The 144179-nt window shown below is 40.7% G+C and overlaps 2 protein-coding genes across 4 annotated transcripts; one reads left to right on the plus strand and one right to left on the minus strand.

Annotated features, from left to right (window-relative positions):
* Positions 1-19793: 19793 nt before the first annotated feature.
* Positions 19794-100489, minus strand: Jph1 (junctophilin 1). The gene is made up of 6 exons (XM_042680687.1): positions 99806-100489; positions 93533-94289; positions 40489-40607; positions 28797-29434; positions 22223-22320; positions 19794-21792 (listed from the first exon to the last, which is right to left on the minus strand). The coding sequence occupies exons 1-5, from the start codon at positions 100182-100184 to the stop codon at positions 22240-22242; spliced, it is 1974 nt and encodes a 657-aa protein (XP_042536621.1). The 5' UTR covers positions 100185-100489; the 3' UTR covers positions 19794-21792; positions 22223-22239.
* A 31730-nt stretch (positions 100490-132219) lies between these two features.
* Positions 132220-143682, plus strand: Gdap1 (ganglioside induced differentiation associated protein 1). 3 transcript variants are annotated; one of them, XM_042680692.1, is made up of 6 exons: positions 132220-132339; positions 132965-133157; positions 139400-139573; positions 140328-140422; positions 141340-141454; positions 143091-143682. In XM_042680692.1, the coding sequence occupies exons 1-6, from the start codon at positions 132223-132225 to the stop codon at positions 143471-143473; spliced, it is 1077 nt and encodes a 358-aa protein (XP_042536626.1). In that variant the 5' UTR covers positions 132220-132222; the 3' UTR covers positions 143474-143682. The 3 variants fall into 3 exon arrangements, with proteins under 3 accessions (XP_042536626.1, XP_042536627.1, XP_042536628.1); XM_042680693.1 differs by lacking the exon at positions 139400-139573 and having other exon boundaries at positions 132223-132339; XM_042680694.1 differs by lacking the exons at positions 140328-140422; positions 141340-141454 and having other exon boundaries at positions 132294-132339.
* Positions 143683-144179: the final 497 nt, after the last annotated feature.

Here is a 144179-nt window from a genome sequence, read left to right on the forward strand (position 1 = left end):
ACTCTTTTTTCAAAAACCAGCTGAATTTCTTCTATTTGAATTCTTAACCAGAAGAGTTTCTTATACTATGGCTATCGTGTAGGAGTTAGAATCTTTCTGTCTAAGTGGTTGCTTAACATAGGTACTGCAATTTTTGGGGTTGCCACCATCTTACAAGAAATTGAGGTAAGCCACATCTTGTTATAAATGGTGTTTCACTAGGGGCTTGGAGGCATGGCTCAGGTGGTACAGTGCCAGCTGGGTAAGAATTGTTTTTCTGACAAGTTTTGTCCAGGGATGCTGGTTTTGATTGATCGCTCAGGTAAAGTTTTAACCCATTTCAAACTAGTCAATCTTGCAAGACTGCCAACCTAAATTTTGACCTGTCAGATCAAAGGGAAGTAATGCTTTAGGGATAAAACCCAGGTTCCCTGCTCATTCAATGCATTTGTTTATTTGGCTTCCTATCAGTAGTATGCCCTTCTGCAGAAATAAACTTCACTGTGCCAAGTTCTTTCTGAGTTGGTGTCCTTATTCCTATGTGACACCCCAATATCCTGAGTCATTTTCAACACATGTGGCGGAATCAGACAAGTATCTTTCTTTTTTAAAAAGCATGTTTTATTGTTATTATAAAGGTGATGTACAGAGGGGTTACAGTTACATAAGTCAGGTAAAGAGTACACTTCTTTTTGGACAATGTCACTCCTTCCTTTGCTGTCTCCCAGTTTTTCCCTCCCATTCCTAAGCATAAGTTTTTTTTTTTCTTCTGTTGGTTGTGGGGCTTGAACTCTGGGCTTGGGTGCTGTCCCTGTGCTCTTCAGCTCAAGGCGAACGCTCTATCGCTTGAGCCACAGCGCCACTTCCGGTTTTCTAGTGGTTTATTGGAGATTAGAGTCTCATGGACTTTCCTGCCCGGGCTGGCGTTGTACCTCGATCCTCAAATCTCAGTTTCCTGAGTAGCTAGGATTATAGGCGTGAGCCACCGGCGCCCGGCTCCTACCCATACATTGTATAGTTCATTTTCAACATCAACATCTTTCTCTTCTTTCTTCTTGTGTCTCTCCATCTGTCCTACTTGTTTCTTCTCCTCTTCTTATCAACAACACCTTTGCAAATTTGTATGAAACTACCCCGTTGCTGTCTGGGGAAACAAAGAACTCAAGAGCCCTACCTCTAAACACTGGGTTTTCCCGCTGCCTCTCTATGTAGAGGTTCCTCCTCTACATGAAATATTTGTCAGCTCTCAATGGAGGCAAAATAATTTGCTTCCCTGTCGGTTCCCTTAGTAAGAAGATTGCATGGAGCCAGCAGATGCCTCACAAGAAGGGAAAGCTGCTTGTTAGAATAGGAAATGCAGATAATTGGCATGCTTCCTTCCATCTGCCAAGCCTGGCCCGAAAACAAGCCACCATTGAATATAATTCCTCCTCAGTGCAGCTGTGATTCCCAGCACTAAGAGTCTGTTCTTTAGGAACTAGAAACACATTGCTGTGAGCTGTAAAAGTTGATGGCTAACGTCATTCCAATTACGTATGTCATCCAAGAGGCTCTGACTAAAATCATTGTTTGGTCAAAGGGTTGTCAGGGTGGTGGTGGAACCAGCTTTTCCCTTGCTGCAAGCTGCCATTTCAACAGCAAGTTAATGAGCATATATACCTCACGTGTATGACAGGTGCAGGAAACCGAGTCAATGTGTATCTGTCTCCTTCACTGGGGTCTTAGCTGTGTGAGGGCAGGGGAGGTGAGCATGGTATTATTTCTTATAACACCTATCTTAGTGTTATTCCGGGAAAAACTCTAGTAAGTAGCTGAAAGTTCATGTAAGTAGCTTTGTTCTTTGGCTCTTTCTTTCTTTCCTTCTTTCCTTCCTTCCTTCCTTCCTTCCTTCCTTCCTTCCTTCCTTCCTTCCTTCCTTCCTTCCTTCCTTCCTTCCTTCTTTCCTTTTTTCTTATTTTTCTGGTGGTACTGGAGTTTGAACTCAAGGTCCCACCCCAGCTCCTTTAGCTTTAGTTTTCATTTTGCATAGGTAGGATCTTGTGTGTGTGTTTGGGGCCTACCTTGGACCACATTTGTCTGTCTTCTATCTCCTTAGTAACTGGAATTACAGGAACACATTACCATACCCAGATTAATTTTTGAGATAGTCTTGCTAGCATTTCCCCCCAATAGTCTGGCCTCAAACCCTGCAATCCTGGGTTTACAGGTGTGTGACACCATTCCCAGCCTGATTTCTTTTCCGTTTAAGCTCCTTGTTGTCAAGTGGGCCGATGGTGCTTTCAGAGGAACCACAATCATGACTTTCAGTTATCTAAGAACCTAAAGCATGGGCTGGGAAGGTGGCTCAGTGGTAGAGTGCTTGCCTTGCATGCATGAGGCCCTAAGTTGGATTCCTCAGCACCACATAAGCAGAAAAAGCCGGAAGTGGCACTGTGGCTCAAGTGGTAGAGCGCTGGCCTTGAGCTGAAAAGCTGAGGGACAGCGCCTGGGCCCCAAGACCTCCCCCCCCACAAAAGAAGCTTAGGCACTCAGATTTCCTCTCTGACATCTGGGGAGCATAAATGACTTATTGGAAAGGAAAGAGCTTGCCTCTCCTTTAGGCAGGTGCAAATATGAACCTTTCTTGGTTCCTTGAGGTGAAAGCTGAAGTATTGCATACATTTGTTTCCCCTGAAATGCTGAGGACCCCCGAGGGCAAGCTCCCTCCGTGGGCCTCAGTGATGCAGCACTGATCAGCTGGCTGGTTTGTTGGCTTTGCTTGCTCAAGAGGGTCCTTTTTCAACCAATTGTTGGTTTACTGATATGCCAGACCCCCATGTCTTTGGCAGGGTTGGGGTTGGCACAAAGTCATCAACAGGTAAAGAACTACAGCCATTGGAGACAAAAGCCAAGCAGAATATTGGGCTCTCTCTGAACAAAACTCTTTCCATTGACAAGGTAAAAAGTAGCTTGAACAAAATAATCACGAGAAATTTTAGGGAAATGAAACTAGAGCTTTAAAAAGGTTTTCTGAGAGTAAAAGAACTAGGGATTTTGATGAAAGTCAACTTAACAGATGCATTTTGAGTACTTATTTCTATATTTAAAAACCCCACACCAACTCTATGCTAAGATGGGAGTACAATGATGAGCCGGGTTGTCCCTCTTCTCAAGGAGTTTACAATCTACCAGAAGATAGACATGAGTAACTAGACGTGGTACAAAGGAGGAGGATGTGAGAGCTTATTGGAAGTTTATATTTGCATATACAAGGAGCAGCTATTCATTCTAAATGGCAGTCTGCAGCCCTCAGCCCAGAAAGCCTGCTTCAGCTGGGTGCTCAGCTGAGAACACTCCTGGCAGAGAGAGGCAGGGAGAGCCAGCGAGTGAGCCCAGGCCAGGAGGGGTGGAGGAGGCAGGGCTAAGGACCGCGTGTGTAGAGCCTCAGGTAGGGAGAGCACATGGAGACGGCTGTGGTATGTTTTTGTTCCACAGGTGGAGAAGCAGCATTGTAGACCAAGAAGTGGACATCAGGCGTAATTAGGCTTTCTGGTCTGTTCCATAGCTCTCAGCTGTGTGACCCTTTGTACTAGCTTTATGCACATAAAGCAGGATGCTACAGGAACTGGGAATCATAGAGCTGAGGAGTGTGGTGCATGGGTGGAGGTGTGCTGCCTCAATGAACAACCCAGAGGGAGGCCTGGGGACAGTGTCTGCATTTTACCATTCATGTTGGGGACTGAGTTTAGTTTGTGTAGTCTGCCCCTGCAAGTAAGAATTCTACTGGCCAAAGTTACACTCTCTCCTTAAAAATACACAGCTGGGGCTCATGCCTATAAATCCTAGCTACTCAGGAGGCTGAAATCAAAGCCAGCCTGGGTAAGAAAGGCCTTGAGACTCATCACCAATAAAATACCAAAAGGCCTTGAGACGCTTATCGCCAATAAAATACCAAAAGGCTGGAAGTGAAGCTGTGACTCAAGTGGTAGAGTGCCAGCCTTAAGCAAAAATCCTCAGGGACAATGCCTAGGCACTGAATTCAAGCCCCAGATCACTGGTACACACACACAAAAACAACAATAGAGGGTACATATGCAGCAGTGCTACTCACTAGACAATATGTTGAAAATGAACTATACAACTTGTGGGTGGGGATGGGAGGGAAAAACAGAGAGATCGAGAGAAAGAGTGACACTGTCCAAAAAGAAATGTACTCTTCGCTTATTAACTGTAACCCCTCTGTACATCACCTTGGTAGTGACAATTAAAAAATTACAAAAAAAATTCCTAGAAATTGCACAGCGAGGTGGGGGAAGGTGGGTGTGAGGAGGCTGCGGAGAGGGCAGTGCACATGCTGTGTGCACCTTGAGGGTGTACAGAGCATCAGTGCTGGACTGCAAGATGAGACTTCCTGGAGGAAGCAGGCTTAGCTGAGGGGAGCAGAAATTTCCTGGTGGTAGGTGCTGGTATCTGGAGGGTCTTACTCCCTGGCTCTGGCCTGTGCTTCGGCCTATGGAGGCCTGCTTTGGTTGGAGACAGTCTCCTTGAAAATCCTCACCTCTATTCTAAGTGACTGACAGGGCCCAGGCCTGGGCCTTTCTCTCTATGTAGCTTCCCTCCCCTCCTTTCTCTTTAGGGGCTCAGGATCACTCCCTGGTGGGAATCTACACACCTCTCTGTCTCCGTCTCAGTCTGCTTTCCTGAGATATCCAATAATAGGCGGCAGCTCTGCGCTGCAGCTGAGTCCTGGTGACTTGACCCACCTGGGTGCTGTTTGGTGAGAGGAAGGAGATGGACACAGAGGCTGTTGGACACTGAAGAGTCCAGTGGTCATTCTGAACAGGAACTGAGGCCTGTCCCAGGCCTCTACCCTCTATTGCTTTCTTGTCTGGGAGGGTTACATTCTCTTATGCCACTGGGCCACAGTGTAGAGGGCAAGACAGTGAAGTAGAGGCATGCGTCCTCCACATACACTGGTAATGGTGCCTTTGGGTTCTCAGGAGGGAGTGTGGGGAGGGGTCTGGAGAGGGGGAAGGGTATGGAAGGAGAGGGGGCTACTTAGCAAGAACACAGTGCTCCCAGGAAAGAGAATCAGAGCAGACCCTTGAGTGATCTCAACATTTTCAAGACCTATGCCCTCTGTTTTTGAAGCATGGGGTATGGATGGAACCTAAGGCTTTGTACCTGAACCCACTTTTGATGTATATAAAAATACTGTGTTTAGGGGCTGGGAAGGTGGCTCAGTGGTAGAGTGCTTACCTTGCATGCATGAGGCCCTGGGTTAGATTCAGCATCATATAAACAGAAAAAGCTGGAAGTGGCGCTGTGGCTCAAGTGGTAGAGCGCTAGCCTTGAGCTGAAGAGCTGAGGGACAGTGCCCAGGCCCAGAGTTCAGGCCCCACAAACGACAAAAAAAAAATACTGTGTTTAGTTAGAAATACCAGAATTTTTTTAAAAATATTTTTTCCCGCTTAAATTTAAACATTATAATGTATTTAAGGTATACAATATGATATGAACTCTTGCCTTAAAGTAAAATGGTTACTATCATAAAATGCGTGAACATCTCCAATGAAGTGAACATGAAATGAAACAGGCCTAAACAAGTAAGGCATCACAAGAAAGAAAAATACTATGCTCCAGAGGATGGTGGTTATGCAGAGTGCAAGGCTCACTTTCTGTGAGTGATGGCTCAACCATGAGCAACACTGACTTTACTGGGACTTGTTTTCTATAGTTTGGGCTATGGTGGGAAGCCAGTTATTCCCCATTTTACCTTATGAACATGAAGTGATCGTTTGTAGAGTGGAGACTCCCCACTGGAAGTACTAAGTACTAAGCACAGCAGCATAGGACGTTGAAACACCTCAGTGGTCAGCTTTGCAGAATCCCGTTGGTGCTAAGCAGCTCCTTGGAACTCAGGACTTGAAATGCTGGTACATACCCATTAACAGCCCTTCAGGGCTGCCTGAGATGGGGTAGTCCCAGCTCTCCTTTTCAGTAAGGACTCTTCCACTGACCAGGGCCTGCTGTCTCCCTGTAGCTATCCTGGCTAAGTCCTCATGGTCAAGTCAAAAATCCAAGGGAGACTGACATCCATCCACAGTGGGGGGTCTTCTTCAGGCACAGAGAATCTTGTATTAGAAATAGCCCATGGGCTGGGAAGGTGGCTCAGTGGTAGAGCGCTTGCCTTGCATGCTTGAGGCCCTGGGTTCGATTCCTCAGCACCACGTAAGCAGAAAAAAAAAGCCGGAAGTGGTGCTGTGGCTCAGTGGTAGAGCGCTAGCCTTGAGCTGAAGAGCTGAGGGACAGCACCCAGGCCCAGAGTTCAGGCCCATGACCCGACCCCTCCCCCCCAAAAAAATTAAAAAGAAATAGCCCAGGCTGCACAAATATGTGAGGGTTTCCCTGTTTCTAGGGAAAGCAGGAATTTCTAGGGAAGCAGGAAAAAGCCATGTACATCTTTGAACAAGGAAGCAGCAGGTTCAGTGCTCAGGCTTTGAAATACCAGGCAGCTATGGTACTGGGGGCAGGAAGATGAGTCTGGGATCCCCCAACCGGGGTGCTCCAGGAAGGTGGGCTGACTCCTCCCTCCTCTGGGCTAAGTCTCTGTTCAGTAACTGTTACCTAGGTAACTGGCACCCCTGGAGGTCACATCCTGGGCTGCTTCCTCCCCCTCTCCCCCCAATGCCTCCCATCCAACTGAGAGAGGGTCACAGGCCCAGTGGTCACATCAACACCCAGTGTGGCTACACCTTCCCTCTCCTGGCTACACCTTCTTCCCTCCCCTTCCCTACTTAAACCCAGGTCAGACCTCAGCCTGCCCTTTTTGACTGTGTATGGCCAGGGCAAGCGGTTTGGTAAAATAAACTTCTGTTCCTGCCTGAATATTGCCTGGCATTCCCTTTACTGGCTACCTAATTAAACCTATCTATTTAATGTACACTAAGGAGCTGAGTTGGCATGCTAGCATCTTGTCTACATGATGGAGGAGGGTGACTCCTCTCCCCACCCCTGCCAGGTGATAGGCATACCAATATCCCTGGAGACAGGGGTGGGCACTTGGCTGATAGGTTGCAAAATCTGTCAGTCCAGTACCTGGGGCTGGAAGTGTCCTGTGACTATGCCCCCTGCCCTGACCCTATTTAGGCCCAGACGAGGCGCCATTATACCATGCCATGCCACGGGTCTCCATGTTCCTGTCTTGTCTCGTGCGTCACCGTGGTGTCCCAGTTCAGCTCTCCATTGGAGCTGAGCAGGTTTGTTGGTATTGTTTTTGTTCTTTCTTTCCTCTCTGGCCTGTTTCCTAGCTGTGTTGTGTACTTTTGGGCTGCAGGCCTTTGCTCCAATGGGCTGCCTGTAGACTGCTAATTATATAATAAGGACTCCAAAATCTGAGCCTTCAAAATGTGGCTTCTCTGATAGTTTACCTTGCAACATAAGAAATTATTTTCTTAGCCAACGTATATGACTTGTTGGTCTTCTTGAATATGACCAAATTGCTTTACATATCAGTCTTCCAAAAGCATGCAGACATAATTGTGGGGGGAGGGCGGGATAGGAGGGAGGGGCTGGGCACTGTCCCTGAGCTTTTTTGCTCAGGCTAGCACTCATCACTTGAACCTTAGCTTCACTTCCAGCTCTTTTGATGTGATGCTTAACTTGAGGTGAGTCTCATGGACTTTTCTTCCTCCGCTGGCTTTGAACAGTGATCCTCAGATCTCAGCCTTCTGAATAGCTGGGTTTGATAATAGATATAAGCCACAGACATCTGATCAGACATAAATTTTGAAAAATGGAAACAACTAAATCGCAACAGGCTTTCTGCCCATGCTTAAACATCTTACTCATCTGGGCACCAGGAATTTATGTTTGTAATCTTAGCTACTCAGGAAGCTGAAACCTGAGGATGATGGTTTGGAAGCTTGTCTGAGCAGAGAAATCCAAGAGGTTTTTGTCTTCAATTAACCAGCAAAAATGTCTAAAGTGGAGGTGTGGGGTCAAGTGGTGGAGTACTGGCCTTGAGCAGAACAACTAAGCAAGAGTGCAAGTTCAAGCTCTGCAAACAACAACACCCCTCCCCCATACAAAACAAAGAAGAAAACCAAATCTTACTTTGCTACAACCTAGTCGCCACTCCCCTCCTCAAGTAGTAAGTGTTACTGGCAATGAAAGACAAAAGAACTTGGGGTCAGTTTCTCCTGAAAAATAGGAAAGATAGGAAAATACCTATCTTATGTTATCATGAACCACCCTAGGGCAAGATCACTTATTTATTTATTTTTATTTATTTTTTATTGTGAAAATACTGTACAGAGGGCAAGATAATAAGTACATTTCTTATCAAGCATTGTAGCCTCCTCCTTTGTTTCGCCTTCCCATCCAAGATCATTTATTTTGTTAACGTATCCAACAGTTCTTTAGCAGTCCATGGTCTTTGGGGCAGAAAGAGAAACAGTGATGTGGTACCAGGGAAAGGTGGCCTGGAGTCACAGATAAGGGCATTTCCTGTAGCCTGGAATGGTTAAGATAAGTTTCTCTGAGCCTTAACTTAAGCATCTGAATTTGAGATCAGCATCTCTGGGTCTTTTTCTATTTCCTTTGAGAATGCAATCAATGTGGCAAGCACTGCGTTTTAATCATCTCATTTGTATTTTCATCTGTATTTTCCTGGTTACCTACCAGCCAGGCTGAGCATCTCCATGTTTCCTGACCCTGTGCATTTTCTCTACTGTGTATTGTCCCTGTTTCTTAACCATCTGTGGAAAACCTCTGCATAGAAAAAGTAACTTTGAGGTAGATAGGGAACTTGTCTTTGTTCTTTGAAGGACTGATTTCCTAAATCCTACTCACATCTATGGACAAAATAAGGATCAGGATGTTTTGCTAAAAGCTGCCTTATTTCCTGCCAGTCTCTGCCTTGTCTCTGATAATCTGCTTCCTCTTCTGGTCTGGTGGTCACCAGGGGAGGGAGGCACGGGATGTGATGGATTTGTACGTGCAGACACCATCGTTGCTGTCATCATTTGTTAACTGTTTTTTTATTTTTTTTTTAATCATTTAAAAGAGAGAAAACCTACACAGATGGCCAGAGGGAGTTATGTGTGGGATGGCAAATGTGAGAACTGTCTGATAAAAGCAAAGAATTTGAGTGTGCAAATCTTAAAAGAATGAGGCCCAACATCGTATTTAGTTTGAGAGGAATGTCTATAGAAAAGCTACTCTGCGGTCTTGTGGATAATTCTAATGCATGTAAAAGAAGCATTGCCTTTTGTCTCAGACACCAATATGTGCCCCAGTCAACCTCAAGAATTCAACTTCCTGTTGACTTCTCTATGGCAGTCAGAAAAGCTATCCCATGGTGCCTTGTCTTAACTATTGTGTGGCCAGAGGGCAGCGTTGAAGCTGCTCAGATATAGAGAAAGAAACATCCAGGGTTTGAAACCAGAGTTAATTGACTAGGAAGCTTGTGTTTTGTGAAGCTCTCTTTCCTACCTATCTGGGCCTTGATGTTCTCATATGCAAAGTGGGCAAAATATTTCCTCATCATCTAAGTAATTGTAAGCATGAAATAGACTGATAATAAATAGCCCTACAGACATTAGGCATGTATTCCTTTTCACTATACCATGCATACAGCCATGGAGAAGGCCTTGCATACAGTTGGTGCCTAATTTTGTGCATTGTTTGGTTAACTAAAGCAGAGTAGTGGTTCTTTTTTTTTCTCTCTCTCTTTTTTTTTATTGTGAAAATACTGTACAGAGGGGTTACAATTACATGGGCAAGACAATGAGTACATTTCTCATCAAGCATTGTAGCCTCCTCCTTTGTTTCCCCTTCCCATCCCATACTCCCCCACACCCTCACTCAACCCTCCCCCCCCCCACCAAAGTTGTAAAGTTTGTTTTTGACATAACGACTTGTACATCTCATTGTTGCAATGGGTCCACCTGTATCCCTATTTAAACGATATGTTTTTTTCCCTTCCCCTTCACAAATTATAACAACATCAAATACAGTGAAAGCAGGGGTTATACCTTGGGGGAGGGACATACAAAGCAACAAAGAAATCATCTTATAGTTTTGTTAGAAATAATCGCATGAAAGAAAAAAAAACATTTGAATACATATCTTAGGGTCCATTTCCCTAACATCAACTTATCTGACCTTTTCTAGAGCTCCCCTATGACCCAGCAATCCCACTTTTGGGCATTTATCCAAATGTTCACAAACAAGACCATACTAAAGCTTCCAGCACGACTATGTTTATTGCAGCATTATTTACCATATCTAAAATATGGAACCAACCCAGATGCCCCTCAGTAGATGAATGGATCAAGAAAATGTGGTATATATACACAATGGAATTCTATGCCTCCATCAGAAAGAATGACATTGCTCCATTTGTTAGGAAATGGAAAGACTTGGAAAAAATTATATTAAGTGAAGTAAGCCAGGCTCAAAGAAACATAGGTCCCATGGTTTCCCTTATTTGCAGTGTAGTGGTTCTTTAGAGAACCATTTTAATAGGACCCCTTACCAGGAGCATTAACATCACTCAGGAGCATGTAAAAAATGTATATTTCCCTAGGCCCCAGAGTTTCACACCAGCCACTCACGAAACTGAAATCTGAAGGAACAGTTTGAAGCCAGCCTGGGCAGAAAAGTCCATGCAACTCTGTCTCCAATTAAAACAGCAAAAGCAGTGCTAGAAATATGACTCAAGTGTTAGAGCACCAGCTGAGCAAGCAAGCTGAGTGAATGCTGGGCCCTGAGTCCACACCCTTGTACTGCCAACAAACAAACAAAGCAAATTTCCAGACCTGTTTACAAGAAACACTGCCAGCAAAGGGGTAGGCAGCTACTTTCACCTCCTGGTAAGTCTAAAGCTTGTTGAAGTTTAGGAACCACTGAGCTAGCCTTTGCTTCCCACAGTGGCCAATAAGAATGTATTGGTTAAAGAAAAATGAATGTTTTAATCATACATCAGCATTTAAAGTATCAGGAAGTGATTTTCATTTATCAAATTTTTCTTAAAGAGTGAAATGTATTTCATGCAAAAGTTTTTTCCTGTTACTTATTGAACAAGAAACATAAGAATTTAGCTTAAGATAGGACTTGAGATAAGCTACCTGGTATTTGTTGTAATTATATTAAAATGGATTTTTATGAAATTATAAAAAATTATTTTTATAAAAATGCAGTAAGTATTAAGGTTCTCATTTTACAGATACCAGGACAATGATCGGAGTATCACTGACATGAGCTGCTTGGTGCTGAAGAATCCAGGAAATAGGGAGAAGACCTGAAAGGAAGGGTAAGGTTGAACTCATGGAAATGACATCTGAGCAAGTGAATGCTCACTGAATACAGAACTTCTTATACTTCTTTGTTCCAACTACTATCCTCAATTACACTTACCAATTTAAGTCATAATATAGAGTTGAGTTTGGAAGCATCCATTGGCCTGGGGGTGTGGTTAGTTGCAAAGCTGAACTGAGGTTTTACAGGAGATGAATGCAGCACACAGTGTACAGAGCACATGAGCAATGTTCCTGAAAGCTTAGGCATGGTAGCAGAAGGCATAGAACACTTCCTTTATGTATGTAACTTAGGTAATTTTTAGAAGGTCAAAACAAAAATAGATGAATTGTTAATAGTTTGAGGAAACCAATGGACATCCTAAAATATGTTCTGCTGGGATGTTTTAGATGAGCAACATTATTTTGAGATAAAAAAACAAGCATATTATATTATATTATGTGATTGTCAGACTGGTTCACAGGAATGATAGATACTATCACTCATCTCCTTTGAAACGAAACATTCAACAAATGCAGTTGGAAAAGTCAAGAGGAAGAAATAAGGTACAAAGTAGAAGTCCCTTAACTATAAAAGCTGAAAGAGACAATATGTATAGATTAGCAAGAGAGGAATTTAAAAAGTTGCAGAGTGCTGGATTACAGTCTCAAAACCCCAAATACATGGTTGAGCAATCAGAGCTCTCCATTGATTTTATTTGATCTGTAAACTTGAGGGGGCTACCCTTTCCTTTCCCTTGTAAGCCTAATATTATTTAGGGGCTAATAAGATGAAACTGCACTCATTACCTTACTCATGTAACTGTAATCCCTCTGTACAGCATCTTTACAATAAAATAACATTAAAAACAGAGATGAAACTGCAATGATTTGAGAGGGCTACAAAGGGCCAATTTCTTTGTAAAATATTAGTTCATTTTTGAACACCTATAAATCATTTGCCTTTATCTACAAATTCAATGCGATACCTACCAATATTCCAACCTCATTCTTCACGGAAATAGAAGAGGCAATCCAAAAATTCATATGGAACAATAAAAGACCCCGAATAGCAAAAACGATTCTCAACAGAAAGAACACTGCTGGAGGAATATCAATACCAAATTTCAAACTCTACTATAAAGCCATAGTAATCAAAACAGCTTGGTACTGGCACAAGAACAGACCTCAGGACCAATAGAATAGAATTGAAAACCCAGAAATGAACTCACAGACCTATAGCCATCTAATCTTCAATAAGGGAGCTAAAAAATAGAATGGAAGAAAGACAGCCTCTTCAGTAAATGGTGCTGGCAAAATTGGTTAACTACTTGTAGAAAACTAAAGCTAGATCCTTCTATATCACCCTGCACCAGAATCAACTCCAAATGGATCAAAGACCTCAGAGTCAAAGCAGACACTCTGAAAACATTACAGGATGGAATAGGAGAAACCCTAGGTTTCCTTGGCACAGGCTGAAATTTTCTTCATAGAGACCCAGAAACACAACAAATCAAAGAAAGGTTGGACAAATGGGATTGCATGAAGTTGCAGAGCTTCTGCATGGCAAAGGACATAGCTAGCAAGATCAATAGAAAGCCCACGGATTAGGAGAAGATCTTCACTAGCCATACAACAGACAAGGGTCTCATATCTAAAATATACTTGGAACTCAAAAAATTAAATCCCCAACAACAAATCTTCAAAGAAACAACTGCCCAATAAATAAGTGGGCTAAAGACTTAAAGAGAAACTTCTCTGAAGAAGAAAGAAGGATGGCCAATAGACACATGAAGAAATGCTTAACCTCTCTAGCTATAAAAGAAATGCAAATCAAAATAACATTGAGATACCACCTCACTCCAGTTAGAATGGCTATAATCAAGAACTCTAATAATAACAGATGCTGGAGGGGATGTGGACAGAAGGGAACCTTATTGCATTGTTGGTGGGAGTGTAAACTTGTTCACCCACTTTGGAAAGTAGTATGGAGGTTCCTCAAAAGATTCCACATAGAGTTCCCTATGCAATCCCAGCAATCCCACTTTTGGGCATTAACCCAAATGTTCACAAACAAGATCACACTAAAGCTTCCAGCACGACTATGTTTATTGCAGTCTTATTTACCATAGCTAAAATATGGAACCAACCCAGATGCCCCTCAGTAGATGAATGGATCAAGAAAATGTGGTATATATACACAATGGAATTCTATGCCTCCATCAGAAAGAATGACATTGCTCCATTTGTTAGGAAATGGAAAGACTTAGAAAAAATTATATTAAGTGAAGTAAGCCAGGCCCAAAGAAACATAGGTCCCATGGTTTCCCTTGTTTGCAATATCTAGTATATGTCTGAATCAAGCAGAAAAGGTCAGATAAGTTGATGTTAGGGAAATGAACCCTAAGATATGTATTCAAATGTTTTTTTCTTTCATGTGATTGTTTCTAACACATTTATAAGATAATTTCTTTGTTGCTTTGTATGTCCCTCCCCACGGTGTAACCCTGCTTTCACTGTATTTGATGATGTTATAATTTGTGGGGGGGAAGGGAAAAAACAAATAATTTAAATAGGGATACAGGTGGATCCATTGCAACAATGAGACATACAAGTCATATATCGAAAACGAACTTTACAACTTTGGGAGGGGGGGGAGGAGGGTAGGGTGGGGGATAGGGGCGGATGGGATGGGAAGGGGAAACAAAGGAGGAGGCTACAATGCTTGATAAGAAATGTACTCATTATCTTGCCCAGGTAATTGTAACCCCTCTGTACAGTATTTTCAGAATAAAAAAGTACTCTGTATTGCTAACTATTAGACAAATCTAAATAATTTCACATTTGTTTAAGTTGGCAACAATAAATAAGATGGATTAAAAGCAAAAATATAAAAAAAATAAATCATTTGCCTTAATATAAGGTAACATAATTAATTGTCATATTCATATGAAAATTGCTCATACCAGGTATATTCCCTGAAGTATGCTTTAGTAAGGAGGGGGGCAGAGTAAACACCAAACTAAACAAGAAAAAAAACATTCCAGAGAGACCAGATTGGGTCTAAGCTTCACAATAGGAAATGTATTGCTGTCCAGAAAGCATCATGGTGTGACCTGTATGTGTACAGGCAGGAGAGAGCCAGGAGTTAAGGTTGGAAAGAGGAAAAAAACCCCAGAAGGTCCAGTGTCATGTTTATATATTTTGGGAAGAAAGTTTCTAAGTTTATTGAAGTTACTGAAATATATGAGAATGATAAAAGAGACATATCAACCCTGAGTAGCTTCCAAATGTGCAGATTTTGGTAGCTTTTTCAGAACTACAGAATTATTTTTTCCATATAAAGAAAAACCTGAATGTAACTAATACATGATGCTCATAGCATCTAAAGAATACTTATATTATCATTACTAAAAATGCTTGCAATTATGTCAGACATATTAAAGACTGAAAATATCATTAATACAATATTAAAATTATTAACACAAAAAACAAACACAAATTACAGATATGATTTTCAGGAAACATAAGAAGTCAGGTGCAGTTGCTCACATCTGTAGTCCTCACTATTCAGGAGGTAGAGATCAGAACTCTGTTTAGGGTTGTTCCAGCAAAAAGCTCACAGGATCCCATCCTGACCAATAAAAAGCTGAGCATGGTGGCAAGAACCTGGCATTCTAGGTAGTCAGGAAGAGCATGGTGTCACCAGACCAGGTCTGGTGAGAAAGTGAGACCCTACTGGAAAAATAACAAAAGCAAGAAGAGACAGGGGTTTAGGTCAAGCAATAACATGCTTGTCTGGCAAGTAATGCTGAGAAAAAAAGAAAGTGAGTGAGAGAGAGAGAGAGAGAGAGAGAGAGAGAGAGAGAGAGAGAGAGAGCGCTTCTATGCTAATAGTGAGAAATGAAAAATTATGCTCAATTTTTTTTATCATGCACACATATATAAATAACACATATATAATAACAGACGGGGTATAGATTACACCAGACCTTAACTTTAGCCCAGAAACATTGCTTTCTTGTATTATAGTACTTGATAAATTCTTGTTCAGATTCAGTTAAGAAAAATACTCTAGTGCTACCTTTTGAATAATGAACAGTATGGTTCTAACATCTACTACTTTTTAGTTAGCCCAAAGATCTGATTCTTTCAACTCTCAGCTGTTTTTGTCATACATTAAAAAAAACTTGTTAGTAAAATTTTTTTATCGTTATTATAACAGTGATGTACATAAGTTAGGTAAAGAGCTCATTTCTTTTTGGACAATGTCGTCCCTTCCCTTGCTTTCTTCCTGTTTTTCCCTCAGCCACAAGTTATACAGTTCATTTTTAACATACTGTCCTGTGAGTATCGCTGCTGCATTTGCTCACCCTTTGTCCCTCTATTTCTGTGCCTCCACTTAACCTCTCAAAGTCACGTAAACAGGACAAAAAAATAGAACAAAGAAGAAATAACCTCGTTTTCATTTCCTGGAGTTCATTTTTATTTATTTATTTTTTTTGTGGGTCACTGGGCCTGAACTCTGGGCCTGGGTGCTGTCCCTCACTCTTCAGCTCAAGGCTAGTGCTCTACCACTCCAGCCACAGTGCTACTTAGGGCTTTTTTCTGCTTATGTGGTGCTGAGGAATTGAACCCAGAGCCTCATGTATGCAAGGCAAGCGCTCTACCACTGAACCACCTTCCCAGCCCCTGGAGTTCCTTTTGATAAATATTATCTTGTATGAGCAGATATACATAGGCGATTTGCCTTTGTGTTTCTCTCCTAAGAGCATCCTCTTTTGGTCTCACTGTATATGAATGCCTAGAGACCTATATAACTTATTATGTCCTGGTGTATTTTAGATCTAGCTTCTGCATATGAGAGAAAACATGCACTGTCTCTCTGAGCTTGGCTTACTTCACTTAACACAACTTGTTCTAGGTCCATCCATTTCTATGCAAATGACGTAATATTCTTTCTTGGGGCTGTATAAAATTCCATTGTGTGTAGATTATTTTAAGTTTTTAATTATTGTTTTGGATAGATTGATCTCAAACTCTCCATGTCCTGTCTCTGCTCCTGAGTGCTTGATGACAAGTGTAAAGCTGCTTTTTGCTTTTTGTATTTCAGTCGGTTGTGGGGCCTGAACTCTGGGCCTGGGCGCTGTCCCTCAGCTCTTCAGCTCAAAGCTAGCATTCTACCAATTGAGCCACAGCACCACTTCCTAAAGCTGCTTTTAATATTCAATTTCTATTTCTTAGGTTATGGACTTTACCATGTGTTGACTGCACAACAGTGTGGTTCTGTAGGTTTGAGCATCTTGTTGGCTTTTTAAATCGACTTTAGAAGTTTTGTGACCATTGGTTACTTGCTCTATTGGTTGAGTGCTATTGTCAAGATGCGTCAGAATGAGAAAATTAGATGACCTTTGGCTTATTTTCCTTCAGCTTTTACAATGTGTGCTGATGATACCTAACAACTTCTTTTCTATGTGGCATGAGTGACACAGCTATGATATACAGCATCCTGGAAAAGAAAAGCCCATTGCTTTCCCTTGTGCTAATACAATGAAAACTGTGTGTTCAATATTGTTCTTGACATTATATGAATGAGTTTGCTTGCAGTGAGGGACAGAGCTGATTGAAAATCACCACTGTAATCTCTCTTTTGCAGTACTGGGGATTAAACTCAGGGCCTCCATTGTAATCTTCCAGTGGATTCTTCTCTGCCTCTAGTCTTCTGAGGGACTACTATACTCTTTAACAAGTAAGTAAACAACTTTAACAGATATCAAATGGACAAACTGTAGGCCTACACTTGCATGCAATTGCAGTAATGGTTTATCTAAATAAAACATAGATTCATGAGAATATTGAGTAAGTTTTATGGACTATCGGTACAATACTAAAAGAACACTAAGAATTAGTCTAAACCTTTTAAGATTTTCAAGGAACATATGTGAAATTTCTATGTTGATTCTGAGAACAAATTCAAGCACACACAAGTTCATTTCTCATGTCTTTTACTTCTAACACCAAGGTATCATTTGAATGCTAAACCACGTTACATGTGTATCAACTCAGAAGCATCAGGTAGCTTGTGATGGAGGTACAGCAATGGAGATATTCAACTCACTGCTATCTTGGATTTTATGTATTTGATATATTTTTGGTGTGTGGTTGATAAGTGACAATGTGGAATAGTACTACTCAATAAATGACACGAAAAAAGCACAAAATTTATTCAGATCTGGGACTAGAGCTCAGCTATTTTAGCCTTTTGGCTGAATGATGTTGGGCAAGTCATCTAACAGAAAGGTTCACAGGAATAGTCTAAGAATCCAATGAGGCACTGATGATAAAGTTCTTTATGAAGCAAGTATCTCACATTCTCCTGGTTTGGAAATCATAGAAGATAGAAAAAGAATCGTAGGTATGACCTTTGATCTTTAGCGAGAAAGGTTTACTAAGCATCAGTGAAGACAGAACATGATCTGATTGATAGCATAATTAACTTTTGTAAAGAAGTCTTGAGGTTGGGTTCTCAATGATTTTTTTTTGCAGTATGTTGGAGACATTGGTAGGAATTTGGTCATTCCCCCCCACCCCTAGTTATTCTAGTTAAGTACTAAGTACTTGACATCAACAAGGGCACTCCATTCTCCAGCCATCCAGTAAGACCTGGGCTATGATTATACCCATTTTACAGATGAAGAAACCAGGACACAGATTAGAGAATAATTCACAGTCCATCATGACCACAGCCAGAATTTCATCCATTTCTTATTATATCTATCAGTAGCTACTGTATTCTATATACTTGCTGTTTTCTCCTACTTCTGTAAATTAGACCTCTACAGAGGCTATTCTAGAATACTGAGGTACTTTTTAGTATGTTTGGGTTGAAGGCAATGTTAGACACCAGTGGTAATTCTCAAACTTGGAATAACTAAACAGTCTGATGAATTGCTGCCCTTACTGGAACAACATGCTATGTCTATAGCTATCTATCACATTGGACAGACGAGGCTACACAACTCTCCAAATCATGAGGAGAGCACAAATGGCCGCAAGTATCTCCCCAGGGAGCGTGCTTGACATGACTGGAGATATATAGTTATTGCATTAGAAGAGCATATAGAAGATTTTCCAGCTTTCTCAACCACACAGTCTTCACCCCTGCTCTGGCCCTCAAAATGTGTGGTTTGGACATGAATCTGAAATCAGTAATCTCCTCAGCACCTTTGCATTCACCTACTGCTTCAAAGAGCTCTATGATCTTTGTCTTTAGGACTGGCCAGAAGATGAATTTCAGCTGACAACTCAGCTAAAGCTCTGAGGTGACAATGTTGTAAGTTACGTATATGGGAGTCTCCAATACCTTAGTTCTCATGAGGAGTGGTACACTTGAGGATCTGGAAGCATGTGAAGCATCCCAGGAAGTTGTTTTAGTGAAATCCCATACCAGGCAGTTTGCCACATGCCCAACCAGCCTAGCCTGCACCTCACATGGCTTCAAAAGGGGCACTGAGGCTGGAGGTTCTGGCAGTAGAAAGTTGATTCAACATCCTGTTGCACCTGCCTTTTCTCCAGCACACTGGAAAACAGTAGAGGCCACAGCATTGTATCTATTAATCAAAAGCATTATTCTCAGAAAACATTAACTGACACCTCCCATGTAGGAGGGAGATTTATGTCAACTTTTATTTTTGCTTAGGTTAAGTCAAGTTGTCAGGCTCAGAGACAAAGGATGTATGTTTTCTCTCATATGTGGAAGTTAGATCTAGTTTATAAATATATAGTAAATACACACAAGGTCATATACATACGTATACCAACATATTAACTAAAGTATGGTATATGACTATAGAGAGGAGAATATATGCTTATAGAAGGGAATATATGCTTATGGAGGAGATTCCAGTGGTGTTGCTCATTGAACAACTAACTTACAGTCTAAGAAAATGAATAGCAGGAAGTTGGTACTGGAGTTGAGGTCAAGGGGAAAGGGATGAAGTCATGGGGAGATGCGCTGACAGTGGAGAGGAAGTGTGGGAGGATGAAAGTCAGAGTATTCATTGTATGGATGTGAAAATGGAACTAGGAAAATGGAGGAGACAGGTGGGGTTGGAAGTGATGGGGAGAATGATAAAAAAAGGGGTGCCATTAAGTTAATGCAGTGACATAACTGACGTGTTAAGTTGAATCCTCTCAGTCCAGCTATTGGAAGATAATAATAATAATAAACCTTAGAGTTTTGCTTAAAAATAATAACAGTCTTCAAAATCCTGAGTTTTTACTCCAAGGCATTAGGCAGAGACGTGAATCTTACTTTTCACCATGATTTGGAAGGCCTAGGACAGAAACAAGCATAGGGGCAGCATGTCTACCTGAGTCTACCTTCTGCTTTGGCCTTTTGGGTGTCTCCCCATTGTTGTACAGCAACTCTCAACACCATCAAGACTAAAAAAAGAAAAAAAAGTTCCACATACTTCAAGACGGTAATTTACTCACAAAGTAAACACACTTCCAACTTTATTAATAACCAACATTTTTTTTATTAGAGCAGATACAGTTGTGAAAACTGTACATTATACATTTTGGTTTCAAGGATTATAAATAAAGGAACTCACAGGTAGGGAGTTCTTTTTCACAGCAAGAAACTTTAAATAAACAAAGTCATGTTTTTATTAAGTACATTGGCAGACTTCATGTGCTGTCCAAAATGTAGAGTACAGTATAACAACCCATTAGAAAGAGCCTTCATGTAAAATACAGCTGTGCACAGTTTAGAAAAATACCAACAATTTGAGCTTTGTTTTAAAAAAGCTTATAAATCATACATATATTTATAAATGGAACCAACATGCTCACTTTATAAACATATCCTTTAGTTATCTGTTACCCATTATTTCCAAGGCATTACAACGTTTTAAATAAACTTAATAGATTAAATATTTTATTTTCTTAAAAAAATTCAACTTTCCCAGCGATAAGGAGCTACAGGGTCAGGAAGGAGCAGTGAGAGTGTGAGGAGACTGACAGGGGAACTTAAGTTTGTTCTTGGGTTAAAAACGTACTTCCTAAACTGAAAAGTCAAAGCAAAATGTAAAAAATAAATATACAAGTTGCGATTTTTTCACTTGCTCTCTTTCTGCCTTCTGCTTTTTTTCCATATTGGTCATATCCAGGATTCTCAAACATATTGTACTTCTGCAAAAAATGCCACCGAGTTTCTACTGTGCAAGTAAGAAGGCACACAGTGTACGGCTGTGCGGCCATGGGAATTTAGTGAGCTGTCCCTACTACATTAAAAGATAACATATTTAACAAGGTAAAAAGAATCTTGGTTAAACCATGCAAATCATGAAATCATTAGGAAAATCTCCCCCTCCACAATGTAATGTCTTAAAGAGACTTAACAAATACTTTTCCTCCCTGATTTCGTTTTAAATTATTACTTTTATAATGACCATTTAGTTTCTCCTAAGTAAGCATGCTTCTGAGTAATAAAGGATAAACTATAAAACAGCAAAAAATCAGAATATGTCAGAACAACAAAGGATTGCAAAAGACAGATATATTTAAAATAAAAATGTCTAAAGATTTTAAAATTCCAAATGAAATTATAAAAGGACTTTGAAAAACACAGAAGGCAGAAAATTGAGGAGCAGTGATTTTAACAAAGCCTTATGTGCTACCTGTAAGTGTTGAACAAAAATTTAAGCTGGGAACAGCAGTGAAAACAAAAAAGAGCAGTTATTAATAGCATCTTGCTTAACTTTCATGGGAATTAACATAGCTACTGACAAGATTTTATTTGGTTGTAAAGTACGTCAGCAATGAAACTGAATCCTTTAAACACTGATTACTGCAATCCATGCAACATTTTGACTATCATTCTTAGAATTCTGGTGTCTTTCAGCCTTTAAATTTTAGCACCTCCTCAGTGCATAAAAATCCATCTCAGTCATGTTAAAATATATAAAATTACCTTCAGCTTGCTAAATTTTAAAGATACCTCTTTTATTTTAGGTTGAGGAAGAATAAATGACATGGAAAAAGGATGTATTGCTATGAAAACAAACACATTTCTACTAGCATTTTGTTGTTTCTTTTCCTTGAGATGCAACCTGTGTGTTTTGTCCAGCCAGGACTGCAGGTGATAGATGAGTATCCATCATATTTAAATAAACAGCAAAAATGAGCGGAGTCGTGCACAAGCAAATGAAACTTTCTCTCCCGGAACATTCCAGGGGATGTTAAAGCAGCAGGTCATGGCATAAGACTGGTGAGTGATGCTGCTACCTAGTTCTTCTAATGAGATAGGAGTGAGTGTTGGAACCAAGTCCACAGCAACACAATCTTCTGACCGCATTCCTTGGGCAGCCGTTTCCCCAGCTCCCTACTAAAAACGTCAGATGGTAAAATAGTAAGGCAGCTGTTGACTTCCATCAAAAAAAAAATTGCAGCTCCATACATTTCCAGTTTAGTCACACTCTGCTGGGACAGATGGAGTAGCTGATGCCAAGAACTTCGCTGGATGGGGCTGCTTCAGCAGATTTTAAAAAAGAATTATTATTAAGTTTTGCTCTCCAACATGGCTGCTTGCTTCAGCTCCCAGAGGGCCCCAAAGCCACAAAGCATTCCCGGGGAAACTGAACAGGTCCTCTGGGTGAATTTTCCAAGTTTCATCTCTCTTGCGATCCCATCCTAATTCCAAGCCTCCTTGCCTGTGTCTGCGCCATTTAAAGGGCTGAGGACACCTCGGCAGAGCTGTGGGCTAACACCACTAGTTGTCATGACTTCACTGAAGGGTCAAAACAGTTATAGCATTCAGTAACTATGTGGAATCACATTCAGGCACAGCCAACATTAAAGTGAAGGACAATATGTCATCGTTAAGAAGAATGGTAAATTCAAATATGAGAAAAGACTGGTATGTATTCAAAATTTTGTATAGAAATTAAGGCCATCCTTACCTTTTTCCTGATTCCGATCAAGTTAGGAAGTGCACAAAAAGAATGGCCAACCCGATATTCAGCAGCATGACAAGAACAATCATGACTGAATTAGGGCCCTGGAAGGGAAATAGAACAAAACAAGCACAATATTTCTATGTTAATATATTACCAAAATACACTGTCAGAACCAATTACCAAAAGTACAGGGAAACACATATGGCTGAATGGTAACAGCAGTTCCAAAAGGTAGAAATTAAAAATAGTAGTGCTATGTTTAGAGGGAGACGTTGCTGAACTTTCACTTAAAAATGAATCTAGTCCTGAATTAGGTTAAAATGTTTTCAGTACTAAGTAAATGTTTTCAGGCTAGGTTGGGACCCACCACTACAGAGGGCCAGGAGCTAGTGGGAATTAGACTTTATCTCACACCATGGAAAAAAAAAACAAAAAAACAAAACCATGTCCTTATCCTGGCAGTTAGGAAAGAAGAGTGAAAACAGAAGACAATGACACCTCCAAGAAAAAACTTGAAATGAGGTCTCTAACTTTTGCTTTGCTGGGACTCTGGAGCCTGTAGGTGGAATCTGTTAAGTGAGAAGCTAAACACTCTCAGAAGTCATTTTTTAAGGCCTTACTTTTCATTTCTTTAACCATAACCACCCCAGTTCAGCAATCAAGTTACAGTTAGCAAACTGCAGAATCCATTTTTTGACAAATACCACTATAATAACTACTAGATAGCCCAAAGTCCTGAAACTTTTATTTACTTAAATAAAGCCTATATGACCCATCTACTCAGATCTAGCCTGCGGGGATGCCATCGTTATTTTACTAGTAATGCCAAGATCATATCTTTCTAATAGAGTCTAACTCTTAAATAGCATTAGAAACGTTCCAAACTGGATTTGAAACTTTATTGAGCTTATTCTGAAGATGAGGAAAACAGTCATGTTATAGTTGGCCACCAAGTAAGACTATGTTGGAATGTTATAAATGTACGTTTTTAGTGGTGGGGGAAGGAGTGGAGAAGACTGGATTTGCCATTGGCCAAGGGGCTCATCTTTCAGGCCCAGAGCTTGAGTCACATCACCGACTGCGATGTGGGAAGATGGGGAACAGAGGGCCAGAATGATATAGTATTGAGCTCAGCGTCTTAAGGGGGAGCAGAATCACAAGTGCCTCTGAAAGTCAATTTCAAAAGCTTAATGTAAGCAGAGAACTGGCAGCTCACATCTGTACTCCTAGCTACTCAGGAGGCTGAGATCTGAGGTTTGAGGCTGGAAGCCAGCTTGGGAAGGAAAGTCTGTGATATTCTTATCTCCAATTAACCACCAAAAAGCCAGAAGCAGAGCTGTGGCTCAAGTGGTAGAGCACAAGCCTTGATCAAAAAAGGTCAGGGGATCACGGAGAGGCTCTTCGTTCAAGCCTCAGGACCAGCAAACACACACACACACACACACACACACACCACACACACACACACACACACACACACACACACACACACACACACACACACACACACACACAATGTAGGGCTGGGATTGGGATGTAGGCTCAGTGATAGAACACTTGTCTAGCATTCACGTGGTTCAGGTACCAGAAAAAGGAAGGAAGGAAACAAAAACTTAAGCTGTGTCTCAATTATTACTTCCCATTTCATAAACCTTTAGATGTTTCTGTGGATTTATACAAATCATTTAGAACTGGTTAGTAGTCTGGGTTTATGGATTATCTTGGAATGAATTTAGCAGCTTATCTTTCTGCAAGTTTTGGCCCACACTTCATTGTACTGATAACATAGAATCAATGAATAATGAACGAGAGCTTTATACAGGATAAAAAATACGTATTTTCTATTGAACACATATACATATTTATTCTGTATATATTCTAACACACACATATTTATCCTACCAGTGTAGCTCTACATTTAAAGCTATTTTTAAAGATGACTCAGTGGAGACGAGAGTAAAGCAGCTATGAAAGGCTCAAACAGCAACCAGGTGAAAAATAAAAATCTGAGATGCCATGTGTAAGTTGCAGAAACCAAGTCATGACTTCTGTGTTCTCTTGATACCATGCAGGCTATGGGGCAGAAAGCTTTAAGGTGAAGTCCCACAAACATGTCTGTGGTGGCCAGTTATAGCTTAAAATAGCAAAATGAAAAAAAAGCTCAGTCTTGCTTTTCTAGACTGACTGGGACAGGTGTCACGGGAGGCAGAGTCAAAGTCCAGATTAGAAGAAACTTTCAGGAGGTCAGTTAGAAAAAGAAAACAGATGAGATCAAAATATGAAAAGAAATTCTGGCTCAAGAAATGATCTTTTTTTTCCATCAAGAGATAATCACTCATTTTAAATAATTATGTCAAATTTAACTTCTCTAACTAAAAGTTAAAAGTGAAAACTTTTAGCTAGAGAAAGTTTAACTTTTTTATTATCTGTCTTTATCTTCTCTTTGGGGTGAGGTTCAAACTTGATCTCACAGTGAGGTTTTAGGATTTATAAACTCAAGAGAAAGATGGAGAAGATCTATCTCAAGACAAGTTGCTCATCGTAATACTGGCTGAGAAAAAAGGGCAGCCAATCTTCAGAAAGTGTTGAGATGCCTTATTGGAGAATTCTCAATTTTTCTACTCACTGATTAGGATCTAACAATGGCTATTTTTGTTCCTAACAGAGTTGAAACATCAGTGTCATGTAGAATGCGTACCTCTGGGACAAAGTCCACATGGAACCACTGCTTGTAGGGATCATACATTTCTCAAGTTAGAGTCATCTCTAAGAAGCTTCCCTTGTCCCTCTCATACTCACTCCCTTTGCTCTATGTGTTAGTCTGTGTCCCAAAAGATATGCTGTATTTGCAGGGTGGTACTGTGGTTGGACCAAACTAGAGTTTTATGAACTATTCATGCTTCAACTGTATGCTATTGAAACAAACATCACGGCAATCGGCAATGCTTTTGAAGCACTTACTTTGAGCTTGGCAGTGTGCTAAGAACTTCATGAGAATTATGTAATCTTCACAATTCCATTGGCTAGTGGCAGATAAGGAAACCAAAGGCACAGAATGGTTGGGAAATTTGTTCAGAGTCACAAAGCTAGCCAGCAGTAGAGCTGGGATTTGAACCAAGGAGGTTTTGCCTAAGACCCCAGACTGTTAGCTATGATTGCTTCACTCACATGAGCTCACTGACTATAAAATCACAGATCCAGTTGATCATGAGCCTGACCTCCAAGCAGTCATCTGACTCAACTTGGATCTCTCAGCTACCCGCCAAGACCACTGACTGATTAATTCTGGGTTTCTCCCAAATGTCTGCTTTCGTGGGAAAGTGTCAATGAACTGAAACATATTGCTTGTAACTTCTACCTGTGCACAGTGTCTTTCTAGTTCCAAACTGTAGGTACTACTCTATTGTTTGGAAGCCATTCACTGGCTAGCTTTCTGAAGACTATGCCACTTCCTAACCCTCAGGGAAGAGAAGAGGAGGTCCATCCTCAGGAGCACAAAAGACAGGAAGTTTTCTATTACCATTAGCAAGACAGCATTTTTACATGAAGGTATAAAGTCATTTGCTTTCTGGAACAGTCCCCTCACACCCACAGGCAGCATGGAGATCAGGGAGGCTTACAGTGCTGCTGGAGTACAAACAGGGGCCCTGGAGACTGGCCTTCAAGGATGGGAATGCTTGGCTTACTCCCAAACCAAGAGGATTCTGCACAAGCAAAACATATGATTGTTTTTAAATAAGGAAGCTCTGAATTTATCCACTGCACCTACAGTAGTTTGTTTGTTTGTTTTTCCCTCTAATGCTAAGAATTGAACTCAGGTTCTCATACATGCTAGGTAAGTGTTCTTTCACTTAAGCCATACCCCAGTCCTTTTATTTTTAGTTTGTTTTTCTAATAGGACCGGGTATGTTTTCTTGGACTGGTCTTAGACCACAGTTCTCCTACTTTTGCCATCTGTGTAGCTGGGATTGCAAAAGTGAATCACCATACCCAGCCCTAAGGTACTGTTTTAGAAAAAGTATCTTACAGGTAAGACTAGACTTTTTAGTTTTTTTTTTTTTTTTTAATCACAGATGAATGAGCAGGGCACTGAGACATATACTACCCCTATGAATTCTGGGAGCCAACTGAAACCACTGAGTTACACAAAGGCATAAACTTGACCTAGCATTGTTTGAATTCCCACCTGTAAATCAGGCAAACTGTTACTGCTATAGACTTGAGGTTTTATGAGACCTTACATGATGACTATCTAATGAAAAATGATTATCACTTTTAAAAGTTCAGGACTGGTTACTGGTATATTCATGTTAAACTTTTTTTTTCTTTTTCTTTCTATTTTCAGTGTCCGTGCTGGGCTTAAACTCAGGGCCTGGGTACTGTCCCTGAGCTTCTTTTGCTTGAGGCTAGTGCTTTACCACTTGAGTCACGGCTCTACTTCTAGCTTTTTTCCTTTTCTTTTTTCTTATGAGTAGTTTATGGGAGATTAGAGTCTCACAGGTTTTGCTGCCCAGGCTGGCTTTGAACTGTGATCCTTAGATCTTAGCTTCCTGAATAATTAGGATTACAGTGTGAGCCACTGGTGCCCAGCTCATGTTAAACATTTTTAAGAGTGAATGCTTAAAAATCAGAATGAATGCTTACTGAATAGTAGAGAGTCTCATAAAATTCTCTGTTTTGAAAGAAATTTACCTCCATGGAGGTTGACTTTTAGGGAACTATTTGTTCAATTAATCTGATTAATTTATATTTAGTTAAATAACAAGGTGAAAATTTGAGAAAATCAATATTAGCAAGAGAAACAAGCATGATTTTAAGCACTAATTAATTCAAAAGATGCATTTCACAAAAGGGAGAGGGCAAGGGTGAGCAAATATAGTGATTATATTCAGTGTATATTATGTAGAAATTGAAGTACTTCACGGTAGGGAGAGGGAAAATGGGAGAGAATGATGAAAAGAGTAACATTCATCATCCTGACATATGGAATTATAACCTCCTTGTACAATTACTTAATTTTAAAAAAGATTAATTTCAATGTTTAATGCTAAGCATAAACTTTCTTTTTTTGTCAGATGTGAGGCTTGAACTCAGAGCCTGGGCGCTGTCCTTGAGCTTCTTTGTGCTAAGGCTAGCACTCTACAACCTGAGCCATGGTGCCACTTCTCTTGGGGACTTTTCTGCCTGGACTAGCTCTCAACTGCCATCATCAGATTCTGAGTAGCAAAGATTACAGGCAAGAGCCACCAGTATCCAGCTTAGCATAAACTTTTTATTGTTGTTTTGTTTTTGTTGTTGTTTTTAGAAGTCTTGGGGATTGAACTCAGGATCTCACGATTGTGGGCAGGATCTCTACCACTTAAGCTGCACCTTCGGTCCGCTAAGAGTAGGTTGCACAAAGATAAATAGGAGCTGCTCTGTAATCTTGTTGGCCAGGTTACCAATCCACACCATTATGCTTATTTCTGAAATTACTAGCATTACCAGATTAGTGGCGTCTTATTTGTTAAGCTGCATTAATATTTAATGCCTCTATCTGAAGGCGTAGGTGACCAAGTCAGTAGGTCAGTTAATTTATATAATGAAAAATCAAATTTTTATAAACTACATGGATTATATAAATTCTGCAAAATTTGATAAGATACAAATTCTACGTATCATTCTACAAATAAAGCTCATGAAGAAGCGTACACATGTCAATCAGTAATTGCACTAACAAATATCTTACATGTTCAAGACACACTGATAATGATAAATAGCATCTAAAAGAACACCAAAATTCTGAAGGCATTCTCATTCAGAAGGTACACAATTAAAGTAATTAAATTGCTGAAAAATGTTTCATTTGTGATGACAAATACTCTGGTAGCAAAGCTAACTAATTAAATAAAATCCAAGCTAAAATTTTGTGGGAAAATTATTCATAACAGAACCTCCTACAAGAGGTTTCCTTTTGCGTAAAGATGATAATGTGTGGGGCTGGGAAGGTGGCTCAGTGATACAGCGCTTGCCTTGCATGCTCGAGGCCCTGGGTTCGATTCCTCAGCACCACATAAGCAGAAAGAAAAAAGCCGGAAGTGGCGCTGTGGCTCAAGTGGTAGAGCGCTAGCCTTGAGCTGAAGAGCTGAGGGACAGAGCTCAGGCCCAGAGTTCAGGCCCCACGACCGGACCAAAAAAAAAAAAAAAAGATGATGATGTATTTGTGTGTGAGCGCGTGTGGGGTGTGAAAGGATGACCCAGCATGTCTTATTTCTAGAGGTCTGGGAGGCACTGGTCACAGGTTTTTTGTTGGGGGAGAGGAAGCTACACAAAGCTCACTATGAAAGCTCATACATATACATGAGACATTCTGGGCTGGTCAGGTTTTACCTACCCAATTTATGTGTAAGGAGGGCAGCTGAGTAGGCTCAGGACCTCCTGCCTGGAGAGCTCTTTGCTGTCTCAATCTATAAACATGGTATACTACCATAAATGACCCTGTACTCTGCCAAGGCCTGGCTGTCACCGCAATGCACAGTCACCCCACTCCCTGAACAAAGCCAAGGGGAGAAATGACAGCACTTTTTGTGAGACTTACTGAATTGGCTTCTTTTTCCAAAGAAGGGCACGGATCGTTGCTTGCTGGATTCTTTGGTATAGCAAGTTCAGACTTCTTTGCTTTTGGCTCAGCTTTGCTTTCTTTGGCAACTGCTTTTGTCACAGACTTAGGGGGACTCCACTTGTTAGGTGACGGCTTGTGTACCAGTGCTGAGGAAGACTGGCTTGTTCCATCATCATTTTCCTCTTCTGCGTGGTGTTGGGGGGCATTCAATTTCACATAGTAGCCGTGATACTGAGAATGCAGCTCCCCGTTACTGGGGTTGGGGACATGGTGGCGGCCAGAGTATTTGGACACCATTGCTCCCGCCTCCTTTGAGGGGGCCTTCGACATCAAGGGTTTATTGACAATGGCTGTCACCTGCTCATCCACACTCCTTCTATCTTGACTGAGTCTTGCCCCTGAGCTGGGGTTTTGCTTCTTGGAGGGCTTCGGGGAGGAGGGCTGGGGAGAGTGGCTCTGTTTTGGACTGGCCTCAGGAGATCTGGGGGGTGTTGTGCCTTTGCGATAAAAATGAGGAGATTCCTTTGGTGTGGGTGGTTTTTCTGGTACCTTTTCTTCTGGATTTTCTTTAGCATCAACACCCTCTTGATATCTCTGTTTGATGTAATCAGGACCTGGAAAAAATTTAAAGTACAAGAAAATGATGATAATAAAAAGATGTAAAGGCTTGTTTGTATGTTCTCTGACTGTCTGTCTGTCTGTCTGTCTGTCTGTCTGTCTGTCTCTCGTTGGTAGTGGGGCCTGAACTCTGGGCCTGGGTGCTGTTCTTCAGCTCTTCAGCTCAAGGTGAGCACTCTACCACTTGAGCCATAGTGCCACTTCTGGTTTTTTCTGCTTAAGTGGTATTGAGGAATCAAACCCAGGGCCTCATGCATGCAAGGCAAGCGCTCTACCACTGAGCCACCTTCCCAGCCACCCCCCTCTCTTTAACGAAATGGTATTAACTGAAAAAATATATTTACAAAGACTCGAATAAGTGTGAGTACATTTCATTCTCCAGGGAAGTGATTTGTTTCTGCAAAACAAGGTGCTTTGAAGTTCATACAGACCACTATTTATGGTTTTGACAGCCATCAATGTTCAACAGTTCTGATATCCCCAATAATTATATTGTTTCTGCATATCAGCAGAATACTAAGTGGAGTTGGCAGAGAAATGACACAGTTTATCCAAATAATGTTGAAGAACTAAAACAGAAGACAGATACTTGTGTAAAGAAGCTGTACATATGGGATGGGAAGGTGGCTCTGTGGTAGAGTGCTTGCCTTGCATGCATGAGGCTCTGGGTTCGATTCCTGAGCACCACATAAGCAGAAAAACCCGGAAGTGGTGCTGTGGCTCAAGTAGCTCAGTGCTAGCCTTGAGCTGAAGAGCTGAGGGACTGCGCCCAGGCCCAGAGATCAGGCCCCAGACTGACAAAAAAAAAGAAAAGAAAAAGAAAATAAAAGAAGAAGCTATACATAGATGACATTGGTCATGCTTAGAAACCTTTCTATAGTTCAGGCTGTACCACACAGAGTTGTTTCTCTGTAGCCTACTCGTAGCTGTGACAATCAGATTTGCCTAAAGTGTTTAGGACAAGACAGTTGTCTGCCTCTGTAGTCTCAGGATTTTTATGTTATTAAAATGTATTTCAGGGTTGTTGGTAAATAATCTTATTTTTATTTATTTATTTTTTTGGATCCGGTCTTGGGGCCTGAACTCTGGGCCTGGGCGCTGTCCCTCAGCTCTTCAGCTCAAGGCTAGTGCTCTACTACTTGAGCCACAGCGCCACTTCCGGCTTTTTTCTTTTTGCTTATGTGGTGCTGAGGAATGGAGCCCAGGGCCTCATGCATGCCAGGCAAGCCCTCTACCACTGAGCCACCTTCCCAGCCCCGTATTTTTTATAACTAGAGTTTTATTTTTCTTTCAGAGTGACTCTGCATAACTACAGGAGTGAGATCTAATCAAGTGTGGTGGTAAGACAGTGAGGGTTGAAGTGTTGCCAGTGGTCACTGAGAGGCCAGTATGGGGCCCTGAACTCTCCAGGTAGTGCCCTTCTAGGTGGATCAGCCTCAGCCCTGCCCAATAATCAAGTCATGTGTAAACTGGCTACCATTCTACCCATCAGCCACTTCGTCACTCATAAGGTAAAGCAGAAGTTACATACAGCACAGCTGGCCACCTTCTCATAAAAGGGCAGGAACTGATACATTAGCTCTCAAATACACCGGGAGAAACTACCTTCATCAGCTTGCTTAAAGGGGTGGCCAGCTCTTGTCCAAGCCACAGCATTATGTGCTCATAGTGCCTTCCTGCCATCAGCCCTACTCCACACCCCTAGCCAACCAAAGCTTTACAGAGGAGAAAAGAGCAATTAAAGCCCAGCCCCAGTAAAAAGTGAGACCTTACCTCAAAAATAACCAGAGATAAAAGGGCTGGAGGCATGTCTCAAGCAGTAGAGAGCTTGCCTAGCAAGTATGAAGCCCTGCTTTTAAACCCCCGTACTGCCAAAAAAGAAAACTGTTGAAGGGCCAGGTGTAATGGTGCATACTTGTAATTCCAAGCCACTCAGGGACAGTGACTGGGAGTATCTCTGTGGTTCATAGTGAGTTTGGGAAAAAAATGTTTTGCCTAATTTCAACCAATGGGTTCATGCCTGTAGTCCCAGCCATGAGAGAGGCATAGGTAAAAGGATGAAATTCCAGGCTGATTGGGAAAAACCATGACAATCTATTTGAAAAACAGCTAAAGTAAAAAAGGGCTAGGAGTATATGTGGCTTAAGAGGTAGGATGACTGTCTAGCAAGCATGAGGCTCTGAGTTCAAATTATATTATTCCCATAAATAACACCATATCACACATTTATACTTTCAATTGCTTGTCTCATAGCAGTTGGTCTAATAAATTATTTGAATGAGATTGCTACTTTCATATAAGGCATTTTCTGAAATTTAAAACTCCATGGAAGCTGTAGAAAGCAGGTGATAAAATCCTCATTTTACTGACATGGAGACTGCTATTACAGCTAAAAATTATAGTTACCTTTAGGAGAAAACATAATGTAACATATAGGGTAATTGTTGAACACTAGAAATGAGGCTTTCTCTTGCAGATTGTACACATCAGTATTATTACAATTTCCATCCTCTAGAAGATAAACCAATTTTTTTTTTTTTGGGATTCAACCTTCCCCAAATCACCAAGATCTCTTGGCCAGAACTGGCTTTTTGAAGATCAAGATGTTGCCCCCTTGTTAAATTGGTGATTTTTTTTGGGGGGGGGTCTGTTGTGGGGCTTGAACTCTGGGCCTGGGTGCTGTCCCTCAGCTCTTCAGCTCAAGGCAAGTGCTCTACCACTTGAGACACAGTGCCACTTCCAGTTTTCTGGTGGTTTATTGGAAATACAAATCTCATGGGCTTTCCTGCCTGGGCTGGCTTTGAACAGTGATCCTCAGATCTCAGCCTCCTGAGTAGCTAGGATTAAAGGCGTGAGCTCCCCGCACCCTGCTGGCTTTTTTTTTTTAACTCCTATGTTCAAACTAGTAGCCTGAATTTCTGACTCAGCTTGAGGCTTCTCACTGAATGGACAAAGTGGGTGATGGTAGTCATACAAAAGGTGATGTCTTCCTTTCTGAAATCTTGGATCTGCATAGCACCATGGGCACATGAAATTACTTCTCCATCAGCAACTTCACCCTTACTTTTCATGTTTACTTGTTTTTGGTGCTGGCAAATGACCCCAGGGACTCATGCATGCTAAGTATATTCTGTACCACTGAGCTACATGCCCAGCCCTAGCTCCTACGTTTTCAAGCCCACAAGGTCATCTGTAGTGGTCCTTGACAGGGAAGCCCTTGAAATTTCACAAACCTCCTCCTCTTCTGTGATAACGTATATTCTCTGAGAGAGCCTGATACAGTGTTTACTTACAGACTTCTTGTTCACCCCTTCATTCAAAACAAAATCAGAGTTGATTTTTTATTTGCGCTCTGTTGCTATTTAAGTTTACAGCATTACTGAACCTATTCATCTAGGTATGGTAAACCAAAAGTATATTGCAATGATAAGTAAAATCATTGGCTTTCAGAGCCAATGGGATGGTAATTGAAGCTACCTAACACTGAACCAATGGAATACTTTAATGTCTTCAATCTAACAGGTGGGTGTAAAACTGTCAATAGCTTTATCTTAAAGTAAGGCATGTAAAAAGCTAATACTCAACTACACTGGAAGCAAAAGGTAAAAAGCCACTAAACTTGGGGAAATAATGTGTGTTTCATTGTGAAGACTTGAGACCATGCGAGTACAGCTTGCAAATTTAGAACTTATCCTGGTAACCTTCAGTCCCACCTGTATTTCCTGTGGAAAGCAGATTAGAATCAGAAAGGGAAGTTTCTCTAACAGAACGCAACCAAAGTGATGGCTGCTAGTACAGGAAGAAAGGTGTTTATGTGGGGAATGACTTATGCAACTCAGTAACACTTGTTCAAGAAGAATTAAAAAAAATTAAAGCTAGCACTTAAAATGATAGGTTTTAGTTATCTGAAAAAAGCTAATAACATCTGAACATAAAACACATTTCATAAATAATGAAGATAATTCTCCCATTTACAAATTTAGACTATACCCCCTCCCCCTTTTTTTTGGTCAGTCGTGGGGCTTAAACCCTGGGCCTAGGTACTGTCCCTCAGCTCTTCAGCTCAAGGCGAGCACTCTACCACTTGAGCCACAGCGCCACTTCCGGTTTTCTGGTGGTTTATTGGAGATAAGAGTCTCACAGACTTTCCTGCCTGGGCTGGCTTTGAACCGCAATCCTCAGATCTCAGCCTCCCGAGTAGCTAGGATTACAGGCGTGAGCTACCAGCACCCGGCTTAGACTATACTCTTATGAACAGGCCGAGTTGACAATAATTTGGCCAATGGAGTAATCTGTATTAGTGGGTTAACAAAGCTAAATCATGGACATCGCTAAGTGTATGTGCTATGTTTCTTAGCTCTCAAGTACAAGTCTAATCACTTCTTTATCCTTTTTTTGGTGCCTCTTTGGTTACATATTTCTTGTTCTATTATATTAGAAAAGGCAGTGTATGCTTACTCTAGGGGTACTCTTATTAAATAAGTTTTTTAGGCATATTCACTTATATCAACATGTTACTCAAAGTCTGCTGAGTGCAAAGAAATCACTAGAATGGTGGCAGAATAATTTTTACACAAAAAGATCTACATGAGGGGGTGGGTGGGAGATGGGAAGGGATGAGAAGGGGAAACAAAGGAGGAGGCAACAATGCTTGATAAGAAATGTACTCATTACCTTGCCCATGTAATTGTAACCCCTCTGTATGGTATTTTCACAATAAAGAAAATATATCTACATGAGTTTGGAACCAGTGGTTCAGGCCTATAATCTTAATTTCTCAGGAGGCTGAGACTTGAGGATCAGTGAAGTTGTCCTTGGAAGAAATGTCTGCTAGACTCCACCTCCAAAATAACCAACAAAGAGTAGGACTGTAGCAATGGCTCAGTGCCATAGAATGCAAGTGAAAAATAAACAAGCCGAGTGAACACACAAGGCACTGAGTTCAAGCCCCAGAACTGGGGGAAAACTTTTTCTCTATTATGCATAGAAGATGACTGGTTAAAGAAATCAATGTGCCCTCAAACAGTGGCTACCATATTTGTCATCTATCAGAAAGACAAATGCTCAGAGATTCTGATTTAAGAAAAAGTACAAATCAAAGCCTATGTATCTTAATGTTTAACAAATGTTCCAGGTGATTCTAATACCCAGACAGAGATGTTTGAAAGCATGCCAAGTTTACGTGTTGAGATGTGGACCCAATACCAGCCTTGTCTAACTGACTACATCTGGTAAAAAATGGATCCTAGGTGACATAGTCATGTGACAACCGAATAAACAATGAAAATGCACAGTTGGATTTTTCCAGAGTAACAGTAAGTGCTTTTTAAACTAGATATTTAAAGTAAGGCAGAGGACAGAAGCTTTTCTGGACTAGAAGATATCTCTGGAAGGCACCTGCTGTGCCTGCTACTTGTTCTGGGTAGTTACGTGTGCTAGCAATGCAGTGCTAGCCAGGTAAAGCTGATGAGAAGCAGTGGTTCATTCACAGGATCCTCCAGAATGCTGCCAGGGATGGAAGCCTTGACAAGTATTCATAGTGTTGCATGCAGCCATGATTTCCAAGATCCTATGTATAAATCTAAGGGCAGCTTTGTCCCTCCTGGAGACTGACATAGGGAAGAATCCAGATGCAAGTCACCTGCTCCAGACATGCCACACAGCATTAAATGCCATACAGCATCATTCACTGACACTAAGACAAGCTGTCAGAGTTGGCACAAAGGCTCTGGACAGACAATGAGAGTTTGAATTTCAAGGCAAGTCTCAGTAGGTTGGCTGTAGGCAGAGTTCCCAAACCAATGTCTACAAAGGGCTGGCTGTGGCCTTAAGCTTGTAATCCTAGTTACTTGGGAGGCAAGAATTGAGGGATTTCCATTTGAGGCCTTCCCAGGCATAAAAGTTTTTAAGACTCTATCTCCACCAATGGCTAGCTGCATTGGTTTTTGTGCTTGTTATGCCAGCTACAATGGAAAGCATAATTAAAGGGGTCAGAGCTTAGGTCAGGCTGGGCATCCTGAAAGACATTCCCTTGAAAATAACCAATGCAGAAAGGGGCTGGCAGCATAGCTCAAGTGGTAAAGTAACTGACTCACAAGCTCTGAGTTAAATACCCCCAAACCCAAACAAATGTCTAGTGGAGTAGGGCCTTATTAAATGCTTAATAGTGGAAGCAGGAGTCACTAATAGCAATAATAATTTTATCTATAGACTGCTAATCAGGGAAAAAGGACCAGACTACACGATTCTAAAAGGTGATACAAACTGCAGCAAAATCACATTTTGTGATCCATAGGGAAAGAACACCACTTTCCATTGGACCTTCCAGTCCCATATGTAACAATGCCACAATGCCAGAGAACACAACACTGTACTCAGTGTGAGCCACAGGACATCCATTCCAGGGCCCTGCACTTGACTGGCCCTGTCCACATTTGTGAAAGGAATAATAAGTAGTAATAATAAATAATAAATAGCAATAATAACAAGCAAACTCATGAATCACCAATTTTAATCACCAGTGGATTATTTCACTTTTTTTCATGAATACCTGTATTCAGAATCTTAGGCTTGGAAGGTGAATGTGAGAGTCATCACTCCTAGATGCTTTATTTGTACATGTTGACGATAGGCACAGGCATTTATTTACATAGTAAAGATATGCTTTGATCTTTAAAGACTTCTAATTCATACCAGAAATGCAACCTTGGTTAACACTAAATAACCTACAGGCTGCACTTCCACCTTAAATAATGAATGTGCTGCGTGTGAGCACATGCCTGCTTCAGCAGAGGAAGACAAAGTTTGTTGAGATGTTGCCTAGGAAAGGAGGCTGGCTCTCTTCCAAGAGGACTCAAAGTAATAAATTCACCATGTTCCAAAGCAGTGTTTCAATTTCTTTAACCCATGCTCGGACCACTGACAAATGCAAAATTTAATGCCCTATTTAATAGCACTTGAAATTAAAAACAAACTAAAATTTTGGTGGAAAGGAAATTGAAGAGCCAGGAATATAGTTTCCCAATTGTCTGGTTCTTTAATCCCTTCTACTTGTCAAAAGCTTCATCCGGCCTTCCCACCTCAGAAACTTGATTTTATAGTATTTGTATGTAGAGCCCCCACTGCTTGGGGCCTACTCATATCCAAAGCTCACAAGGCTGATGTAAAAGGCTAATCCATTAATTCACATTGAGCAGGGTAAATATCACACAGGCCACAAGACCTGTGCTGACACTCCCTTCGGGCAGACCTCCATGAGTTACTGGTGAATGTGGAATCAGAACAAGGAGCATGAGATGAATCAACTATGTAATGACATCAGGTTGAGCTAGCCTGATGTGTCCATTTCCTCAGTCATGATGATCTTGCCAATAGAGCCATCCACCACTGGCCACAGTATCCTGCCCTATAATAGAAATGTCCTTGCCAATGCCACTGAGATACTCCAAGGTTTTGGCTCAGGCTTCTCCTCCTCTGGACAGGCTCTGGATATACACTGCCAATTTTTGCCTCTGACTCACTTTTCTTCTACACTTGAGGGTGACCAATTTCTTTTTAGATGTTTTCATATTCCTAGTCCTGTTATAAGGAACTTCTAAAGTCCTTATAGCCTTGCAATCATGGATTGTGAGTGATCAGGTGACCAATGTCTAAGCATGCCTACGGCTCAATTTCAAGTTTACCCCTCAGGGGAAAAGTTCTAAATTCTCATTTGGTGGGGGGGCGGGGACTCACTATTCATGCACACCAATTGCAATTTCCATTTCTCTGTGTTATGCAATTATGTACACATTTTCCCTGTATATCCCATTTGTTCATGTTTTATTATTAACTTCTGAGAGGGTTAAGTTTAATTAATCTAGCCCTTTGAGAACTTAATATCCCATATGTCTATGTTTTAGTTTCCCTTTGCATTTGTAAATGAACTATAAATGATACATGTTTAAACTACAGGTATAAGGATTGAATTAAGATGGCCAACATGTGAAAATACTGCCAGTGCCTGAAAATAGATAACTTACTATGAAAACATTCAAAATGCAAGCCATGACAGACACATTTTTATCTAGGGTTAAGGCACATGTACTACACACAAAGGTGACACTTGTAACTGAGACACGTAAATTAAATGAGCAGAAGTACTTGAAAGCCCGGTTAGCAAATGTTTCTATGATTTGATCACCCTGTAAAGGCAGAGTGGAAAGCATGAGCCATGGTCCCCAGAGAAGATCCACAATACTTGGTAAGAAAGGCCTTCTATACAGCCGCTGAAGGAAATGCTGGCTGTGGGTCAAAGGGGATTGCAGCTTTCCATGCTGTGGCCGTAGCCTCAAAGAGACCTACTGTCATCTCATGCTACTGGGATGTACTCATTACTGATAGACAACTTGCTTATATGAAGCTATTTTTGCTAAGAAAGGGGGAGATTACATTTTCCCACAATATTTCTTTCCCTTCAAATGCATTTGCACCATAAAAGGCCTTACCATTTAGTCTGGGAAACTAAGATGATCTGTATCATTTACCTGTGGGTAGTACCTAATGGAAGTCTAGAGGGACTCTATCCCCCAGCAGAATTAACAACAGAACCGAAAATTAGCATCTGCAGACAATAGTATGTTTGTTCATTGAGAGAATAACTTAAACTCACTGCCTCTTAACTGTCCAGCGTGTCCTTATGGCAGTACCACTGGGGAGCATGGGGCAGAACACCCCCTCAACCCCCAACCCATTTCCCACTTGCTCAGCTCTTCTATAACTCTTATACCCTGGAAGGCTAATTCACCAAGGTACTTAGACACCAAGGAAGTACAACTTTATTTCACACCATAAAAATTCCTTTGATCAGAGGTCACTGCAAACAAATGCAGAGTCCCTTTCCAAACAAACAAACTCCCACATACATGCATGAAAGGATTTAAATCCCATCAAAGACTTAAAACAGATGCACATGAAAGAAAATACTCATTATGACCAGTTGCCTCCCTTGACCTAGAACTCTTGAAAAATCACTCTGTGACTCCATCAGCAAGCCAAATGGGCCCTCTTTAGCTTTTTTGGTGTTCAGTCTTTGCCTGGCACTGTTTACTTTTCATGAAGCAACAATAACCCCAAGATCTTCAAAATCTATTTGTCATTTTCCCCCCACTCTTCCATCATTTAGTATAGTGATGTTTCTAGATTTTCTCTGGCTCTTGACATTGGTTATACTTTGCTGACTGTAACAAGACGTAAAAACCTGCTTTTGATGAAAAGCACTGACTACATACTTTGGCCTTCAATGTAAAAGGTGGGAGAAAAGCTTTTGTATCTTTGCCTTGAGTCATTCTTTCCTGCAAGTCACTTTACAGTCATCTGAGAACCAAAGAAGGGGCCAGACAGAAGACTGGACCACCCACCAGATATCAATAACAAGGGCTCAGCTGACAAATGTGCTATTGGGCACCACTTCTCAACTATGATCTACTCATGAATAACTTCATTAACCTACAGAGGTTTCAATATACTACTTATGCACCTATTTTGCTCCTGTCCTAATTCTTTGTCTATTTAAACCTCTATAGGTTTACATACAGTCATGAACAGATCATGACTAGACTTTGAAGATGACTCAAGATGTACTGATAGGCTGTCTTCCTGTACCATGCATGTGTCATGTGATAAATCTTTCTCTGCCTTTTATCATGTCTCTTTCATAGCATACAGAGGCAGGTGCCACACCTTGATTTGTGGGACTCCTTGAATCTGGGGTCTAAAACCCTAGTTTCATTATCCATATATTAGGATTCAGAGACATGCTGTGGCTCCAATGTACCACTCTCTGGGAAACTGCACTCACCCTGAACATATCATACTGTGTAGGGTACTGGGCTAGCTGTTAAAGTTTACTAATATAATAAAAAATCATCATGGAGAAGTTCTTTACCAAGGAAATAGATTTTTTTTTAATGAAGTAAGGAGGTAGTAAGATTTGAACTTGGGAATTTGTACTTGCTAGGCAGATGTTATACCACTTAAGCTATGCTCCAAGCCTGAAATAGATTTTTTTCAAGAAACTTGATGCAGTCATTTTTGTTTCTTCAGCTAGAAATCTGTTGATCTCTGGAAGCAATTGTTAGAAAGATAATGATGTATGTAATAAGGTGACTCTAACTGCTTTGCGAAAAGAATAAACCATTGCAGATAGAGTGGAAGAAGTATGAAGCAAATTAAATATGTACACTTACTGCAAATAATTTTGATTGGCACTAAACAACATTTCTTTTCTTTCTTTTTTTTTTGTGGTCGGTCATGGGGCTTGAACTCTGGGCTTGGGCGCTGTCCCTGTGCTCTTCAGCTCAAGGTGAGTGCTCTACTGCTTGAGTCACAGAGCTACTTCTGGTTTTTTAGTGCTTAATTGGAGATAACAGTCTCACGGACTTTCCTGCCTAGGCTGGCTTTGAACCCTGTTCCTCAGATCTCAGCCTCCTGAGTAGCTAGGATTACCGGTGTGAGCCACTGGCGCCTGGCTACTTTACAACATTTTTGAGACACATAATGAATGAGGACTTATTTTATGCCCTTTCTTCCTTATGGAATTTATTTTCAGCTTAATCTGTGCAGAATAAGTGATTCACTGTGTTATCTTCTAATTACACTCCTTTAATGTTCAGATATATCTTTTTAAAAATCATAATACTTGCTGGTTCTTCTTTTGCTGCTAATGTTAGGTGTCTTTGAGTCTGGGGTTGTCACAGAATTTACAATTGTCACTTAGATAATTTTAACAAAAAGATACTTCTTGTTTAGAGATGTTGGCTCATAGTTTGCTGATGATATGTGGTTGGGGGCGGGGTTGGGTGGTTTGGAAGGTAAGAAGATGGGAAGGTGGCCCAGGCAGGGAGGTACCCTGGGCATAATTCAAATTCCCAATGCTGACATTCAGATGATTACAATATTCTACCACGTATTTATTACTGCTGAGATTCATAAAACACCTTTAAAGGAAAAGGAAAAGGAAAAGAAAACCAATGCCAATGCTTCCACCTCTGCAAGCTAAGAATTGGTGTACCTGGTTGGTAGAAATCAGGCGACAGCTCCCTGGCCACAGCTCTCGCGATGTCACATTCCTGGCGGGCGGCCACTGCAGCCTGGTCAGCAGCGTCAGCTTTTGCTCTGGCGTGTGCAGTCCTGCATGGGCACAAAAGGGCCAGTCAGCAAAGGCAGCACCTTATTAATTACACATGGATAAGCAAACTTGGATCTGGGAAATGTTAATTCCGATCAGGGTCTGACTCCGGCAGTAGGAACTCTCAGGATGGTGTCCCTGTGAGACATCAATGATGTCAATAGAGGTGAAACCACCTGTAAATAGCCTCAGTTCTTCCAAGCCGAAGTATGAGAAATGTGGGTGTTGCCTGATGTGATTTCTGGTGGACAAAAGTGCTGGATCAACTCAACTGCACACTGTGGTTGGCATTTATCCCTGAAACTATTGAAAATAGACTTTGAGCATAAAATTAAGCAGTGTTCTTAGATCAAAGTCCTATGGTAAAACCAATATGTGCATTTGATGACTAAAAGTCTGCACACTAGTAAGATGGTAAAATGGTTCTTTGGGGAAGAAAGTTAAACTGTTACTGGAAAAGTTGGTCAATTCCTAAGGTGTAAATACTCCCATCATGGCCAAATTCAGGCTCTTAGTGTGCTGTGACTGTGTGTGTAGTTGAGAGGAGCTGTGCATCACTGGCTCTCATCTATCTGCTTGGGAGGGTTAACAAGGATTCCATTTAGTTGATTTTTCAATATGCTTTTTTTGTGGAGGGGGTCCTGTCGTGGGGCCTGAACTCTGGGCCTGGGTGCTGTCCCTCAGCTCTTTAGCTCAAGGCTAGCACTCTACCACTTGAGCCACAGCGCCACTTCCGGCTTTTTTCTTTTTGCTTATGTGGTGCTGAGGAATCAAACCCAGGGCCTCAGGCATGCAAGGCAAGCACTACCACTGAGCCCCTCAATTTGCTTCTTTTATCAGATTCAAAGGGCTAGTAGTAGGTCCAGCAGGTGAGGACAGAATGGATCTTGGAGTAATCCATTCCCTTTCTGGTTTATCTCCAATTACTAAAATCTTAACTTGCTAGAGAGTTGGGGAGAAAATGGTAGGGAAAAGAATCAGGCGGGCTGGGAAGGTGGCTCAGTGGTAGAGTGCTTGCCTTGCATGCCTGAGGCCCTGGGTTCGATTCCTCGGCACCATATAAGCAAAAAGAAAAAAGCTGGAAGTGGCACTGAGGCTCAAGTGGTAGAGCGCTAGCCTTGAGCTGAAGAGCTGAGGGACAGCGCCCAGGCCCAGAGTTCAGGCCCCACAACCGGACCCCCCCAAAAAAGAATCAGGTTTCTTATGGACTTACACAGATTTTTACCAGCCTAAGAAGAGAGGATTGGAGGCTTGACAAAGCACTGGAAGTATTCATTTCCCAAACTGGAACAACCTTGTCTAGTTAGTCTTTATGCGGTGAATACAGGCACTTGTTTCTTATAACCTTGTATATTTTTTATCATATTATTATCAGTATTAGGCAAGGCTATAGTAGTAAAACCTTAATGAAAGTATGGAAGAAATATACACACTTATCTCAGAGACAAGAGAATGGAAGAGTCAGGAATTGGCTCTGGCTCCTGCTGGTCTTGGGGAAAAACAGGTGGCAGCGGGAGGAAGCCAGAAGGCCCAACTCCCAGGGCCAGACTACAGAAGGAAAAAAGGAAGATGAGGGTCTGAACTGAGGCATGGGGTTGGCAAGTAGGAAAAGCCATTATCAGATTACTTTCTTCAAGCACCTCCTCTCATACTGTGTGCTCATGGTCTATCTCACTAGAGACTAGAATATATAGAATATATACTAGGATATATGATTCATGGAGACTGGGATTCCTTCCTTCCTTCCTTCCTCCTTTGTTTAGTTTTGTTTTGAGATAGGGGTCTCATGATGTAGTTCAAGATGACCTCAAGCTGGCTGTGTAGCCAAGGATGGCCTTGAACTCAAATACTCCTGTTTTTCAACATCCCGAGGGCTGGGATTCCAGCTGGGTACGTGCCACTATACCTGACTCTGAGATTGGGATTTTTAATGTCTGTATCTTTGCTATAAATCCCAATACATACACAAAGTAAATGCCCATAGAATTTACTGAGGATCTGTTTTATGAATAAATAAATGAATGATACTTTTTTAGGCAGTTACTTAAAAATAACTGGGATGGTAAAACTATGGGCAAAACAAAGAACAGTGGTTGTCGAATGCTCAGGTAAGGGTTCAGGGTACAAGTAGGAAGGGAGAAGAGGTGGGAGAGAGGCATCCTTAGTGCAGTGAAACAACACTGTGTGACTCTGTAGTAGGAAATGTCTTAATGTTGGACATTTGTCAAAATTCACAGACTATACAATATGAAATAGGTCCTGATGTAAATATTAGAAATGAATATTAATGGAGCAATATTGGTTCATTAATATCTGTTGGCAATGCCAGACAGGGGAAGCTGTGCATGGGTCTAGGGTGGGGAGAAGAGGTATATATAGAAACTCTCTGTACTTTCTGGGCAGTTTTTCTGGCAACTAAAACTGCTCTAAAAATAGTCTATTAATTAAAAGTGAGTGGATTAAGTTCAAACCATCCAAATAGTTATTTCTGAATCTTGCAGGTAATTTCCAATTATTTCTGTCTATGTCTATTAAAAACATGAAGTGGAAGACAGTCAAAAGGTTAAGGTTCTTGTGCAATTGGCTATTGTGACCGTGTATTGCCATCTCTGGTGATACCGTGCCTGAGAATCAGCAGATGCCCTCTGTGAATGTTCTTTTGGTTTCTCAGAACCTCAACTCATTTTTTTTTTTCCTGAGGACGACTTTCCCTTTTATCTGCTATTCTTAGCTAGAGCCCAATTATGTCTAGGTATCATAATTAATGAAGCTGTAACAGAAGAGCCATTCTGCCTAATAAAATGTCACCTTCTAGCCCTTTAACAATTCTACAAAACTCTTCAAATACAAGAGCAACACATTACTATGTAGTCCAACAAAACAGCAGTATCCTGTCATGTTTCACAACATGCTGAACTGAGAGACAGATGATCTTTCTTCCAAATACATTTTGGAAGCCCAGCGTCAGGGAAGCTTTATTTACACTTTTGAACATAACCCTTTACTTGTCTACTTGTACTTTCCTGTAATACCTGGCTAGCGCTGTTCCAGGTGTCAAGGCTCCTATAAAGCTGGCTGAAGTGCCCAAAGCACAGCCAAGTCTAAATCCGGAGGTCCATGCAAGAGCTTCTAGTGGATGTGATTTTGGGAGTGAAAACTAGGACCCTACTCTGAATTAGTTACCACCAAACTCATTGGGCCATGGCTGCTGATATGTCAAACCCAGGCCCAAATCCTGGGATACACATGACCATTTTAGTTAGTTAGTTGCTAAGATGCTTTGTTGCTTCTGGGGTGGGGGTGGGGCTATACTAGTCAGTCTGGGGCAATCAGCTGAACTCACTCAATATGGACACCATCTACCACAGCCAGTCATAGGGAAAATTTACATACCTCAAAGAAATATGATGCTCAGGACCCATCTTACTTACTCAAAAGACAGCTAACATTTCCAAGCCTTTGGACCCTCAAGAATCTCTACAAATCACCATCATATATATTTCCCTCCACTGAAGACAATAAACAGTGACTGAGAAGCAACTCCTTTCAGTAAGGCGTGAGCTGCTAACTGTCTTTCAGGGCTCGGTCATCACACATAAACCCGCATGCAGAAAGTTATAGTGTGCAGGTGAGGGGAGGAGCACCATGCTAAACTGAAGAGGCCCATATGGTCAGCTAGGCTCATTGTGAAGCTGCTGGACCCATTCCTGGACATAGCCTAGGTTAGCAGTGTACAGCACCCCAGCGACCAGAACTTCTGAATAATCTTGCCAGGCATCACTTGTAGTTAAGGCCATCATTACAACTGACTTTTTAAACAGCAACTTGATGACTAAGTTCTCTTCTCCTCTCCTTTCTTCTCCCCTTCCCTGTCCTCTCCTCCTTCTTCCCCTCTCCCCTCTCTCTTTTTGAACTAAGTTAAAGGATCATGAGCTTTCAAGTCACTTTACTCAGAAGAAACTAATCTAGTTTCCCTAATTTTGTTTTTGGGTATGTTTTTAAAGAAGCAGCAAACTCAATTTTTCTTAACCTTAATAATGCTTTTTAAAAAAATGCATATTCAACCTTACACTGAACATGCGCAGTACTGCTCCTGTGACGAGGGACGCAGGTGTTTACATGCCTGCCCCACCTCCTGGCTTTCGGTCTTTCTTCTATCTGCCTGACACAGCTGAAGAAGAATTTAATCTAGAATGCACCATGATTCTGCTGAACATAGAACTGCACCCAATATTTATGGTTTACTACTTTTTTTTTTTTAAGTGCAGTCTCTTCCTAACAATAACCTGCTTTGAAATTTGCTGCTTTTAGTCTTTTAAAATTTGTTAGATATGAAGTCAAAGTTTACAGACACGGTTCTTAAAACTTGAGGGCAGAGGCTATCACCAATAAGTAAGTTCAGGATCTTTCTTAGTGATGTTCTCTGACATCTAAACATGTGAAGAAAATCATTATTAGGCAAATTTAAATATGAGAACAATTGGCATGTGAAAAAACCAAACCTCAGCTGATGGCAACATCAATCTGTTGGTTGCTCAGGCCAAGACGTGTCAGTCATTCTAATGCCTCCCTGCTTCTCACATAATAATCTCCACATATCACCATCAAGAATCTCCACTGTCAGTGAATATAGGTGGCACTGACTCCCCTCAAAATATGTTTTTCAATTGATCACATCATTGTGGCCCGGTCTCATTACCATCATCACACCAAAGTTACTGCAACGATACAGCCTGCCTGCAATTCCCTTTACCTTTCATTACTTTTAGAAAGACCTGATAATAAACCAGAAATTCTTTCCTAGGTTATGGTATCATGGGCAATAACCTGCAAAGGATATGATTAGTTAGCCTTTCTTTTGGACTGTGGCATTATTCATTTATGTGAGACCTACATTTGAGGAAACCAATTATCTTGTGCAGACACAGATGCAGCCCCTTTTAAGAAGAAAGTAGTCTGTGGCAAAAGGAACACACTTTTGATAGGAACAAGACACAGCTAGCTATATACACCGCTAAAAATCTAAGGTATGATTTCTAAGTAACCAGCACTGACTTTGACACAGGTTCTTCAGTCTTGATTTGGTTCTCAATAAAGCTCAGGCTATACTCTTCAAGCTAAAGAAAATGCAGGACCCTTAGATATCTTCCCAATCTCTAATTTTCAGTCTTTTGTACATATTAACTGACATGGGTTGGGGTATGCTCAAATGGCAGTGTTTACCTAGCAAGTACAAGGTCTTGCATTCAGTTCCCAGTAGAATTCTTAGGTTTTGGTTGAAAGCAAGTGACATCATCATCATCAGCTAATCCTATTTGTCACTGCAGGAGTTCAAGTCTTCCTTTCTTCTAAAAGTGATAGCAAGTTATTTAGACATAAAAAAGTACATAAGGGGCCTAAAATTGCGATTGAAGTTTGGCATTTTATATTTTGCACATGTATTAGAAAATAGGCTTTGAAAGCATTCAGAGCCAGGGAGTAAGCCAAGACCTGTCTGAGCCACAAATGGTTCTTATCAATGAGATCAAAAGGTAAACCATACTACTTTATCACAGAAATGCTTTCACAGAACTGTAATAAGTATTGTACATTAGGTTTTTTATCAAGTGGAGGAAGGAGGAGCCAAAATCCATTTAAAGAATGTTTACATATCTTTCATAAAATCCACCCATTGTGTGTTATCATTGTTAGGTTTATATATAAAGACTCAGGTGATACAATGCCCTTATTGTATAGGGCCAGGAAAAATTGGGTCTCTGAAAATAAACTAGTTTGCTTCCTTGTACCATATGGCCTGAACTACATAATCTATTGTTTCTCTTCATGTTAAGGAAACCAGGAAATGTAGAGTAAGACAATCTTCAGTGTATGTGCATAGTTTTCTTCTCCAGCTACAGGGTTCTACCCATCGCTAGGATCATTATTATGTTTGTGACTCATCATCAAGTGCTCCAAACACTTTCTGGAAACTGGCAGTGTATTTAAACAAAACAGCCTATTTCCAGATCAATACACTCTTTTTTTGTTGTTGTTGGTTTTTCTGGTGGCACTGAGGTTTGAACTCATGGCCTTATCAGTTGCTAGGCAGGCATTATACCACATGAGCCACTTTACAACCCTAATACGCTCTTGTATTATTAAGTTTCCTTAACTCAGCCCATCTCAGCGTGTTAATGCTCAGCAGACGAATGCAATGATGGAGATAGCAGATTCTGCTATGCAATCTCCTTTATAAGGTTTTTCTCTTTTCTTCTTCTCTATCTAGGACATTTTTCTTAAGTACTGTATAGACTTTACTCCCTAAGATCTGATCAAAATATAATTCTTTGAATTGATAGTCAAAGACACATTTCTCATCCTTGATTGGAACACACCAAATATTATTTATGTGTTTCATTGGTGCTGGGAATTGAACCCAGGGCTTTGTGTATACACATATACATATATATTTTAAAATATATTTTAAAATTTGAGGCACATATAGCCTGCTAGGATTCAAGGGGTGTACTACCATTCCTAACTTACCTAAATTTTGTTTTATAAAGCTTATCTAAGATTTCTCATTTCATGTTACTTATGTGTTGAGAAAAATCTGATAATTTTTTGAGATATTTTAGTTTTGAAATGCCTTAAAGAAGAGTTAAAAAGTATTAAAACTAAAGGTTAGAATGGCTCTTTAAAATTTAACCACTCTCTGCTTGCCTCACATACATGACACCCTGGGTTCAATTCCTCAGCACTACATAAGCAGAAAAAGCTGGAAGTGGTCCTGAGGCTCAAGTGGTAGAGCGCTAGCCTTGAGCTGAAGAGCTCAGGGACAGCACCCAAGCCAAGAGTTCAAGCTCCACGACCGCCCTCCCCCCAAAAAACAAAACCCAAAACTTAACCACTCTCAAGCAACTAAATAGGGAACAGTACTTGTAAATCACATAGCATAAAAGGATTATTATTTAGAATACCAAAATGCTCCCACAATTCAACAAGAAACCTTATTAAAAATAAGTGAATGACAGTAGAGCACTCGCCTTGAGCTGAAGAACTGAGGGACAGCGCCCAGGCCCAGAGTTCAAGGCCCACGACCGACAAAAAAAAAAAGGAATTCAGAGCATCTCATATTTCAAAGTTTTCTTTGAACACTTGTTAGGCAGTCACATGAAAACCCCACCATATGGCCAAGATGGTGAATTTATGGGTTAGCATACAAATTGACCTTTGAACTCCTGCTAAAAGTATGGGGGTCTTATGAAAACTTACCATGTGGCCAAGATTGCAAAAAAAACAAGTCAGGATGGTAAAAAAAAAACAACTTGGTGGAGCTTTATTAAATAAGTAAGCAAGCAAGCAGCAGACAGACAAGCAGAAAGCCAGGGCACAGAGTAACAGTGAAAGTGCTCTCGAGGAGAGCTAGAGCTAGAGCTAGACAGTTTTAACTAAGAGAATTCAAGCAGGACAGCCAGCCTTTAAGAGGAAACCTAGAGGGAGGAAAAAAAAAATAAGTGAATGAGCTGGGTGCTGGTGGTTCATGCCTGCTATTGAGGATGCTAAGATCTGAGGATGAGAGTTCATAGTCAGAGTGGGCAGTAAAGTCTCTGAAACACATTAGTATTATTATTATTATTTTTCAGTCCTGGTGCTTGAACGCAGGGCCCGGGAACTGTCCCTGAGCCTCTCTGTGCTCAACGCTAGTGCTCTCCTGCTTGAGTCACAGCACCACTTCTAGCTTTTTCTGTTTATGTGGTACTGAGGAATTGAACCCAGGGCTTCATACATGCTAGGCAAGCACTCTACCACTAAGCCACATTCCCAGCCCCAAGTCTCTGAAACTCCTATCTCCAATTAATCACCAAAAAGCCTGAAGTGGAACCTGGCTCAAGTGGTAGAGTGCTAGCCTAGAGCAAAAAAAACCTAAGGGACAGTGTCCCAGCTGTGAGTTCAAGCCCCAGGACTGGCAACACACACACACACACACACACACACACACACACACACACACACACACACACACACACACACAGGCAAATGATGTGAACAGACATTTCTGCAAAAAAGATATAGAAGTAGTTTACTGGCTAAAGATGCTCCTCATCACTGTAAACATAAGAGAAATGCAAATGAAAACCACAGTGACATGCCACTTTCATGTTCATTAGGATGGCTACTATCAAAATAATCCAGAAAATAACAATTGTTGGCATGGTCATAGAGAAATTGAACCTTTATTCAAGAATGTAAATAGTATGGCTGCTGTGGAAACAGTGGTTCCTTATAAAGTTAAAAAATGGAATTACTGTATGACTCACCAATTGGCTGCATATTCCAAAGTATTGAAAACAGGGTTTCAAGTTGCACACCCTTTAGAATAGCATTCTAATAGCTAAAGATAGAAGCAACCCCAATATCAATGGATAAACAAAAAAGTGATATATAACTAGATCATTAAACTTGAAAATGAGATTCTGATACACGCTACAGCAAGGATAAAACAGAGAAATAAACACTGAATGATGTACCTAGAGCAGTCAAATTGGTAGAGATAAAAAGCAGCATGGTGGCTGGTGGGTTGGAGACAAAGGGGTTGGGGAAAGGGGAGGATGGGAGAGTTGTTTAATGGGCAAGCACTGTCCTTGCACAAGATACAAAACTCCTGGTGAATGGTTGTATGCTAATGTGGGCAGACCTGTGCACTGAGCTGTACACTGAATAGTGGTCAAGCTGGGAAATTTTATGTGTCTGTATTTTACAATTCAAAAATATCAAGCTATGAACAAGTACTCACAAAGTGTACTATGTCCAGAGAAAGTAAGGAGAAAAAGCCAAAGGTTGGGCTCTCCACTGAGAAGGTTGCTAGCTAACCCCAGCTATAAATGCTAAGAAACTAAATAAGGGTGATAGCTCTAAAGTAATCATTTTAGAAAAGTGTCAGAACTTTGAAATCTTCATGTCTGTTTAGCTAGCTCTTAAAGCCTGGTGTTATGGATGTCTTCAAACATATTACTAGAATGGTTAAACACATAATGAGGGGAGGAATATTAGAGGTAAGCTCAAGATTTCCAACTAGGTATCCAGATGCACGGCCTCACTACAGAGACAAGGGGTGTACTCCCTGTTAATAAGGTGAAGGTGATAACGAGACTGGTTTTGGAGTAGATTTTCTATGAAATACACATTTATAGTTGGAAGAACAAGGCTATGAGAGAAACTAAATGTTTACATTATAAACAAAAGCATAAAACCATGATGAACTCAATGAAAGGTGGACAAATGCATTTAAAAAAAAAGTAAAAAACGAAGAACACTTGGTGCCAGTGGCTTGTTTGTAATCTTAGCTACTCAGGAAGCTGAGATCCAGACAATCACATCTGATCCAGCCTGGGCAGAAATGTCCTCTAGACTCCATCTCCAAATTAAAAGAGGTCCAGCAAAAAGAGGTCCTGAGGCATAGCTCAAGTGGTAGAACTCAGCCAGGAAAACAAGCTGAGCCTGCACAAGACCCTGAGTTCAGGCTCTAGTATTGGCTAAGCGAAGAAAAGCAGAGACCTGTGGGTCCAAGCCAAAAGTGTCGTAGGAATCTGGTAGGAAAGTGACAATGGGAGCTCATGAACTCCTAACAGAATCCCTCAAGATCTTTGTTCTTAGATAGATTGTGTGTCGCTTTCAGTATTTATCTGGGCCAGGTCTGAATTTTTTTTTTTCTCCAGGACAGCTGCATTTTTCCCAGCCTGAGGCTCATGGAGCAATTGCCAGTAAGACTCTGAGAAAGGAATAGTTCATCAATCCTAACCTTTGCTGGGAAGAGGAAGAGCCAAGTAAAGCCTGCTGAGTCTGATAGACCATCTGAGAGGACAAAGTCTGAAAAGACCATTGCTGAAGCCAGATGGAAAGGAGTCTGTGAGGAACTGGGCAGAGGAAGTAGAGGAAGCAGGTGTGGGCCATATGCTGGAGACTTTTGACCCAGAAAAGGAGGAAATTTGGAGAGTAACCAGAAGAATTAGCTGGGTCAAGGAAAAAGATGTTTTATTTCTACTTTACATAAATGAGAGCTGATCCTGTTGGGAAGTAGAAAAAAGGATGCTCAGAGAACAGGGGGAAAATGAAGAAACTAAAAAGATGACAACTGTTAAAATTATGTGAAAGACACAGGGGGAAAATAGTGAGGAGTTGATCCAGTGTCTTAAGGTTATTTGAACAATGCTATGCTTCAAAGAGACAGTGTCATGGGTTTCAGAACCAGAGATATTGGAGCAATCACTATAGTTTATCATGTTCACTGTGCCTCCATTTCCTCAGAATTAGAGAGGGTATTTCTAGGTAAATGCTTGTTGATTAGTCTTCTGAAGAAACTAAGTGATAGTGGGGGAGAATCTGGGTGCTTAAGAGAAGGAGGTGAAGATTGGGCAGCAGCACTGCTCACAGTTCTAAGGAATGGGAGAGAGGAACATCAGAATTGCTGAGTGGGAGCAGGAGAAGTGGAGCTTTGGTTGATGTGATTCTGCATTCTTTCTTGGGACAAGCAGAGAAGGTAGAAGGTAGACTCGATGCAGACTTGGGACAGAAGGGTGAGGAGCATCATTGTAACTCATCTCAGTATTCTGGGTAGGGAGGAAGGGGACATGGCCAACAGCAGCCTTTGGGCCAGGCGAAATAGAAAGGACTGAGTAAGAATGGAAAGAAAAATGTGATGGCAACCTGATAGGTATAAAATCATATACATGTAGATTTTCATGGTTTCAGGTACTCTTTTAGCTGGTTAAAATGTGCTGCCTTTCCTATAGCAAATTTTATAGAATCAGTCTTATTTTGACTGAATTTGGCTTACTACTACTAAACTAGATTGAACTAGGTTATTTAAAAAATGGATGCACATTCTATAAAATGAGACTAGACACAATCATTATAACACTTTCTCTTTGGGGCTGTCATAAGAATATCTGGATGTACCTGGAATGAACTTTGAAACCTTTGAAATTCAAGAAAATCTTGGCTGGGCACTGTGGCTCATGCCTATAATCCTAGCCAGTCAGGAGGCGGAGATCTGATGTTTGAAGCCAGCCCCGTCAGGAAAGTAATGAAACACTTATTTCCAAGTAATCAACAAAAGTAGAACTGTGGCTCAAGTGGTAGAGTGCTAGTCTTGAGCAAAAAAGCTCAGGACAGCAACCCAAGCCCTGAGTTCAAGCCCCAGGACCTGGCACACACCACACACACACACACACACACACACACACACACACACACACACACACACACTTCAAGAAGACCACCTAGATATCCATAAAAATTAAAAGTCAAAGCTGTTTTTATTTCTGCATCAGTGTTCTGTTTTTGCCTTCCATTGCCAAGGATCTATTATAGGTACAGATGAAAGTAAGGCTGAGAATCAGAGCAATCTTAAGACTATATACCATGGTTAGTGCACAGGATGCTAGCAGGGGTATTCAGTTGAATGAATGGACCAAGTGACTAGATTGTAATCTGGCTCAACCCCCATTTAATGCTGCAAATGCCCATAAAACTCATTCTTCAGTGCTCAACCAGTTTCATTTTATAAGTACTTACACATTTGAGAAAATTTAGCAATCACAGTTTCACTCTTTAGAAATGACAGGAACCTTTACAACCTCTCAAACTCACAGATAAAGGACAATCTCTTAGGTAGTAAGGAAGCCATTTTCTATCTTACATTATCTGAAATGGCTCTCTAAAAATCCCAGAGCTCCCAGCTTATCTCTTCAGTTCATTCTGTCCTTATGTGCCTTGCATTTCTCTGTTAGGATTTTGATACTAAGTGGTAATGAACACTGAACTTGAATGGGGTTAGATATGCAAAACCATTCTGTATCTTTGACAGAATTATTCTCAAACCTTCTATTTTGAAAGGCTTTTTGTGAGGAATGCTAATATATTTGAGTTATGGTTATTCTCTTTATATTTTCTGATAGGAACTGTACTTCAGTTTCACTATTTTACAACTGATCAACCAAGAGATCCTTAACTATTTTTACTTTAAACCTCTAGCTCTATTATTATTATTATTATTGGCAGGTATTGGTAGTGTGGAAACAAAACAGCATGAGCAAAGGTTTTCTTTCATGTACATGAACCCTCTTGCTCTACACAAGTGATTCATGGAACTTTTGCTTTATCAGACACATTAGGAAACAAAGTAGGAACTGGACACTGGTGGCTCATGCCTGTAATCCTAGCTATTCAGGAGGCTAAGAAGACCTGAGGATCGCAATTTGAAGCCAGCCCAGGTAGGCAAGTCCATAAGACACTAATATCCAATGAGCACCAAAAAAAGCTAAGAGATGTGCCTCAAGTGGTAGAGAGCTAGTCTTATGCACATGCCTACATGTGCGTGTACATGCACACACAAGAACAAGAACAGCCATCATCACTACAGCAGCAGCAGCAGCAGCAAACCTGTAAACCTAAGCCCTGAGTTCAAGTCCCAAGACTGGCAAAATAAAAAATAAAGAAACAAAGTGGGAATCTGAAAGGCCCTCATGGGCAATTTCATTTCCTTCTGTAGAGATTTGATTATTATTATTATTACTGCATTTTGGTGGTACTAGGAGTTAAATTTGTGCTTGCTAGGCAAATGCTCTACCACTTGAGCCATCCTCCAGTCCATCCTATGTAAAGATTTGAGCTCGAGAGAGCCTAAGAAATATATTCAAGAGTCATATAGTGAAGAAATATATTCAAGAGTCACACAGACCGAGTGAGTGGAGCCTAGGTCTCTTAACCTTTAAGACAAACAAGTTGTGCAAATAGATTTCTGTGTAACCTGTTATTGTTTCATCTTCCAGTTATAAATTTCTGTTTATGCTTTCTATCTGAACATGTTACCCATCTCTTTACTTCTCTAATCATTCTCTAATTTTAATAATATTTAAGGTTCTTACTGGAAAATGAAAAAAAATTGAGCTTTTCTCTCCTCCATATATATTTTTAAAAACCAGTTTTGGCTGAGTTCCAAGTGAAATAATAAAGCTTAGAAAGCATCTTACAAAGGACCATAGGACAGATTTGGTTGTCATCAAGGTTGCTCTTTAGCAGGAACATTTTTAGATGGTGTTAAAAATACTAAAAGACTCATCCAATTTAGAGTTTCTTTCCCCCAAACACCAAATTAGTAATTAATGTCTTCAAGCTTAAAAGGAAGTATCAGGAGATCACCCAGTTCTTCCTGAATTCTTAAAAGGTTTTGTTCTTTTTTCCTCATGAGAATCTCAAAATTGTTTTTATTGTATTTACCTGTTTTCAGCATTTGCTGTGCTAAACTGAGAATACTCTGATGCTCAGAAATAAAACAATAGGGGGCTGGGAAGGTGGCTCAGTGGTAGAGCGCTTGCCTTGCATGCATGAGGCCCTGGGTTCGATTCCTCAGCACCACATGAGCAAAAAGAAAAAAGCCGGAAGTGGCGCTGTGGCTCTAGTGGTAGAGTGCTAGCCTTGAGCTGAAGAGCTGAGGAACAGCGCCCAGGCCCAGAGTTCAGGCCCCACGACCGGACCCAAAAAAAAAAAAAAAAAAGAAATAAAACAATAGTTTATTCAAGGATACTGAGAAGAAAACTATGGATGAAGCATATAAAGTGGTGGTGTAAGTGTTTTCCTATTTAGTGCCTTTAGATAAAAGGAACACTGGGTATACTTGTGGGGAAAAGGTACCTCTGAAGACAGATGCACAGACAATGATATAAAAATATGGGCTTTTTAGAGGCAGGGATGCAATGATTCAAATAAAGTAAGTGGTAGAATCTTGGTAAACTGTAACTCAAAATAATAGGAGACCTTCACCATTTTCTTTTGGTCCTGATAGACTGATTCCCAAGACTTACATCATTAAATTGCTTGGAATATTCATGATCTGCTATCTGGGAGTAGCTTCCCCTCCCCCCCACTGAGGTTTGAAGCTAGGGCTTCATACTTGCTAGGCAGGTATTCTACTGCTAGATCACACCATGAGCCTTTTTAATGTGTTGGTTATTTTTGAGTTATGGTCTCATTTCCTACCTGGATACACAACTAGCTGCCTATTTTAGGCATTCCCATCATAGCTGAGATGATAGGTGTGCCACCATACCCAGTGTCTTCCACTGAGATGGAGTCTCACAGAGTTTTCTGTTGGCCTGGCCTAGAGCCACATCAGTCCTCCTGATCTCAGCTTCTCCCCATACTAGGATGACAAGCTCCTGCTGCCATTCACAGCTATAGATTGAGAGGGGTCTTATGAATTTTTCTACCTGGGCTGGCCTCAAACTTTGATCTTCCTGCTCTCTGCTTCTCAAGTAGCTAGTATTACAGGCATGAGCTGGTGCTCAGATCTAGGCATGTTTTAATAAGATTTATAACTTGTATTTATCTTCATTGAAGCAAAATCATTTTTCCTCTAAACATAGGTATAAACATAATAACCTGAGGTTATTATATTTTTAATCTGCTTTGCAATCTTATCAATGTAACATCGATTTTAACCATCACTTTCAATGCTGTAAGGTGATGTTTACTTTGTATTTATCATCAAAAATTTCTGAAGAGGTACTAAATGTTTGGTAGCAAACACTGAACTTTGAGAAAAGAATATGTACATAAATAAGTATATATATAGACATTTTAAATATTCATATTTGATTGAGAAATACATTTAGCCCAGCACATGTTAACTACTGTTATAAGTACTGTTATAAGTGTTTCTTTTTCATTTGGGATTAATTCTTTACTGACTATGAAATATTTTCTGTTTTTGTTAAATCTCAAGGGAATAAAAGATTTGGAATTTAAAAGAAAAAAAAAAACAATCAACCAAATAAAATATTCCAGAAAAGAAATGAATTGTTTAAAGTATTAATGAAACTCTTATGTGGACCAACACTACTCTGGTAACTAGTTAAGTCAGGGCAGCTCATAAATTATCATTTTATTAGGTACAATATCAAGTTCTATTGTCAAATAAAGCATTATAACAAAGCTATTGTGTAATTCATTTCACAGGTGAAAAATGTCTCCTCTGCCTAGAAAACCTAATTGCAATGGTATTGTCCTTGATTCTTGATGAGAAATTATTAAACTGGAATCAGTCACTAGAGCTGACTTTTAAAATAATGTAGCCTGCTTTACTTAGCTTTGGAAATATCCTTCTAGGCTTCTAAATATCTGACTAGGCTGATGGAAGCTATCCTGCAGCATCCCAAGCTGTTCTATCTTGTGCCATTTTCAAGCCTAGAATCTAGCTCAAAAGCCGATATTCTCCCTCCCTTAGCCATCTACTGGCAGAGAGCCCTATCCTCTGCCATTTGCCACTTGTTCTGAGCTATTTTAATTCTGGACAAGTTGTGGTAGTAGGCTATATTTGAATTGGCCTCCACGGGGAAGAAACATAGCAAAGGCACGTGGCACCTTTCCCCTTTTTGACATAATCCAATTGTGCTTTGGCTCTCAGTCAAGCTATATGAGATTGATTCCACATCATATACATCCCAGCACGCCGCTGGCTTGACTCCCACGCCCGGTTCCTCTGGTACTTATCACTTGACTGGGTGGCATGAGCCCTGGTGAGGACCCAAGGAATAGTCACTAACAATTTTAAGAATAAACGGAGGAACACAGGTAAGAATGAGAGGAGAAGCACAGATGCTGCTGGCTTCTGCTGAAGACCACTGAGATATTAATAGAACAATTTTCCAAAGCCCGTCCTAGATGTGAATTTTATGAAATATAATGTGTCTGTTGAGAAAGCTTTAAAAGAAATTTCACAGACTCAAAAAAGCCAGCTTTCTCAAGTTTCTGAGCTTTAAGAAGTAGATACCCATTAAATAAGGATACAGGTTGACCCAATGTAATGATAAGATGTATAAGACATTATGATGAAAATGAAAATGAACTTTACAACCTGGGTGGGGGGGGGGGGGGTGGCAGCGGGGCAGGGGGGGGGAGGAGACAGGGGGGGGAGGGAAGGGACAGTAGGGGGAAAAAAAAAGGAGGAGGTAACAATGTTTGATAGGAAATGGACTCATTACCTTACTCATGTAACTGTAACCCCTCTGTACAGTATCATTACAATAAAAATATATACAAAAAAGAAAAAAAGAAAAAAAAAGGAAAAAAAAAGTAGATATGGCTGGGTTCGGTGGCTCACACCTATAATCCTAGCTACTCAGGAGGCTGAAAAATCTGAGGATTGTGGTTCAAGGCCAGCCCGTGCAGGAAAGTCCATGAGACTTATCTCCAATTAACCGGAAGTGGCATGTGGCTCAAGTGGTAGAGCACTTACCTTGAGCTGAAGAGCTCAGGGACAGTGCCCAGGCCCAGAGTTCAAGCCCATGACCAACCAAAAAAAAAAAAGAAGAAGAAAAAGAGGAAGATAGCCTAGGAAGCTCTTTGTCCAACCCCCCACCCCCACATCTCGTCCCCTCACCCCTTTCTTGTCATGAGTTTATGACTTTTGGTGCTACACAGATGGTGTGAGTTCTCATCTGCAGTTATGTTATTGCTGCAAAGCAGAAAGACAGGTTAGAAAGTTAATGCATTAACAATTAAAGAAAAACATAAACAATCATTTTCTATAGAATAGCTGCTCCGATATACTTTTCAAAATGATCCTAAAGCCAGACTTCTCACTGTCCTGAGGAATCAATATACAGCTTTTCGTGAAATATTCTCCTATCTAGGATTTTTGTCTAGATGTTGACATGCCTACTTGGTTGGCAGTAGATGAAAATCCAGTCTAGTTAACATAACAATATCCCTATAGAAAAGCAAAGTATAGAAAGCAGATTTCTGCCAGTGTATACTGGAGCTGTTTACTTGCACTGTTTGAGCTATGAGGATTTTCCTGCCTTCAGCCAAGTTTCTACTTTTTTTTTCCTTTTGCTGAATAAACCTTATTGTATCCAAGCAGGTAGTAAATAAAGCCCAGACTTCTGAGGTTTTCTGGGATAAGCAAGAACATAATTTTAGAAACATTATATTAAAAACAGTAATCACCCACATAGCCTTGTCAATTAATAAGAAACAACTTTTAAGTATCTTTAACAAAAGAATAGTATACTATTTGGTTACTTGTAGCTAGTTAGGGATATAGACTCCCAAACTTACCTCCAAAGTGGCAAAATACAGAGGAAGAAAATGTCAAAACAGAGGTGTCTGTTTTTTCTGGGAAGACATGCAAGTGCCACTAGATATAATGATGGTTTAAATTTCACCAAGGCACAACTCACTTTAAATCCTATACTACTCTTAAGGTACTCATAGTCAGGCAGATAATTTGAAATGTCAACAAATAAGTCCTCCACAAAAACTACACAAATCATGTAGCAGTGAGACAAGCATTTTCTATGAGATGGCCAAGAACCTGCCACAGAGATCTGCTAATGAGAAGGTAATCATGGCTACCCTGCAACATTGGGACCTTAGATACATTTCAAATTCTTTAATGTACCCACTATAATAGGCATCAAGGTTTCCTCAAAAAGTGGGGCTATGAGGCGAGCTCTTCCTCATTTTGTTTTAAGAAAGATGTCTGAGAGATCTGTCTTACTTAGGTCTGAATTAAGGCAGGAAATAGATGAAAACAAAAGACCTGAAATGAGTATTATTAGAGATTCTAAAGATATATTCCTAATAACTCCTAATTATTAGTTCAACCTGTTCTCTCTCATGAGCTTCTCTGTAATTATCAACTATCACATATATACAGACCCTGTACCCCAAGTTGAAGATAACAAAGGGTTTATGGGTCATTATTTCTAGGAATGACAGAGGGGACAAAGGAGAAAAGAAATCACATCACATTTCTTAAAGAGGAAAGGAAAGGAATGACCATTAAATAAATAAAGCTCCACATGACAGAGGCCAGACCAAAAGAAAAAGGAATATAGGCCAAATTCCTGGGTAAGGAAAAGAGAGGTGAGTGGAGGAAGATGAGCCCTTGTGCCCCCCACTAGCTGTGAGCCTGTGCTCCACCCATCCTGAACAGCAAGGTTATCTGATGGTGTGAGCAGGGGGACCACCTCTGAGCTCTGCCCTGTGATAGGAAGTCAGCTCTAAGAACTGCGTCTCACTTGGGAGTAACAGGAGAACATAAAAAGGAGGGATGCAGATTTTTCCTGTTCAAAAACTTGCAATCCATAAAGTACTATCACTGGAAAAAATATAAACATATGGCTACTATGGTTGTATTAAGCAACAAGTATTGATGATGATGATGATGATGATGACAATAATTCTATGGATATTTTCTGGGTGTTTTTTATGTGCTGGGTTTTACTTGAATGACTGAGAAAATTATAGGCAGTTGCTCCTGTAGTAGAGTGGTGGTCGCTGGCTTGAATGAAGGTAAGAATTTCACCTGTGACCATGTGCACACCTGCAGCCTTAGTCTTGCTATTGGTATCTCGCATGGTGCACTTTGTTTCCAATTTCTTCCTGTGTGTAGTTGGTGTTCGTCTTCACCTAAATTACTATGTGATGACTTTTAAAAAGTTTTCTTAAACGAGTGTATCTGTTTTGCCTTATCATGGGCATTGATATAATGACCTTTGAAGGGTAAGTGATTTTTAGTTTAGAACCAAATGCAAAATGACGTATTTGACAAATGATAGTTACATTTCACTCTTGAAATGATCCTATTCCAAGATAAGAGATTTTCTGAGTTTGCTGTCAGTGTGGTGTGGTGTGGTGTGGATCTCTCTTGCTAGGATTCAGCAGGTGATGCTTGCCAAACCCTCTACAGTAAGTAGGTACTTCTCGCCCTTCGGGTGGCAGATGAAGCCTCTTGCCTGCCAGGCTGCCCTGAGGCAACTTGTGCATCCCATCCTGGTCCTGCTGTTCTTGGGCCATCTGGAGGCTCTGGCTGTTACCTCTCCACCTACTGCCCTGGGCATGTCCTCAGGTATCTTTGCACTCATAATATTTGAACCCCTCCCAAACCAGGCTATTGTTACAACTGTGGCATGAAAGCAATCTTGAATTAGACTGGATAATGGAAATTTCACTGCCTTCCTGGATTTGTTCTATAGGTGTGGACACATTATTTAGGTGCTAAAGACTTTAAAAGTGCCAAACTAAAAATATCACTTACACCACATTGGAACATACTCACAAGCTGACTTTCTTGTTGTTTGCTGAGTGCATTTCAGTAGTGGGTAAGAGCCAGTGGCCTAAAGTCATTTCACCTGGGTGTGAGCATTACTTGTTCCCACTCGTGAGCCTGAACTTGGGCCCAGTTTCTCATCCTCATCAAGCCTCAGTTTCTTTACCTGGCAACATGGACAGCAGCAGGATCTGACTTTCAGGATTCCACAAAGATATGCTAAACAGATCATATAGTTAAATGAATACACACTCAGAACTACACACAGAATATGTATCATGAGTAACAAAGTAAGTTTCTAGATAAGTCATATATTCACAGGTTCTAGAACATGCCCAAAAGTAGCAGGATGAATGTCTCATTCTTTGTGATATTAACCCAACCAGTCTATTAGTGTTGCTAGTTTTTTAAAAAAAGAATCTGCTTAAAGTACACCAAGAAAATAGAAGCTAAAACCTTATCTCTCTCTTTTCTAAACATGTCAACATATATGATACTTCTGTATCTCTGTAAAATATAACAAAAGACAGTGAGGTATAAGGCTAAATATTGTGCTAAATGAGTCCAAGCCACACCTTTGTGAATATAACATTCTGGGGGAAGCAGGACAGCCAAGAGGTGATTGAGTGCTAGGCAGAAACCCCAGATTTTGGTCCTGTTTTGTCCTTTCCAAGCTGTGTGATACCAGACAGTTACTTAGGTCTTGGGGGTGTGGAACTGGTACTGTCTGCATGTTTATTTTGTGAGGATATAAGGAAGTATGTGTATAAGGATTTCCAAGTTACAAAGCAAGACAGGCAGACACTCACCTGCACACATAATCATGTACACACAATCAGCTTCACTAGTTCTATCCCACAAGAGCATTCTTTCTATTCTGGAAGTACAATGAATGGCTGCAGAGAACACAAAATCTATTTCTGGCTCAGAAGCTGGCCAGCCAAAGGGTATTTTGCCTTGGGTCACTGGTCTACTTTTCCTTGAGCAACAAAGACCTGGCTCAGTCAGCACACCATGCCTTGACCAGCTAAGTTCAATGTTTCAATGTAGGTCCAGTAGCTTGTCACATAATGTTCTAATATTTACACATACCACATTTTACTCACCACTCCTCTTGCCATGGGTAAGTTGCCCCTAACACCTCTCTATTTTTCACAAGCAGTACTGTAATAATCATTATGTTTGACTACACTGTCAGCAGTAAATTATCCTTTCTTCAGCCATAGCTGGAAACTTGACGGAAGATGGTACTATTTCCATGGACTATAAAAGTGTATAGCCCAGGAATGGCTGCTCTAGATCTGATTGCCAAGAACTGTACTATTCTTCAGAAAAGCAGACAGGTGTGTTCATCAAATATTTGTTTTCCCAAATATTTGTATGAGTGTATGGGTTCATTTATTATTTCATCTGTATTTTTGGTGGTAGCGGTGTTGGAGCCCAGGGCTTAGTACTTACTTGGAAGGTGCTGTAATGGTTCAGTCAGGCCTTAAGTTCTTTATGCTTTGGTTAATATTTTTGGGATAGGATATTGCTTTTTGCCTGAGTTGGTCTTCCTTTTTATGCTTCCTACTGAGAATGCTTTTATGCTTCCCAGCTGGGATGACGAGCCACCACAAGGAGATTTTTCTGTTGAGATAGGGGTTTCACAAACTCCCCCGCCCCAAGGCTGGCCTTAAATTGTAATCCTTCCTAATCTCTGCCTCTCTTCTCTCAATAGCTATGATTGCAGGTTTAAGTTACCAGTGCCTGGTTGTTTTTATTTTTTAAATTTTGTGCTGGTCCTGGGGCTTGAACTCAGGTCCTGGGAATGGTCCCTGAGATTTTTTTTGCTCAAGGCTAGGGCTCTACCACTTAAGCCACACTTCTAATTCTGGCTTTTTCATAGTTAATGGGAAATAAGAGTCTCATGGACTTTCCTACTTGGCTGGCTTTCAATCAGGATCCTCAGATCTAAACCTCCAGAATAGCTAGGATTACAGGTGAGAGACACTAGTTCCCAACTGTTTTTTTTTAAATACTACTAATTCATCTTTCTTATTGGTGACAAAATGTGTGGCAATGGGGAGGAGGAAAGGATCAGATTAGATGATAGCTGGATAGTAAAAAATCATGAAGGAGTAGTATACATTGTCTCCTGTGGGTTTAGCATGACCAAAGTACCAGTCAATTTTAGGGTTAAACAACACTCAAAAAACTATCTTAGCCAGGCCCTGGTGGCTCATCCTGAAATCCTAGTTACTCAGAAGGCTGAGATCTGAGGATGGTGGTTTGAAGCCAGCCCATGGAAGGAAAGTCCATGAGATTCTTCTCTCCAATTAACCAGCAGAAAACTGGAAGTGGTGCTGTGGCTCAAAGTGGTAGAGCACCAACCTTGAGCAAAAAAGCTTGGTAATAGTACCTAGGCCCTGAGTTCATTCAGACCCAATGACTGACAGAAACAGAATAAAACCAAACCCAACAAAACTATCTCAGGACCTTAAGAGAAATATGAAAATTAGAATTTTAATATTTAGGTAATGCCAATACATGCATGTAGACACATACATTTTCTAATCATATACAGATATACAATACTGCCCTCTTATTACTGAGCATCAACAGCCATCCAAACTTTTCTATTTCATGAACAAAAAATTACTGTGTTGGACATTCAAATTATTATTATACTCTCCACTTCATGTGTAAGGAAACATTCCAGTAGATAGTAGTTTGTCCACAGTGCACATCACAGCCATGAAACATGCCTGATGATAAAACCCTATTTCTCCATATTAATCTGTCCATCTACTGGAAACAATCAAAATGTTGGAGGGGGAAAAAGCCAAATTTATCATATGGGTTTTTAAAATTTAAATCTTAAATACCTTAAAACTTTTTACTTAAATATTTTAAATACAATACAATGAACTTTCATCAGGATGATCATGCAAATAAGAAGAATCTGGGTCAACATTTCAAGCTACAGATAAAATTAATCACCAGCTGGAAATCAGCTAGCATTGCTGGGCCAATTCTACCTACCATGATCCTCCCTGGATCAGAATGTCACCAGTGGTTACTTGGGTGTGTGAGGCTTGCCTTAATATGGTAGGAGCATAGAGGACTGATCCTCTGTCAGCCAATTTGGTTAAGAGAGCTGAAAATACGAAGTGGGCAGATGTGTTCAGCCAATTATTTCGGTCATACAGACTTACCCCTAGTGTCCAACTCACTGGATTAACTTCATACTTCTTTATAAGTATCTACAGACAAATTTCTAAGAACATTTGAGATTATTCTGTTTTGTGAAACTCTGTTAAACATGCTAAAACCTTAAATTTCTGGGAATCTAAGCATCGAGGCCTGGCATCATAGCAATGTGGTTGGGATTCGTTGTCACTGTCTGTGTGGTTAGTGACAGCTACCCCAACCCTGACCCAACTCATTCCACACTCATCTCCTCACACTCATACTTCTGAGGTCTTAGGTCATATGCTAAATCTTCTTGGATTTCCCCCTCCCACACTCTGTCCTTTTCTTACAACCACTGGTACCACCCACTACCAACCTCCTCCTTTCCAGGAGAGCTGAACAGCAGGCATGTTTGTAACACATAGCAGGATGGGGTGAGGCTACACAGAAATGACTATTAGGTGTCTCTTTAAAACATGCTTGTGAAGCTGTCTGGTCCAGTCTGAGGTTAGGATTTCTTAATGCTACTCCTCACTGAAAGCTTATGAAAGATCTGACATTCCATATACAAATGCATTTAATCCTTTTGATTTCTTATATGGGGAGGGCTCTAAAAGTATTCTAATGTTATTGATGAAGACACAAAAGTTAAAAGAGGTTTTACCCAAGGTAGAGTCAAGGCTGATTGCATGTGTTCTTTCCACAATTCCACTATTCCACTACCTTAAATTACAGAGGGTGAATCAGATCAGTCCTCCTTGCGTGTCTATTAGGCAAGAATCTTTTACCAAGTTTCCCTATCAGGGACCCAAACTATTATTAGGGAGGATGTGTGAATATTTTATCCTAAAACAGAACACCCAGGGGCCATCTGCTCAACCACAGAATGCCTTCCCTACTCTCTATCAGAAAGGCTACATCTTTTTCTATGCCATTAGGACAGAGATGTGAAGAGTCTTCATGCTATGCTGGAGAGCAGCCATCTATTGTAGAAAAAACATTTTAAATTAAGAACTGTAGAATGTACATATTTGAATTTAATCAGGTACCACAATGGTTTCCCAGAGGCATTTTAATGCATGTTGATTTTTTCAAGACAGTCAAACACAATGATTACTATAATACTACTTATGATAGAGAGGTGTTGCGGGGGGCAACGAATGCGTCCTTTGCACATTTGGAAAGTCAAATGTGCTGCATTGCAAGCCTTAAGATACTGTGTGACAAGTAGCATCCATGTACATAGGATGGCAGATCTTAACACATGGTAGGAAAATACATCTATGCAAGACGCATTCAAAACTAAAAATGTAAACTGGTATTCAACATTTTAATATTATTAATAAAAGGAAATGAGCTGTAGAGAATGGCATGTCCATTGATGGAAGCTTAAAAATAGAACAGCAGTACATTTTTGAATTTTCATATGCTCAGTAACATACACCAATCATGCATATATTCTTCCAGAGAGGAAAGGCATGGGCCTGGTGGAGGGAAGAAGAGAGGGGCATTATATGATAGTGAGACACAGAATGCCAGTAAATACACTGATCTTCTTACATTAAGGGTTAAGAAAAATGAAAGAAAGGTGGGAGGAAGGAAAAAGAGGGGGGAAAATGTATAAACAAATAGGGAGACAGAAGATGGATATAAGTGCTGAATGCAGCTCAGAGCTTTGACTACACGCATTTGTCTATCTTTTAGCTCTATTTTAATCTTATAGAGGTGTAAGATAATCATAAATTTCAGAAACTTCCTTTACAGCATGCCTGTACACATACAGCCCTCCTCCCAAGTTGTGATTAGAAGTCAAGGTTGTGGCTTGAACGCTAACATGCACTGAGAACAGTTCTTGTTGGCAACAGACCTGAGCCCTTGGATTTAGTGCTATAAAAGTCACTCCACTTTCTTTTTAGAAATATATAGACTAGCAGAATCTAAACAACAGAAACCAACAGAATGAACAGAATAGTGGCGAGCCAGTAGTGCCTGCATAGGATTTACAATTTGAGTTTTCCTCTTTCTCCAACATCCAAGGGGCAAATTTCCTTCCTTGGATCCCTTACTCTCCCCAGTCCTTCTTTCCCTAATGTTAGGCCAGCTGGGAGGTACTGTGGTAGCAGGGGGAAAAAACCTTCAGGAGCCAGGACTGGTGAATGAACTAAACAAACTCTCCACTGACACATCACTAAAAATAAGTATGCTTACATGCACAACACATTTTTGGAACAGTAAACCAAACTCTCTCCTTTATCCTCTCTAGAGACTTATGCTCCATTCTTATTCACTTTATATACAATAAAAATGCAGGTGCGACGACTCTGAGCACTGTAGGCAGTAAGTTTTGATGTCATAAATGCATATGTACCAAGACATAAAGGAACTGCAGAATGAGTGGCCAGGCACTGTATCTCAGCTGCTCGCCCAGATTCTGGTCAAGTGCTGATAAGGCTCACTTGGGCATTGCCTTATTTAGTCAGGCTGCTCTGCCCCAACACCAGTGCAGGGTGACGACTGCGCATGCTATTACACGTCTTTCTCCTTTCAGTCACCTGCTGACACACCAATTCAAAAGTGTCTCCACTATGGAAACAGCCTATTGCCTTTCCTAATAGCAACTTTTCCTACACAGAATAAGCATAATAACATAAATCAAACTGAAATGTGTTCACTTGTCAAAGGAATTCTCACAAGGAATAATGAAAATTCACTTCTAGCTCTTATGGCTCCTTTCCAACACGAATCGAATTATTGTATTATACATTATTACCTTACTGACCTAGGTAAAAATTGTACCATTTCCCCATAGACCAGTATGATTTCTATTTCTAACTATTTTTTAAAAGCACTAAGCTATTCTAAAGAGCTAGAATTTAGTGAATGGATCTAGATTTGATCTTTGTTATTGAAACTATCATTATATGCAACATACACACTACTATATATATATATATATATATATTTCAATTATTTTCTACAAGTCTAGGATGTAAACCAATGTTAATTGCTTATTGAAGGGAAAGCACTTTACACACTGGTATGGAATGAATTGCAGATTATAGTTAAATAACAAATGAGTGTGCAGACCGTGCTCATTCCAAGTTATAGTTCTTCATCTGCAATTCTAAGATCTAAACAGCTAAAAACCCCTCCAATTCCTTATTTTTAAAGTTTAGTGCTATATTTAACAATTAAATCCCAATGTAACTGACACAGTCTTTATTGTTCTTTTTTTCTTCCTCTTACTGTGAATATTCGGTTTCCCTGAAGAATGAATGAATTTGGTTACTAAGATACCCTAAGGATGTCATGTAATCTGTGCTATATGTACCTCACTGTTTTAGTAAGTTCTGAATTTTAAATATATTGGGCCTAAAAGGTTTGGGATTATTTTTGACACAATCTCACTCTGTAGTGTAGGCTGGCTTTGAACTTCCAATCCTCCTGCCTCAGGCTGTGAGTACTAAGGTTGTAAAGGTGTGCCACTGAGATGATTTTGGATAGCAATTGTAGCCTTATGTAGTCGTATAAAGATTAAAATACGTATCAGAAAAAAATAGTGAAGGCATTAATAATTAGTTGCTGCCTTCAGGGGAGAAGCTGGTCAGTTGGTGCCAAGAATGGAAGGGAGAGTTATATTAGGTTTTACCAAAGTCTTATAACTTTGAAATTATAGATCATGTTTGAGAAACAAAAGGGAAAATTAAAAATTGCCTCTTGTAAACACAGCAAGTGCTCACTCTTTTTTTTTTTTTTGGTCGGTCGTGGGGCTTGAACTCTGGGCACTGTCCCTCAGCTCTTCAGCTCAAGGCAAACGCTCTACTGCTTGAGCCACAGCACCACTTGCGGTTTTCTAGTGGTTTTATTGGAGATAAGAGTCTCACAGACTTTCCTGCTGGGGCCTGCTTTGAACCTCGATCCTCAGATCTCAGCCTCCTGAGTAGCTAGGATTACAGGTGCGAGCCACTGGCACCCATCTGCTCACTCTGTATAAAATACATTTTGTTTCAGGGAGCTGGTGGCTCATGCCTGAAATCCTAGCTACTCAGGAGGCTGAGATCTGAGGATCTCAGACAGGAAAGACTGTGAAACATTTATCTCTAATTAAATTACAGAAAGAGTTGGAAGTGGATCAAATGGTAGACTGCTAGCCTTGAGCAAAAGGAGCTCAGGGACATTACCCAGGCTCAGAGTTCAAGCCTCAGGACCAGCATAAAATAATACATTTTGGTGGCTAGTTTCAGCAGCAATGTTTCACTCCTACAGTTGCTGGATACCTTTCCCCATTTCTTCCCAGTCAATATGAATTCCAGTTTCTTTCTCTTATTTTAAGTATGGCCAATCTTCCTTTAAAACACTCTTTACTGTCCATTTCCTTAAATGAAGATTTTATCTCTCTAACTCACCTGTGGTGCTTCAGCTATGTTCGTAACTATAAAACACATATAACTGACTGCTAGATCATGCTTACTTATTTGTCCTCTATCTTATTTGTCATTTTTATTTATTTGTCCTTTCTTCTCCATTGCACTGGAAATCCATGCAAGGAGGGATAAAATACTCTGCCTTGAGCATGTTTACTTGACACAGTTTTCCTTTCATAGATGGTTTATTAAATTGTGTGTATATTTGGTCTTTCTAAGGAGCCTTCAAGAGTCTGTTCAAATAGTAAGTGATAAATATTTGCTAAACTGCATTATGTTGTAAAACACCATCATTTCCTATGAAGGCTCTACAATAAAAATAAAATGGAAAAAAATAATCAAGGTAGGCATTTGAAACCTCAAATAACACCTGTCATGACATATGTATATACAAGACAGAGTCTTCGAGTGACAAGGGGTTGCTCTGAATCCGACACAGGCTCTGATGGTGAAGAAAAAACAACCCAGTTACATTCTGGAACTCTTACATATGCATGAAATGGCTTAGTAGGAATCACTGTGAGTTAAAAACTACAGTCTCAGGCTGGAATGCAGCCCAGTGGCAAAGAGCTTGCTTAGCAAGTGCAACATCCTGGGTTTGATCCTCAGTATCAAAAAAGAAAAGACAAAAAAAAAAAAAAAAAAGGAAAAACCTGCAGTTGTCTTCCACACTATTAAAGGAAAATTAACTATTGATAGTTATCAAAAAATCTAAAGCACCTAACAGTAAAATACTGTAAAAAAATTATGGGCTAGTGTATTTAGAAACAACCCAATCTATCTTTCTTATAATCTTTGAAATCACTTCAAAAAGACTTAAAAAGTTGCATTACTATAAATATGTATTTTAACAATTAGCTAACAACTTAGCTAATTATATTGGCACACATACACAATTTAACAATAACAGTTTTTGCTTTACTATTCACAACAACTTCACAACCCACTCCTGAGCCAGCATCTCTTTCTCTCTGGCAGAAAACAAACTTTTGATGAAGGGTGAAATTCTATCCAGTGATGTAAAATTTCCATTTAAGTCCACTGTTGTGACACTGGTGACAAACCTTTGTGTTCAAAACTACCTAAAATAAAACAAATCCAAAGTACATTTTTCTCCCAGAAATTAATCCTATTGAGGAAGTACAGTTTTAAAACATATAAAAAGAAACAAAAGATAATACATCTACATAATTTTCAATACAGGTACTTGTTTTAGTTAATAATCACAGATTTCTTTTTAAGGAGCAAAATTTGGCAACAGTTTTAACTCACTGTTCTTACTTTACAGATGAGAAAACAAGTCCAGAGAAGTCACAGCTTATTGGATGTGTTCTATGACAAGTTGTACAATTATTATTTTTTTTTAAAAAAGAACTGGCTGGAGTTAAAGAAAAAAGTAGAGTATTGAATATTGCTTAATAAATACCCCAAGTGAAGTACGAGCTAAGTGCCGCTGAGAAGAGAGAAGATGGAAGGAACTGAGCAGGCAGCTCCGGGGGGAGCTCTGGCAGGGTTGAGTTTCAACTTCTCATACTCCCTGAGTTGAGTTGCTAAGCCTTCCATTACTTCTGCAGCAGAATTTCAGCTACACCAGCACTTGGGCCTTAAAGCTGCTGTTTACTTGTTTATCTCACTCTAGGTCTGCCTTTGAGAAAGTGATTTTATGAACAATATGCATAAGTTGGCTCTCAAAAGCAACATTTGTTCAATGTTAAGTCCAATAGATGAATGAATTTCAGGTACAGTTAGACTTTAGGAAGCAAAGAGAACAGTGGTGGGGAGAATGGGGAACCTAGAAAAATGGGAAGAGAAGAGGCAGGTATAGGTAGAGGACAAGGAAAATCAAGAGGATGGTGAAGGAGTGTGTGAACAACCAAGAATTTGCTGTGCAAGGCGAAACATAAAGTAAGTTAAACCCTTGGGCAGTTTCTCAAAGGAGGAAAACATGCACATCATCCTTAATCAACACTAAATTTAAAGTAGAGGGCAGGAAACTATAGACTTCTATATAATGACAGATGAATAATCTATTTACCTATTTCAAATAAAAGCTAGTTATAATATTTTAATTGTATAAAGATGACTTGGTTATAAATGACTCTTAAACAATAGACATCTTTTATGCATGGAAAGATTTTACCTAAGGTTTATGGTTAGGTAAACAGCAAATCACTCATCTCATATGTGAAACGAATGGAATGGATGAGCTGCTGTGGAACTAGACCCTAGCAAACTAGTTCAGAGAAACACATCTACACTAAAACCACAGGGCCCATTCAACTTGCAGTGATGAGAAAGAGCATTTTCTACAGAAACTTTCTGCTGTATGTTAAATATGAAAGAACCTCCACAGGCTTATGTGTTGAACTTTGAGTCCCAACCTGGTAGAGCTATTTTGGAAATACTGGGAACTTCAAGGAGGTGAAGCCTTAGCTGGAAGAAGTGGAGCACTGGGGGCGGGGTCTTGAAAGGTTATACCTTCCCCTTCATTGCTTCCTGTCCACCATGAGATGAGGAACATCCTCCATCACTTGCTTCAGTCACTGTGATATTCTGGCCAAAACATGGGATCAAGTGACTACAGACGGAACCTTTTGAAGCTGTGAGCCAAGTTGTTCTCTTAGGTATTTTGGTTGTAGACACACAAAAATAACTAATATTGGAAGTCGTGCTATGGCTCAAGTGGTAGAGCACTAGCCTTGAGCTGAAGAGCTGAGGAACAGTGCTCGGGCCCAGAGTTCAAGCCCCATGACCGACCAAAAACAAACAAACAAAAAACCTAACTAATATATTTTCCTGTCCAAGAAAATGAACAATATATTTCAATCAGCTCTAATTTTCCTCTCCTTACAGAATTAAAAAAAAAATTAAGATGGATTAACCTAATGATCAAGATAATCACAGACATACTACCAGCTACAAAGAAAGATGATAATGTGAATCTGCTTAGCAAGAATAGCAGGATGGTCTAAGAGAGCAAAAATGCTAATTATAGCTTTGACAAAGAGTGAGGGAAAGTAAGAACTCCAAAGGTATTTAATTGAAACATACACAATAATCAAAACTCTTACACAATATCTGAGAATTAGGCATGTTCCAAGATGGACCCTAGTTCCCCACAGTGCTATCAGGCCTTTAGTGGTGATCCTCCTACCTATGTCTCTTCATAGTTGGATTACAAATGTGAACTGTTGTACCTGGATTGTTGGCTGAGATGGGTCTCACTTTTGGCCTGGCTTACTTCAAAATACAATCCTTTACATTTTTGCCTCCTAAGTAGGTCTTGCTCACTTCTAACCTCTTGAATACTCAACAGTATTTATTCATGGAACTATCTATCCACAAATTGGCACTAAAGAGGTGTAGTCTTATCTACCATGAACCACCATTATACATATGATAAGGGCTCCTTGAATATGGACTTCTAGCTAAAAATGTTCTTTTGCAGATGCAAACTTAACCAACCATGTGTGGATGAAGAAATCAGTTTCAACCTAAGGGGACACACTCAGAAAAGGATAAGTTGAAGATGTTTCAGTAATCTTGAGATAGACATTTCCCAGTTTGCTTTAAAAAAAAAATGAAGAAGCAGTAAAAAGAGAATTTCCTCATACTTTAAAGTCTTCCTCTTTCTTCTGCACAGGTTCATGGGACCACAGGAGGTAATAATATGTAGAGGGGGTGGGTGGCAATTGTATTGAGAAGGGAAGTGGAACCAAGTTCTGTTAAATAGGGTGAGATCCAGGACAAAGACACAGGTATTCAGCTCAAAGCTAGTTAAACATCCATAGCAGGCAGTGTATCGTAATAAATGGGGCTGGCTTGAGGTTCACTAAGGAACCTACAGCAACAAAACCTGTCTCTACCATCACAGTCTGCACACACCCTGAAGCTGTCTCTGAGAACTTCAAACAGGTGTGGTCTCACATACAGTGACAGGGAATTTCCACTCCCCCCACCCCAACACATTTATACGCACCTATTAGGAGAAAAGCATTTACACCACACAAGAATTTGGTAGAAATCTCTATGTTTCATGTTTCTGAGGGACCTATGAACGCTCCAAAGCTGAACACATAGATAACCTGAGCATCTAAGAAACCAAAGATAGTGGCTGGGAGGCCTTGTCACTTGCCTAGCATGCTCAGTGTGGGGACAAGACTTCACCTCAACATGAGTAAAAGCTTATAGGTGTGGTGCACACTGCAAACACTTTAACACATGGAGCCTCACACTAACCCATGACGTTCTGTTTACAGAATGTTTACAGGTTTAGAGGTTTACAGGTGAGCAAATGAAGACTTGGAGAGGTAAAGTCGACGGCATGAAGCCCCTCGGCTACCAGCATTGATGTTGCTATAGCTCCTATAGCTTCTTCATGATACCCCTGGATGGCAGAAAGTTGTCAAAAATAACTCCCTAAGCTTTTCTGAGCAAAAATCAGACTCTTATGTTAAAGAAAAATCATTTCTCTTTTCTCCCTTCTGAATTTTTTTGGCCATGCAGCTCACATTTGCTTCTTCTTCCCTGATTTTGGCAACCATCCTGGAATTAAGAGTTGACAGACCACCTTTCTTCCCAAGGCAGAATGTCTGAAGTAGGGGGCAGCAGTGGAGGAGAGCCAGGCACACACCACCACCAAGGAATTACTTTGGTCAGAAACAGGACAGTGTGTACCCCACTGTTAGAAGGCTCTGGAGACCTGACAGAGGTGGGTGTCAGCTCCTGGTGAGGTGGGGGCTTCCTGGCAGCCCAGGGACCACAGTGCCCTTCCACAGCAGAATAACGCTGTCTGTCTCTCAGACTTGGTTTTCTAAATACAACACAGACCTCATTCAGTTCTGTCTGAGGGAGTGACAGAGGTGACTACCATGCAAATCTCAGTGAACCTCTTTGAAGGTGGGAGCTGGTAGAGCCATTGGAACCCACAGCAAGTGAAAAGAAGGCCCAAATGGCTGGAAGGGGATTCTGTGAATGAGCTTCTAAGCCAGGGCCTGAGGACTTCTTTGTAACCTGACTTCTCCTCTGTTCTCTCTGTGCCTCTCAGACTGCAGAGTGACAAAGGTGATAATACAAACCTACCGGACTCACCTGTCCACTATCAGGTCTCGGGAAGGCATCTAAACACTGTTCAGGTAGATGGGAGAGGAGCCAAAGCAAGATCTGCCACAGTGAATGAAACAGGGTCAACAGCAGGCCTTGATCTACCTGCCCTGATTCATGTATGACAAAGCCAAGGCAAGCCAAAGTGAGCACAGCACACTAATGCCCAGTTCCCTGCTTCCAGAAATCCCTCTTTCTTGAACAAATTTTTTTCTGGCCATGCTCCATGTTGTCTGACTTCTACATAGCTCTTACTGAATTTCACACACTTTTCTCGTTTACATATCCATTTCTGTATGTCACCTGAAGAATAAGACCTATAACTGTTTGATTTTGGTTTCTCCCAAGGCATCTACTGGATTTGCTTTACAAGGAACAGGCAATTAGATGTTACAGTGATACTAGACTATACTCCCATGTAAACGGTTAGTGTCTACTTCAAGTTTATTACTCCTTTGGCCCTCACAACACTCTGTTGAGCAGCTATTATCATTCTTCTCTTATTCTGCAGATGAAGCAGTGAGAGACACCAGGTGGTAAGTCATGGCGCCTGATTCCTATCACTGGCAGTGCCAGGGGCTGAGCCAACTGTCAGCCTGCAGACTGGGGAGAGAGTGTTCTTAACCAGCACCTCCACAGACTTGTGCTTCGTGTTTGGAACTATGTGAGTGTGAATGACAATAGCCTTTTCATTTTCGCAGAGAAGCATCGAATCTCTTAATGATGCATGCTTTTGCCCATGTTGGTCCCTTGGCTTGGAAGCTCTTCTTCCCCTTCCCATGTCTGGAAAGTTCTTGTCTCCCCAAAACCTTGCTAAAAATGGCTTTCTAAAATGCTCTGTTGGCTCCTCCAAATGGTGAGGGACCCTCTTCTGGGCTACCATCACATATGTTATCAGCTAGTTTTCTCTTCACTCTTTTCCCAAGAATATGAGGTCTCAGAGAGCAAAGACTGTTTTTTTTTTTTTTTTTATGATCTTCACCATGGAAGTTATGTTTATATAATGCTAAATGTTTATATATATGTTCACAGAATGTGGCTCACTGTTAGGGGCTTTTACATGTTATTGATTTCGTTTAATTCTCACAGACTCCTGCAAGCAAAATTATCCTGTTTGGGAGGGAAGGCATGAATTTCAGGCTGAAGCATTTGAATTAAACTTCCCATCTCAGCTTAGTCTTAGAAGGCCCTGGTCTTTGTGTCATCCCTGTCCCTACACATACATCAGAGCCAGTACTCTGAGGAAGAACAGGATATTCTCAGGCAGTTTGCTTGTGGGAGAGTCTCTTGGGTTTCTGTTCCTGAGCCCTTATCTGAGGCCTGTGGAGGGAGTAGGCTTGGTGCCTAGGTCACAGGTCAATAGGATTTCTAAAACTGAAATTCCACCTGCTCATCTCATGTCACTCAGGGGTCCAGCAACGCTCAAGGAAATCACTGTCACAACCATGAAAGACATAATTCCTTTCACTAAACTGAACAATGTTTTTGTGCTAATCTCAGTAAGGGGATATAAAATACCTAGGTAGTATAGGTAATACTGAGCTGATATAAGAACTACCAAAAACTTGATTAAATTTAGGCTTTGTACTGAATATTTTAAATCTCTAAGAACATGAACTCAATGAGATAAATGAATCAAAAACCCAATGTTCAGAATGTATACGGTGTCATCTGTGTTAGGTTCTATGAAAGGTATTAAAATTGAATTTCTATTAGCTACATATAAAGTAGGCCTGAAGTCTAAGAGTTATCTGTTCATGATTATTTTCTTTATCAGTATTGTATTAATAAATATTGTATTCTGGTACAATGACCAGAGTTAGGTGGACCCATTACAACAATGAGATGTACAAGTTGTTATGTCAAAAATGAACTTTACAACTTTGGTGCGGGGGGGGGGGGGGGGGGGGGGGGAGGGGGCGGGGAGGGTTGGGAAGGGATGGAAAGGGGAAACAAAGGAGGAGGCTACAATGCTTGATAAGAAATGCACTCATTATCTTGCCCATGTAATTGTAACCCCTCTGTACAGTATTTTCACAATAAAAAAATAATAAAATAAAAATAAAATGAGCTTGCCTTAGATTTATGCTTAATTATTAGGAAAATCTCCCAATAACTGTATAACTTATTAGAATTTGAGCAGAAATTTGTACTCACCATAGAAGTATAATAGATGAGAGAAAGGGAAAAAGAAAACCCAGTTATGTCATGCCTATGCTAAGTTCCAGAAGTTCCACACATGGTTCACGGCTTACAAATACAGCAATGTGCCTAAAAGTTTCACTTACTCCTAATAAGAAAAGACATTTCTCACCCTCACAGCTTAAAGTCTGACTAAATTTTTTCTATTTGTGGTATACAATGTGCTTCCATCTCTTTTCAAATGGCAAAATAATTAAATCAAGCTATTTAGTGTCCAAGAAATCCCTTAACCTTGAAATCAAGGTTCTCATATAGATATAAGGGATAAAACCTTAGTCAGGGCAACTGACTTTGTAAGAGCAACTTGTACCTGAAGTAAATTTATTAAATAAACAACCCTATGTTGACTCATTTCCTCATCATTTAGTAAATATATTTTTTTGTGTGTCATAGTTTGTTTTATGAACTTCAAGAAACACTGTTGGTGGACTAGAGCAGACTATTCTATTAGAACAGAATGTTCTATAACTAATAGCAAAATTAGATTTCCAGACAAAGAACCTCATGCCTCCCCTAGTCCCCCCACCTGCCGGCTTCCTCAAAGAGGTGTGACTGCTCAGACTGAGAAGAGTAGAGGCTTTCTCAAGCAGGGACCTGCCACCACTAAGGAGCTGCAGGAAATGTAGTACTCCAGCATGGTTCTCAGAGCCTGTGGATTCTTAGAGAGAGAAGCTAAACAAAGCAAACCTGCAAGGTGTTAGAGCAGCCACTAGGAAGACAGAAGATGCAAAGGATTATAAACAGAGTCAGACCTTAAGCGTCCTTGCATTTTGTTACTAATTTGGACCCAACTGCCCTTTGCAGAAATCTTGACTCCCTGCTCATCCAGCCTGTCCCAAGGTAGTTACAATGTCTAGAAGCATTCTTGTGGAGGCACAGCCCTGGAACACAAGCTTGGAACCTAAGTTAACCACTGCAGACTTTTCACCCTACAGAGTTTTGTTCAGCTGGTAAGACAAGTATCTTTCTGTTAAGTCCGTGTGTCCCTGATTTTGCTACATTTGGCACAGAAAAAAAAAATGACAAAATGTCTGATGAAGCAAAACCAGACATGTGTGTTAATTTTATTCTTCACGTAGACTTTGTCAAAGACAACAGGAAGCATGCAGAGTTCATCAAAGCTTTGACTGAGAGATGCGGACTAGTCCATGAGAAGGCTACTCTAGTGATTATACCTCACATAAAACAGAAAGGTTAATTTGATTAGATTTTAGATGGAAGTATATGAAAATACACTCAAAGTCATAATCAGCCATACTTGGCATCTAATTGTAGTATAAAATATTCATTCTTAGCATGAATTTCCTGTAATTTCTGCTTCTTCCTTGGAGATTTCTCTTCCTTGGTTCTCTTATTCACTTATTGAACAACTGTTTATTATAAATGTCAGTGTGACTTTTTCATTTAAAAATTTCTTGGGAAGTACATTTTTACATGAGTCTTATGCTATCTGTCTTGTTCCATCCTGAATGTCCAACTATTGCAAGATTGTTTATTTTGCTCTCCAAAAAATGTCCCATCATTTCCCATATGTCATGTGTGTTAACAGGCAACTTTACTTCTATCCCCAGAGCTCAATCCTTTGAATACAAGTCACATATAAGTCTTCCCTTTATTCAGTGGTCTAGTTCTTTTTGCCCGGATTGCTTCATGTTCTTGACATCTCTTTTATTCTGTCCCAACTCCTGCTGTTGCAAGCAAGCCACCTTTTGCACAGCAGCAAAAATCATTTTCCTCAGATGTTGTTTAGCTTGTGTTGCTGACTCTGAAATGGTTTCCACTTGAGTGTTGCATAACTCCTGATTAATGCTTTTATGATCCTTTAATAGCCGGGCACCCCTTATCTGCTTGACCTCTTCTCTTGGCTTGGCTAAGCTGTGCTCCATACCATGACAAAGCAAAGCATGGAGTCTTAGGAATTATACACATGACAGGGTGGTGCAAAACCAGATGTGTGTGGAGTACATTTCTGCATACATGTTTGTGACTAAGACTTCTCAAACGAGGATTAAGCTTTAGCATCTAAATGTGACAGTGGGTTGTACCCGGTGCCTCTAGCCTCCTACTGCTCTGTTTCTTTTTTGTTTGTCTAATTTTATGCTATCCGCAGACAGCACTAGTTTCCAGAAATTTCAATAACACGATTGTCCCGTACACATTTGTGAACTTTCTGGATCACGTTTCCCAGTAGTAGGATGAGGGCAAGTAGGAGGTGTGTGCTCAGGAAGGATCTGGCTTTCGGGAGCTCAGGCAATGACAGTCATTTACAGCATCAACACAAAACATCAAGAGCCCTCCAGCAGCCCACAGACTCTGACTGCCCACAGATATGGAGCACTGGTGATCTTAATGCCTTTGAAGGTGCTCCTTCTTCTTGGGTTGAGTCATCAGATATGCAATTCCTCCCCCATCTGACAATACCTCCACCCACCTTTGGCAAATCATGCCTCAGCTTCCCTTTAAAATGACTGAGAAATATTTTTTTTCAAAATTTAAGACAGTCTCCTTACATTAATCAGGTGAACCTCAAACTCCTGCTCCTCTTACCTCAGCATTCTGAGTGGTGGGATTACAGGTGTGCACAACTATACCTGACTCTGATCAAACTCTATGAATTTATTCTAGGCCACCTCTAACTGGCACCCGATGCATCAGTTATACCAGGATCCCCTTTATTCATGCCATCTCTAATTTTTCTCCCTTTTGTCACTACTCATCATTTCTTAAGGGCCAGTACACACATAAACATGTTTATATAACTGAGTGTGTTGGGGGGTGCTTCTTCTATGCTTTTCCCTCTGTTGGCCTACACCTTGTTTCTCTTGAAATATCTTTCTAGCGGGGACTGAATGCAGTAGAAGCTCTACATCTGTGACAAATATAGCAATTGAAATTTAAAGAAAATGTTTAAGCTACAAGCTGGTGGCTCATGCCTGCAATCCTAGCTACTCAGGAGGCTGAGATCTAAAGAACCACAATTTGAATCCACCCCTTTCAGAAAAGTTTGAAAGATTCTATCTCCAAAAATAACTAGCAAAATGTTGGCCTGATGGATAGTTCAAGTGGTAGAACACCAGCTAGCAAGCAAGGAGCAAGTGTGAGGCCTTCAGTTCAAACCCCGGTACTAGCAAAACAAACGAACACCAACACAAAAAACAAATCTTTGAAGAATAAAGTTTAGTAAATCAACTTTGACACTACAAAACTCACATGTTTCTGAAGATTCTGCAGCACAAACAATAAACTCATCTCCTAAATATGTTTTTCTCATCCTTAATTTCACTTGAGGAATTAAGCCTGAGTGACTGTGCACTTATTTACAACCAGATTTTAGTAACTGTAATAATCAGGGAAAAGAATAACTTTCTAAAAATGTTTTTACTGGATGTGGATCAGTGTTAAGAATGCTTTCTTAGTATGTATAAGGCCTAGGGTTTAGTCCTCAGCACTGCAAATAAATACTGGCAAATTCATACTATAATATGAAAATAGTATCACTAAGACATATGGTCAAGTAAAAAGGAGTCATTAGAACTGCTTTATGAACAGATCAATTAATTTGTCTATGATCAACTATTCTGACATTTGTGCAAACTCTCTTGGAGCCTTTAGGGAATAAGCTGGCCGAATTGCTTTGCCTTCTCTCCCTCCCTCCCTTCATTCTTCCCTCCCTCCCTCCTTCCCTCCCTTCTTTCCATCCTTCCTTCCTTCCTTTCTCTCTCTCTCTCTCTTCTACTTTTGTGTGTGTGTGTGTATGTGTGTGTGTGTGTGTGTGTGTGTGTGTGTGTGTGTGATGCTCCTGGGACTTGAATTCAGAGCTTGGGCATTGTCTCTGAGCTTTATTGCTCATGGTACCTGGCCTACTTCCTCCTTTCTTTCCCTCCCTCCCTCCCTCCCTCCCTCCCTTCCTTCTTCCTTCCTTTCTCTTTTTCTCTCTTTCTTTTTCTTGTCTGGGCCTGGGCCAGGGCACTGTCCCTGAGCTCTTCAGCTCAAGGCGAGCACTCTACCACTTGATCCACAGCGCCACTTCCCATTTTCTGGTGGTTTATTGGAGATGAGAGTCTCATGGACTTTCCTGCCTGGGCTGGCTTTGAACCGTGATCCTCAGATCTCAGCCTCCTGAGTAGCTAGGATTACAGATGTGAGCCACTGGTGCCCACTCTACTCCCTTTTTTATGTATTATCTCGACTCTAAGCTTGCGGTGGGGTCAAGCCTCTGACTTTTTCCCTCCAGGTCTAGTACACTGCAAGTATTAATACTATTTTCAAGATTAAAGAAAAAAGACAAGCATTTGAATTATGATCGTAGGTGCTTCAGAAACAGTTTTAAATTTGGACATTCCCAGCTAAAATCTTATTCCTAACAGTTTACACAGAACCTTTGCACTTTCAATCCAACAGCTTCTGACTGAGGACAAATCAGGGTTGAAAAAGCATAGCAGTGTTTCACTACATTTACTAAGTCACTTCTGTAAGAAGCATCTCTAGTATTGTTATGTGAAGTCAGGTTCAAAAATAGGCAAAAGGAGAGCTCACAGAGCAGGGGAGATCCCAGCATGAGGTTTTTTGTAGCATTTTTGTAAACTGATTTCTCACTTCTTGCATCCATTTTATAGATAATAAAAAGGATCCAGAAAAATGATTTGGTTTACATGTTTGAAATAAGTCATGCTATTCTGGGAATAATCTTTCTGTTAACCTTAACAAGGACTGTTGGACACAATCTCATATTTGTTTTAGTTCTTTACCTGCTACTTTTTTTTGGGGGGGGGGTCTGGTCGTGGGGCCTGAACTCTGGGGCTGGGCGCTGTCCCTCAGCTCTTCAGCTCAAGGCTAGCACTCTACCACTTGAGCCACAGTGCACTTCCGGCTTTTTTCTTTTTTTTTTTATTTTTTATTTTATTTTATTTGAAAACATACTGTACAGAGGGGTTACAATTACATGGGCAGGAAAATGCATACATTTCTTACCAAGCATTGCAGCCTCCTCCTTTGCCGGCTTTTTTCTTTTTGCTTATGGGGTGCTGAGGAATCGAACCCAGGGCCTCATGCATGCAAGGCAAGTGCTCTACCACTGAGCCACCTTTCCTGCCCCAACCTGCTACTTTTTGTCCAGCCAGTTTTGCTAGTTTTGTCCCCTGTGTTTCTAGTACTCTTGCCTTTGACTGGAGTCTTCATCAACCTTCCTTAAAGCTGAGTGGCAGTAATTCATACCTATAATCCCAGAAATTTGGGAGAAGGGAAGGACCATGATTTGAGTTCAGCCTGGGAAGAAAAGTCCATGACTCTGTTTCTAGGAGAGAAGCTGGATGAGATGGCACAGGCCTGTGATTCCAGCCACTGTGGTAAGATGAAAGTAGGCAGATTGCTGTCAGGAATATTCCTAGGTGGGAAGAGGCCCTATCCTAAAAATAACCAGTAAAAAATATGGCTAGAAGCTTGGCATGTAGGTATCATGCCAATCTAGGAAGTGCAAGGCTAAGAGTTCAAATCTCTAGTACTTTCAAAAACAAAACAAACACCTTCTCTGCAGTCTTGGACCTACTCAAATCCCTCCTCCATGATGATGACAGTCACCTGCTTCTCTAAAGTAGATCAGCAACCTGTCCAGCCCACTAAAACTGAGAAATAGAAAATGCTGCTCCCAAACCTTGTAGATCTTGTTTCTAACTTATCTCAGCCTCTATTTGCCAAATTTTATTATGCCCAAGATACTCTAGGAAGCTTAAGAAGTACAAAAAAATGTTAAATGAGTACTGGATGAAGAGCAGAAATTTGAGCATTCCTGTGATCTGCTACCAGGGATGGATAAACTCTTCATTCTGAAGGACAAGGCTTTGTCTAGCAGAAGCAGTATACATGACCCAGCTACCTGCAGGGACTCATGCTAAACATACTTTTATTCCAATGTATCTGCACATGGGACCTTCCTTCATCTGCCTCCAGAATCGTTGCTGCCCTTTGCTTTCTGCCTAATCTCCACTGCTCAGACTCATCCTCCTTTGCTTCAATACCATGTGCCTCAGTAGTCCTCCCTCTTTCTCAATTCTTTCTTGAAAAGCATATTATATTGACATTATCTGTTTAATGTTTGACCTGAAAGATTTGTGGCTGTTGAAAGAATATCTGCTTAAGAAAAAATAATAAGATGAAGTGTATGACTTAACACTTGTTGCTGGACAGGTTGACCTTTATGACCCTCAGGAGAGTCCATGGATTAAAAAAAAAATCCACCCTGATTCTTAAAACCAGAAGAGGTGAAAAGCTTGGTCTCTGACACTATGCTGCCTGGGAGCCAACCTAGATCCATTACATACTTGCCTTATGACTTTTCCATGACTTAATTTCCTATCCACTCATAGAGTTGCCATGGAGTTTAGGTGAGATGACAGATGTCAAGATCATATCACAGTTCAGGCATCACTGACCACCAAAAGACCTACTGGCAGTCAGACAAAGTGACTCTTGCTTGCAATACCGATCACTTAGGAGGTGAAGATAGATCAAGGTTTGAAGCCAGCTCAGGTAAAAGTTGACATACGTCATTTCAACAAACAAGCTGGGTGGTCATGGTGGCACAACTGTGGTTCCAGTTTCTTGACAGGTGGATTTGAGATTACCTGGGTAAATTAGGGGGTTATCTCATCTAAAACACAAACTAAAATGCAAAAGAACTGGAGGCATAGGTTAAATGGGAGCACACAGGCCTAGTAAATAAGTACTGAGTTCAGTCCCTAGTACCATAAATACAAAACAAAAATCCCTGTGGGCTCTGTGACCCATCCTCGGACAAAAAAGGAAGTGGGATGGGTTCTAGTGTATATGTGCTTGGGGTATGAAGCACTGACTAAAAATACTTCCAGGAAATTAATTTGCAGCAGATTTTGACATTTCTCCAAACACTGCTAAAAAAAAGTTCCCACTGCCATTCAGAACTATGTCTTACAGACTGTACAAATAATTCAATTTGATAAACTTTAAAAAGAAACTACTACTCATTTTCTTTTCCGTTAGAAAATTCTTATACATTCTTTGTATTCTTCTATTGAAAAGCATTTCTGTTATCTGGGATACATTTATTTCTTTGAAGAGACATTGTTGGTTGGTTTCTTCATTTAGCCATGCCTATTTTTGACCTTGAACATACCACAAACAACTAAGAGAGGTTAGGCAAAGATGATCTGGAGTGAGGGAGGTTCAGGCAGAGAGATATGTGTGCAGAGGACAGTGAAATGTGTATAATGAGCTTGCCCAAGTTGGGTCAGTTGCCTCTCTTGTGGGTGTGTATGGATAGAGTATCTTTCTACCCTGCAGCCACACAGTACCTGCCAGCTGCACAAGAGGGCTGTGCACCAGACTGAGTATTTGCTTTTAACAACAGCTTTTATTTCTTATCCGTCTCTGTACTCTCAGGGCCTAGTGCAATGTTTGGACAGAGCTGCCACTAAGTAAATGTTTGTCGAATGATGTTTCTTTAGCATAATAATTTGTCAGTGTTTTGTTCTAGGATGTTGCCAAGAAAAAAAATATCCAAATGCTCTACCTCACCAGGAAGATCTCCTGCATACAAATCTTAGAAAGCATAATTTCACAAATTCAAGAATAGACATCATTATACCTGAATTGTTATGTCATAAGGCTACAGATTTCTAGTCACTTAATGTGGGAACTGTTTGACTTGTACTTCTTAAAAAAAGAACTGTGTCTAGTAACACACACACACACACACACACACACACACACACACACACACACACACACACACACATAGAATTCCTTTTTCTCTTTTTGTTCCATAAATATCTTGATTTCTTAGATTTTGGATCTGTCCTATAAACACAGTGTAAATCTTTCTGATTTCTAGAAGAGTATCATCTTCCTCATTATCATTTGGGCTAGCATCTTGAAATTGGAGAGAATGAAAATCTTCTGCTTTAAACCCATACTTTTCTTATCTGTGCCCTTCAGAGTAAACAGTGCCATAATTTAGCCAGCTGGCCATACCAGGAACACAGGAGTTACTCTGATTCTATTCAAGCTGCTCAGCTACCAGGGTCTGTGTGGCAGTGCTTACCCACACCTTTGCTTCCTTCCACTACTCCAATCCTTAGCACCACTGCTTTGCTCAATCCATGGGTTCTTATCTTGGTTAGTAGTTAGTGGATAACTACTTAATCTGTCTCCCATTAAATTTTCCCCTGTCTTCTCACAATCCAAATACCATCTGCACCCAGAGTCATTTTTCTAAATACAACTATATAATTCTGCTTGGTAGCCATTAGCAGCTCTCCCTATTTTGGGAATAATATCCCTGCTCATCTCTCAACATTCTCTACCTTGCATTTTCTTTTCTTATAGCAGTCAACATTCGGGCCAAATACAAGGGAGCCATTGTCCTTGGTATCCTACTCTATCTTCTTTTGAAAAAGCTATTCACATCCACTGGTCCTCAGGTGGGATACCACCTGTAGAACTCTGCATCTAGCCTCATGCTAGGGTCATATACTTCTACATGGTACCTAAGTTTATAGCTTATGACAATCCACAATAGGTAAATGATTTATATAATCTGTCCATACCAAACTCTATGAAAACAGGATTGGTCTTTAATCACAACTTTACACTTATATGATAATTGATTAATGTAACAAACATTACTTAAAGAATGTTTTTGTATCATTTGTAAAGATCTGGAAAAACCTGGAAAAACCTCTTAAGTAACATTAGGCCCAGATAGACAAAGGTTGCATGTTTTCCCTCATATGTGGAAGCTAGAATAAGCTTATAAGCTTATAAGTAAATAGGTTGGGTGGTATGCAATTGTATACAAATGTATTAACTGAAATATGGAAACCATAAATAGTGTAACTTCTTAGAAAGGCAAAATCAAAGTTCTGCAGAATAAACACCAGGAAGCAGATACTTGGAAGGGGTGGGTGGTGTCAAGGGGAGAGGGGTAAACGAATGAAGGAGGAGGAGAATACAGTCAAGAATTCAATCCTATAAAATTAAGAAAAGAGAGGGAAGGCCTGAGTTGGGAGAGAGCGGTGAGAATGTTGAAAGGAGTGGCACTGGTGGAGCTGCATTGTACTCGTAAACTGCTCGGTTAAATGGCAACTCCTTTGTACAACTACTTAAAGACGATAAAGAACAGAATAAAAATGCTAAAAACTACTATTTCACTAAGAGCTGTATCACAGTAAATAGGCTGACGACCAGATGTCTTTTCTGTGAATGTACTCCAAAGTGTAACTAATGATGGAAAAGGGCTAAAGGTGCAGGGCATCTGAATCTATTCATCCATAGCTCAACTGATCTTCAGGTCACTGGACTGAGCAGGAGTGGGGTGGGAAACAAATGACCAGGTTAGTGAGAGGGTGGAGAACACCTACCACCTGATGTTTCTCCATTCTCACCCCTGAGCCCTACATTGCTGGCTTCCATGATGCATCCTTTTTTAAAATGTTTGTGCCAGTAATGGGGCTTACACTTAGGGACTGGATGTTGTCCCCGAGCTTTTGTGCTCAAGGCTAGTGCTCTACCACTTGAGCCACAACTCCAGGTCCAACTTTTCGGTGGTTAACTGGAGAGAAGAGTCTCATGGACCTTCCAGCCTCGACTGGCTTTGAAACTGCAATCCTCAGAACTCAGCCTTCTGAGTAGGTAGGATCACAGGTGTGTGCCACTGGGGCCTAGCCCATGATGCACCTTCTTGGCATGTTCTGACTAACAAGCATCCCATATAGAGTTTATAACCTTTCCTTAGTGCACAAAAGCAATTGTGTGAGGTCTTGAATAAAAACCAAATTACACTTATATCAGACCAACGTAAAAAATTAAACATGGCCTACAAGATGAAGCAACTGAAATAAAAATTTGGTTGACTTGATAGAGTGAAACTTAACCAAAAGATTATTGGCTGATCTCTGGCATAACCTATTGTTTGAAAAGTACTAGAAAGTGACTAAATATATTTTGGTTGGCTTAAATAAGCTTCTTGTGGCCCACGTGAAAATGCTAAGAAGATTGGCTTCACAGCATTAAAACTATTTTGAAGGCAATCTTGATTTCTTACGTATTAATTAAATTTCTGAGAAAGAAGCTTAGTTTGAGTTTAGCATATTAAGACAAATAAATGTGAGCCACCAACTAAAATAGAAGGGCAAAATTATGAAAAGCTGATTGGATTTTATTCTCAGGAGGCTGTTGTACTAAAGCTGAATAGCTTACATAAATACCTTTGGCATTTGTTGGGTCCTGTTCCTAAACACAATGTTCATATTTCATCTATAATAAGAAAAGCATCTCAAAGATTTGCAAGGTCCTAGTCTTGCAAGCATCCAGTTGGGTGTCTTGAGTAAAGTGAGATTGGCAGAGTCAGCTTAATCCATAATGGAAAGTTGTGAGCAGGGCGCTCTGGCTGCCTGACAGCTGCTGCTAGGAGGCGGTGACAGTTATGGTAGCTCGCATACAGGACTCTGCCACTTGCCCAAAGACAGACTTTTCTCCAGGTCAAACCTGAAATTCACATAGAATGTGTAGGATAGAGAGGGAATGCCATCACACTTTGGGGGTAATTTCCAGAAAACACGACAGGGTGATTTTCATGACAAATGAAGCCATACTAAAAGGAAAGTTGTGCTTTAATTACTCACGTTTGTATTATTGGGAGCTAAATGAGATGGGATGTGCTGGAATTTATCTTGTCTACGCAAACTCCAAATTCTACAATTAAAATAAGGTCTACATGAGTTCCCTCACACCTAGTTTTCATAACTCTGGGTTTCCCGGCTTAGTTTCTCGTCTTCACAGCAAGTTTCCAAACTAAGCAGACCTTTGCAGAATTAAATATTGCTCATGCCGGGTGCCAGTGGCTCATACCTGTCATCCTAGCTACTCAGGAGGCTGAGATCTGAGGATGGCGGTTTAAAGCCAGCCCAGGCAGGAAAGTCTGTGAGACTCTTTAGCTCCAATAAACCACTAGAAAACCAGAAGTGGCGCTGTGGCTCAAGTGGTGAGCTGAAGAGCTCAGGGATAGCACCCAAGCCCAGAGCTGAAGCCCCACAACTGACAAAACAACCCCTCCCCCCAAAACAAACAAACAACACTGCTCATATCCCATTCACAAAGGGAAGAGCCAGGCCTACATGACTCAAGTCTCATCAAGCATGTTTTCAATAGCTAGAAAGTCAGTATTAACAGTGTGACCTTCCCATTCATTATTGCCTAAGACTAATTTAAACTAACTTCCTTCCTTCCTTCCTTCCTTCCTTCTTTCCTTCCTTCCTTCCTTCCTTCCTTCCTTCCTTCCTTCCTTCCTTCCTTCCTTCCTTCCTTCCTTCCTTCTTCTTCTCTCTCTCTTTCCTTTCTCTCTTTCTTTCTTTCCTTCTTTTTTCTTTCTTTCGTGCTGGTGTCCCTGAGGGTTTTAAAAAATTTTTTTCTTCTCAAGGCTAGAACTCTACTACTTGAGCCTCAGCTTCACTTCTGGCTTTTGAGTGGTTAACTGGAGATAGGAGTCTCACACACTTCCCTGTCTGGGCTGGCTTTGGGCTGAGATCCTCAGACTTTAGACTCTTGGGTGGCTAGGATGAGCGACTGTGCCCAGGTAGGCTCACAGTTTCTTTATGTACATGGAAGGCTGAGCACAGATTCTGAAAGATATATCCTTAAAAGTAAGACATCCTAAGAAGTACTCACAAAGATCTCCTAACAATGTGTTCCCATGTTATATGCAATGGACTGGGAAATGGTGAGTGACGTAACATGAGAGCTGAAGTACAGGAGCTGCCACAGGAGTCTCCGTGTCCCCAAGTTACATCTCCTAGCATGGGAACAGAACAGAGCTGCTCCCCTGGGAGGCCATCTTTGTCATTCTAGCTGCCTCCCCACCCCCTCCTCTGGTACAGAGCATCCTCAGGGATGGCTCCTGGTCCTACAAAATATTGAAGTGTGCTTGCTCCAAACAGCCTGTAGATAAATGAGGAAGTCACATCCAGCACCTTGCTTTATTCCATGGGAAATGGTAAAAAGGAGAAACATGGATTTAAATATTTTAACTGAAGTAAAAAATTATAATAGGTCTAAATGATGATGGTGACCTACATAATAAACTTGAACCATGAAAGTAAAACCTTTATTACCCTATATTATCTTTGGAATACTACCTCAGCTTGGCATAAATACATGAATTTCCTTGCTCATTTTCTCTTCAGTCTTAAAAAAATATAATTGCCTATTGACACGACATTGACTCCACATAGATCTTCGGCTGGAAATTGAATCTGTTGAAGCATGTAGTATCAGTTAAAAGAGTGGTGCTGGAGATCAAATTCAGGACCCTGTGCGTACAAGTAAGTGTTCTACACTGAATCCCATCCCCAGCCCCATTGGGAACGTTCTGACATACTCATGTCTATGTACATCTGGTCCAACATGGAGGATTTCATTCTTTTCCTTATGCTTATCTGTATTTCTGCTTCCCAAGCCTTCTTTCCCTCCCTTTTTTCCTTCCTCATCTATCTTTACCTCCATCTCAATTTGGTTTCTTGTCTTCTATCAGTATTCTTTTTTTTTCCTGGCCCTGGGGCTTGAACTCAGGGCCTGCGGGCCTGAGCACTGTTTCTGAGCTTCTTCTGCTCAAGACTAGTGCTCTTGAGCCACAGCCCTACTTCTGGTCTTTTCTGAATAGTTTACTAGGGATGAGAGTCTCACAGACTTTCCTGCCCTGGCTGGCTTTGAACCGCAATCCTTTCCTCTCAGCCTCTTTGATAGCTAAGATTACAGGTGTGAGCCATTGGTGCCTGACTCAGTGTTCACTTTTAAAAGTAGTGCTATTAGGATAGAAATATTTCTTATGCATTAACTGAATATAGCTGTTGGTAGTTTACAAAGCCCTGTGATATACTATGTGATGGTTAATCTTGACTGTCACCTGAATTGAGATATACCTAGGAGATTAATAAAGTACACATCTGGGTATGTCTGTGAGGTCATTTCCAGAGATGATTAACTAAGGTGGGATAAATAAACCTTGAATATGGGCAGCATCTTCCAAGGCTGGGAGCCTTCATGGAACAAAAGGTAAAGACAGCGAAGTCTGAAAGTCTCTGCTTCCTGGCTGCCATGAGGTGAATAGCTTCACTCTGCCATAGCCTACCACCATGATGTTCTGCCCACTACAACAATGGAAACAATGAAACAGTAGCCATGGACTTAAACTTCTCAAACTGTGAACCACAGTAAATCCCTCTTCTCTCGTTTACTCAGGTGTTTTTTCACAGTAATGAGAAACATACAGATAATTAGTACTAAAGAAGTGGAGTCATTGTGGTGATTACAGCCAAAATACACATCCTTTTCTTTTACCCAATCCTCAAAACCAACATTTTCTAAGGGGTGTGAATAGTAGCTTCTGTAATTTTGCTGTATCTAACTCAATGTTTTAAGTAAGCATCTGAAAATTTTTCTGGAAAGTACTGTTATAGCAAGTATGAACTGAGACAGGTAGCCAACATGTAGATGCAAAAGAACATAGGCAGCATAACTAAAGAAAATAATTAATACTCTTCTTAGCTGTAAACTCCTCACAACTTTACTTGTTAAACAGCCTCTTCAATAAATTACAAAGAATTAGAAGCAATTTACCTTCCTGCAAAAATCATTGCGCCAACAACTGAGAAATAATCAGAGACCTAGCTGAAGAAACAATCAAACAAAAAATTCATGGAAAATGCAAGTTCTTAAAAATATGGTAGGTGGGTTAAAAAATAATATAGAACTGGTGAATTTGATTTAAGTATATATCTATGTTGAAACTATTACAATGAAACCCTATTGCACAATTTGTGGCAACAAAAAATGTTTAAAAATGTGACATGACCATTAACATTAAAGAAATGAAGCATATAAATTACTAATTTGAATTTACAAAAGTGAAAGGGTATTTTTTTATCCAACACAATTTAAGACTTCCAAAATTTGGCCTTTCACAATAACTTGGCAGACAGTGAATGTTTTCCTAATTCAGTTGTAGTCAGTTTACTTTGGATCTATAATGTGCTCTGACTCAAGGCTAATTTTGGGATTTGAGTTACTAATAAGCAAAGTATGAATCAAGTCAAGCAAAATTGTAAAGGACTATCTTGCCTATCTCAGACAATTTTATGTGTTTGACTAAAACATATGCAATCTTAAGAAAAATGATCCCCCAAAATGTCACAAGAAAAATTTTCACAAGAAAATAAAGGAATCTGAATATTCAGCAAACTTTGATTTTTAGGAGATAACAATCTCTCATCTTCTGGTTTATTGCATACTTTGGTGAGATCAAGTATTCAGGATGAGCTAATGTTAGTAGATGTTGACTTCCTGAAGCTTCTACATGTGAAAGGAATCACTCCTGTATATCACTGGAATGGTTCAATACCTACCAGAAATGACAATAAGTTTGGCTGCACTTGAAACTCAATTCCCTGCCCAGGCCTTGTTACTATTTGGCTAAATGAAGGAAAAGAGTGCCTGTGTCACACACTTTGCATTTGCTGAGCTTCCCTGATGATCACCAGACAATAGTATGGTGAATTTTTAGAGCTAAGTTTCTTTCCTCCCAACTATGGATTTTTAGACCATGGAAAGATGGGGGAGAAGGACGGAAGGGATAACATTAAGATGCATCATACTTATAACCTGACTTCTGAAATTAAGACTCCTTTATATAACTACAAAACAAAATGAATTAGAAGACCTACAGTATTCAGACCCTAAATGGTGAGGATTTAATTCACCACTCATTAAGTATTTACTAGAACACTTGGCAATGTTCCTGATAAAGGCTCACCTGTGGACACAAAAGGGAATAGAACTATTGTTAGGGTTGAGCCACTATTTCTACTCTAGTTGGGGAGAATGATATTAAACAAATATAGATAAAAAATGGCAACATAAATTGATGAGAGAATTTAATTTAATTGAGAAGGATAAAAGGGGGCTTAAGGGCCCAGGATCAGGGAAAAGTTCCACGAACAAAAGACCTTAGCCCTAACCATGGGCGAGGCCTAAGGAGTTGGTTTGGGGGGGCCAGGGAAGGCTGCCAGGTAAAGGGTAAAGGTAAAGGGAACCTAGCTTGGGGGGGCGTGATTCTGAGGAAGGTCTAATATGAAACTATAATAAGTCCTTTTCTTTTTTCTGGAGGTACTAGAGTTCAGGGCCTATCACTTGCTAGGCAGGCTCTCCAATACTTGAGCTTTACCCCCAGGACAAACTGTAATACATCTTTCTTAAAGTATAGGAAGCAGTTTAAAAAATTACAGGAAAAATAGGTATCATTTTAATATTTAAATCTAGAAATAGCAATAGCAAACATAGAATCCACCCTCAGGTTCTTTTTTTTTTTTTGTCGGACATGGGGCTTAAACTCTGGGCTTGGGCGCTATCCCTCAGCTCTTCAGCTCAAGGTGAGTGCTCTACCTCTTAAGCCACAGTGCCACTTTTGGTTTTCTAATGGTTTATTGGAGAAAAGAGTCTTATAGACTTTCCTACCCGGGCTGGCTTTGAACTATGATCCTCGGATCTCAGCCGCCTGAGTAGCTAGAATTACAGGTGTGAGCCACCGATGCCTGGCCACCCTTAAGTTCTTAACACAGATGTGACATGCTTACCTGCGCACCAGGTCCCCGGACCTAAGGGGCCTTCCACACTCTCTCTGGTTACTTCAATGCCACAGACAGCCACTGCTGTGGAAACAGCCATGCAGTTGAGGCCAGGGAGTGGTAGACTAGGGCTCTCTCTTAACAATACCTGTTCTGGTGTTGCTGTTATCACCAGAAGAGGCACTAACAGTCAGGGAGAGTGGTAGCAGCAGCATAGTCCTACAATTGATTGCCTGTCCTGTTCCAAACACTGACACTGGTAGGTAGTATTAGAAGACTGGCTATCTAGCCAGGGAACTTCATTAGCCTCAGTGTGGTTGGTCAGTCAGACAAGGTGTGCAGAACAGAAAAGTCACTACTCCCTACTAACCTCCACCTCCTAGTCTTTCTTCTCAGGGCTTTGATGAGGACAACACTAAGTATAAACAAACACTAAGTATAAACAAACATTCTCTCCATCATTTTGTTTGTCTATTGTATCCTATGTGCCTTTAAAAAAATTAAGACTAAGGGCTGGGAAGGTGGCTCAGTGGTAGAGTGCATGCTTTGCATGTATGAGGCCCTGGGTTCGATTCCTCAGCACCACAGAAGCAGAAAAAGCCAGAAGTAGTGCTGTGGCTCAATTGGTAGAGCGCTAGCCTTGAGCTGAATGGCTGAGGGACAGCACCCAGGCCCAGAGTTCAGGCCCCATAACTGACAAAAATAAAATAAAATAAAAATAAAGGTAAAAAGCATTTCACATGAGAACTACTCTTAGAAAAATTTGAATACCACAATTTGGTATTGTTAACTATAGGTACAAGGTTGTACAGAAAAATTTCTAAAATGTTGTCATCTTGCATAATTGCAACTTTATATCTGTTTACAGACACTCCCCCAGGTCCCTCTCACTCCACTCCCTGACATCTACCATTTTACTTCCTGTGTCTAGGAGTTTATTTCTGAGGCTTCATTTAAGTGGTATCATTCAGTATTTGTCCTATGAAGGATTCTATTTTGTACTTAGTGCAATGAATTAAGTGCTTTTTAAATAGCTAAATGAAATCTTTATCAAGTACTTAGCTCTCTCAAAGTATAAGGTCTTAGGTTAAAGATTTTCTGATTATAACTATATAATGCAGTGCTCCCAAATCATAGAGCGAATGTGGCTAGAGCTTGGGCAGATTTAGTGTAAGTAGATATATCAGTTCATGTATATAGGAGGGTAGAGATCATATTTGCATCATAAATATTCCCCTTTGTCATATAGTTTCCTTCCATTTAAACTACTCAGAAAATGATTAGACTAAGTCATTTGCTGAAGTGTCCTGTGCAGGTTTATTTTCTGTCTGCCAAGAATTTAACTTGTCTCAAGTACATCACTAAGTTATAGGGTGAACATAAAATTGAAGAAATTAAGAGAGTTTAAAATCAGAGGATAGAGGAATGGAGATGTGGCTCTGGTGAAAGAGCAACTGTTCACACGTATTACGCCCTGAGTTCAATTGCCAGTATTGTCAAATATATATATATATATATGTATATCTGTATATATATATATATATATATATATAAATAAGTAAACAGAGGCTAGAAACAAGAAAAAGATATAGTGCTAGTGCTGAAAGTGGAAGGCTAGGGCAGCCATCAAGATTATATTTGTAAAAGTAGCACAACTGAACAAAAAAAAAAAAGTAGGGAAGTAGATCCCATGCTTAATGATGAGAGAAAACTGCACCCTAAAGCAAAAGATGCTCAGCACAAAAGGTAGGAGAAACCTCTCATGAATGTTTGTGCTGAAAACAGAATAGGTTTATGATAAAGACAAAATATTGAGAGCTAAATTAATGCCCCAAACCCCAAAACAAAAAAAGTGACCTCTTTCACCTTGCAATTAGTGTTGTAGACACTACTTGGGGTAGAATGTACGGATTCAACGCTTAGAACAGACGCTTGAAGATATGTTCATATTCTGTGGTTTTCAAAAAGGATATTTCTATGACAGAAGAATATTATTGAAGCAGGAACAGAAGTTGTAATAGTCTATGTCAAATTTAAATTTCTGCCTCACGTACAAAATTATAGCCACACAGTGTACTTTAAATGAGCCCAAGAACAAAACTTTCCATGTAAAATCAATCCTTCCTTTTCCCTCTATTCTATGACATATATCACTAATAAAACCTTATTTCTAATATATTTCTCCATCCCTCTTGCTGGATCTCGGAATCTGGTAAAGCATGAAGCAGGAACTCCTGTGAACACATGCCCCATCCCTGTCAATCGACTATTTGACTGCTTTCACCTACTCACCTCAGCCCTCCTCTTCTGCTCTACTTTCTTCCAACCTTGGCACAGTAAGAGTACCATCTGTCCATGACAGGTTCCCCTCACCCCTTTCCTTTTAATACATAGTGATCTAATCTTTCTGCATAGACTGAGTCTTGGTCTATTTGTTTTTTCCATGTAGCTGAGCTGGTGTTTTTTTGTTTTTGTTTTTTTTTAATACATGCTAGTTTTTGTCATGTAACTTTCTAGTTTTGCCTTCTCTAGATCTTGGTGGCTTTCTCTAAACCAACTTTACCTATAAGGTCTTAATAAACAGAATGAAATTTTTCTAAGTAAGGACAAATTTACAAAGGGAAGTTGTACATATATCTAACATAACTATCAGAATAATGGTATGTATCTATAATATGCATGTTTCCATGAGGAGAGAGAGTTTCTTCTCTCACAAACAACAGTTCTCTGTGGTAATATTTCTGAGGTCCTTCATCAAAAACTAATTTCTGAGACTCAGAAAGCTATAAGGTCTGAGTGAATTCCATCACATGGTTAAATATCAGGGAAGTAATTTAAGCAGGAAAGGGCACTCAGGGTACCTTCAGTATTTTTGGTAATTAGTTTCATAACTAATTACCTCTCATTGTATTAGGCCCAATCACGTGTGTGAGGGGGCTTGAACTCAGGGCCTTACAGGCCTATCTTTTACTTTCCCCCGCCCCCTCACAGTAGGCTAGTACTCTACTACTTGAACTACAGCTTCACTTGTGGCTTTTTGGTGGTTCAATGGAGATAAGACTGTCACAGACTTTACCTGCCCGGTCTGGCTTTGAACTGTGATCCTCAGCTCTCAGCCTCTTGAGTTCCTAGGATTATAGGCCTGAGCCACTGTGGCACCTGGCTTCTATCCCCTTTCATCTTTGGTTTTTGGTGATGTTAGCAGCAGAGTGACAGACCTACCCTTCCATTATTTCGGAACCACCTGCTTGGGCAGAGCCACCCACCGTGCATTTACATACCTTGAATTTGCTATTTCCACTTTGGTTCTGGCCATGGCAGCTGCCCTTTGCGCGCCTTCAATTGCTCTGTCCACTTTCTCCCTAGTTTTTGTATTTCTTATTGGTATAAGCTGCTTCCTTATTCCGCGAACCAGAATATTATTTTTGTATTTCCCCTCTTCTTTGGAGCCATCAGGAAACACGGTGCAGCCATATCCATGCCTCTTGTTGTTGGCCCACTCGCCCTCGTACTTCATGCCGTTGGAGCGCTCGCTGATGCCGAAACCATTGCGCTTGTCGTTCTTCCACTCCCCCATGTAGGTCTCCGTGGTGGTGGCGTCCACGTGGTCTTCCACTGGGCAAAAATCACAGTCCACGTCGCCGAAGCTGATGGTGGAGTTGGCATCGCTGGAACTAATTCTGCTCATGGCCGCGTCGCTGCGAACTGAGCTGCGCTTGCTGGAGATGGAAGACTTGGACTCGGATTTGCGAAGTTTCATGCTTCCAAGGAGGGAGCCCCTTCGGAAGAGGCCTCCCTTCTTCTTGCCCAGCTCAGCGTCAGCATGGAAGTTGAGCACGAAGCCCCCCCGGGTGCCTGCGGGGCTGTCGGCAGCCGCAGCAGCGTCGTGGAGCACGCTGCCATTGCTCTGTTCGCTGCGCAGCGAGGCCAGCGAGGTGCGCAGTGGCGAGCGGATCACCGTGGCCATGCCATAGGGCACGCTCTGGCGCACACCATAGCCATGCCGCATGCCTCCAGCCCATTGTCCCTGGTAGGTACCTTCAAGAGATCGCAAGAGAGCACAGGGTAAGTTGAGGGACAGCCAGGGGTGGAGGATCTGCAACAACCCGCACCCCTGGAACAACCTTCCTCCCCAGCAAGATGGCTAGGCCCAAGGTCAGATCCAACACTCATGCGGGACAACCCTTGGGGATACTTTTCATCCACCGGTAAATTTCAGTCATTTGGCTTGTTGGCTTTAACGTAGTTGTATAAGATCGTCCAACAGTATGATAAATTGTGGTTTTCATTTAGAAATTTACATGAACTGTTACACTTGGGAATGACTCCTTTCTAATACCAAAAAAAAAAAAAAAGTCATCATGAGGAAATAACTTCCTTCATCTCCAAATTAAAGCACCAAAAAAAAAAAAAAAAAAAAAAAAAAATCCCTTAGGAAGGCAGTGCTTCAGCAGATGAAAAGAATTCCATCTGGATTTTCTTTCCTAGTTTTACGAGTTTAGCTGACAAAGTAAGAATGGCCTTTAGGTCTATGCCAGTATAACATTCCAACAACCACAAAGGCTTAAAACTATTAACAGTGATCTGAATACTTGCACCATAGGTTGTCAAATAGTCTTGGATTTTTTTGTGTATGTGTGTGTACCAGTCCTGGGACTTGAACTCAGGGCCTGGGTACTGTCTCTAAGCTTTTGTGCTCAAGGCTGGTGCTCTACCTCTTGAGCCACAGCTTTACTTCTAGCTTTTTGGTGGTTATTGGAGATGAGTCTCAGGGACTTTCCTGCTGGGGCTGGGTTTTAACAGCAATCCTCAGATCTTAGTCTCCTGAGTAGCTAGGATTTCAGGCGTGAGTTACAGGCTCCTGACTTAGTCTTGGATTTTCTACTACATGGAGTATCTCACATTGAGGGTAGGGAACATGGTTATGTCTTATATTTGGACATGAGGAAATCTTTTTGAGCAAATATAGTGACTAATAAACCATTAAGGGAAAAAATGAGCAATTTAATGTTCATGTCCTTCTAAGTGCAAATGTTAACTTTTGTACCTTATTACTTTTTAAACTTTTGCTTTCTTCTGGCTATTCTCTCTATAGATTTCCTCACCTATGACATACCACAATCACATCATAGACTGGAGCACTAGAGGGTAGGAATTACTTAAAGAAACACAAGACTTCTAAAGTCATAGCTAAGTGTAATAGGTTCTTGGAGTTTGATTATGTTAAAAAATCACTTGTAAAAACTGAGATAAGCCAGAGGAAAGCACTCCTCTTACCAAGATGGACTTGAACTCTGAATGAAGGTGTATTTGAAGATGTCCACTAAAACTTTGTTAATAATAGAATACTTTTTCAGTTAATATTACACATGAACTTTCAGGATCAGGTAAACTCTGTTCTAAAGCATTCGTTCTCAGCAAGTTTTTCTACTAAATAAGCAATGATATTAAAAAAAAAAAAAACAACCTGGTATGGGTTAAAAATTTTCGAAGAAATGAAGGTTGAATTAAGGAATTTTAGGATTTTCTTTTCAAATTTGAGGCTATTTCCTTTAATTAAAGGCACATTTTACCTTATAGTACCCCTCCAAAAAGCAGCTGTCTGAGTAAATTTTAAATACACTAATTCTGTGTTATTTATAACAATTTATGATGTGAGAGAAAAGAAATGAGTATTGCCTGGGCATCTATATTTAGTTCTGTTTCGGACTATATATATTTACCTTGTGCTTCACATCTTGTGCTACCATGTATAGATTTCCACCAAATGTGATTAACCAATCATGCTTGTAGTTTTGCTTTTTTTAAAGAAATAGGTCTTGCTATGTAGCGTAGGCTGGCCTCAAATTCAGTCCTCCTGCTTTAGCCTTCCAGGTTTATAGGCGTGTGCCCAGCTGTGCTAGTAGTTTTACATCACTGTGTAAACAAGGGCTAATTATTTTATTATATTAAAAGTTAAAAATGTAACAGCTCCTAAATTACATGTTTGGATGAATTTCAAGAATGCCTTCTCATTCTGTTTATTCTTAAATATTTATGTCAAATAAGACAACAGAAGGATGACAATGAAATATATAAGTGGGCCTGGTACTATGAATGTCATATTTTGAGTAGATGCCTTAATGTCACATTTATGAACTTGTTAGAGAGTGGCTGATTCAGAATTATTTAAAAGGATAAAGTCAAAAGGATAAGATAGTTATCTTTAACAAGTATAATCCAGGATAAGATCTTTCCAACAGAATTACTGCTATCTCCAAACATTGCTATCTGAATGGGAACTGGAAGTTTTTAACATTTTGTATTCCAGTAAACATGCTATAATCCTATCACTTTCCTATCACTTTAACTTTTCTAAGTAACGCCAAGTTTACTTGCCAACTATTCATTATGATGCTTTTTGGTATTGATAGTATTTACACTTTTATGATTATATACATAGTCACATCTCTTAGTAAATGTTTAGCACTGATGAAAAATTTAACACTACTTTCCTTATACTGATATCGCCAAGAGTAAAAGCAGAATTTAGAATTTCTAATAAAGTATTGCTGTTTAAAGAACAGCAATAATTAGCAAGTTTAATTCTCTGTTTAACTAGGGAGGGGCAAGGAGCACCAGCATTGGCCACATTCCACTCCTATTTTGTTAAACCCCAGTATGGCAAGAATTCCTCCATGGCATTGCTAGGATCCAACTCACAGTCAAACTCTAAGGAGTTCACATAAAATTTAAAGTAGCTTTAGTTTTAGTCGATGAATCTAGAAAAAGGAGCCTTTTTTTTTTGAAGCAGGTGGGGGACTTCTGGCTGCTCAAATGAAATTGCAATTTGTTCTTCTTCATTTCAAAAATATAGATGAATATTTTACAAGGGTAAAATGTTTTTTTTTAACAGGTTTTGTTTTAGATGGTATGGTGTCCATCTAGGAACTGATTTTTGCACTCTAGTCATATTAACTGCACCATCATGTCGCGGAAGGCGTCCAGTGCAGACTGAATTCTAGTAAAGTTTGGACTGCTTGCTCTGTGCTCAACTTAAAGTTTACACGCAACAAAAGCTACGTGCTCCTACAAATAGAGGTGATAAGACAATGGTTCTTCCTATTTACTATTCTCCGTGGCTGTGTGACAAGTGAAGGGAGAAAAAAAAAAGTACAGTAGTCAGAATTTGCACCAAAAAAACAAGCACCTACACTTAAATTCCACCAGCATGGTACTAATTTGTTCTTAATATTCAAGGGGTGTTCTAGTTCAGCAACACGCTATAGACAGCTGTTTCTCACATAAAATTATTACTTCTCCAATCCAAAATAAATGGAATCAGATTTCCCTTAAATTGGACAGAGAATTTAGTAACAGATAGGTTGTGGTGTGGAAAATGGAGGCAAAACAAGCTAGCTCTTATGTACGAAGAGGCAATGTGATGCTACTATGTGAAGCAAAATTTCTGTAGGAAATGAGCTGGAGCAAGTCACTTCCATTCAGATTTTAAAAAATGATTACAGACTGTCTAATGAAATGAAGAGGCATCTGGGCGAGGGGAGAAGTCAGAAAATTCACCAACAGAGAGAGTGGACATTCAAAGGCGATTTGTTAAGTTTTTTTCTTCCTAATTGTAGCACATTATGGATTTGGGGCTCATTTTTGGTAGAAAAAGAAAACCACAATATTAAGATGATGATAGTTTTAGGGATTTAAAAAATCTTTTTAAAACATTAGGCAGGTTGCTATTCATAAATCATTCTCATGACTTATTTAGGCTTCTTCAACGCAGATACATAGTTGGCTTTTGCTGTGCTATATGTGTTATGATTACTATGCATGATGAATACACCAAGCTAAGAGATTTTATCTGGTGAATAGTGACTTTAAAAGACTATATTTAACCTTCCAATATTGAAGTGAGAGATCTATGACCTTCTAAAAGGGTTATAAATGTGCACATTAAAAATAAATATTACATTTAATATAGAATTTAGTATATACAGCTGTGGCTTCCAATAAAATCCAATGACAAACTGACATATTTCCAATGCTGTCTTTTTAGCAATTTCTGGCCATTCAGAACATCTAAGGTCGCTGATTAACCAATATGGAACTCATGACTTAGAGCCCATAGAAAACTATTAAAAATTTGGGTTTTTTGTTTTGTTTTGTTTTTGATTTATTCTTTTAATCTATGAGAACTATATCCATTATTTATGCTGTAGGATGAAAAGATGCTTTTTTGTTTTTAAAGAAAATCCTACCATTCTGCTATTTTGCATTTGAAACACGGCCCAACTGTTCTGAGTAAGTGAAGTGGACAAATTGTATAAGCTTTTATATAAGCAGAGGCTGACTGGGGTTGCAGTGGGCTGCAGAAACTGTTAATTGGATCCCTTTACCAGCCTCCAAGTCCAAGTTCTTAATTCCAAAAGGTGACACCGCCTCCTATAATCCATTTTCAATTAAATAAGATGGCTTATTATCAGAAAATGCCAAAGCATGAACCATTCATCCCACCTTTGTGATCCAAAGAAATTCACGGTTTGACACCTGTTTCAATATACTTTTCCGAATGTAAAAAGCAACTTCTCTATTTCCCCAAATATGGTTAAATATTATCTTAAGGTGTTATGTTGTTTACACATGTTAAGACCTCTTAATGCAAACTAGTGATTCAGTACTCAGAGGCAAAGTAGCTGCTAAGTTAGCAACTATAGGAACCTATTTTTTCAACTATACTTTTTTCTTAAAATTGAAAAAAAAAAAAAAACACCAAAAAACTTCACGGCCCACTCTAAAACGTTTCCCTAGTCAATGACCTCTCGTAGTCAGCGAAGCCCGCTCTTGTTTTGATTGAAAAGCAATCCTTGAGGGAACAGAATGAAAGCTAGAGCCACCCTCACACCCTGTGAATTCCACCTGCTCTCAGGTGGGCCTCTCCGCTGGCCCAAACCAGCGCGTTTCCAAAATGCACTCTAAATAAGGCTCATTCTATCCAACACGTTAGTTATGGGGTTCTGGCTTCTATCTTTAGGCTACTAGAGGACCAGAAGCGAAATCTGAGACTCCACGTGAAACCAATCCGCGGAGCGGTCAGCCGGGACCCGGCCGCCTCACCAGCCCGGGGCGCTCGTTGGAACTCCACCGGAGTGACGATTTCAAACCCGGCCGGGAGAGGGAGGGAGGGATCAGGAACGTAATGTGACAGGCTCAAGTGACAGCGTCCTCTCTCTCCCCAGCCGGGGCGCAACCCTCCCGGGTGGCAGCGCCACGCAGCGCGGGCCAGGTACATTCAAGCCGCGCTCGCCCGGGGGTGGGGACACCCTGTCGGTCCCCAGGAACCCCCTCCGGACCAAACCCTCCCTTCATCGGGGTCGCGAACACAGGCACCCTCGGGGGGGGGGGGGAGCGGGGGAAGGGAGGGCGCGGGGCGGGGGGGGGGGAGGAGGTTCCCCAGGTGTTTTGGCGGGTTTCCGGACACGTGCGCCTCGCGTCCTCCCCGCTACCCCGAAACCTGGGCAGTGCCCACCACGCCGGCTCCCGGAGCCGCCCGCGACGCCGCTCACCTCCGTCCCCGTAGGTCTCCACGCCGTACCCGTCCTGCAGCCCGTTACTCCAGGTCCCCTCGTAGCGAGCCGGGGTGCACAGGCTCTGCCGGACCCCGTAGCGCCCCTTGAAACCATGTGACCACTCCCCCCGGTACATCCACTTGCCCTTCGTCTCCACCCCCAGCCCGTGCCGCTTGCCCTGCGCCCAGTAGCCCTGGTAGGTGTTGCCGCTGGGCCAGGTGTAGCCTCCGACCACCTCGAAGCCGTGCGACCAGGAGCCCGAGTACTCGCCCTGGCCCTTGGGCCCCGTGCAGATGCCATGCCCGTGCGCCTTGCCCTCCTCCCAGCCGCCGCAGTAGGTGCCGCCATCGTCGAAGTCGAACCTTCCGCCCGTCATTCGGGGGGCAGCCCCGGCGCGCTCCCCGCGGGGGCACGGACGCGGGGGGCAGAGCTGGGCACGGCAGGGTGCAGCTGCGGGGTGGGGGCCCGGCGGGCGAGCTCACGACTGCGCCCCGGGCAGCTCGCGCCGCCGCTCGGCTCCAGTCCGACGCCGCCCCCGTCCTCCCCTCCTCTTGCGCCACCGCCACCGCCGCCTCCCTCGTCGTCCTCCTCCTTCTGGTTCTTCGCCGCCGCCGCCCCGGCCAGCGCCGCGCGCGAGAGGACAGCCCGGGCTCCGGAGCGGACCTTCAGCAGCTCCCGCCCGCCCACGTGAGCCGGGCACCGCCCCGCGCCCGCCCCTCGTCCCCTCCCCGGGCGCCCAGGCCCTGCCCCGCGGCGCTCCCGCCCCACCGGGCCCGGCCCCCCCTCCCCGCCCCGGGAGGGCGGACCAGCGCCGAGCGCCTGGCGCGCGTGTGTCCGCGCAGTGGGATGCGGGTGGGAGCGCGACAACCACGCCTGTAGATGAAGGTGCGGCTGCCTGTGTGGGGGCAGCTCGCGGGAGCCCGCGCCTCCTCCTGATGTTTGGGGGTGTTTTGATTGTGGTTAAGCTCCTGTAAGTGAGGGCACGTGTGCGTGTGCGTGTATGTGTGAGTGTGAAGTGGGATGAGTCGCATGTGTTTGTGTGTGCATGGGGTTTGTAGTTGCTTGGGGGGGGGGAGCAGCATTCCAATTTGTGTACTGTGCATTTGTCACACTCAGCTGTCATCGTGAATTAATATCCTCCAAAGATATATATGCATGTGAGAGAAATCTGCCGCAGCCTAGATATAATTGTGCAGAATGTTCTTTTACACCTACCCTTTTCGAAGCACTTGTGTTTGCATTTCTTTGATGAAGACACGGAGGGAGGGGAGCGCAGTTTGAAAAACCACACAGGATAAATCGGTTGGGTTATTTGCAAAGATGAAGAGGAGGTATTATATCCGTCTCTGCAGGGGCATGGGGTATTTCTTCTCACATTAAAGCCGGCTCCCTCTAATGTCTTATTTATTCTTCACAACCGTAGAAATTCTTCAACCTGGATCTGTGTACCCGTGGGGCAGACCGCTCAGTCTGTGTGTACGATTTAAGAAAGTAAATAGAAGTTTTCAAGGAGGAATATGGTAAGTAAAACACTGCTCTAAACTTAGGAAGAAGGTATGACCTACAAAACCAGACGCAGACATCAGCCGATCCACTTTCCAACTACAACACTGCCTCGTTGAATTCATTTTAGATGACTCTTCTAAATTTTAAGACCTCTTTTTTCACTGTTTTCTGAATGGAAGTGACTGAATGGGTTTGCCTTTCTCTTTCTATGTTAGCTAATATCAAGGGTAGTGGCCCATAAAGAATTTGGGATTTGACAATGGGCAATTTGAATCAGTCAGTATCGCCTTTCCTGAGAGCAGGGATTTGTCTCAACATTGCCCTCAAAATGCCCATTGGAGACCCTTCTTCCAGGTTTCTAGACATGGGTGTTAGGTTGGCCTATTGAAACTATTCTGCAGATTAATTATGTGATTCCTTTAGGATGAGAGGCCTTTGTATAGGTAGTGAATACCAGAGGTTCTCATTAGGTTTTTGATAATCAGATAATGAATATGAGGATAGGTGTCAGGAATGTTACTGGGAAAAGTAGACTTTTCTACATCCAGTAGGAATGGAAACTGGCCTTGATTGTTTCTCATGACTGGAGGTGGCCTTTCCTGCTTATCTGTCTGAAAAAAAATCTCAGTTTACACCAAGCCAGATCACCAAAGAGAATTAGAAACCCTCATCCACGGTGCTGCCTGCAGAGTCGCCAGGAATAGTGCTTACCCTAGTGGCCTGAAATAATTAGGTATCTCGCTTAGCATCTTGTCCTGGACAGGGGTATTGATTTAGGCCACTGGGAAAACAAGGGCCCAGGGCTTCACAGCTGAGCCATAATTTCAGTTCTTGGTGATGGGATTCAATAGAATCTGGAACTAGCATAGAAGACACATTTCCATCTCTTCTGTTTGATAGGACAGACAGTGTGATTGTTTCAGCTAACATTTCTTTTAAGATTAAACTTCTGTCTTTTTGCTTTTTGTTTGTTGAATGTTTGGGCAGTTGGATGCTTTATGTGCTGGAACATATATGTTCTTGTCAGGGCTACATTTTGAAACACTTACTTATTTTTTTTTTTAATTGATCTATTTTCCTAACTAGTTCTCACACCAATGAGGGCTTTTCCAGACTACTGCACAGAGCAAGTTTTGGCTTCCACAGAAGTTGTCTAGTCCATTTATGGAGGAAGGGCAAAGGACAGCATTGCACACATGCCTGGGTAGAATATGGAGATTGGGTAAGATGACAGACATGGCCATTTATTTCTTAATCATCTGGCTAGCCCTGAGATTTCTTCCTTTGAAATAAATCCTAGGTAAAAGTGAGAAACTTCCACCAGATAGGTACTATTAAATAATCCTAATCTGACTGTGTTATTGATCATGTGTTTGTGTGTGTGTGTGTGTGTGTGTGTGTGTGTGTGTAAGAAAGTTACTATTGAAGTTTTGGTATCTTATTGAGCAGTTTTTCAGAAGAATAACTGTATAGGCCAGGCTTCCATTTACCTAATGCCATCACAGTGGGAATATCCTGCCATATAGACAGATGTATTCAGTAATATAAGTGTTGAGATTTAATGTCTATGGTTGGAAAAGACGGGAAGAGGATCAGGAAGAGAAAGGGGTGTTGGGAATGATAGCACAGCAGATAGCAGGCAGTGGAATAATGTTGCTGCTTCATAGTTAGAGTTAGTAATGTCCTCATTTTCCCTCTCATGCTGAACCTTTGCCCTGGATAAGGGGGAATTGAAGTTAGCTTTAAGAAGGGATTAGTAAGAAGAGAATGTGAATGCTGGTGTGACAGGTGGGATGGGGGAGGCCTTTAAAGTCCAGGGGCCAACAACCTCCCTAGCAGCTTGTTTTCCTACATGCTCAAAGCCCAGCTATTATATGTTTCCATTCTAAAAACTTCTGTGATAAATGGTAAGCCACTTTGAGTGTGAATATGGTTAGTTAACAACAAACTGGTAAGGAGTTTTTGCTTCAAATTTAATCATGCTGCTGTTTTCCATGAGAACGATATATTTAAAAATTATTGATCTAATTTATTTCTAGAACTTGTCATTTATTAGAATTTGTTAATGAAAAAAAATTTAATAAAAATGACAAAAAGGGGGCTGGGAATGTGGCTTAGTGGTAAGTGCTTGCCTAGCATACATGAAGCCTTGGGTTCGATTCCTTAGTGCCATATACACAGAAAAAAACAGAAGTGGTGCTGTGGCTCAAGTGGTAGAGCTCTAGCCTTGAGCAAAAGATGCTCAAGAACAGCATCTAGTCCCTGAGTCCAAGCCCCAGGACTGGCACAAAAAAAAAAAAAAAAAGACAAAAAGCCTGATCTGTAGGTACTCATTTTTCTAAAGGACATGAGTTAAATTGTGTTTTAAAAAAGCACATACAATTAAAGTCACTTGATGTATTATTCAAATTAAGTATCATCACCAAGGAAGTGTGCTGTAGCTGAAGTGGTAGAGCTAGCCTTGAGCTGAAGAACTGAGGGACAGAGCTCAGGCCCAGAGTTCAAGCCCCATGACTGACCAAAAAAAAAAAGTATCATCACCAAAATAATTTATTTGTAGTAATTCAAGCATCTATAAACATTTATCTATTTAAATAAATTAAAAAATGAGAAAGATATCATAAGCTTTATGGGCAGTATGAAATTAGAAGAAGGGAATTCTGAAATTAATGAGCTTCAAATCATTTTTGTTTTTGTTTTTATACCAGTATTGGGGCTTGAACTCAAGGCCTCACTCTCTTGCTTGGCTTCTGTGCTTAAGGCTGGTGTTCTATCACCTACACTTCTGGCCTTTTGCTGGTTCATTGGAGTTAAGAGTCTCTCGAGGATTTATCTGCCTGAGCTGGATTGTTTGAGATCTTTAGATCTTATCATCCTGAGTAGCGAGGATTACTAGTGTGAGCCATCAGCTTCCAACCTAGAGCTTCGAATCTTTTAAGGCAATTATTGTGTACTAGGTACCATGCTCACTTCTTTACAACTGAATCTCAATGATAAGATTCACTTAAACTTCATCATAACTGTACTGGATTAATACAAGTATTACACCATTTTGAAGAAATAAAAAGTAAGTTAGGATATTTTGGTGACCAGGATTATGCCAGAAGAAATAAATAGGTGAATTGGTGTTGGGATCCACAGCTAGGTGACCTGAGGGGCTGTTCTGTATTACTGTCCTTTATGGGTCAAGAATGTGAGCTCTCAAATTGAGGATAAAACAGTTGGGTGAGAATTCAGAAGGGTGATAAAAATGACTTTTGTTTCTTGTTTTCAGAAAAACTCTCCGAGCAAATGGTAATGCGACTTTCTAAAATTTACAAACCAAAATGAAAGAAAAAGAGTAAATTACAGAATCTAGGGAAGATATTTTCTTTTAGGGGAGTCTTGAAATAGGCACTAAGATTGCGGGTGTAACAATGGTAGCATGAGGCTCTAGGCTTGATCCCTAGGACTGTAAGCAAATAAATAAAACCCAGAAATATCCACTAGGGGAAATGTTCAGTAGGTGATTGGTGATAAAGGTAAAAAATAACAACAACAACAAAGCTAGTGCGGCGCCATTGGCTCATGCCTGTAATCCTACCTACTCAGGAGACTGAGATCTGAGGATGATGGTCAAAGCCAGCCCAGGCAGGAAAGTCTGTGAGACTCTTATCTCCAATAAACCACCAGAAAACCCAGAAAAGGCACTGTGGCTCGAGTGGTAGAGTGCTAGTCTTGAGCTGAAGAGCTCAGGGGCAGCACCCAGGCCCAGAGTTCAAGCCCCATGACCAAAAAAACAACAAAAGTAAATGTAGTCCAAAAACAAATTGTTTCTGTTAGTTTTCCTTCTCAGTAGTGTCTCCTTTTGACTTGAACAGACACTGGTGGCCTATTATTGTCATCTCTAGTTCACTCTCCTATGTCTTCCAGGATAGGTAATTCATCTGCCCCTCTCCTGTCCCCTTTCCATTGTTCTGGGTAGCTTTGTCCTAGCTTCAGAATCTGTTGTGTTTTGAAGCTTAATGACCTTTATCCCAAAGTTCAGTTTCTCAGACATAGCCTGGACCTGTCTGACCTTGACCCAGATATGGACCAATGTTCAAAACCAGAACTTTACAGTTCGTTTTTTGACAGCATTCCCTTTTCTTTTCCACTCTCTCTGAACCATCAACTCGTCAAATTCTCCATTCCTTTGAATGGAGAGTCCTCCCTGTCTCCCTGGAGCTCGCGTATGCTGCCTTTAGACCCTTGTGAGTCATTACTCTTACACTGGTCTTAGAACTCAATCTCCCTTTTATGGTGGCCTCCTGGTGTGTCTGTCTGCCTATTGCCCAATCCTATGCCACCATTTCCCATCGTCTGATTGTAGGAGCCCTTTTTGGAGAGAATCATGTCATTTTCCAGTCACCACTGAAAATCCTGCTTATTAAGCCATTGGCAGATTATCCATGTAGTATGGCATTTTTTTTTTTTCTCAGACAACTCCAGAAATTTATCACTGCCCTCGAGCCACTTTCAACCACAGCCCTTTCTTCTGCACAGAGGACCTTGTGTTTTCCCTTACAGAGGAAAGAAGTGACATACAGACACTCTTACTTTTTCTTTTTTCAAAACCTCACACCTGTGTTAGTCGAATTTCTGTTGCTGTGGGACACAATGTCTGAGATAGTCTAATTATAACTAGGAATGATTGATTTGGGCTCATGGTTTTAGAGACCTTACTCCATGGTTGCTTGCTTCTATCACCTCTGGGCCCATAGCAAGGCAGTACATCATGGCAGGGAGTGTTTTTGAGGAAGATTCCAGCCCCCTCCTCTTTCTCTCTCTCTGCTTCCCAGCTTCCTTAAGGTGATCAGACAGTTTTCTTTACCACACACTCCCTTCTCCTGGGCCAATCTCTTAAGGGTCCCAGTATATTTCAGTGGCACCATTGTCTGAAGAACAAATCTTTAGCTGGGCCTTTGGGGCATTGAAGGGCCAAACCATAACAACAGTGTTCAATTATCTGTCTCTCCTCCACTCCACTGAAGAGGAAACAATATCCACTTTCCTCTCTAAGGCCTAGCTCGATTCCTTTTCCTCTTGTAATTTGTTTTAGTTTCTTTCTTTCTAGTAGACCAATGCACTGTGGTGTGCTGTGTGTTAGAACAGTTTTAATTTCTTGGTCTTCCTTTCTCCCCTGGTCTTCTATGCCTGTTCTTGACGTTGAAGACTTTGACAGTATACTGCCTCTGTGCCTCTCCACCATTGAATCTCACACCACTTGGTTTGGATTCTGTTCTCACCAGTGTAGTGATGCACATCTAGCTGTTGGGGACCTCCCATTTGACAGATGCAGAGGTGTCTCTTTAATTCCCATTTTGCTAGTGGCAGCTACAAATTTGCTACTTGTGAGCACTCATCTCATTATTTTCTCCAAACCCATGTCTCTTGCTTCTCTTGACTTTCTCTTCTTACCACTTCAACTGTTTCATTATTTCTATTTCTTCCTATCCCTCCAGTTTTAGGGTAGCTTTTATAACTTTTAGCTTTATGGTACTAGATTTTTTTTTATAATTACAAGATATTTGTTGACTACACAATCCTGCCCTGGAGGTTAAGAGTCTAATTTAGAAACACTCTAATTCCTATATAAAAAACATCAGCTGAGCCTTATTTACATCTCAAGGGCAAAGCTTTGGTTTCTTCCCATGACTTGTCCCTTATGACCCTCTGCCTACTCTTTCTAAGGAAGAAAGCCCCACATAGACCTTGTCTGCAGCATCCATGTCCAGTGATAAAGTTCACAGAAATTTCAGGAAAGTTCTAACAATGAAAAAGGCAAAGAGCTAAGGTGGTAGAGTGCTTGCCTGGCAAGAGTGAAGCCATTATGGTTTTTATTTGGAGGGTAATTTTATTAAATGTATTAAAAGATGACTTCTATTACAAATCTTTTATATTAAACTATTATTAAATCACTTTTCTTAAAAATGAAATTTAGTAAAGGAGTAGTAAGCTTAAAGATACCAAGTGGTGGAAAAAATTATATTAAGTGAAGTAAGCCAGGCCCAAAGAAACATAGGTCCCATGGTTTCCCTTATTTGCAATATCTAGTATATGTATGAGTCAAGCGGAAAAGGTCAGATAATGTGATGTCAGGAAAATGAACCCTTAGATATGTATTTTAATGTTTTTTTCTTTCATGCATGTGTTTCTAACGCATTTATAAGATTATCTCTTTGTTGCTTTGTATGTCCCTCCCCACAGTATAACCTCTGCTTTCACTATATTTGATGTCAGTATAACTTGTGGAGGAGATGGGGAAAAACCAGTTGTTTAAGGATACAGGTGGACCTGTTGCAACAATGAGAAGTACAAGTTGTCATGTCCAAAACGAGCTTTACAACATCGGTGCGGGGGGGAGGGGGGGAAAGGGGGGAAAGAGAAGGATTGGGATGGGGGGGAGGGGGGAGGCTGGGAAGGGATGTGAAGGGTAAACCAAAGGAGGAGGCTGCAATGCTTGGTAAGAAATGTACACATTATCCTGCCCATGTAATTGTAACCCCTCTGTACAGTATGTTCACAAATAAAATAAAATTAAATTAAAAAAAAAAGATACCAAGTGGATTGCGGGTCTATATTGAAGACTTAACTACAAACTATATAATTTAAATTTGTGTGTGTGTATATATATCTATATATATGTGCATGTTTTTACATATGTTAATTTTCTTAGGTTTGGAGACACAAGTAGGGCTCAGACCTGGCTCTTAAGGTCTTTCTAAAATATCTCTTAAAGAGATGAGAGATCAAAAAAAAAAAAATAGAAGTTCATGGAAAGAACTGCAAGTATCCGTTAAGAGCCAAGTGTCCTATGAGTTCAAAGGACAGAGTGACTTTGTGGACTGCTATAGTTGAAACTAATTCTGGAATCATTGATATATTACTTACCTTTTGGATATAGTGAAGGAGCATTCTTCCAGACATTCCAATGATCCTCTTGAGCTGACCTACCCAACAGAGGAAGGAATAAGGGGAATCCATGTCTGTGATTGAAAGAACAGAAGCAACCTTCTGTTCTGTAGTCTGAGGAGATGAGACAGTGCACTTAACTCTCTCATGCTACATTTAAACTCATAGTGCATCATTCTGAAGATATGGTTGAAAGGCAAGTCAGTGTTTGAAACAATGCAACTGGAGGATGGCAGGGGAATAGAGAAACATATTTGGAGCTGGGAATATGGCTCAGTGGAAGAGTGCTTGCCTAGCATGCACAAAGCCCTGGGTTTGATTCCTCATTACCACATACACAGAAAAAGCCAAAGTGGTGCTGTGACTCAAGTGGTAGAGTGCTTGCCTTGAGCAAAAGAATCTCAGGGACAGCACCCAGGCCCTGAGTTTACAAGCCCCTGGACTGGTGAAAGAAAGAAAGAAAGAAAAAGAAAGAAAAAAAGACAGAAAGAAAGAAAGAATAAGGAAAAAGGAAAGAGAGAGAAAGAAAGAAAGAGAAAGAAAGAAAAAAAGACAGAAAGAAAGAAAGAATAAGGAAAAAGGAAAGAGAGAAAGGAAGAAAGAAAGAGAAGGAAGAAAAGAAGGAAAGAGAGGAGAAAGAAAGAAAGAAAGAAAGACAGACATATTTGGAAAAATCAGTATTAGTATATCAAAAGTTGTGAACATTGATGTGATAACCTTTTCATAAAGCATTTGAGGGGAGAAGAGAACGGCACAATATTGTTGAAAGAGCATCTAAGGAGTAAGTCCCCTAAATGAGTCATAGCTGAAGGAAAGAAAAATCAATTATTAGGAAATAAAAGATAATGTGAATTATAATTGAGGAGGAGTGATTGGTTCTGAGAGCTCTGGAATGCAATTTGAAACAGTAGCTAATAACTTCAAAGTTTTTCCTCCAGCTGAATCGTAGAGGTGTCTTATTCTGGCCAATTGCTGCAGCCCCAGCTTCCATATGAGGTGCAGCATGCATACCTTAAAGCTCTTCAGATACTGATTACATTCTGGATAAAGGCAACATTCTCTTCCTTGCCTTTTTTTTGTGTGTGTGTGCCAGACTTGAAGTCAGGGCCTGGGTGCTATCCCTGAGCTTTTTTGCTCAAGGCTAGTGCTCTATCATGTGAGCTACAGCTCCACTTTCCAACTTTCATGGTAGTTTACTGGAGATAAGAGTCTCACAGAGTTTTCTGCCCAGGATTGGCTTCAAACCACAATTCTCAGATCTCAGCCTTCTGAGTAGCTAGGATTACAGGTGTGAGCCACTGGCATCTGGTTTCCTTGCCTTCTTTTTTGTTGTTCTTTTTAAAATTGTTATTATAAAGGTGATGTACAGAGGGTTACAGTTACACAAATTAGGTAATGAGTTTATTTCTTTTTTGACAGTGTCACCCCTTGCCCTTTTTGTGTGCATTTCTGTATTTTCCTGCATTGAATTTATCACATTTACATGACAAGGACTTTCTGAAGCTTACTGAGACAGCAGAACTCGCACTGCTCACACTTCCTTTCTATAGAACCTGTCATGAGGAGGGCACTGGCACCACCATAACTTCAGATCTGCTGCACCAAGGTCAGAGTCTGCCTGGAACTAACCACCAAAGCAAAAGGTAAATAACTGAATCTACCTGGTAGGACTCTTGGCTTATGGAATTAACAAATACCCACTTAGAAACTGCTCTAGCCTCTATATTGAATGACAAGGAAAGGAAGGCTGCCAGCTTTGAGAGGACTCAGGACATCTCAGGGTTTTGGCAGAGGTCCAAGCTGTGATACAACAAGCTCTGTCTCTTAAGTCATATGATCAAGCAGTTCCTGTGATGTCACAGGTGTCAGTGATGAGAAAACATACATAAAAATCATGGTCAGCCCAATAGATGAACCACAGATGTATGCAGAACTAAAGTAGGGCCATATCATCTGCAACCAAGAATTGTGTATCTTTTGAGAAACAGTTCTTGGTATGTCAGACCTGAAAGAAAAGGAACATTAGACCATGGGACCACATGACCATTCATCTAGAATTTCCTATTATATGCTGGGACCTGTTGAACCTGCCCAGACAATGCTACATAGACCCAAAGCAAGCTATTATAAATTGGACGTGGCATATCCAGGATCAAGCTGTGCACTAGAAGGGCAAAAGAAGCTGCAAGAACAGGTTGCCCAAACCATTATGTCCCCCACTAAGGTTGCTCTAGTACTCTCTCAGCAGCTTTCTTCTGTGAGCAGGTTGGTGCCCCATATAACATGCTGGAGGAGGAGGAGAGGCCACTGGTTTATGGTAATGCCACTGGAATGTGGATGAAGCTGAAAATGAATGGAGTGGCCTTGCAAGTCTGAAGACAGAACTGTGAACGGTGAGCATCATATATTTTATGTAAAAGGAAAAATGGCCCAACATAAAAAACGTGTATCACTGGACAAGAGCCAACAACCTGTCCATCAAGTTGGAGCCTAGAAAGAAAAGAACAGACATGGAAATCTGGGGTAGGTAGAGACATTAGAGGGGTGAACACGGTGTGAGAGGTTTGTTTTTTGTTTTTGTTTTGCTTTTGTTCTGGTCCTGGGACTTGAACTCAAGGTCTGGGCACTGTTTCTGAGCTGTTCTGCTCAATGCTGGTGCTCTACCACTTGAGCCACAGCTCCATTTCCAGCTTTTTTGGTGATGAATGGGAGATAAAAGTCTCATGGACTTTCCCCTCTAGACTGACTTTGAATTATGATCCTCAGATCTCAGTCTCCTAAGTAGCTAGGATTACAGGGTTTTTTGTTTTGTTTTGTTTGTTTTTTTGGTGTCCTGTGCCATATGCTAATTCCCTCCCTAGAAGAGTCACTTAAACCCCAAGTGGACTACAGAACTGGGCTAGTTGGATATTATCCTTCCTCAAAAGCCATCCAGATTTGGAACAAGGAACAAATCAATTTATCAGCCTCAAAGGTAGAGATGGAGATTACACATAGGCCAACTGTAAGGACTCTACCAATTACTACCAGTTTAGCTTCTTCTGCATCTGATTGTCCAACCTATCATCAACAGAGACTACTCCTTAAGAACACCAGTCACCTACCTAGTGGCAAGTTGATTTAACCAGGTTTCTTCTATCCCAAAGAACCAGTGGTTCATCATGAATAGGGTTTGATAACAATTATGTATTGGGTTTACTTTTTCTGCCAAAGACCTTCTGCCTCTCCAAGCTTATGGAGTGTTGGATCTACATGCATAGAACTTCACACAACTGGCATGTAAAAACAAAAAAAAAAGAACTTCACACAACTGGGTCCTATTTCATAATGAAGGAGATGCTAGAGTGAGTTCTTATTCTGGGTCCTGCTGCATTATCCTATATTACAATAACACATACCTGTATTGTGGTACATGAAGACCACAATTTTATGAGTCAAGCTCATGGGGCAATGGAATGGTCTCCTAAAGAAACACTAAAGTTCTATCAGGTTGATTGCAAATCTGCAAAGATGGAGTAATACTCTTTAGGATGCCAAATATGCACTATATCAGACTGCCGTAGGACATTATTCCTAATAGAAAAAAGATAGCCAGGCACTGGTGACTCACACCTGTAATTGTAACTAGCCAGGAGGCTGAGATCTGAGGATCACAGTTCGAAGCCAGCATGGGCAGGTAAGTCCATGAGACTCTTATCTCCAATTAACCAGCAAAAAGCTAGAAGTGGAGCTGTGGTTCAAGGAGTAGAGCACTGTCCTTAAGCATAAAAGCTCAGAAACAGCACCCAGACTGTGAGTTCAAGCCCCAGGACTGGCGTACACACACACAAATGAACATGTATTCCTGGCAACTAAAGTGGTACAGTACTACCTCTTAGGATTTTTTGCCTTGCCTACAATTCTGGGGTCCCCAGAGTATCCACAACTCTTGCAAGAGGACAAAGTATGAATTTTGTTGACTGTGCGCTCTGACTGCTCTTGTCAGTCCTTACTGACTTGTGCCTAGGGATCAGCAGGTGGGAAGGCTAGTCATTGAACTGACAGGGTTGGTTGACCTTGGTGAATGAGAGGAAGCATTGAGAACAGAATGGAAAACGTACAGAATTTCGGAGCAGTCTGGGTGTTCCCTGGTACTCCACTGACCCCCTTATTACTTGGATTACACAGGGTTCAGCCTTTCCCGGAATGAAAGTTTCATTTACAACATGAGGTAAGACACCTGAGCCTGCTGATAATGATAACTGAGAGTGAAAATTTTCAGAGTGAGAGAGACAGGGGAGGGAGAGGATGAGAACCATTTGTTAACCCAACTATGGAGTCAAGGGAGCTGCTGATGTCTCAATTTTCCTTTTCCAAGTTTCCCTTCAGGAAAGGAGGCCCGTGAGAGTTTCGCTCAGTGTGTGGAGAAGATGATCTTTGCATTATGTGCCACTCAGATCTTCCTTCAAGAGGATTTGCTGAAAGCAGAGAAGTTCGTGAACAGCCTTCAGCGGCTGCACCTTTGGATCCAAATATATTTACACCAAGGTCATACACTTCCAATGCCTTTGCCCATAACTGGGCACAATGAGCTTAGAAGAACTGGGCTGTTCCCTCTCAACACAGGTCTCTTCTCAGGAGTGATATCTTCTGTGCTCCACATTGATTTGGCTGAAACTTTCTCAGGGCTGTTGCAGTTTGGAGCTCAATACAGTTCTTCCTTACCTCCATCATAACCCAGATGCTGTTCCTACCTGCCCTTGCTTCCTTTGGGCTTTATCCTTCACATGTTCTCTTGGTAAGTTTCTGATGCATCTCATTCTGTTCTAATGTCTGCTTATTGGAGGACTGAGCTGAAATATCCAGAGATACACACACACACACACACACACACACACACACACACACACACACACACACACACACTCTTACACTTATAGGTGATACTGGTTAAAGAGAGATAAAAAATACAGTGCAAAACTGCGTCAAACTGAATTGAAATTCAGATCTTAAGGCCCTTTGAAAAAGAATGAGGAAGCTTTCTGTGTACTGGTATGGGAAAAATCTTTACTGGGTGGAAGAAGAACAAGGTAAAAATCTAGGTAGTGTGCAGTAGTTTGCTATATTTGTATGTATATTAAAATCCAGAGGAGGAGGGGCTGGGAAGGTAGCTCAGTGGTAGAGTGCATGCCTTGCATTCATGAGGCCCTGGGTTCGATTCCTCAGCATCACGTAAACAGAAAAAGCCAGAAGTAGCACTGTGGCTCAAGTGGTAGAGCACTAGCCTTGAACTGAAGAGCTTAGGGACAGAACCTAGGCCCAGAGTTCAAGCCCCACAAGTGACCAAAAAAAATCTGGAGGAGGAAGTAGATGAGTGGAGAGGAGGGTGGATGAATGCAGTCAAATTATTCAATGCACAGATGTGAAAATAGAACTAGGTAAATTAAGAGGGTACATGGGGTTGGGAGATATGGGGGAGAATAATGAAAGGGGTGACATGGATCAAGATGCATTATATTCACAAATTGACATCTTGAACTGAAAACCCCTTTGCACAATTAAAGAATAATAAAAAGTAATAAAAATCCATGAAGATACAAAGTAAAAGAAAGAATTGAGAGCAAACTGATTTGTATTTTTTTAACCTTGAAAATTACACTACTTATTATTTGTTAAATTAGACTGTTGATTTTTAGCATCTCTGAACTTTATTATTTTGTTGTTTTGCAATCAGTGTTGTCTATTTGCCTGAATAGAACTGCTCATAGATTAAAAACATGCAAATGAATTTTAGGACCCTCCATAATTTACTGCCTCAAATGGAAAAAGGCTGCCTGCATAAGCCAGACAGTATGAGTGATTTCTGACTCACCAACGAATTTAATAATTCATAAACTGTCTGCCTGACTGTGACAGGGGTGGAAATTTAGACACTTCCAGGTATACACTGGTATACTGGTGTGTCAGTACTTCTTTATTTGCTGGTCTGGAAGTTTTGCTGTTTCTAGAAAGCAGTATTGCCACCATTCCCATCCATGGAACACTAAATCCTATCTCATTTCTATTCCTCAGACCTATGTCACCTTGATGCTTCATCAAGGTGAAGGGGAGCATTTTCAAAAGGTGTTTGTGCAGGGTCCACCCTCCCCTGGCAAACTGTCTGAGCATGGACCCAAACATTTTAGAACATTCCTTGTGATCCTAATTTGTTTTTCTGCTGAAGCCATCACTGAAAATACTTTGGGGGAGTATTCATGAAAGCATAACTGTAGAGTCCTTAGGAGGACTACTTTAGAACCTATAAACTCACGAGATATGTTTGTTAACCATTCTTTATGAGTTTATCTCTTTTTTTTGCATGAATTCTCTCTCATAAAGTGCTTTGCAATTTGTGTGTGTGTGTGTGTGTGTGTTCATACCCACTGGTCCTGGGGTTTGAATTTAGGGCCTGGGCCGCTGTCCCTAAGCTTTGCTCAAGGCTAATGCTCTTATCACCTGAACTCAGCTCCACTTCCAGGTTTTAACATGATTAATTGGAGAAAAGAGGCTCATGGACTTTCCTGTCTGGGCTGGCTTTGAACCATGATCCTTAGATCACAGCCTCCTGAGTAGGGAGAATTACAGTTGTGAGCCATGGAGCCTGGTTTGCTTTGCATCTTTCTTCTTGTCTTTTTAAAAACAAAATTTGAAAGTACTATGGAAGAGTATATGTCCTAAGAGTAAGTATACAATAATGCATATTTACAGAACTAAACATACCACTGATAAGGTAGGCTTAAAACCTAGCTCCTAATAAAACTGAACACTGTAGACTAGGCCAGTGAATGGACTTGAAAAGTCTTCACTTTTTGTCCAGGAACTAGTCTGATCTCAGAAACCTGAGCTGTTTTTTGAAATTGATGATCTGGAGTGCTTAGTCTCCTTCACCACTTTGGAGAGAGATGGGGCTCTTGGGTGATTTTACACCAAAATATCCTTGCCTGACTCTTGGAGTTTCCAGCCACTTTACAAGTATAGCCTTGATTTAGCCATATCCTCGCTGGGCATTGTGTCTGCTGGGCACATTGGCCTTACCTTGCTCATAAGTGTCAGTACCTGGGGAAGGTACTATCTCTACTACTGTGGAGGCATTGGAACAGCATTGAGACAGGAGACACTGAGGGGTGAACACAGGAAGAGAATACGTCCAAATAATCTTGAGAAGCTCTGTTCCATATTTTTTCAAGATATACTCTTTAGAGGACAAAAAGAGTTTATTCTTACTATTATGAGCATATGGTTCAATGAACTGCATATATCTTAAGAGATATTCTGTCCAATCAGTAATTGAATTTTGCAAAAAGACAAAATATCTCTAGTATTTGAAGTCATTTGTATATTGATTAGGTATATTTTGTTAGGGTATTGGACGTATTTTGTCAGTATTAGGTGTATATTTTGTCAGTGGCTAGTGTCTAAAGAGGTTGTCTGCAAATAATGTTTTACTTTGGAATTTTCTTTCAACTCAAAGAGCACACATTACCTATTCTTAGAATAATCATTCTTTTCAATTGTTCCTTGTTAACTGAAATATTTTTGAAAGTTAGAAAATCAATTTTACCCTCTTTGTAGCAATTTCAATGCTATGTAAATACACTTCATTTTCCATTTTCAATCATTCAATACTGTAGTAAATGCCTTCTAAAAGGGATGCCTTGTCTTAGGTTTAAGATCATTAGCTCCTTGCCCTCTAGAATTTGCAGTTCACTAAAAGGGCCAATACTAGATCAACATATCACTACAAATTGCCTTTCAGCAAATTATTGCTGTAAAAAAGTACATCAAGGAACATTTTCACTTATATTGGAAAGTTAGAGAAGGCCTCACAATCTACCTATCAGTCTACCGAATGACCCATCCACTCACCCACCTATCTATTTATCCATCCACTGTCTACCATTTATCTATCCATCTACCATCTATTCAGTATTCATTCCTTCATCCATCCATATACCACCATCCATCCATCAATCTATCAATCCATCCATCTACTTACCATTTACCATCATGGATTTCTCCATCCATGACTCTGTTTATCCATCCATCCATCCATTTAGCACCCATCTATCCACTAGATACTGCTCAGATGCTGATGTAAGGAAGTGGGATTTAAGCTAAGCTCTGCAGGATAATTAGAAAGTAACCAGGAAAATAAGTAGATCATCTGGAGAAGAGGAAACAACTCAGATGTAGAAAAGAGTTTGGCACATTGAAAGGCTTGTGCTCTGGCTTGTTCAGCAAGGGACAAGGTCTTGGTGGCAGATGAGGCTGGATGGGTTGAAAAGATAAGGGTCTGTTAGTGATATTATTCCTAAAGCTCAGTACAAAACTTGACTGTTTAATCATTTCCTCTATAACTGGGGGTGGGGTAGAGAAAACAAAAAAAATGGAGGATGTCTGAAAAGAAAGTGTTAAATGCCAGCCCCTCCCCACTGATTTTAATACATATTCAGATGGGGTCTTCTCTTTTATACAATTGTTTTTCAAACATGAGAAATCCACAAGTAGTTTTGAAGGAAAAATAAAAATGCATCTAGATCTTTCTCCCATAGTTGCTTAAGTAATTTTATTATTTTTAAAGGTAAAGATGTTTTATATCAGTATTTTAGTACTTCAGCCTACCTCTGTGTACTTACAGTTCATTTACAACATAAAGCCAATGTAAATCAAAACAATGATATTGAAACTAACAGCCTGAATTTAATGTGACAGATGATGCTTTGCATCTTAAAATGTTAGGGTACTACACACATAAGGGAGACATAGCTTCTGATGACGTGTGCCTCCTGCTGGATGTCTGGAGGACTCCGTTCTTCCATCTACCAGGAAGTCTGTGTACAGTGATCTGGCATGCCATTTGGCTATTACATATTAGGCCTGCCTCTCTCTCACTAGTCAGAAACAGACTAGAAGGTGTCAGTGTAAAGATCATCCTAAAGATAAATACTAGATCCCTAAACTACTTAATGGTCAATTGTGAAGGTGAAAAAAATCTAGAGAGCCTTTAGACTAAATGGGTAAACTTCCATCGATGTGAGGAGTTCTGTTTGGAAAACAATCCTAAATAAAGAATCACTCATTCCCAGAAGTTTCCTAGGGAAACCACTTCTTTGCAACATAGAGACATGGAGACAGGATAAATAGTTCTTTCTAACATTAGTAAAAGGATCATTAGAACTCAGCAAAGTTTGGTAGGATCAGGAGGAATCATTAAGATCTGAATGTTGTTATGTTGCTGTTCTTCCCTTCTTCCCCCTTGGTTTATTCCCTTTTTGTCTATATTTTTTATTTCTGTACCCTTCGTCTTGTATATAAGTTCATCTGATTTGGAGAAGGGAAGTAGAAGCACAGAAATGATTGGACAAAGGGAGAACCAATTCAGCAGTGATACTTACTAGACACTATGTTAGAAATGAACTTTACAACTCTGGGCGGGGGGAGGTGTCAGGAAATGTACTCATTGCCTGACTTATATAACTGTAACCGCTCTGTATATCACCTTTACAATATTTTTTTTTATAAAAACAACAACAACAAAGATCTAAATGTAAGGAGAGACCAATTCAGGTGAGGTCACAAGTCCTGTGGTTCTTACTAATGATATCCAGGACAGACAAGATGAGAAAGAGTTGACAGAGGTCTTTCCCTCTCTGGACAGGGGGCTGGAAAGCATTTTGAACAATGCCCTCTGAAACGAGGCATAAAAACCATTCTTTGGGTATAAGAAGAAAGAATTAAGAGCTCTGGGAAGCTAGGTGCTAGTGGCTCACGCTTGTAATCCTATCTACTCAGTAGGCTGAGATCTGAGGCTAGTGGTTCCATGCCAGCCTGAGCAGAAAGTCCATGAGACTCTTAACTCCAATTAACCACAAGTAGTGCTGTGGCTCAAAGTGGTAGAGTGCTAGTCTTGAGCAAATAAAACTCAAGGACAATGCCAAGGCTCTGAGTTCAAACCCTGATTAAAAAAAAACTCTGATTAAAAAAAAAAAAAGAGTTCTGGGAAACTAGAGCTCTGCCCTCAGGTACACACACACACACACACACACACACACACACACACACACACACACACACACACACACACACACACACACACACACACACACACACACACACACACACACACACACACACACACACACACACACACACACACCCCAAAAAAAACAAAAAAACATTCTCGGTGCAGTTTGAGTAAGGGCTCTGTAAAACTCAGAGTTCTCAAGAGTTTATATAATTCACCAATGCAAAGATTAGCCAATAAAAAATGTACTTTGTATGATAAAACAAAGAATGGCTGATTAGGTTAATGCATTTGAAATATCAACTAAAGCTTATTTTTTACTGTTCCCAGTTATAACCAGTCTTTCTGTCCATTAACAATGCGCCTTGCTTCAGGAAGACAAGAAAGCAAGGTACAAAGAGAAAAGTTGAAACTTCCAACTTACAACCAGATGTACAAGAGATGAAGCCTAGTATTTTTAAGATTCAGGCTTTGCTGAGAGAGTAAAAAATTAGCAGAATACCAATTCTAAATGGATGAAAGACCTCAATGTAAGACCAGATACTCTAAAAATATTACAGGAAGGGATAGAGGAAACCCTAGGCCTCTTTGGCACAGCTCAAAACTTCCTAAGTAAAGATCCAGAATCACAATAAATCAAAAAAAGACTGGATAAATGGGATTGCATCAAACTGAAGAGTTTCTGCATGGCAAAGGATATAGCTAGCAGGATAAATAGCCCACAGAATCAGAGAAGATTTTTTACTACCTATGCTTCAGACAAAGGCCTCATATCTAAAATACTTCAAGCTCAAAAAATTAAACCTCCCAAAAAATGAAGTCTCAAAGAAATAGCAGCCCAATTAAGTGGGCTAAAGACTGAAAGAACGACTTTTCTGAAGAAGAAATAAGGATGGCCAATAGACACATGAAGAAATACGCAACTTCTCTGGCCATAAAAGAAATGCAAAAAAGGTTTTATGGGGGTACTAGAAGGACAGGGAAGGCAAATAGAGAAAATGAAGGAGGGTGAATATGGTCAAAGTACTTTATGTAGATGTGTGGAACTGGAACAATGTGTCTTGTCAAAGTACATTGTATGCATACATGGACATATCTAAATGAAATGTATAACTTGCTGATGTTAATAAAAATGTTAAATACAAAAAAAGAAATGCAAATAAAAAAGCATTGAGATTCTGCCTCACTCCAGTTAGCATTGCCATTATCAAGTAAACAAATAATAACAGATGCTGGCAGGGATGTGGCCAAAAGGGAATGCTACTACACTGTTGGTGGGAATGTAAACTTGTTCAGTCACTCTGGAAAGCAGTATGGAGGTTCCTCAAAAGGCTAAGCATGGAGCTTCCTTATGACCCAGCAATCCCACTCCTGGGCATTTATCCAATGGACCACAAACCAGGCTACACTAAAGCCACAAGCACAATCATGTTCACTGCATCATTTATCACAGCTAATATATGGAATCAACCCACATACCCCTCAATGGATGAATGGATCAAGAAAATATCTATGTGCATATAATCATATAAAATGATGCTTATCAAAATGAACTTCAAGAAGTGGAATCAAGAGGTGTTTTATTGTACTGTTTGTGGGTTTTTTCATTCTCTTTCCTTTATTCTTTGCTTGATTCCCTTCTGTTGCTGTTTTTTATTTCTGTACCCTTTGTCTTGTATATAAGTTTATCTGATTTGAGGAGGGGAAAGGGAAGCATAGAAATGGTGGGACAAAGGGTGAACCAATTCAGCAGTGACACTCATTAGACACTATGTTGGAAATGAACTATACAACTTAGGGGGAGGGGAGTCTGGAGGGGAAAAATGGGGTGGGAATGAGTGAGGGGATGACACTGTTCAAAAGGAAATGTACTAGCTGGCCACTGGTGGCTCACGCCTGTAATCCTATTGACTCAGGAGGCTGAGATCTGAGGATTCAGTTCAAAGCCAAAGTCTGTGAGATGCTTATCTCTAAGTAATCACCAGAAAACTGCAAGTGGTGCTCTGGCTCAAAGTGGTAGAACACTAGCTTTAAGCAAAAGAGCTCAGGGACAGTGTCTGGGACCTGAGTTCAAGCCCCACAGCCAAACAAAAAAAAGAAGTGTACTCATAACCTGACTTACATAAATGTCATCCCTTTGTGTATCACCTTTACAATAAAAATTTTTAAAAAGGTCATCAATTGAACTGAATGCAGGGTGTTCACAGTAAAACACAGATAAGGGGAGATATTAGGTACAACATCAGAATAGATAGTAAAAGTTTGGACAGGTTGAGTGAACATAGACATTTCTAGATGTACTCCCAGATACATTGAGAATCTGAAGCCTGTAATGTCTCCTATGACATTTTCCTCTTGAGCAGAAGTAGCAGAAGCTTCACCAAATAATCAGCACTAACCCAGGAGGGCCACCATAGGACAGGGAATGGTGAGGGTATTTGGGCAGATAGAGCCTGAGGTAACCCCACTGTGGACCCTCAAGTGTTGCCCAGATCCTGTTCTTGATAGAGGTGTGGTTTCCCTAACTGCTGGGAATGCTGGCAGCCTGTGCTGCTTATCTGAGTCCTTTCCCAAGAACTTTCTTTAGCCAAAGAAAGCTTCCAGCCTGATGCCATATACTTGCTGGAGGCAGCCTGTATCCCGAGGCCGTGGAGAATATAAAGATCTGTCCCCAAGAGATAGTAGGAGAAAAACAAAGGAGGGGGGTAATAATGTTTGGTAAGAAATGTACTCATTACCTTACTCATGTAACTATAACCCCTCTGTACAGCATCTTTAGAATAAAATAAGATAAAATAAAAAAGATCTGTCCCCTTGCTTCAAGTGGAACAACTCAGAAAGGTCATAGCAGCTCCAGAGTTTCCTGTGCAATCCATTTGCATTTGTGTGGTGAATATACCTTCTCAGCTCAACTCAGCTCCCCTCTCATTTTTATCGGCATGGTTCAGGAGAATGATCTGCCAATCAATATACCTATTAACAAATCTCAACAGCTGGGTAGCAACAGCTACAACAAATGTTCTTAGGTCTCCTGGGTTCTAGCCTTGAGATATACCAGAGACGGGCACTGAACTATCCTGACTTAACATGGTTAAAAATTATAAGCTGGCAGGCTGCCAGGAAATTGCTACGATGTGTTGAGAGATAAAGCTGTGGGGCAGATACACAAAGGCAAAGGGTGGATGGAGAAATGGCTGTATTTCAGAGGCTCAGTTGGAGCCAAGAAGGAGCCAGCTTTGATGAGGAGGGGTAGATAGGCGCATGCTGACCATGCCTGACCGTGTTGGGAGGACTGACCACGAGTGACCCTAGATGTGAATCTTTCAGCAAGTTCAGCCAGGCCAGAGGTCAGGTTCCAAGGATCCAGCTGGACTAGACACTTTAAGGAAAGCCAATGAGGACCAGTGGAAGAGTCTCAAGCCAGATGTTTTCTCCCTTAATTTTCTCCCAGGAGAACACTAAGCCATCAGAAAATTAGACTCATTCTTCACCCTCCCTCCTGCCACCAGAGGGGAGAGGAGAGTATCTGAAATTTACCTCCAATGTGATTTGTATTGTAGTATTAGAGTAGTGGTGGCTAAGTTCCACAGAAAGGGTCAAAATTGAGTTTTTTTACTAGCAGTGGAAATGGATCTGTAGAGCCATTAGTTGTAGTCCAAGACACATAAAATAGTTTGTTTTTTTATTTAGATATGATGGTGAAGAAGCATGCAACTAAAAAAAAAAGATACAAAAACTATTCAAGCAAACAAGCTATGTAACATATATGATAAACCTTGTTTTAAGTGCTTTTATTTGACTAGTTCTATAGTTTATGGACTTTTTGAAGTGACCAGCTGATAGTGCACTTTAACTAATACCCTGGCATCCAGAAACAAGGTTGTCATTTTAAGGGCATACAGATCGTTGAAGCTGAAGTTGAACTACAGCTGATCTGATCCAAAGGAAACATGCTAATGTGAAAGCTCTCTGCTCTAAAATGGAAACCTGCCTTCTGTCTCTACTATTTGCTTTTACTAGTTGCTTTTGCTCAAAATTTTCTCACTTAATTCTCTTATAAACCTATCATGTAGTTACTGTCATCATTTTAAATTTGTAAAAGAAATGGAGGCTTAATGAGATTCCACCACTGGGCCGTAGCTGAGAGCAAGGATTCAAACCTAGAGCCCATACATGTTACCTCTGCAGCCACAGCCCACACATTCTGCTTTTTTGCCTATGCTTCATATTTGATCTGTGTAAGGGCATAAGAAATCAGGGTATTAGCTCTGCTATGGTGATCACTCATTGGGTATAAATGTGGCAGGGATCTGAGCTTCGTTAGAAGGATTTTCTAGTTGGTAATGCAGAGGGGTCAGGGTGAAGTCAGAATTGGTCTTATTTGGTCAAAGTGATGAGATGTATGTTGTAATTGGTTATTTATATATCTAAGTTCTTCATTTAGTAAACCTGTATATAGTTACTTCCCAGGAGACTGTCACCTGTGCCCTGTTTCATTGTATCCTTAATTGGAGTGTCTGCGGCTTGTCATCCAGTCCCTTTCACGTCACAGGAGAGGAGTGTCGTAGTAAGAAGCGTGGAGGGACTGAGATTGCACATAGGCAAGTGGAAAATCTTCCACTGTGCGAGTAACATTTGGACACTCCCAACACTCCTCAGTGAAAAAGTCCACATTGCCAGATTTCTAAGCTGTGCTTATCAGTCAAGATGTTTTGTCCTCTTTATCCATGTTTCCTTAGCAAACTTACCACCAATCCTTGTTTATGGTAACCGTGGAATGCCAACAGAACCCATTTAAAATACAGGATGACAGAATTTGAAGCTTTTAATGACATACCACAGATTGATTTGGAAATGCTTTAGAACTTCTCATTTTAACTTTCCTCCTGATGGAATCTATTTGTATCACTGGGTTTAGCCTGTGGACTTGGAGGGAGTGGTGAAAGATGAACAGGCAGTGCTCAGCCACAAGGGGAGAAAAACGTCATCCAGGCCCTAGAATAGTAACAGCAATAAATATGGACGTGTCGCTCTTCTGCCGAGGCTGAACCGACAGACAGGATCACATTTATGGCACCCAAAGGGCCTGCTGGCTGCAAGGGGTGCTCAGGGGACTGGAGGTCTTATGCACACAAGTTAATGTTGTCTTAGAGGCTTGATGTCTGAGCTGTGACTCAGCACAGAAAGAGGGTGCAGGGCATAGACCCCAGCACAGAAGTAGAGGTGGTTCAGAGGCACCTTCTGGCCCCAGGGAAGGACGTTCTAAATCAGCTTTCAGGACAGCTGCCTCATGGCTCTTGAGAGCCGAGAACTTCCCCACACGTCTGCTGGAGAACTTGCTGTTACCACAGCTGCCCCAGCCATCAAGGCACATGCGTAATGAGCAAGGTGAGAAAGAGGGCTCTCAGTGGCCATCAGTTATTTAAAGAGGGCCCGTCAGATTTCAGCCACTCTATTGTACAGAATCAGCACCTTGGCGCCGGAGGTCTAAGAGGAAGGGGTGTTTCTTCTAGATATTTCTACAATTCCAAATGCTTCATTTTCATCTGTCCATTTTCATAATGTATATATATATATATTTCCATTTCTTATGCATTTCTATTCCATGTTTCTAGGTAGTTGGGATTTTTCTATCTCTACCTTCCGTTGCCACTCTGGATTCAGTTTTTCTACTTTAAAATTTTTATTTATTTATTTTTGCACTGGTACTAGGGCTTGAACACCGGGCTTGGGCACTGTCCCTTAGCTTTTTCACTCAAGGCTAGTGCCCTACCATTTGAGCCACCCTTCCACTTCCAGCTTTTGGGTGGTTAATTGGAGATAAGAGTCTCACAGACTTTCCTGCCTGGGTCTGTTTTAGAACTGCAATGCTCAGATCTCAGCCTCCTGAGTAGCTAAGATTACAAGCATGAGCCATGGGCATCTGGTAATCTTTCTACTAACAGTGGAAATGGCTCTGAAGAGCTATTTATTAGTTTTGTCCTAGGCTTATAAACAAGTTGGAATTTTATGCCTATGAGAGATGATGGTGCAAAAATATGTAGCTGCAAAAAAATAATCCAAAACCCACAACGAGGTCCAGGCCTTCTCATGATCATGACTTGCATACAGCAGCAGTCTTGAGCTGGTTTCAAAAGCCAAGATATTCAGCTTATTCTTCCCATGTGCTTTGGAAATCAAAGCATCACCTGAATCTGACCCCTTTTCCATTTTCTGTTAAACAGCCATGCTCCGCAACGATTGTTTCTGATAAAGCCAAACTCCTTCCTCTGTGATCTTTGTGCTTCACTGATCTTTCCAACCTGAACCCACAGGAAATCACCGGAAGCAGGTTCATTTTGGCCACATGGCACCTATTTCTGTCATGTAGTTTTAATCGGCACAGACTTGCCTCCTGTGCTTTCATCTGTTTCAGTGACATCTGAGGATTAAAAATTCTCATCTATTTTCTGTACAGGTCATGATTTTGCATTATTTGTGAAAAATGCACAGTATTTAAAAAAAACTACAGCCTAGACTCATTGTATCGTCATTGTTATCTTAGCTTCCATAGGATAGGATCATTGGTTTAAAACCAACAAGATAAGCAAAGTGGGTATCTGTAGTTCTTGTGTTTGTTCTTGTCACATCCCTATGACATTGGGTGGTTAAGAAAAAATCATGCCAGTGTGAAATTGGTGCCAAAGGAACACAGATGATTGTTTGGTGCCCAGAATCTTATCTTGTCCTATTTTTATATTCAAAAGGCAAAATCTTACTCAGTGCAGCCCTTGCTATGTTAGCTATTTCTTTCTTTAAAGTTTATGGCTTGTGGTTTTCATGCCAGTTTGCTATGTGGCCAGAGACAATACAGACATAAACAAATTTCTCCACAGATTATTTAGTGACTAAAAGAATAAAAAGGCAAAGACATAAGGAAAATAAATTCTAGCATACTATTAATATTTTGTCATTTAACAAAGCAGGTTTTTTTTTTTGTTTTTGTTTTTTCCTGTCATGGGGCTTGAACTGAGGACCTGTCTCTGAGCTTCTTTGGCTCAAGGCTAGTGCTCTACCACTTGAGCCACAGTACCACTTCAGGCTTTTTTCATTGTCATACTGAGGAATCAAACCTGGGGTTTCATGCATGCTAGGCAAGTACTCTACCACTGAACCACATTCCCAGCCCAACAAAGCAGTTTTTGAATACGATATATCTTGATCAATTTCATCTTTTAAATATTTCAATTTTAATTATAGACATATACCAAGTAATCTTAAATTCCTGGGAAGATTTCTTTAAACATAAAAAGAGGAAGATAAAGTGTCTGTGAAGAGTCCTCAAATAACTTATCGGTGAACAGCAAGGAAAGGTACCTTCCACGGAGGAGATGATGCTCTGTAGTCATGACAAAAACAGCATAGTTGAAATGTACACAACCACATTTTAGATTAGTAGGAAAAAACTTAACTTTAGGAAATATGACTAATTAGAAGGTGCCATTTCAAACATAAATGTTAGTACTCTCATTAAGTACTTCATTAAGGTTGTGCTTTTTCTAAGATTGTGTTTAGAATATTCAAGAGACATTGACAGTTACAAGCATTTGCAAATAGAAATTTAAAAAAACTATTGGTCTATTGATGAGGGGAATGTTAGTGCTATTAATTTTAATACCAGGACACACTGGAAAGTGCATGGGTTTTCCTTGACTTCTATTGCCTTTATGTTATAAAGTTATATTTGCAGAATGAGGACATATTCTTCAAGTGGTGATTTATTCAACAGGTGCAATATGAAATAATGAAATTAGCTCATGTGTAAATACTAGTAAGATCCAAAGACTTTATCATTTGCTATTTATTTTGAGAATGTAATGTCTATATGTGTTTTGAAATACAAGTGACTGAAATTCACCTTAAATCATTAGAAAGAGTTTCTAAAAACACCAAGTTCCAGGCTACCGCCAGTCTAGCAGGATAGCTCCTCTTACTAGAGAACACGGCCCCAAAATATTTATGTCAAATGTTTTTTATTATTATCTATTATAATTTTTATGTATCACCTGTGAATTGTTGTGCTAAATACTTAATATCTAAAAAAATAACAATTGACAAATTATCCTCTAGGTGGTATAATTACTTTTTTTTGGTAGGTCATGGGGTTTGACCTCTGGGCCTGGGCGCTGTCCCTGAGCTCTTCAGTTCAAGGTGAGTGCTCTACCATAGCACCACTTCCAGTTCTCTGGTAGTTAATTGGAGATAAGAGTCTCACGGACTTTTCTGCCTGGCTTGCTTTGAACCATGATCCTCAGATCTCAGCCTCCTGAGTAGCTAGGATTTTAGGCTTGAGCCACATGGCGCCTGGCTGTAATTGACTTTATGTGGTTTATAGATGAAGAAGCTAAGCCCACGATAATGTGGCTGGTGAGCAGTGAAGGTCAGGATTTGAATCTAGTTCTGACTGTAGACACTGAGCTCTTAGCCAGAACCTCATGTTCTGAGTAATGCTGAGATGAAGGGGAGAGATGACACAGTGCCATATATAATGTGGCCCTGGCACTTACACAGTTGAAGACTTCAATGGACTGAATCAACATGTTCAAGTAGAAGTCAGCCTGTGATATCAATACATAAACAAAGAGAGCGCTGTAGAGAGGCAAGCTGCTGGGTCACCCGAAAGATGAGGGATGTGCTGGGATGAATGTGGAGCTGCAAGCCCTGTATTTCAGTTCCAACTCTGCTGGTTATTAGTGGGGTTGTGGACGCCACACCTCAATGCTGATTCCTTATCTCTGAAAGGTAGTCTGTGGAGATAATCAAATAAAACTATTTATAAAAGCACTTTGTAAACTTTTAGAAGGAAATCAGCTATTTGAGAAACATTGATACAATGTGCTGTAATAAGCACTGGCTTACTTATAAGATGATATTCTTTCTATCCTGTTCTCTGTCCATTGTTTTCTATGAACTCTCAAAATTTTCGGACAGTTTTTTATTTTTATTTTTACTAAAGTTAAACACTTAGGGACTTGAGGGATAGAGTGTATTTGTATATGAGACTAGAGAAATTGTAGCTGATGACTATGGTTGTGCCTCATACAGTAAAGTGAGATATTTTTTTCCTTCCCTCCCTTCTTCCCTCCTTCCTTCTCTTCCTTCCTTCATTATTCCCTTCCTTGCTTTCTCTCTCCCTTTCTTTCCCCTCTCCTCTCTTCCCTCCCTCCCTCCCTTTTTCCTTCCTTCCTTCCTTTCTTCTTTCCTTCCTCACTTCCTCCCTCCCTCCCTCCCTCCCTCCCTCCCTCCCTCCCTCCCTCCCTCCCTCCCTTCTTTCCTTCCTTCCTTCCTTCCTTCCTTCCTTCCTTCCTTCTTTCCTTCCTTCCTTCTTTACTTCCTTCTCCCTTTCTTCCTTCTTTGAACTGGAGTTTGAACTCAGGGATTCTCACTTGCAAGACCAGGCAGGCAGGCACTGTACAACTCAAACTATTTCATTATTTTTGAATAGGGTTTCAGTTTTTGCTTAAGCAAGCCTGCACTGCAATCCTCTTATTTATGTGTCCTGCAACATCTATAAAATAAGAATATTTCTCCCTGCCTCCAGTGATTTGGCACATTTTAAATACAATGTTCTTGAAATACAGTAAATACTTCCCCCACACACATTGAGCAACCAAGTATAAATATACTTTGTTTGAACTGCATGTGGCCCAAAGTCATATTTATTTTGAGCACATGCACTGATTATCACTATAAGCACAGATGAAAGGGATTGATAGATCAGAGCCTTTCCACCAGAAATACTGCTCAAAGTGAATTGTTTAAAAAAATAAAGAATTTTGGTGTATCATTAACATGGCTAGTCACTGCTTGGCAAGCCAGATAATTAACTCTAGTATTCTAAGTTACATTAAGCTCATAACTAGAGCCTCTTGAATTAGTACCTTATATCAGGTTCTAACTATGATTATTTGCTTTGGAATGCAAGAAAAACCATAAGAAACATTTTAGAGTCTCCAAACCAAGCAAGAGTTATTCTTCAGTCACTGTCGCTTTTTGCCCCAAAGCCAAGAGGGGAGAAGTCTGAGAGGAAAATGACAGTATTAGCACCGTGGAGGTCAGAAACTCTTAACTAATTAGCATTATGTTGTTTTTACCGATGTAATTTGTAGAGGTGGTTCTAAAACATTTATTTATTTATTTTCAATTTAACAGACACTATTAAGTCAGCCTTTTGACTATCACACATTATTCTTTTCAACAACATTTATAGATGGACCAAGTGGCTTATGGCTGAAATCCTACTGGCCAGCAAGCTGATACCTGAAGAGCAAAGTTCCAAGCCAGTCTGATCAGACAAATCTGTGAGAGTCTTACCAAAATCCAGAAGTGGAGGTATGGCTGAAGTGGTAGTGTATTTGCTTTGAGTAGAAAAAGCTAAGGGACAGCGTCCAGGCCCTGAGTACCAGCACACAAATTAATTATAGATGGGGAAATAAAAGTCGGAATCGTATTAATCAATTAAACTTCCTGTGTACTGGAGAAACCTGGAGGGTTTATTGGACCCCTATCCCAAGAACTAGTGATTTAGTAGAGTGTGCAAGTTTTAACAGGGGACACATTCTGAGAACCATTGTGGTAAATCAAATATGGAAGTCACATTGATTAAGGGTTTGCTGAACAATTTAATAGACTCCTAGACTATCTTTCTTCTCATTCAGAAGGTTTTGTAGCTACTTGAGAATATAAACAAGGACTATATTTGTATTCAAGCTAAAAATTCTTAAGAATACTTTCTAAATAAGAACTCCTTTTTCTTGAAAATGCACAATATCTATTCATCTCCATAAGTCTCAGTCTTCATTATGGTCACGGAACCTTTTGGACAGAGGATAGCTTTATAGTGGCACTGAGTTTCAGTCCACAGCAGACCTGTGGTTTTAGCATGTCTTGATCACTGTGTGCTTGTTACTTATACTTTTGAGAGGGTGAAATTGTGGAGGGCAAACTCACCCTCTTTCTCCTATTGTGAATCCTACTTATAAATCCTGTATAATTCACATGGATTAGATTACCAGCATATGCCAGGAGAGAGTGGACAAACCAGTTTTTGGGTGTGTAGTTAGTATCAACATAGCTATTGTTAGGGGAAACTGGAGACAATTCTATTTTTTCTATGTGCATAAAAAGGTATATATTGTTTACATCTTGGAAAATCTTCTTTTGGACTTGCTTAATTCATTAAATATAACTATTTCCTCCCTGCTTCTCCCCCCCCCCTCCCCCCCAGGTTGTCAAGAAAGAAAAGTAATAGGGAACTGAGTTTTCTTAAAAAACAGAGACCTCTTGTGGTCATTTATAGAAGTACTTTGAAAAGAGAACTCCAGGGTTTTCTGTTTTGTTAGATTTCAAGCATCTGTACAGGACCCGCCAGTACCACCTCCTGCGACCGGGACTGCCCCCAGACCTCCTAACACTATTAATTTATGAAACTGTTTTCCTCAGCGCAGTTTTGTTTTGTGTGTCCATTGGATTACAAACTTTATTAAAAAATACAAAAAAAAAAGATCAATGACACATAGGAGAAAAGACAGACTCTTCAGTAAATAGAACTGGGAAAGTTTGATGTTCACATGTAGAAGACTGAAACTACACCACTACTTTCTCTGCCTGTACAAAATTATGTTTAACATGGATCAAAGATTTTACTGTAAGACCAAAAATCTTGAAACTACTAAAGGAAGACAACAGAAGATATAGGCAATTCTTTTTTGAATAGGACTCTTATTTCCCAGGAAATAAGAACAAGAATTAACAAAATTTAAAAAAGCTGAAAGCAACCACAAAAACCCTGGCAAAAAATCCTATTCAAAAAAATAACCAAAACAAAGAGTGCCAGAGGTATGGCTCAAGCGGTAGGTAGAGTGCCTGACTAACAGACATAGGGCCCTGACTTGGAATTCTAGTACTATCAAAAGTTAAAATCTTTTCTTCATGTGCCAATACTGAGGCTTAAACTTAGGGCCTGAGTACTGTCCCTTTGTTTCTCTACCAAGGTTGATACCCTACCACTTGATCTACACTGCCACTTCTAGCATTTTTGGTGGCTAATTGGAGATCAGAGTTTCATGGACCTTTCCTGCCTGGGCTAGCTTTGAACCATTGTCCTTAGATCTCAGCACTCTGAGTAGTTAGGATTACAAGTATGAGCCCTGGTGTCCCGCTAAAACCTTTAGAAATTATAAAAGAATTATATGAGCAGCAAATGGAGTGCTGTAAAGGTAGAGGTAGGAACCTTGTAAGATTTTGTACTTTCCAGGCACCCTCCCTACTTGGACTGGTTACTGTTCCTTCCTTTCTCATAGTATCTTATGTCGGCCCTAAGACAATTCTGTTTCAGATAGCTGTCTACTTATTCTGTCATCTCTGCCATAGCACTTACGTCTTGAGTGCCCTGCACATTTGTGCATTTCCAGGATGCACCAAATTATCTGGAAGATAGTAGATATTCAGATATTTGCTGAATGTATTATAAGAGCATTTACCTGATGTTCATATATATATATGTATATATATATATATATATATATAATCAGTTTGCTATGTCAACTTTTCATATATATATATATATCTAGGTTTGATATGAAATTATGATCCTGACCGTGCTTATAGACTGTTTATAAAGCAACTGGGATTGTCACTAACATTGAATCCTTCAATGATATAGATATTGATATAGATGTTTTGAATATTTAATATTTTATTTATGTAATCAGTTCTTACAAAAACTTTATGAGGCCAGATGCTGATGGTTCAGACCTGCAGTGCTAGCTATTCAGAAGGTTGAGATGTGAGGATCATGCTTTGAAGCCAGCCTGGGTAGGAAAACACTGTGAGACTCTTAGCCCCAATTAACCAGCAAAAATCCAAAACTGAAGCTGTGGCTGAAATTGTGGAGCATCAGCTTTAAGCGAACAAGGTAAGAGACAGTGTTCAGTCCCTGAGTTCAAGTACAGAAATAAAACAAAAATCTTATACCTTATCAGTGAATAAAATTATTTTTATTTCAAGAGTAGAGAAAATGGAAAACCCAGGACAGAAGCTAGATACTTCTGCTGTATAGTTTCTGTGTTTGACAACTAGGCCATTTTACACGGCCACTGTTTATTGGTTATTTATTAGATCTTTTTTTTTTTTTTTTTTTGTGACTCCTCATTGACCCTTACCCATTTGCTCTGTCCACTGGAACTCCCTTCCCTCCCTTCCCCTCCCCTCCCCTCTCCTCTCCTCCGTTCTCCCTCTGTTCTCCTCTTCCTCTGTTCTCCCTCTCTTCTCTCTTTTTTTTTGGGGGGGGGGGTCCGGTCGTGGGACCTGAACTCTGTGCCTGGGCGCTGTCCCTCAGCTCTTCAGCTCAAGGCTAGCACTTTACCAATTGAGCCACAATGCCACTGCCGGCTTTTTTCTTTATGTGGTACTGAGGAATCGAACCCAGGGGTCAGGCATGCAAGGCAAGCGCTCTGCCACTGAGCCACCTTCCCAGCCCCTCCTCTCTTCTCTTTTGCCAAATGAAAAGCCCCGAGCGTCGTGGGAAATTGTGTCCTTTAGACCCAGCAACTTCCAAAGCTTATGGGTAGTTTGCTAAGATCACTTTTCCCCATCACATAACCAGGCACTCCTAGTTTTAGATTTTTTTTTTCCTCCCCCCCAGTGGCAGCTCTCAGGTGACTTTAACGCTCTAGGAACTTCGGAGCGCACAGCCCCCTGGACCCCTTCTTTGCAGTCCGGCCCTCCAGCTTTGTCTCGGGTGGAACTACACTTCCCAGAGGCCCATTTGCCAGCCGATCCCGCGTCTCCCTCCGCGGGGCGGCGTGGGATACAACCCCGGGACGCAGGGCCGGGGACGCGCAGGGCGCGCAGGGCGCACAGGTGAGACCCTCCCGCGTTCCCGCATCGCGACATGGCGCGCCGGCAGGACGAGCAGAGAGCCGGCACGCCCTTGATGGCGGAAGGCAAGTCCGATGGCGAGGTTAAACTCATTCTGTATCACTGGACGCACTCCTTCAGCTCTCAAAAGGTAAAGGCCTCGGTCTGGGAGGTGAGGGTGGGGTGGGGGCGGATCGGGAGGAGGGTGGCGTCGGATTTCAGCACTGGACAGCTCCCGGGCGTCTCCCCCGGCCCTGCCAGACCTCCTGCGGTCTAACCTGGAACCTCGCTCCTTTCAGGGCCTGGAATCCACCTGATGGGGAGTGGAGACGCTCACCAGTCTGAGATGAGGGGGCTGGAACCCCGCTGGCACCGCCACTCATGTTTTGCGACCTAAAAAAACCCATCGCGCACAGCTTTGGCCGAGAGGCCTGGCCCACTGGGGACCGGGAGGCATCTGATCTACGTTTCTTTTGTTCTCTCCGACAGGGCCCGGGGTCCCTGGCCGGCAGGTTCTTGTCTGGACAGTGTGCACGATTAGGTCTCAGACACAAAGACGGTGGTGACGATGGGGAGGGTGACCGTGTAATGAACGCAGCCAAAATGATCTTCCTTATTTCCTTCATGTTCCGCTCTCAAGGAAGAAGACATTAGAACGTATCCTACTTATTCGTTACCGTAGGGACAGGAATTATTGACAAGCATGTCCAAAACGTTAACAACTCCATTTGACTGAAAGCTTGCCCGCGCTGAGTAACCCCTGTGAACTCTTGCAGGTTCGCTTGGTAATTGCTGAAAAGGCATTGAAGTGCGAGGAACATGATGTAAGTCTGCCACTGAGTGAGCACAATGAGCCTTGGTTTATGCGTTTGAACTCAACTGGAGAAGTGCCTGTCCTTATCCACGGGGAAAACATAATTTGTGAGGCCACTCAGATCATTGATTATCTTGAACAGACTTTCCTGGATGGTAATGTTAAGGCTATTTGTCATTTATTGGACTTACTTTCACCATAAATTTTCTTTCTCCCTTAATAAATATTCCTCCTCTCTCCCTTTCTCACTCCTTCTCTTTCTCATTTATCCGTCTGTGTGCCCCCCTCTTTATTTCTCTCTCCCTCGCTTCTAGTGGTTTTAAGATGGTGACTTTAGTACTTTGAAAACTTTTTCCATTTCCATAAGCACGGAGCTATAAGTCAACATAAATTTCACATGAACCATTGTTATTCTGTTTAAAAGAATTTTATGCAAAGTACAAATGCTAATGTTGAAACTAACCTTTTTAATTCACTTGCAAACAAGTCTGCAAATGTGTGTTTTGTGTAGTGATGATTTATTAGTTTTTAAAATTAAATTTGTAACATTGATTCTTAATGTATGTCGAAATTAATTTGATCTAACAGATTGCATCTTAAAAACAGCAACAACAAGAACAAAAAGAGACATAAATCTTAGACAAGGGAACATGGAGTGTTAGTGTATTATGAGTTCTTTGCTCTCCCTGTATAGTTTGGATTTTTAATCTACAGAATGATAGGGCTTAACACTTGTCAGTAGCTTATGTGTCAGGAATTTTATTATTTCAGTACTACTCAGGCCTCAAAAGAACTCATTGGAAACAGTACAGTAGACAAGGTATTCATGCTCCATAAATGAAGAAAGAAAAATAGAGGGTTGTCCAAGGTAATATGATCATTTGATGGTAGCGTCTTTGATCTCCAAAACTTTCATACCACACCAACTGTTTTAAATGACAAAACCTTCAGGTGAACTGTAGCTGTAGTGATTTGGTCAAGTTTACACAGCTCATCACTGGCAAACCTTCAGGCAGCACCGAGGCCTTCTGGCTTTCACCTGAGCCCTTATCCAAAGAGGAGGCCATGTGTGATCCAGTGTACTCTTCTTTGGTCACATGTGTTAATATTCAGTTGGGAAGGCTGAAACCAGGACACAACCCCAAATAGAAGGAAGCCAAGGAAAGAAATTACTAGTCAAAAAAAAAAAAATCTGAAGCTCCTAGAAAAAAAAAAAAGGAAGGAAGTGGATTAGCAATCTCTATTCTTTTATTGGTGGGAAGATGCCACTATTCATACTCTGAATGTTATTGCCCTAGGAGTCTGGATTTTGATTGGGAATTTTAACTAAGGGTGGCCTTGGCCTAAACCAAATGGCATATGAAATTAGCCTTTACCACGGCTTGTTCTCCCATATATGTTTACATGCTGAGCACTGGACTGAAATGGCAGCTCATTGATTCAAGATAATTTTTCTCAATTTTGAACTTTTGGAAATGGATAAGTCTGTTAATAATTATAAGTGTTGGGATAAGTGATTTTCATAATATGAACAAAAAAGTAATTGTGAAAGAATTATATTCAAAGTGGAAATCATATTTAAGTTATCTGGTGCATTGTCTGTTATTCTTCTAGTCCTCTACCTTCTCCTTTTCTCCTTACTCCATTTTACATCTTAAAAAAGTCAGCAATATAAAATAATGCTTTGCAAAATATAAAACTGATTATTAGATTTTCTTAGGCTTTCTCTAAAGTAAATTCAGTTTTTATTAAAGAACATTCAATTTGACACCTGCACACAGTTCCTACTTCTTGAGTTATTTTTCCACCAACCACCACCACCCCTCACCCCCACCCCACCCCCAGGTTAGGGAACTGATTTTTCTTTTTTTTTTTTTTTTTTCTTTTTTTTGGATCCGGTGGTAGGGCCTGAACTCTGGGCCTGGGCGCTGTCCCTCAGCTCTTCAGCTCAAGGCTAGCGCTCTACCACTTGAACCACAGCGCCACTTCCGGCTTTTTTTTTCTTTTTGCTTATGTGGTGCTGGGGAATCGAACCCAGGGCCTCATGCATGCAAGGCAAGCGCTCTACCACTGAGCCATCTTCCCAGCCCTAAATTCAGTTTTAAAAATAACTCATTTAAACAACTGAACTAAATATTTTTTAACATGACTGTTAGTTGAATTAGAGGACAAGGCATTATGGCCGTGATAAGATGGAAATATAGAAATGGGCAATTATAATTATATATATATAATTATAATTAAAAACAGCAATCAGGAATTCTAGCCTTTAGTCTATAGCCACTACCTGTTGAATACCTTTGGTGATTACAATTCTCTATTTGTCTTTTGGATTAGGGAATTTAATTTTATTTGTTGTAGAGATAAAACAGGTCCAACCAGCTCTTATTTAACTTTTTTCCCAAGGAAGTAGTTATCTAATTGGAAAGGAATTGAAACAAGAGTAAGAGACCAATAATTTATGTTAGATATTAAGGTGGCTAGGGAACAAGTCATATAAATCAAGGCTAGTCAAGTATACAGGTCAAGATGAAGTTTGCCCCAGAGTATTGAAATTTAAAAAAGTAACAGTCATAAGTATTACCACAATTATAATTCATACAGTTAATTTTTATCCTTAAGAACCCACGGGCAGCTGGGTGCTGGTGGCTCATGCTTGTTATCCTAGCTATTCAGGAGGCTGAGATCTGAGACTGGAAGTTAGAAATTAGCTCAGGCAAAAAAGTCCATGAGCCTCTTATCTCTAATCAGTCACCAAAATGGCTGGATGTGGACCTGTCTCAAGTGGTAGAATGCTATCCTGGAGCAAAAAACTCAAAGGACAGTACCCAGGCCCTGAGTTCAAGCTCTAGAACTGGCACCAAAAATAGAAAATAAAATAAAAATAGCACTTGTGGATAGCCAAGTGACCGTGGCTCATGCTTGTAATACAGGCTGTTCAGGAGGCTGAGATCTAAGGATTGCAATTCAAAGCCAACTTGGGCAGGAAAGTTTGTGAAACTCTTACCCCCAACTAACCACCAAAATGCCAGAAGTGGAGCTGTGGCTTAAGTAGTAGAGAAGTAGTTTTGAGCAATAAAGCTCAGGGACAGTGCCTAGGCCCTGCGTTCAAGTCCCAGATTGGTATACACACACACACACACACACACACACACACACCACCACCACCACCACTACCACCACCACCACTACCACTACCACCACCAACAACAATAACAACAACAAAATAAAGTCAATTAACCAAACTAAAAACAACCTTGTGGACAGTAAGAGCCAGAGTCAGACAAGTGATAGACAAAATGATCCTAATTATCAAGGAAGGGGAAAGAAATGCTCCTAAGTATGTCTCATCCACCAGCAGCATTGGCATCACCTGCAGGTGTGTTACAAATGCAGAACTTTAGACCTCACAACAAAACTAGTGAGAGTCTTTGTTTTAGGAAGGGCCCTAAGTGATTTATAGGTGCATTCAACTTTGAAAATATGTAGAATATGCTATAAATCATGATGTTTACTTTAAACATTGCTGTAAATTACTATCTTTGAGTCTGGCATAATTCTAGAATAGCTTTCTAATTTAATTTTAAAAAATATTTTCCAATTGGATAAGTAATCTTATGTGAAAGAAGAAAGAATGCAATATAATAAGATTTGGTTGGATTTGTTTTTCTCTTTGTAACTCATAAAATTTACCAAGGATTTTGAATATATATATATGTATAATATATAATATATAAGGGTTTTGAATATATATATCACATTTTAATCCTTCATTAGAAGGAAATGCAATATTTTTATTGCAGTAGAATGCTAAAAACATAGGTGTATATATATATATATATATATATAAATCTATCTGTCTGTCTACACCTATTATGTGTCGGCCATGGATCTAGAGATAGTATATCTTGATTTAAATAGAGCATTTGAGATAGTTTTATCTGATACCTTTGTGAAATAAAGGAGCAAATGTGGCTAGAAAATAGTAATATATATTACAGATGAATAAATTACTATAATAAAGAATATTTATTTATAGATTTCTTATTGCCCCTGTAGCCAGAGACCTTCTTTTACATGCAATAATTAGAGACATATTCCAATGTGGGAATTTTATTTTTATAAAATCAGCTAGATTAAGGACAGTGAGGTAGCTGACTGACAGAAAGGTACCGATAATAAATTAAAGCTGGTGTGATCTCGGGTTGTTTTACAAGCAACAGTTGGATTCAGGAGTAGTTTAAGGCCCTGCATTCTAAGATAGTCAGAAGTTTTCACATTTTGTCTGGCAGCAGATGGAATTTTAAGGAATGTTGAAAGTTAGAATGATAGTGGATAGGTTTCAGGATATGAAATGTTGCTCACAGTTATGCTAAGTGTTTTCATTGCTTGCTTGCTTGCTTTCTTTCCTCCCTTCCTCTTTCTCCTCCCTCCCTCCCTCCCTCCCTTGCTCCCTTCCTTCCTTCCTTTCTTCGTTCGTTCGTTCCTTCCTTCCTTCCTTCCTCCATTCTCTCCCCCCCCCCCCCCCCATGCAGGTACTGGGGCTTGAACTCAAGGTCTTGAGCTCTCACTTAAGCCTGATGCTTTACCATTTGAACCATACTTCCACTTTTGACTTTTTGCTGATTAATTGGAAATAAGAATCTCTTGGATTTTTCTGCCCAGGCTGGCTTTGAGCCATGATCCTCAGATCTCAGCTTCCTTAGTAGCTAGGATGACAGGTGTGAGCCATGGGTGCCCAGTTGTGATAGTATTTTCTAATTTAAAATTATTTTGATGATTATTTTAATCTAACTTCCTTTGCAATCTTGTTTTATGCTTTTAAGGAGATTATTATTTTGAGAGGAAGTCAGTGGCACACACAAGGGTAAGACCTTCAGGTCTATTATTCTCATGGAAATGATTACTGCGAATTACTTGGGGTCTTGGTGATAGTGTTGAGGCCCTACAAATTGTCTAAGCTGCTGCTGAAGACCCATGCTGGAAAGAGGCTGAGATTGACCTGTTTTGATTTCACACGCGTTAGAAATGAAATGTGCTTGGCAGAGGAGCAGTGTAGCTGATGCTTGGTCTGACCGTGTTCAGCCTTAGCCTTTCCAGCAGATATTGAGACATTTGCCTACTGATCTGACGAGTTAATTTATTTTCTTGTTTCTTTGAGAATCAGAAATAGCAAGCAGGCTTAAAAATCTTGTTCTTGGTCTGGCCTGGGAAGATCTTGCACAAATGCTCTGCTGATGGCATTCAACTCTTTTGTCAATGTTTATGAATGCCCAAAAGGATTCTAAATCATATAAGTCACTTCATTTAGGAATACATGAATAAAGAATGTTAAGGATGTTCATTTTTTTTGAATAAGCCAGTTGATACTTTTCAAGGATGGTTTCAGAGTCAGAGTGGGAAATGCTTTGGAGAGAATATAACCTTAACCTTTGAGGCTTATCTTTACTTTTATTCTTTTGGACAGTTTCTGAAGTGTAAATCCTTGAACATCTTGATGGTGCAAGAAAACAGAGCATTACATTAGGAGTCAGGTGACTTAGTTCTGGTGCTGCCTCTAATTAGCTAAGGGATCTTGGGAGAACTTATAGCATCTATATTGTCATGTGTCATTAACTACTACAGAGCTTCTCCAGCTTATGTATTCTGTAACTGGAAATTTGGAGATTAATTCTGAGCTATTAAACACCTATTATATGTAAAACATTGTCTTAAACAAAGTACGATGTAGGGCCCCTTGCCCATGAGGAATTTACAGTCTTGATTTTACCCAGTAAGTGAGTTACTTAGGTAGAACTGAAATCTCTAGAGAAAGTGCAACAATGGTACTGGAGCAGAGGCCTTCCATATTCTATATAGATTGCCTTCTTGCATGAGGTGAGTCAGGTCATTCTCAATCTTGAAGGCACATAGATTGTCTCCCCATAATGACTATCCACTTACTTTACCCTTTATTGGAAGCATTGTGATGAACATATATAAGAGGAAACCAAGATGCAGCTGTTTGCAGGTCATAGGGACAAAGAGCAGTGTGTGAACAGTGTATTATCATATAAAGGAGAAGGCACACCTGAGCCGTCAGGTGCTGGCAGTTGAAGGAGGTCAGGGCATGCACAAGGAGGAAGTGGGGTAAAGACCCGTACCTTGAGAGTTGAACAGAAGTTTCTAAGAAGTGAGAAGCTGTCAGTGGACTCAGCTATTTGGGATGCAATCTGGCACATTGGGCCATTTTGAATGGTGGTGAATGTCTAGGTTGGGGAAACAGGTATGTCTTAAGTGTTCTGATAGAATGTATAAATGTTAATGGTGAGTGCTTAGGTTTTTACTTTGGCATGCTAACATCTCATGTGTAACCTTTTCTCCCATGTTTGTGTTCATGTTTGTATGTGTATTTTAGAAAGAACACCCAGGTTAATGCCTTATAAAGGAAGCATGTATTACCCACGGGTGCAGCATTACCGAGAACTTCTTGACTCTTTGCCAATGGATGCCTATACACACGGCTGCATTTTACATCCTGAGCTCACTGTGGACTCCATGATCCCAGCTTATGCAACCACAAGGATCCGCAGTATGTAAAAATGTTAAGGATGGCAGTTCTATTTGAGGTGCCTTTCAATTCATTCTTGAGAACGAGCATGTTTCATGATCATTGAGAGAAGACGGAACAGAATTATGGAGTTCTCTCCCTGGATGTATGTGTTGTGGATAGATCCAGGAAGCAGTCAAATTAATCTGTGCTTCAGTCATTCCATAGGACATTTATTGTCTATAGGACCTAGTTCATCAGCTCTTGGGCTGGAGGAAGAGGTGTGGAGAAAACGAGAGGGTGGTTTGTGTTAGAGAACATGACCTGTTCTCATGAACAGGTGTACAAAGAGCCATTAGAATCTACCTGGGATGATGGACAACTGGATTCACATTCCTGGTCCTTAATTGTTACTTCCTTATATGAGGGAACTGGAGGAAAGGGTGTCTAGCCATTACCTCTGCATTAGTGATGGAGAATTATTGAGATTGAGTAGAGACCTCCAGCTTTTCCCCTCCTTCTGGTCATCATGATATGGTAGAGTCAGTGCCTGAGACATGGAGCAGAAGGAGGCATCTCTGTAGTGCAGTGTGTGGGGCTGTGAAGGCTAGAGAAGGTGACAGTGGTTAGACTCTGGGGTGTGTGACTAGACACACCCAGTCAAAAGATGGATTGATCAAGATGCATTGTATTCATAAACTGCTTGGTTACGCCTTTGTACACCTAAAGATGATAAAAAATAAAAATAAAAGAGAAACAGAATACTATTCCATTTCAAGTATGTTTTTATTATCAGGCCAAATTGGTAACACAGAATCTGAACTGAAGAAACTTGCTGAAGAAAACCCCGATTTACAAGAGGCATATATTGCCAAACAGAAACGGCTTAAAGTAAGTGACCAGGTTGTCCTCATCTGACACCCACTGCTAGTAAATGTTCCTTTTGTAAAACAAGACTGTGTTTATGGGAAATCTTCTATTAAATGTTGCATTTCACCAGGGCACATTACCTTTGGCTTATGATACTCTACTTTTAGAAAGAATTTCCTTTATTACATTTAGTAGCCAAACCTAGTGATGATTGCCTGAGAAGTAGATCTTGAGGGGGATAGTTGCCATGGAAAGTTATAAAATGCAAGAGGAAATTAATGGAATATTTTCAGAATCTCTCATAGCAGCTAGTCCATCATTGTAAAGCCTCATTTGGCCTGTGCCCCTTACGTATTATCCTGACTTGATCTTTTTAATCAGGAGCAATGGTTGTAGTTTGCCTTTGCCTTTTGTTGATTTCTTTCTTCACAGCCAGATAATACATAAGAGCTTCTCCTGCATCACAGGGGAGCTAACAGAAACACTCCAACCCTTCCTCCATTTCCATCTCCTTTTACCCCTTCTTGGCTAAATGAACTCCTCAGAAGAAATGTCTGCATATAGCCATTTCCCTCACTCTCTACTCTCTTCCTTCCAACCTCTATCTTTAATCGCAACTTGTAAGGCAACTTAAATACCTTTCACAAGAGGAATTGTTTCATGTCCCCCACATTCTTTGTCTTTCCTAGTCATTTCCTAGTCATTTCCTGGGAGTTGCTGGTAAGCATTGGGTCTGCTACTGAGATGTTTTCATAGCTGGGTATTTCCCCTTGATGGTGCTCTGAGTTTACAGTTATTCTGTGTATTTTGATTTTCTCATAAAGAGGCTCCAATTCTAGAAGAATTTATATCTGTTTTGTGCTAAGTAGATTTTTGTAAAGGGATAAGTACATATTTAGCTTTTATCTTTGTTCTTTTTTTTGGTTGTGGTTAATTAGTCAAAGCTACTGGATCATGACAATGTCAAATATTTGAAGAAAATTCTAGATGAATTGGAGAAGGTCTTGGATCAAGTTGAAACTGAGTTGCAAAGAAGAAATGAGGAAACCCCAGGTAGGTTCTCATTTCTAATCTTTGCTGATTTCAACACAGGAATACACAGAAGAACATTCTTAGATCTCACCAAGTACATTCTGTAATATGTGTTTTTTTTTTTAAACTGTTTCTATTCACGGACAGTTCTAATTATGATAGCAACTGTGCTATTGAACGCAGCAAACTCGAATGTCTAATTATAACTCAGTTTGCATCTCTGTGAAATATGACTGGTGATTTTTTTCTACACCATTTAAATTATGACTGGGAGATACCTACCTAACCCGTGTCACAAACTTGTAATTATAGTAGTTTGCCTGAATACCCTTAGTATTTGCTTGGCTGCCTTCCTTAGTTGTTTTTTTTAGGTAAACAAGCTGAAGTATAAAATGGTGGCCAGCATGTGTTAGGTAGGTTGGCTGTGAGCATCCATTGCACCTGAAGCCTTCAGCATGAAGCCGGGTATATACACTGGACCATTCCTTCCTTGATAACAGAGCTGAAGATCATGGTACCTGACACTTGCTTCACAGTGGGAACTTCCTTCTGCTTTAAATAGGTATAATCACTCCTCAGACTCCATGAGCAATGGGTTTCAGGAGCCCCTGAGGATAGCCATGGACACTCAAGTTCTTTATGTAAAATGGTGTGTAGTATTGGCATGGAACGCATATATGTCCTCCCATTTCTTAAAGTCATCTCTAGATGATTTCTAATATGTAAAGTAGATGCTATGCAATAGTTGTTACACTGTATTGACAAGAAATAGCCTTAACATGTTCAGTAGAAATGCTTTTTTTTTTACCTCCTAATAGTTTTGGTCCATGAATGCTGGAGCTGTGGGGTTCTGGTGCTTACTGTAACTGTGAAAAGACACTGAAGGAAGTTTCAGCCTTAACTTCATGCATTTGTCTAAGACATATCTCGTTCCTAAATTAATAGATACTACTTGCTGATCTGTTAACTCCTCTCCCTATAAGAGGCTCTCAACATCTGACTCCTTCATAAAATGATAGAAAGGATTTGAAGGCCAGGGACTTTGATTTCATGCGGGGGCTTGTGTGACTGACAAGTGTGACAAATGTTCCTTAGCTTGGGACACATTTGCTTGGACTGTGTTTGTGTGTGTGTGTGTGTGTGTGTGTGGTTAATGGAGTTTGAAGTCAGAGTCTGGTCACTGTCTGTTAGCCTTTTTCTACTCAAGGCTGGTGTTGTACCACATGAGCCACAGCTCCACCTCTGGCTTTCTGCTGGCTAATTGGAGTCTCACAGACTTTCTTGTCTGGGCTGGCTTTGAACTGTGATAATCAGATCTCAGCATCCTGAGTAGATAGGATTTTACAAGCATGAACCACTAGCAGCTGGCACTGGACTTTTGAGTTTCTATTTTATTTATTTTTATTGTAACGGTGATGTACAGGGGGGTTACAGTTACATAGGTTAGGTAATGAGTACTGTACATTTCAGTTTGAACAGTGTCATTGATTGTTTTTAAGCATAAAATTACTCAGTGAGTGTGAAAGTGTTAAGAAAATATAGTATGGACTTCATCTTTTGCTCCATTCACACTTCCTCTTCAGTCTAAGATTACAGCTTGCAGGTGGAGTCTGTCTGGTCCTTGCCCCTAATTCTCTGTGTCCTTTTCTCTGATTAGAAGAGGGCCAACAGCCTTGGCTCTGTGGAGAATCGTTCACGCTGGCTGATGTCTCCCTTGCTGTCACACTGCATCGGCTGAAGTTCCTGGGGTTTGCAAGGAGAAATTGGGGAAATGGAAAACGACCGAACTTGGAAACCTATTATGAGCGTGTCTTGAAGAGAAAAACGTTCAACAAGGTTCTAGGACATGTCAACAATATATTAATCTCGGCAGTGCTGCCAACAGCATTCCGGGTGGCCAAAAAAAGGGCCCCAAAAGTTCTTGGCACCACCCTTGTGGTTGGTTTGCTTGCAGGAATGGGATACTTTGCTTTTGTGCTTTTCAGAAAGAGACTCGGCAGCATGGTTTTAGCACTTAGACCCAGACCACATTATTTCTAGGCTTGTTGGCATTTGGTGGTGGCAACTCATCCAGCCACTCAGCTACACCTTTGTCTACTCTCCCAGACCCAGTGAAGAATGATCCTGGGCAATAAGTAGACAGAATAATTTACTTTACTCTTTGGATAGTTTATGTGAAAAGAGGAAATTATGAAATGGTTTTGTGGACTGGACAGATGACTTATTTATAAGCCTGAACAAATCCATCCTTAAAATGTGTGTAAACTCAAGATATGCCAACACTGACAGGTAGAGACTAGACCTTTTACTCAAATGTTGGTTAAATTCTAGGGGTTTTTTTTGACAGAGGCTCATGATAATCAGGCAGTAGTAATGACCTGACACTGCCTAGAGCCACATCTGGAAGTGTTGAGTGGTGAGTAGTGATAATGTTTTCCCTGGGAACACAGAAGAAGGGGTTCAGGCAGGTCATAGCACTGCTTCATCTTACCATTTCCAGTAGACTGGGAAGTTACTGAGGGCAGGCTTTACACACATTGCATTGCATTTGGCTTTAGGTACTTGTGAATCTCAGTCAGTGATTTAATACGATTAAATGATTACATACTTGAGCATGAGATGTCCATTGAAACATGTCTGCCTGGCATTTATGTGTCTATCTTAAGTGATGTTAAGATGGCCCCTCTAAGTCCCCAATTTGATGGCACCTGGGAGCCATTACTGCTGTGGATTGCCGTGTCCAGTC

The sequence above is a fragment of the Dipodomys spectabilis genome, unplaced genomic scaffold, assembly GCF_019054845.1.
Source record: "Dipodomys spectabilis isolate Male_0828 unplaced genomic scaffold, ASM1905484v1 ptg000063l, whole genome shotgun sequence".
NCBI lineage: Eukaryota > Metazoa > Chordata > Mammalia > Rodentia > Heteromyidae > Dipodomys > Dipodomys spectabilis.

Excerpts from the sequence above, each read along its gene's own strand:
- Jph1 (XM_042680687.1), bottom strand. The coding sequence starts at position 100,184 with ATGACGGGCGGAAGGTTCGACTTCGACGATGGCGGCACCTACTGCGGC. Across the intron at positions 94,290-99,805 it reads GGAGACCTACGGGGACGGAG|GTACCTACCAGGGACAATGG; the intron begins GTGAGCGGCGTC and ends GATCTCTTGAAG. Across the intron at positions 29,435-40,488 it reads GCCTGATTTCTACCAACCAG|GTCCTGATTACATCAAACAG; the intron begins GTACACCAATTC and ends AATTTTTTCCAG.
- Gdap1 (XM_042680692.1), top strand. The coding sequence starts at position 132,223 with ATGGCGCGCCGGCAGGACGAGCAGAGAGCCGGCACGCCCTTGATGGCG. Across the intron at positions 133,158-139,399 it reads TGAACAGACTTTCCTGGATG|AAAGAACACCCAGGTTAATG; the intron begins GTAATGTTAAGG and ends TGTGTATTTTAG. Across the intron at positions 140,423-141,339 it reads CCAAACAGAAACGGCTTAAA|TCAAAGCTACTGGATCATGA; the intron begins GTAAGTGACCAG and ends GTGGTTAATTAG.